This window comes from Vidua macroura, chromosome 1, assembly GCF_024509145.1.
Source record: "Vidua macroura isolate BioBank_ID:100142 chromosome 1, ASM2450914v1, whole genome shotgun sequence".
NCBI classification, from domain to species: domain Eukaryota; kingdom Metazoa; phylum Chordata; class Aves; order Passeriformes; family Viduidae; genus Vidua; species Vidua macroura.
The window spans coordinates 42,308,675-42,417,219 of NC_071571.1; the positions used below are offsets into that span (position 1 = coordinate 42,308,675).

A 108,545-nucleotide genomic window follows, 5' to 3' on the forward strand; every position below is an offset into this window, starting at 1 on the left:
CTTTCAGCAAAATTTATCATCTCATCAAAGGCGGCTGGTTAGTTTGACAAAGTACGTTTTATATAAACCACTGTGAGCTGGCATCATTTTTAGTGACCTCCTTTAGTTCTTAGAGCACTGTGCCAGCTGTTGCACTATCTGGCCTGTATATTGGCCTCACTTCATTAGTTTGAATTTAACCCTGTCCTGCAATAAAACCCTGAAGCAGTTAATTTGAGTGTCATGTCAGTTAATATAAAAATTACCAGGATAATTTCTGTTCCTGCAGTTTCTTTATTTTATTCCACTCCTAATCCCAAAGTAAATGACAAATTTGAAAATATGTCCTGAAATTAAAATTCACTTTTCAACTGACTTTTGGGTTAACTGAAAGGTTTTCAATAACACGATGGATCTGAGATGTTTTAATAATATCAGCACACTTTGCTTAAACAAAGAAAATTGTATTTTTATCAAAATCAGTTTGTGGGGCGTGTGCTCAGTGTAGGGAAACATCAATCTTTCTGTCTAAAGGGGAAGTGGGTAAAGAGAGTGACTTGGTTTTCCTGTGTTGACCTCAGTTTATAACACTATTTTTTTACAGCCCCAGAAGAAAGAAATCCACTTTTTAATTAGTGCTGCAGCAGTTTTATACATCTGTGTCTGGCAGTGGATGCTCAGCCCTGCCACGTTGCCTGCAACAGCAGCAGCAATATGGGCTCGGTGGAGGTGCTGACGTCTCAGAGCAGCGAAGAGATCTCAGCAAAGCAACATCTGCCTTCAGATATCAGCTGCCTTCAGCTATTCCACGAGGGAAAATAATGCCTTGGAGATCCCTGTTTTACCCTCCTTAGGCAAAGGGTAACATGCTCACTCTGCCCCTGTGGAAGTGGAGTTGGAAGATTTTTGAGGCGCACCCCTGGAGGAGATGGTGGTACCCCTTGCCCCAAGTCCTGATGACCTTTTGCTCAGCTTGTGGTTTGTGCCCGTGACTGCCACGTCCTCAGCAAGCAGGGATTACCTTTTGCAATCAGATGTTATAAATGGAGCATACTTAATCAGGCTTTTTTGTGGCTGTTGCCCTTATGATAGAGGAAAAATATCCTCCCATCATGTATTTATTAACATTCTGTATGTAAGTAGCACGTCTGCATCTTTGTTACAGTCAAAAGCAAACCCTGTTTTCTGTTTGTACTGGATAAATGAGACCTCTAAAGTAAGGGAGGCAAAATCCCTGTCTTACCGTGGAAGATTTCTGATTACTTTTCCTTGAAAGCTGCATGTATTTCACTGAATGTCTATCATATTATCACTCGGCCTGCTAATCTGGATACTTTGTCTCCTTGACGACAGACAACATCCAGAGCAGAGTATCCCTCTGTCACCAGATGCTGCGGGAATCTTGCCGCCCCGGCAGGCAGGAGGGCTCAGCCTGGAGCAGGAGGTGAGGACCTTGTTAGCAGGGTGCCTGCACGGGCAGGGAGGCAGTCAGCAGCCAGCCTGGCTTCATCCCTGCTGTGCACTGCCCCAGGTAATTCTCAAAAGCCACGAACCACAACAAAATTAACTTTTCTGCTTTTCAGAAATGTAAAAACTCAGTGTGATGGAATAATTAATGCAGCTGGTTAAAGGGGAAGATTACACATTAACAGAGGAAGATAAGCACTTAATTTCCAGCCTTATTGCATTTCAAACTTGAATATATTGGTTCCAAAGGTGGCTGCAGACTTATTTGCCTCTCTCTATATGTAAGTACGTAATATACATATGTAGGATTACAATCTCCTGCCCTGATTTAATAATATACTTAATTGCTTTCTGGCCCCACCTCAAGCTGCCTGAATTCATTTCACAGGGAAAAGATTATTTGCTGTTGGCCTTTAGCAAGTAAATTGCCTGCCATCCTTAATCTGGGTAATAAAAGGTACTGCATCAGGCTGCTCGCAGCTCTGCACGTTGCATCCACTGCCACGCAAAGTATTACTGACAGCTATTTTCCTCGTGCCATCCCAGCAAATGGAGTGAGGATGTAATGTGAAATGCAAACCCCACAGACCTGCTGAGAGTCGGATTCCTTGTCTTCTGTTGCTCTTGCTGTGACACTAAGTAAATTATTTGCATATGACATTTGCATTACATATTACATCTACTGTGCTATCCTTTTTAATGCCATGCATTATAATAAATGATAAATACACCGGGGCAATACTCTGATCAGCTCACAGATTGGTATATATGCATATTTACAGATGAAAGCATGCAGGCTCACAGCTTTACATCCACATATCTGCATGAACAGAAACCATGGCTGTGGTTCACACTGGTCCTGTCCATAGGCCTTTCCACCAAAGTGCCATGCAACAGGACACAAATTGAAATAAAAAGGGGAAAAGACACCTAACAGACAAAGAGGGGCAAGTGTTCAGGCTGGGTTTTTCTACCCAAAAAGGTGTTGCTGATGTGATATTTTTCATTACAGGAGAACACCAGCAGGCAGGACTGACCAAGGACAGGGGAACATGCAACCCTCCACTCTTGTTATTTTCCCATGGGGGACTGTGGGGGTGTAAAAGGCCCATGGTAGTACAAACATGGCCAGGCAATTCCCAGAACATCAAGTGTGAGGCTACAAAGACTAGAATCACGTTGCATCATTTAGATGTAATCCAGCATGAGGAAGGATCTCCTGAAGGGTAATCTCCTTGGGGTGCATGCTGTGCATCTGTGCTTAAGCATTTAGGCATCTGTGACTGTCTTTGGTGGAAGAACATAAGCTTTTAAAAGCTTACAGACTCCCTTTCTATTTTTTTTAATATGTATCAGGAGGAAGAGAAAGGATGTGACTTTTTTTTTCTCTGATAAATTTCAGACACATTCCACATTCAAGTTGCCAGAAAACAAGAATAATTCCAGCAGATGTCAGAGCAAATTTTGCCATAGCCTCCTTTTGTACTGGTTTTGTTCAGCTCCCCATCAATTGAACAGCCAGAAAGGGCATGAAATCATGAGAGGTGGGACATTGTCAGGCCTGGAACACAACCTGCAGCAGAGAAAACTGAACAAGGTTGGTCCCTAACATTGGCAGACACAGGGATATAGGATAGATTGTGACTGGGTTTGGTTCTCAATGCACCCTCACAGCTGGTCCATAGTTAAAGCCAGGCAGCTATGAAAACATATGGGATATTGCCAGCCTGCCTGGTTTAATGATGGTAAAATATCATTCCTCACTCAAGCAGGGGGTGGGTGGGCAGCTTCTCAAAGGCAGGAGGTAAAAGCAGTAATTAAAGAAAATTGTAAGATGCTCACGAGCTCAGGAACAGCAAGGCAAAAGAGGAAGGGGTTGCCCAGCAGGAGAGTTCTCCCTCTGCTCCTCCTGAGAGGGAAGAGATGCATTCATCCCCTCCAGCCTGTGTTATCTGCCTGAAAGAGGCATTCTTTGCTCACGATGTGAAGTAAGACATTTCCTCAGTGGTTGTTCCTGAGCCTCCCTCTAGTGTGGACTCTGTGTTTGCTTTCTGGGTACTCTGGGACAGAGACTGAGAAACTGAGGCAGTCATGCTGTACCTTCTTCACTTGTGCTACTTTCCAAGATGGACCAAGTGATCCCTGCCATCATTCAGTCATGCCAAGAACTGAACTCAAATGGTCTGGAGCTTCTAGGGACAATGGTGAAATTTTCCATGTAAAAGGCAATGCTGTGCATGACACAATGACCTCAGACAGATGATCCCAATGATGTGGCTCTTCTACCTGTACCTCGATTGATTCACTGTGAGATGCCTCAGGTAGATGGCTAATGCTGCACTGCTGGGGGGGGAAAGGCAGTCAGAAATAGGGAACAGTTTCTGTGGGAGGATGGGCTGGATAGACTGGAAGTGAGATGGCTGCAGGGCAAGGGTGAGCATGTGGGAGGTCCATGAAAGGGAAATAGAAAGAAACTTCCATTCCTTCTCACCAGGCTTGAAATCATAATGTAAATTTATTAGGCAGCACGTTTAAAAGAAGCAGGAGGAAACAGTGTTTCAGCACTTCACTGCCATTTGACGTTGTTGGCACAGGATGGCGTAGGTGCTGGGAGATTTGTCAAAGGTCAGAAAGCAGCTTTACAAATTTAAGTAACTAAAAATCCTTCAGGGGCCACTGAACTCAAGGATGTCATCTCAAGTAGGCAATGTCCACGAGCCACTGGATGGAATTTCCATGGGACAGATTCATTGTATGCTTGTGCTTTCCTCATGCCGTCCCTGGGCATCCTGGCTGCTGGGCAGGGGCTGGCAGGGGCTGGCTGCCCTGGATGTCTGCTTTCTCTCCTTGCAGCCTGATGTGCTGTATTGACATTCCTGCCGAGTGAATCACCTCGGCCAGCTTTTCCTCTTGGAATTAGACATCGAAAGGGCAGGAGCTGAAGAAACCCAGAGCACCTGGCCCACCAGCCCAGTGTGGAAGGTCTCTCCTGAGCTACACACTTCAGGGAGCTCTGAGTGTATCTCCATCCATGCTGCACATGGAGGCTGCAGCCTTCCAATGACATTCCAGAATATGCTGCACACATTTGTTCACAGGGTTCCTGACTTGCTCTCACCCTTTTTTTCCCACTTCAGGAGTATGGTAGCCTCAGTTTTCAAATAAATATTTTACTTCTTGTAAGTATCATGAGCGGTGATTAATGGTGGATTTAAAAAAAAACCAACCACACACCAAATTAAATGCAAATTTCAGAGTTCCTCATCTGGCACCTTTCAATGCCATTTAATTTTGTGCAGGTTGATGACACATAAAAAATCTTTCATGAAAATTTTCTGGCACTGCCACAGCTCCCCATTCCTGTAGCTCTGGGGTAAAGAACACCAGGGCTACAAGGAGCCCTGAGCTTGACTAAGCTCATAGGGACAGAAAAAATAGAAAATTTTGTGGCTTGGTGTTCAGACCTGCTGCCCCCTAACAGCAAGGAACCTTGTTTTAATTTTAGAGGTGCAAATTAAACCATATGGGAACACACTGTGAACAAAAACTAAACCACACAGGTGAAAATCCTGAAAATTAAAGCGTTAGGAAAGGCAAGGCAAGGCAGGCTGTACTGCGTGGGAAGAGGCTACCCTGAGAGTTTGCTGCAAGAGCCCCTGGAGCCTGCTCCCTGGGGGAGATCCCTGAGGGTGCTTGCTTGGGGACCAGCTGGCTCATCAGGTTCCCAGTGGCTTTAATTGTGCTTCATCTTGGATTTCCATCCTTCCTCCCCCTCTTTCTCACAAAGCAAGTCCTGCAGGACACGAGGGGTCACAAGGAGAGGCATGCTGCCTTGGCAAGACCTCGGGGAGCCCTGAAGAGCAGACACAGACCAGTGAATCTCTGGGCTTTACCCTTTATCTTTCCAGGTACAGCAGCTGTGTCTGGCCAAGGGCTGGCTGAGCCCACCGTCTCAAAATCCCTCTGCAGAGGTAAAGGTGCATATGTACCTTTATGCATATGCATATGCTATGCACTGCATAGCCCTTGCCCAGGGCTCGGCTGTCTGCTCCAGCTGTTGGCTCCGTGTCCAGGCTGGCAGAGCCAGGGGCAGTGGGAGCTGCTGGAGGGACCATGCACACTCCTAGCAAGCAGAGGCGGGCCAAAGGACCCTTATTCCTCCCTCCCCAGTCCGCAGGGGAGGTGGGCTTGGGTGTGGTCACACCATCCCTGCTGTCACTCTTGTCCTTGACTCAGACCCCCTCAGAACCTCCCCTGGGAGGGGACTGGAAATGCTGGGCTCATCATTGGCCAACCCGTTCTGGATAATTGGGCTAGTCCTGCATGGAGGCCATGGTCAAAGGGAAGGTGAAAGGGGATAGATTTGTCCTTACCAAATTCATTGAGCACATGGGAGGCTTGGGGGCTCCTGGCAAGGCAGCTGTGCTTGAAGCATGCCAAGAGGTGCTGGGCTCCAGCCTTGAAGGGAGGAACACCTGCACCGTGGGGCACAGCTTCAACTTTAAAATCTTAAAATCTAAGTAAAGCATCTTTTCCTTTGGTTTCTGTTGAAGGTGGGCTCAGACTGAAGCTCTGGATGCACACTCCATCTCAAATTAGATATGAAATGCAAGTCTGGGACTTGCAAGGTAATGCAAGCATTACCTGGGACTGCAGCATCCCAGACTCAGGCATCAACAGTGCTGGGAGTGCCTGGAGCTGGAGCTGGTAAGCCGCTTGCATCTTGGGTCTCTTTACTTAATTTATTCTTAATGACAGCTGGAGTTGCCTGTGTATGTAAATCACTCTGTTTATCATAGTTTTACTACAGCACCATCTGTTTTCATGGGATTTTGTGGCCATAAAGACAGTTGTCATGAGAGAGAGAGAGCGTGTGTGTGTGTGTGTGTGTGTGCGTGCATGCAGGGGTCAGGGATCCACAGCTCTCTGCAGGCAGCAACCCCATTGTAGACAATATAACGACCTAACAATGCACATTCACAGGTGAGCAGAGCAGGTGACAGACCCCATTTTTTTCAAGACAGTGACTGGAGTACTTGTTAAAAGGAATATCTGTTTCCAGACATCCTTTGCTCATAATGAAAACACCTTCTGCAGCATCTGTAGCCTGGTGATGGGAATTTTTCTGCCCTGAAAGCATTCTATTTTAATGCCTTTTAAAGTTACTAGCATAAAAGAAGGGATAGTTATTAATTCCCCCAGTTCAGAAGAGCCTTTTCTTTTTGCTGCAGCACAGGCAAGCAGGTTTCTCTTCCTGAAATGGGCATTTGAAATAGGGTTGGAGCAGCAGCAGGCAACTGGCAAAAACATTGGGTGCACTCAGCTGAGCAAAGCATGTCAGTATTAGCCCTGGTGGGATGAGTGAGCTCTGGACTCTGGAAACAAAGCACAAAAACCTGCTGTTGGAGACAAACTTGAGAGGAGTGAAGAAGTAAATCTGTAAGAAGAGGTTTTGTATATTCAACAGAAATAACATTTTAGACCTAAAATAACACATAGCTTTAAACTGAGCTGAGTGTTCAAGCTGCTAATATATCTTGTTGTCATGTTTCTTCTAGGTTTGCTTTGTTCTGAAGGGGTGCTGTCAGAGGGCCTAAGCCAGAACCTTCAGGTTTATAAAACAAATGGGTCCTTTATTTCTTTTATCATTTCAATAAAATAATATGTCCATTGCTTGTTTAAACATTGCTTGTGTATTCCCTGGCTAGTGTTGGGAAGAGAAACAAAGCAGAGCTCTCTGATGCAGAAGGAGCAGAGAACATCAATGACAAATGCATGTCCTTGTCCCAGTCAAGCAGGATGTGAAGCACGAGGCCACTGCCTGAGTCCTGGAATATGCTCGAATAAAAGCACTCCCAGGCCTGAAGGTCAGCTCAGGTGACAAGAGAAAAGGAAGTAAGGGGCTTTCATCTCCTCTGCAGTTTTAGCAGGAGGTCTCAGTGCTCGATAACATTCTACATATCTGAAAATACTATTGCCCTGTTGAAGAAGTCCAGGGTTATTTTTAGGTCTTTGGGATTGTTTTTTTGTACCCAAAAGTTCTCTCCAGGACTACAAAAAGAAGGCCAGCTGGAAAGCTTGGGTTTTAAGTTTGTTTTGGATGGCCAGTGCTTCCTGGAGAGCTGTGGAGGGTTTGCCCTAGCCCCTGGTCCTCCAGCAGGGCTGTGGCACCAGCAGCAGGGGCTCTGGCTGTGCAGGCACCCCATGTTGCAGGGACTTGGCCCCAGGTTAGGAGAGGGAGCCTTGGAGTGCTGTACTGCAAGTACCTGCCCGGCAGCCCCACCAGCTGGGCTGTGATTTCACATGGTGAGCTGCTGCTTTCCCGCTTCTCCAAAGGACCAGGATGGAAACATCCTGATCTCATCTTCTGAGGGTGTTGCTGTTTTCCTTATGTTCCACACTAGTGCTGTGTTGGAGGTGTGTAGCGTCTCATGGGGGTTGGTGTGTATCCACCAGGGCCATCTCAGTGCATGCAGCCTGCCATGCCCTGTGTCAGGATGGGTGGACAGAAAGCTGTGTTTCCCATCTGAACAAGTCACAGGGAGTATTAATAGCCTTTTGAAGAGATTACATAGAATTTTGTAATGATGTTCAAAGTCTTTGAATCAGGTCTGGACCTCTGAAAAGCCAGGTGCTACCTCTGGCAGCACTCATGATCTCAGTGCAGAAATCACTGGGTGAAGATTTACAGCTGAGTTGTGAGAAGATAAAACCAGATTATGGTGATGGTCTCTTTTGGCCTGAACATGGATGGGCCAGCAAGGGAGCAAGACAGAGCCTAGCTTGGTAAAACCAGAGCATTGGGAAGGCTCTGCTGCCCTGCAAGGTAGCAACAAGGCTGTCCCTACATCAGTACCCCCTCCTGAGGACCCTCCATCAGTTCTGGCATCCAGATGGGGATTTGGAGAGGACACTGGACACAGGAGCTGCAGGATGCCATGCAGTGTAGTCCTCCTTTGCAATCCTCCTTGGCTGAGCTCAGAGACATGCTTTGCCTGTCCTGCTTGACCAGGCTGGGTCATGCAAGGAGACGGGTGGAAGGGAGGAGCTCCAGAAGTCCATTGCAGTGACCCCCCTTTTCCAGCCAATTAATAATGAACCACATTTGAGCAGGCTGCAAACCAAAGGTTAAAGCTTTGCTAGAGGAGGAAAACCCAGAAGGAGCAGGTGGCAGGAGAGCTGACTCCAAGTACTCTCAGCTATGCTGGCCCACAAGCAGATGGTACAGAAAAAGAGAGGCTCTGAATTAATGAATTCTGGATTTATTTAAAATAGGAGACAAAAAGCACTATGGAAAATTGACCTGAGGTACATGTCCAGAGTTGGGATTTTCCCCTGTGTGTGTCTGTGGGGCTACTGTAAGTTGTCACCTCCAGTGTGATGCAGGTTCCAGCTCTATATTTATCAAATGGAGAGATGAGCCCTGTCCTGCTTGTGTGTTAGACGTCCTGCTTCATAGTTACTACCTGCCAAAGACAAGTGGGATGTTTGTTATAGAAGAGAACCATTTTTAGACTCGGAGGCCAGCTGCTGAGATAGTTCCCGATTATCTCTGGAGACACAGGCAGATGAACACTGAACCCTTCCCCACCATCCTCAGCAGGTGGTGGGAAGGCAAAGAGGACTTTTCACCCTCTTGAAAAAAAACTTTTCCATGGAGTGTGCCCAGGTGACTTGCAGCAGTGAAAGCTATTCCCAGCATGGGGTGGTTGAGGATGGTTGAGGATGGCGATATTCCAGCCTCGCTCCCCAGCAGCCCATAGCTGAAATAGCTTGGCCATGTGGGGAGTTTGCTGCTCCAGCCCCGGCTCCTGCAGCAGGCATACTGCCCCATGCGCCTCCTCACAGCGTCTGTTTTGTCTACAGGCTAATATTTTCCATTCAATGCATCCAAAAAAAAAAAAAAAATGCAGCCCAGCTGAGATGGAGAATCCTCTGAACCTTGACACCCCGGGGCTGCAAACATCCCCTGTCTGGCAGAGACCTGCAGCCAGGGCTCTGCACTCCCCACCACTCCAAGAGATCCCAGAGCTGGTGATGTTTTTTCTTGCTGCCTGTCCCCTCTAATGCTGGCTCCTCTGAGTGGCTGGATGCTGGAAAGAAAGGATTGTGCTTTGCCCATGTCCAGGCTCACGGCTGAGATCTGCGATGATGCCCCAGCCAACCACAGAGCTGACAGGTCTCTGCACTGGCAACCAGCAAAGGATGCGGTTGCCATCCATCCCATGTGTTAAGGTACAAACCATCTGACTGGGGTTGTGGGCCTCTCTTTAAAATGGTTAATGGACAGGGAAGATATAATCTGAGGCTGGCTCCAGGCTGTTTTGCTTCCTCAGGGCTCTATCCCGTGGTGTATTTTCAGCAAGCATGGTTTAGCACACAGGAAGGTTGCCCAACAGGCTCCCCCCCAATGTCTCCCTCAAGTGGGAGGAATGGCTCGAGGTGGCAGTGATAACCTTGGCCAAGTGGGAATGCTGCAGAGCACAGCAAGCAGTTTAATGAGCTACCTGTCCCTTACAGCGAGCTCAGGAGCAGCTCCCCAAAACTGGCAGGCAGGGGGAAGCATGGGGTGCAGAGTGCAGACCCCCATGGCACATCTGCCCCCCTGGGGCTGCTGCATGAAGGCATTGTGCTTGTGCTGACCCAGCAGCAGGGCTGCTGACCAGCCCGAGGAAAAGGCTGGGAAACTCATGGCCCCACAATGTTCTGAGAAGAAGAGAGGAGGAAGAAAAATGGACATGTGCCAGGGAGTCAAAAACTACTGCGGGGAGGCATGTTTGTATAAATAAAACTAATTGCCTGGCCTGGCAGTAACTCTGGTTTTGCTGTTTATATTTTTTCTTTCCAGGTTCTGCCTATCCCAGGTTGCAGGTGCAGCACAGCTTCCTGCAAAAAGCCACAGAGCAGACCAGCAGAGGCATTCCCCAAATGCCTCTCCCATGTCTCTGGAAGAGTTGCATGGCACAACCTTGACACAGGCAGCAAAGACCTTGCAGCACGGCTGGGAAGCTGGCAAGCACAGCAGCAGCACCCGCTCCCCCCCAAGGGCTTGTGTAGAAATTCCAGCCGTGATTGTGCACAGGATGTGAGGGATCCTGACTAACACACCTTGCATAACCATGGCTGGGAAATCGCCCCATCGCGCAAGGGAAAGCACAGCAAAAACAGACATGGAGGCTGAAAATAAGGAGCTGGGATCATTTTCCCAGCTAGCTGTGGGAGTGACTGGCAAATTTGTTCCGAAGGCCGGTGGTGTTTAATGCATGCCTTAATGATCTGGAAAAGAGGTGAGCAGTGAGGTGACAAATCGGCAGATGGCCCCAAATTGTCACAGTTGCTTGGGATGAGATTGCAAAGAGCATTTTTATGGCAAGTCCCCTGCTCAGGACCTTGACCCTCGATTTGGGGTGGGACTGAAGGGGTCCCATCCATTCGAGGCTCATTGCTGGCACCCTCTGTATCCTGGCTACAACACACAAGGCAGCAGGGCTTCAAATCCTCACAGACAGTCCATGTCTTTCAGATGGCTCCCAAAATAAAGCCTGTGAAAGCAAATTTTGGAGTCACCTACCAGCCAGAGAATGTGCACCCTGTGGGGCAGTGCAAGCAGTGTGACAGGCAGCTGTGCAGGCAGACAGGGAAGCGGGAAGGAAGAGATGGGGAAGGTTTTCCTAAGGCATAGCCTTTCCAGCTGAGATCTGAACAAGGGGGGCTCCCATTCTCTTATCTCCTTAATTCTGCCCCAATAAATCTGCCCCTCACTCAACAAAACCATAAAAGACTGCTGCTCTCTTAAAAAAAAAAAAAAAAAAAAAAAAAAAAAAGGGAAAAGGAGGGAAAGGAAAGGAAAGAGACGGAAAAGGAAGGGGAATGGAAAGGACACAAATCCTGAGGGAAATTACATCATAAGCCACTTCTTTCTTGGACCAGAAAACAATAGCTTTGTGCTGAGCCTCTATTGCATCCATGAACAAGCTTAAATGAGCTACACAGAATAAGACACCAATATCCCCACATTTCCTAAAGATTTTGGTCAACCTGCCCTAAATTCAGGACCTGGCTGACTTGAAAGATGGGGAATTTACCAACTGAAATCCCAATTTCAATGGGCTTAAACATGACCTCAGCAGCACATGAGCCCAATGGACCAGGGTGTTTTATACAGCAGTCTGGATAGCTGTGGAAAACACTAAGACTGGATCTCACCGCACTTTCAACTTGCTTAAAGATGTTACAGTGTGTGAGCTAAGAAGCTGTGCTGAATCAAACCTGAGAAAAGCAGGCTGTAATGCTATGGTCGGTGTGTTAGACAGTGTTATCTTGTACATGGTGGGGAGCTGTCAAAACTCAGGAAGATGAATTGTGTCTAACTTCAAAAAGCATGCCTCACCTTCACATTTTCACATATATAATAGTGTTGTGGCAGCAGCAGTGAAGTGATAAAGCCAAGTCTCAAGGTAGCTCAGCAGGAATGAATAAATCTTCATAACTGACAGGCTGTAATAATAATAAATACTTGAAGAGTTTATTTCTCCCTCTATCCTGTTAGAAAATGACTACATGGGAATCCTTGCCAGCAACTGGGGCTCTTCTAAATAATTACCTAGTCAATTCACAACCTCTGCCAGCTCCAGCATCTCAATAATTAAAAAGGTACCACTTGTAGCTAATGGTAAAGGGAACAGATGTTCCCCCTCAGAAGATTTTTCCTTCTTCTTTCCCATCATTTCCACTGCCTTAAGCCATCCTGTATCTCCCAGTTACGCTGGCACACCCATTCCAGCAGGTTGCAGAGGCAAGTCCTGCACCCCAGAGCATGTGAGGGACATATCTGCAGAAGCAAAGCTGGCGTTGTTGCACTGAAGGTGATCGCTGTTGTTGGCTGCAGGGTGAAGCAGTGGCACAGCAGCCCTGGGGTGCAGGGTGAAGCAGTGCCATGTTCTCAGGAAGTTGGCTTAATGCCCTTATGCATTTTCCTGCTGGCACCTATCAGGATGCCAGACAGGATGAAACACACAGCCACATGCCCAGGCTGGCCAGGGCAGGAATCTTCAAGGCTTTCCCCACCTCGGTGTGAAGGCAGCTCATATACAAAATGGTGATTTGCTGTCTGCTAAAGGTTTGTACCCTACCCTTAGCCCTGGCACTGGACTGGACTGTGCACAGCCTCCATGTTCTCCAAGTGTGAATTTTGAGGGTTGTTCTTCCAGGCATGAAATCATCTGCTTAATGGTGCTGTTGTGCTTTCCTCTGACATTACAGCTCTTCTGTGGCCCAGTTTGCTTTGCTTGCTACTACAATCACACAGTATGTTACAAGCAGTCAATAAATGCTTCAGTCATCTTGAGGTGAGGTGTGAAAAAGGAAAGCCTAATTTTTTGTCTGTTTGGGGCTTAAAAGATGCTTAATCTAGAACAGAAGCTCAAAAGGCAGCATTTTTGCTGCTTAAAATTTGTGGTTTATTCTGCGAAATTGTATTGCTGCTGTTTGCTAGCATTTGATGTAGTGAACATGATCTACATCTGGAATGCTGCAGGTCATTAAAGGATGTTGCCAACAAAACTGCAAGCATTTGCCACCTTTAGAAGGTTTCTTTCCACCCAAAGTTTAAAATTTGGTAGGTTAAGGTTAAGATAACCAGTAGTATTCTGGATTTGCACAGAAGATAAACAAAGTTGCTGGGTTTGGTCTCTGCAAAGCTTGGTCCTCATGCATCTGACAGACAGCAGCATGGTAGTGCCATGGACAGTTTTATACTTGGTTGAACTCTTGGTGCCTCTGATCTCTTCATTCCTGCACAGCTCATAGGATGAAAGTGGGTAATCTGCTCTCCTTCTAGGTGCAAATATAAGCAGGTTCAAATTTAAGCTGTCCTAAGTTAGTCTTGAGCTGGAGTAGTTGAGGCACATAAAGAGATGGTGTGGCTAACGTGAACTTGTCACTCCGCATCCCAGACATGCAGAAAGACAGACAGGGGATGTGAAGGCACAAATGAAGCACAGCACCTAAAAGCCCATAAAACCAGACCCATAAAGCCTGTCATGAACCCCTCTGTACAAATACTGCAGTCCATAGGAGAAAGCAGCAGACCTGCAAGAATTTCACCCAAAGACTCCTTACACAGTAGGCAAAATATTGGCAGCTACAGCCAAAATGTTATGCTGCTTTGAGCACACAATTGCTCAAGGTCCTCTTGGGGTGGGCAGTGATCAAAGGGACAGCAATGACAGCCAGTGACACAGCTTGGGCCATGAGGGGTGACCAGACATGGAGTGAGATCTGGCAGAGATTACAACAGAAAGACAGTAACTGGCAATGTGCAGGGGATGGAAGGGGACGATGGGCCCAAGGAGTCAGAAGAGGGGCACAGCAGCCTCTCCCCCTATGGTGACTGGCCACCAGCTCCACAGACAGTCAGCAGTGCCCACGTTGGGGTGTCTGGCTGTGTGGCATGAGGGGTACCAGGGCTGGAGAGCAACCCCACTGCCTGGTCCCAGCCTACGGCAGAGGAGCACCGAGTGGCCCCAGGACCCTCATACTCAGCTTGTGAGTGAGACTTGACCACCTAGCTGAGCTTCCCTCCGCAGACCCTGGCCTGATCAGGTCCTGTTTGACCTCCAGGTAAAGCTGTGCAGACACTTGCATCCTTCCTAAGGCGATCAGGGTTGGGCAAGGCAGGCATATCCTCATTTCCCTTTCATTGTCCAAATATCCTTTGCCCTGGAGGGGTTGCACAACTTCTGCCTGCCGGGACAGCTGGACAATATCCAGCAGCCTGCCTTGGCTGTACTGCAAGAAGTATTTCTAAAAGCAGACATGTGACATAGGTGCTCATATCATCTTGCAAGTAAAGAGGACTTGAGCTCCTTTGAAGACTTTCAGTCCACATGAGCAAAGAACTTTCAATATTTTGAAAGCCACTGGAGAGACACAAAAATATTTGGTTAGAGTCCATCCTATTTTAGACAAATAAAACTACCTACAGGAACCCTCAAAGATGCTCACATCACGCCAAGGATCATGGTGGGACTGATGTCTCCTCTGAAGGTTGCTTGTTTGATCTGTTCGCTGTTCTCAACTCTCTTCCCTCCTACTCTTTGGCTCCTGCAGAGAAAAGTGGTGACATGATTTATAGATGTATTCTGAGGCATTTGAATACCTTGTTCCTGCAACCTGCTCTGACAACTGCTGTGCTGAGGGCTCCCAGAACAAAGGCTCGGGACGAATAAATCCTTGTCTTAACTCACAATAAAAGTTTAAAAAAGAATCACCTCCTTCTTCTATTATTTCCTTGTCTTGTTATTTTAATTTTTTCCCCTGTGCAGACAGCAACATTAAGCCCACTAGAGAATGAATGAATATCAATGAGACAGGGCAAAGATGGAATATGCAGCAGTTCTCTCCCAAACTTATAATGAAAATGCCTACAGGGAGGCGGTATTCCAGCAGATAACACACACACTCTCACACCCACTGTTTTTGGGAAACATCCACATTTACTGGAAAATGTTTCCTACGTGGGCAACTTTCTAACTGACCGCTCAAGCCCATGGTGTACCCACTCTTCTAGAAATTTCAATAGGAATTGCCTCCTTTCAATTACAAATGGAGGTGCAGCCAGAGCCCAGAGATGTAACAGGCTGGGAACACTAGAAAGTTAGATACAGACTTTGCTGTAAATTCCCACATCAAGGACTGCTTCTAATCATAAATTACATTGGAATTAAATTAATTCATTCCTTGCTGGCAGGGAAAAAAGATGTGTTTCTAACAGGAAACAGAGAGAGACGGTATCTGTAAACACTGCATCAGCTAAATCCTCTCTTCAAAACTTCCTGAGTCCAGCCCTTTGCCCAGGGTGTCATTCAGCAGCATCCCCTCCTGCTGCAGATGTGGGGATGCCCTCACAGCTCTCTGGTCTTTTAAAAACTCAGGAGGGAACACAGAGTTTTAGTGAGAAAGGGATTCAAGTCCAAAGCTGGTTCACAAAACTGCTGTCTGCAGCAGGAGCTGGTGGCTCCCCAGATGATTTCTGAGTACCCCTAGATCCTTCCTTTCCACAGGCCCCCAAAACAGGGGAACAGCAGCTGGGTGTTACAGGACATGTTTTCCTTACAAGGCTGCCCAGGTAGTACCTAGTTCTGGTGACTTTCATGGCCTTGGGTAGAGGAGAAGCAGAAAAAGCCTGGCAAGGGACAGACCAGAAAGCAGCGTTTCCCATGAAGCTGTGAGCAAACAACCCCAACCCTGCCCTCCCTCTGCCAAAACAGTCTCAAAAAATAGCCAGCTTTAAAAGGAAATTTTAGTTAAAAGCCAGTTGATAGCACAGCTTTTTTTTAAATGTGAGTGAGCTTTTCTTCCTTCTGAACTGCGCAATCACTGGAGAACCAAGAAGTGTTTTGTTGGGGTTTTATTTTATATGATAAAAAACTCAATGCTGCCCTCTGTCAGAAATGCAGCAGTACTGGCCTTCAGCTGCTTGTCCTTAATGAACAAGTACTGTGTGTTCTTTCCATGGCACAGCTTTCTACCATCAATCCCCCCCATCCCATCCGAGCGAGAAGGTGATCCGATGGCCGCCTGCTGCTCGGGTTCGTGTGCTAAACATCTGACGGTGATAAATAATGCACCTCAACGGCTCAGCTATTTACAGAGATGGCTCAGCTAAGGATGACTTCATGAAAAAAAGATCTACGACTGCTCAGGTAGAAAAAAGAAATAGTGCAGTTCCTGCTTGTGTTTAGTGCAGTTTAAGTGGAAGAATACACGGGTGCTCTGTTAAATGCTGATTAATCTACAGTGCAGTTCATGAAGGCCAAGAAAATCTACTTTGCAGTTCATGAAGGCCAAGTTGAGGACAAGCCCCCCCAGGCACACTGGGAGAAAAACATCCCTACAGTCTGGCACTGCCCCTCCCCAGCTGCTCAGTCCCGTGCTGTGTGGCTGTAAAATGTGTGTATGGTCTGTGTCGCCTGCCTGGTGTGAAGGGCTTGTGCTGCCTGGACCTCTGCCCAGGGGTGGGTTTAACACACCAGGAGAAGTGATTGCTCGAAAGGGATAAATTACAGTTCTTACCTATGTACCTTGTCAAATAAAAGGCTAAATCCAGGGTTGTTTGGTCCCAGCACACTGTGCTGTAGCAGAGCAATCTAAAAATATTGTGGTGACAGTGGACACCACCTGGCTAAGCCCCCTCTCAGCATGGGCTAGTGAGATTTACACACTGCAGACTTACAGACTCCTGCCTGTAGCTCCCAGTGAGTGGGATACATGTTCTGGGCAGCCCACAGATTCCCCCCCTGAACACCAAAACAGCTTTTCTATGGCACCATGTCCCACAGGCCTATGAGGCTATCTCCAGAGTGCCTGACAGCTGTGGAGGGGACCAAATGGACAAGGGGGTGATGAGAGCTTTTGCACTTCTTCTGGAGTCACCATCTTGCAGTCCTTGCACCTCCCTGAGAGGAGATGTTACGGTGGAGCCCACCTTGAGCTCAGCCAGCCTGCAGCCAAAGCAGGGCTCAAAGGCCTCTTGGGCTTGAGCCTCAAAGGCCTCAAAGTCCACTTTGGACAGGACAGCCACGCTCTCCAGTGTGCTTTGGCAAGGCTAGCAGCTGAGGGAAGGAAATCTGCACTTGTAAAACACCACGTTTGGTTGGTAGCCACAAGCACAAAGCACCAGGTTGCACTGCTTTTCAGACAAGTGTTGTCCTTGAGAAGGTGCAGAGGTCTGGGATGAATTTTCCTGACTGAAGACAGCAAAGATATCACTTGGTTTCACAGTGAGTCACTGAAACTCGAGAAAGGCAATTCACCAGGGAAATCAGAAGGAGTAATTAAGAGAACATGGTAATTAAAAATGTATCCTAAGAGATGTTGTACGTGACATCCGCACCAGACAGAGAAGCATGCCTTTATCCACCCCAGGTTACAGCAAGTCTGGGGAAAGCTGCAGCCACAAAGTCACCATGGTTACAGATGCACAAAACTGAGTGATGAGATGTCCTGCTCTGACACAGCCACAGTGTTCATCTTCAAGCTGCAACTATTTAAGTGACCTGGACTGTGCATTTTAAAAAGAAAGAACCACAGAAAGTCCTAATATATTCACAAATATGAAAGTAGACAGATTAGAGATTTAATATATGCACACTGTTCAGGGTGTGAGGAGGAATACATAATATGTTATTGGTCTGTAAATTGAGGCACTCATTATGCAGCCCTCATTCTGTGTCCAAAACTTCTGCTTAGATTTGTTTATATCACCTTCTGTCCTAGAGATGCCTGCATTTAACACACTGATGTATTATGTGTCTATTTGCTTGCATGCATACTAAGATGTAGTTGTAATACATCATAAGACCTACGTACTAATTATCACATGCTAATGTAGCAAATTAACCATGCATTAGTTTCCATCAGAAGCAGATTTCCTTTGCATGCAAGGTGCCAGATAAAACTTCATGTGGTCTGATCAGAGTGGTGCATAATAACCACTTGAATACACTTTCCATGCTATTTTGCTGACATAAAACCAGTGATAAAAGCTTAAGAAACCACAGAGGGTTTTAACTTCACAGTGTTTTCTGCACATGATAAGGAAACTGGATTTCACTGGCTGAATGTATTCCCAAGGGCACACTAATACACAGTGGTTTTTGGGTAGTGGTAATAGTAAAATCCAACCTCACTTTTCAGATTTCTTAGGGTGTCTTGTTATTTTTGCAAATGCTGTCTTTATCTGATGCTGACAGGCTGCCACAGCAAACTTAGCAGCAAGCCACCTTGACTCTCTAAAAAGTCTATGGGCAGGAAGAAGCAGTTTGGAAACCTGGGCTGTGATTACAGTAGGAAGTAACTCACCTAAGGGTGGCATCAGAGCCAGGTCCTGTCTCTTGCCCTGAGGCTCCCAGTTCACAGGACTATATTGACTGAAATGCCTGGCCCTGATCACCAGAGCGCAAACAGCTTTTCTGTGGCTGAGGAGGCTGTTCTTCCCCCCTAGACCATGGATACATGTGTGGCAAGCAAATTACATACTCATCCTTGTATTTTTTGCACAGATGTAGCTCCTAGGACGATTTAAGTCTTGCTGAAGGTATGTGGGTGGAAGTACAGCAACTTCCACTGAGCCACAGAGTCGATGGCACCTCACAGGAAGTTTGCAGGAGTGCTCTTCCGAGCCAAGGCCAGCTCTCAGTGGATGTAACAGAATGGCTGGCTTTGTTCCTGGGGAGATGAGGCAACTAAGCAGCAGTCTTTTTGCTCAAATATCTGAGCTTTATTTTAATTTTAAAAATACAAGTTTGTAACTTCTAGGCTACGTATAGGCTCAGTATAAAATATAAAATGGTTTTCCTTGGAAGCACTGAAAACAGCTGCTCTATATGTAATAATGGAACATAACACAGAGTAACCCAAGTTTCAACACCAAATTTCAGTAAAGCTGTTGCAAGTAGTGGTTCATAGGAGGCAATGAAATTGCTGTCAGCGCTTGGCTGTAAAGGATTATAACTGCTGGGCTGGTAAGAGGACTCAGGCATTACAGAAACCCTAATTAGAAAGGAAGTAATTTGCCTACCCATACATGCTTACACCTTCAGTCATGTCACTGCCATCTCGTCTTAGTTTCCCCCCAAGTGAGGTGACCATGGGCTGTATGTAATATTGACATTGATGTGGGTCTGCAAACATCACAGTGTGAGCTGTGCTCCTGGTGCTCCTGCAGCTCCCAATCTGCCTCTCTGCACTCCTCACATGTGTTCTTGCTGCTTTTATCAGTCTTGCTGCCATTGCCAGCTCTCTGAGCCATCTCTTTCCCCTGGAACTGTTCAAATATCAGCAGGGGGCATTATTGTCTGAGGCTGCCTGGTCTCAGAGTGATGCCTGTGGTTCCTTATTCCATTCCTTATTCTGCATGAAGACTGTCCTTGAGCAGATTGTGTGGTGACTAGAGAACTAAGACCACTTTGGTGGGTAATCCTAGGGGAGTTAATGATCATAGAACCAAAGTCACAGCTGAAAGGCTTGGACTATAACCATCAAAGTCACATGTCACATCCGCTATCTGTTTGAAGAAAAGTTCTGTAGCACAAATTTGTCCATAAGAGCCCCATCAGCAGAATCAGATGGTAACAGCTCAGAGGAGTTTGCATGGACCTTCTTCACGAGGCAGAATATCACTATGTCTTGTAAAAGGAAACAGAAGAGGAATACAGTCTACAAGTTAGATTCAAAATTAGGAACATGCCTTGAGGTTTCCATGCAGAAGAGTAGTACTTTGTAGTTTTACTTTTATAACAGTTTATTAAAAGACCCCAGATCCCTTTCACCTCTAAATTTTCAGAATGTGTCAGCACTCCTCTGGTCAGATTTTCTTTTAATCTTTGATTTTGGAACTGGTAAAGTTGTCTTCAAACATGCCTACAGCACTGCTCTGACATGAGCTTGTGCTTGTGCTCTAGATCCAATTCATTCATGTACAGAAGAACCAGCAGAGGGATCTATGTGCTGCTAACACCCTGAAAATAGGACTTAGAGAGTCTCTGTGCATACTTTGGCCTTGAGACCGCTAAAGGAAGTGAATTTCGGCTCAAAATTGGACTTCATCTTCAAGCGACAATCTAATTTTCATGCCTGGGCTTTGCTTACTAAAGATTTCTATTACAGCCCTAGGACAAAAATGCTAATCCAATAGCTTTCATCTTTCCAGTGTCTCTGACCCGTCTCACTCCCCAGCCACATTCTGGAGTATGCTGTGGCTAGAAGGATATGCTGCAAGGAAGGCTGAACAGATAGCCTGGTGCTTCTTTAAACAGCTGTGTATTTAGTCACTAGCCACTATGAAAGAGTTGGATTAATTTTTATTATGTAGCCTTCTCTGTGGAATAGCTGAGTCATTTGCCGAAAGAAAGAGCAAAAGCTCCTCCTTTCTTCCATCCCTTCTCCAGTACTCAGAAAAGACCCATCAGATGGGCGCTGCACACAATGAAAAAATGCAGAGGATTATTCTGTCCCCTAAACTGAATGTAATTGTGGATGCAGGTGCATCTGACTTAGCACAGGAACTGCCATCAGGAGTAACTCCTCAGACCATCTGACCCAATGTTCTCCACAAGAGAGTGCCAACACCATCTGACTTGGATAAAGAAGCAAGAAAACCTAATAGTGCTGCTACAAAGGTTAGCTTTGATCAGGTACCGTGAGGACTGGCAGCTTCTAATTGCTTTGAATAGTGCACTGCTGATGAATATAACTCTTGGCTGCTCCAGCTCTCCATATGGCAGCAGCTTCTTTCAGACCTGTAATAAAGAAAGACAATGGTAAAGACTAGTAAATACCAGAAAGCTGCAAAGAATTCACACATTTAAATCAAGCTTAAGTGAAAGACACAATTTCCAAAGTATTGGTTTGCATATTTACTGTATTGTCTGCATCCCATACCAAGAATTACTCATTCCTGGCAGCATTTTTGCCTGTGAAACAGTATTTGCAATTACGCTTCCTAAAAAAGTCCAGCACTTTACCTTAAACAGCCCAATGCCTTCTGCCAAACTCACCTGAATGGAAATATTTTTGATGAAATGCTTGAGAAGTCACAACAGACGTCAGGTCTGACTTCAGTGTAAGCATCCCTTCACGTGACACTTTTTTTGTGTGTGGAAAGGAAGATAAAAGCCCTTTCACCACTGGGTGCTACTCTACAAGCTAATCACTACACTAACGTGCAGATGTTCTTTTGATACGACCTTTTTCATACTCCACACAGCGGGTTGTTTAGGTTTTCTCTGAAGAAAATGGAGAGAGACCCAGTGGGTGACTGGAATACTGCATGTTTGTTATTATCCACCTCACTTATCATAACATCATATGAGTCGATGCGCCTGTGATTTCTTTTTTTTTAACGTCTAATGCAGTCACTAGGAGCTGCCGCTGCAGTGGTGCTGCCTGTGGAAAATTAAAGGATTGAGAAGCGAGGACAGATTTAAAATCTACAATTTAAATCCAAGTGGCACAAGAGGAAGAGCTTAATTTTCTCTGTCATTTTGGGTGTGAAGCAGAAGGTGACCCCGTGGAAATCATTTTAATAATATAAATGAGATAGGATGTGTCATCTCTAAGTGAGGGAGCAGGGGGAAGGCAGCCACAGCTCACAGGGGGCTGTAGCTGCAGGGAGATGGAGCAGCTTCAGATGGAGATGATTTTTCTGTCAGCACAAGGCACGTGAGGGGAGAGCTGGGGCACGCTCACAGACAGTGGTGCTTTGAAAGAGCAAAGAAATGATCCTGTCTGAGAGATGCTCTGTCTTGCTGTGATATGAATGCAAGGAGCCAAACTCCCTGCTCAAATACACAGAAAAATGCTATATGTTTCTCATTATAAGGAAAGAAAAAGAAGAAAAGGGGAAGGGGAAGGGGAAGGGGAAGGGGAAGGGGAAGGGGAAGGGGAAGGGGAAGGGGAAGGGGAAGGGGAAGGGGAAGGGGAAGGGGAAGGGGAAGGGGAAGGGGAAGGGGAAGGGGAAGGGGAAGGGGAAGGGGAAGGGGAAGGGGAAGGGGAAGGGGAAGGGGAAGGGGAAGGGGAAGGGGAAGGGGAAGGGGAAGGGGAAGGGGAAGGGGAAGGGGAAGGGGAAGGGGGAGGGGAAGGGGAAGGGGGAGGGGAGGGGAAGGGAAGGGAAGGGAAGGGAAGGGAAGGGAAGGGAAGGGAAGGGAAGGGAAGGGAAGGGAAGGGAAGGGAAGGGAAGGGAAGGGAAGGGAAGGGAAGGGAAGGGAAGGGAAGGGAAGGGAAGGGAAGGGAAGGGAAGGGAAGGGAAGGGAAGGGAAGGGAAGGGAAGGGAAGGGAAGGAGAAAAAAGACCACCTGTGTTGCTCTTGCCCTGGAGAGTTCTTTTCCATCCTATGTATAAATTCTCCAGCAAACAGACAGATGCTGAATTCATGTTACATCCTTGAGGCCCTTTGTTCCCAGAGAAGTGGAGCATTATTCTTTGCCTTGATTTCATTTATTTTGCTGTGCTAGGTAAAAACTGAGGTCATAGGAACACACTTCCTGGGGCAGACAGAATCCAACAAGGGAGCCAGGTTTATTACCTGGCCTGGCTCTTCCAATACACTTCTCTGGTACCTAAGGCTGCTTTCAAGGAGGGCAAAGTTCTAGTTAAGTTGTAGGAAAATTCACTGAGACCAAACATTCCCACTTGAAAACAATGCCACACAAGGATTGGTAGTTGGCATTGCCTTCTGGCTGGCCTGGAACAGGATCATCCTGAAAAGCAGGACAACCAGTTTCCATTCTCTGTCACAATCTGGCCCTCAGAGGAAAAGATAAAGAGAGCATTTGCTCTCACTGAGAAGAAAGATCTGAACCTTTTCAGGCAGGAGCCAGCTAGTCCAGACTCCTCTGCAAGTGGGAGAAGGGTGGAATGATGACCACTTCCCCAGGTAGTGGGCAGTGGGCTTTATGGAGTAGAGGAATCATTGTAAGTCATCCCCACTCGGATTTGGAACTACAGTGGTTGTGCATGCATACAAAAACAAATTGCTGAACATGAAAGTAATAGTCCTGAAGGAAGACTGGGGTGCAAAGCAAGGAATTTCTTAGCATTAGGCTTGGTGTTGCCCATTGTTTTGCAGGAAGGACATGGCTCTCAAGCTGCAGTCTTGGGAGGAGGTATAATGCCTCCTTGTTTCATATCCGTGTGTCATTAAATGAAGGTAATGAAAGTTAGGCTATGCTACACTGGGGCAAAGCTCACATCTTAGAAAAAGCAGATACTTTAGAGAGCAAGAGGCTGGACTGTTCAACCATCAAGTGAAGCAAGGAGAGTTATCTTCTATGTCGAGACCTCACACTTTTCCTTTGGGGGTGTAACACATAAAACTGATTCCTTTCCTGTAAAACCACTTCCTAAAAATAGGATATGCACTGCCAAAACCCTATGTGAATGAAAGGCATCTTATCTCATTAGAGGTGCAGAAGGGATCCAGGGAGTGAGGATGACCTGTGACATAAGCAGTCTTAAAGCAAAAAAAAAAAAAAAAAAAAAAAATTCCCTCCCTCAGTACTAATATCAATAAACTCTCAGGATTTCAGCGAGGTGACTTGGAAGAGATGGCTGAAGAGAGGATCTTCAAAGGACTGCTCATCTTGGTGAATTTCAGGTGTCAGTTTAAACTTCCATCCAAGCTAACCAGTGATAAACTAGGCATGCCAAAATATATTCTAGCCGCAAGCTACCAGATATTTTTCAGAGTTACAGATGGATACTTGGGAGCCACAACACGCACTTAAAAAAAAATGGAAAGCAAATATTCTGCTAACCACAAGTTGGCACAAAGAACTGTTAAAAATCCTGTCCCAGAAGAGCTCATGAATAAAGGAAAGAAGCTCTTTGAAAAGAGAGACAGAGCATGTGAAAGTCGAGGTGAACCACATCTTTATTTGTTATCACCAGCCTGAAGAGTTAAACGCTCTTTTATTTTGTTACAAACACTTACATGTAGAAAAAAAGGAAACTACTCCTCTGTGAAGATTTTGTTTTGTTATTTTATTAAAGAACAAATTCTTTTTCATGTTACCATTTGCTGGTGTTAGTTTTGTTTCTCAAACAGAAGCAGGGAAGCCCTGTGGTACTGAAACCCAGTTGATACTAGGTACCTTTAGCAGTAACATGTAGATGGTATTTTATTCAATTTACAAAATCAGGTGCTTAAGGCTTTGCAAAGGCAGATCTGCAGCTTTAATGCGTCCCCTTGTGACAATGGGCTGGAATCAGCCTTTATACATGCATAGTTTACAGGAAGAGGCAGAAGGAATAGATGGGGCATATTAATCAAAAATAAAAAGGGGAATTGATAAATTATAACTCATGATATACAAAATGGAAGGTAAGACCAGATGTATCAAGCCAAGTCAAAGACCAAAATTAATGTAGTCACAGTTTAGTGAACACACAGAGACATTGCACATTTTCAGTCATGTCTCTTACCAACAGTAATTCTCATGGAAGCAGGACACAGGCCTCTGTTTGAAGAATTCCTGCCAGGAAGGGTGGGAAGATGAAAGAAGTTGTGGTGATAGGACGCCGTCTTTACGCAGAACAGCAGATGTGAGAGGGGAGGTCAGAGCACACAGGGCTGGAAAAGCAAGAGGCAAGAACCTCATCAAATATGGCAGTCATTCTCAATGAACAGGGATGCCAGGCACTGAAGTTGGAGGATTTGTAATGACAAGACATGTCTAACAGGTCTCATAAATATTCTGTGTCGAAGAAGAGTGATTAACTGGTTCACATTCCCCCTGCATCTAGAACCCTCTCATGCCCTGCCACAGTGGCAACAGCCAGCATTGCTCCTGCCACTTCCAAAAATGCCTCTGGGTGGGATCTTGTTCAGTGCAGAAGGAAACTGGTCTCTTACCTGTGTAATGTTTTTCATGGATTCTGGGCCCATGCTCTCCTACTTTCTGCTGGACAGCTCTTCACCTCAGCAGTTAAATACGTGACAGTGCTGTCACCTTAAACAGGCAGACTACAGAACACCACAGATAGCAGAGCACCATCAATTCAGTTGTTGAGTGACACAAGGTACTAAGAGTGATGAATCTTTCTTACATGGACAAGAAATGATTGATTTGAATAATCGCCCGAGAATATTCACACGACACTCGAACAGTCGCTGTCATGATTACCAATGTCTCTCTTCCTCACAGCAAGTCTATAATTGGCAGGAGTGTCTTAGATAATTTATACAGCAACAAGATTTTCACACTTTCCTGGATAGTCGCTAATATTTCATGAGACAGTCATTTTGTCATACAAGGGAGCTTTTGGCACATCTGTTGATGCCGACTGCCATTGGATTTCTCCATTTTCCTGTCCTTTTTATTCATTGTCACTAGTACCCACCTATTCCTTTTTTGCATTGTGGAGATTTAAATTTAGTTGAATTTAGATTAGTGTGAGTCTTTTTCTTTATTTAACAGAAACATCTACTTCAAGTAGATGAATGGATTTCCTGTTATAAGGAAAAATTCCTTATTGCCTAATAGTTTACCATGTTGTTAAATAAGTGAATGGCTAAATAAATCAGGTGTTTGCTTATCTAACCATCCTGCATTCCAAACCAAGCAGACTACTCCGAAAACCAAGCAGAACCTGTTAGCACTCCAGGAGGAGCTAGGAAAAAGCTATTCTCTCCATTGCTTTGCTGTCATGCTAGTGTGGATTGCCACGTACTGCTCCCTTCTGTGCACGGTGGGCTCCCACTGATAGCAACAGAAGCAGGGGTTGGTGCCCTGCTTGTGGGACTGGGAAGTCTTCTTGTTCTTTTATCATCACCATTGAAACTAGTGGATAGTTTTAACTGTTATCCTTAGAAGCCTTTTTTTGGTCTCTCTTTGTATAGAATAGATATGTTTGCTCCCCTGTTTAAAGCACATGTGCTCATTTCACCTCATTTTACCTGCAACAAGATAAATAATGCCTTAACCTTCTTTGGCAACACCAGCAATTACCCAAGCCTTGGGCTTAAGGAGTGAAACACTGGGATCAGAGCTGTGCTCTCAGAACACCCAGTGTCCTCACCGCCTCATAGGCACGAGTCAGTTCAGTGGCAGCATTGCTCAGCAGCAGATTTATTTCTTTTTTTACTCCTGCATGTGTTCGACATCAGTGTGTGAAAAATTGCTACTAGAGGGCAGATACTGATCATGATACAGCTATTACTGGCTGCCATGTACTGCAGAGATTGGGGTCACTGCTTGCTTTTTCCAAAAGAGAGACAGTTTAATGAAATCTCGCTCTTTGGAGGCAAGAAAGCATTTATCCCCTCCAAACAAATTCACAGTCCTGAGGTAAAATGACATGAATATGTATAATTTCTTTAGTGAATTACATGAATTTGTAAGAGAGGTTTGAGGCATACAGCACTTTCAAAGTCACTTGTTCAGCTCTCTCTGCTGCCCGCATTTAGCATATGCTGAGCGGAGGTTCCATGGTGCCTTCAGTCCCAAATGGCTTCACTGATGTTTTTGGCTGAAACAGTTTTCCTTGGCAGGATGATTAGGCAGCAGCACACTCCACGATGTTGCTTATTACCTCTTACAAGACTGGAATCACTGGTGCTCATCCAGTTTTACACACTGGCTGGTTGGCCCACAGGCTCTGCTGAGCTGTGATTATACCTCAGGCAGACTGCTACATCCCTTGGGGTTGTGTGTCCCACTGCCCCCACCAAATGCATTTCACAAAGCTGACATTTAAAAAAATCTGAGTGGCTAAATCCCAGCAAGATCCCAGTAGATCCTCCTCTCTGTCCTGCTGAGGAAAGGACAAGATCACAAGTGCCCACAATTTGTACAGCACACAGAGGTAGTGAAAAGCAAGGGAGAGCAGAGGCATTAGGTAAATGGCCAAAAAAGCTGAGGCAGCCTCACACAGAAATACACAACAAAGAATCCAGTGGATCTAGTTGACTTCAGCTGGAATGCTGCAGTCCCATGTGTTGATGTTCATGAGCAGGCACATCAGTGACTCTGCTGGGTGGAGTCAGCTTCCAGGACCCAACCCTCTGGCATTTTCTCATTCAAAGAGGCTGTACATACAGAGGGAGCTATAGTACAGGTATAGAAGGTGGTGTGTGGAGAGGATGTATGAAAACATCCCTATGTTTGCTTCAGGTTGGAGATACAGCTTTGTCTATTGAACTGTGAAGGGTGACTTAGCTGTTCTATCTCCCAGTGTGAGCCTATCCTCTGCCTGTGTCTGTAAAAGCTGATTTATTCCCTGAATGAAGTGATTTGGGCAATGTAACTGTGTGACACTACGTTGAAGCTCAAGTTCAGCCCAGGCAGTGTCTTCTTATAGATCCCATATTGTATCAGCCTTGTGCAGATGTCTTGGGCAACCTAAACTGTCCAAAATTGCACTAGGCACCTGTGCCTGGCCACCTGAAGGGGCTGTCTCTGCCATTAGCATGTTCACACTGCTTCCAGTAGGTGTCCCCTGGAAAACCTTGCATTAAGGAAAACGCATCCCTGCCCATACAGACGATGTGCTTAAACAGATGTGTGTGTAAGAACTACAATGTTCTTACTCTAGGAATAACGAATGAACTGTTTTGCATGAAAGGTTTATCCGATTATGCTCTTTTTCCATTGCAGGTTATTCTGAAGCAGACATGACAATAAATTACCACAACTCTATGAATATTTCATAGAAAAACATTTCAGCTTATGGGTGTTCTTTTTTTCTTGAACAATTATGTCTGTGTCTTCAGCCATTCATCGTCTGCGATACATGACTGGCCACTGGATTCAAATTACTGTAGTGTCTGGCTTTTGACTGGTTCATTAAATATTTCATAACAAGGAGGAAAAGTAGCACTGCAGATGACATTTACATGAATATGCAAGCAGGTATTTGTGAAATCTTAGTCAGGATTTCTACTCACAAACACTTTGGGAAGATTAATAGGTATCTCTAAACATTGTTGAAATAGTGACTTTTTATTCCAGTGAAAATTCCAATGAAATAATGAAAATTATGATGATAACAATTATGTGGTACTGTTGCTCTAGTTAAAGGGATGTGGGTCCAGCATTTTGAAGTCTATCCAAGACTGGATAACTCAGAAACTTAATGAGATGCAGAGTAGATGGTATCTCTTGCAATGGAGTTCATTAGTGTAATAGTTCTTGAGCAAACTGAAAAACAAATCTCAGAAGCCTGACATTTGCCTTGTCAGTCCATGGGAGCTCAACACTAGAATTCACAGAGACTGTAACGAAATTAAATTTTAAGTAGCAACAAGCATTCCTGAAAACCCTCAATTCTTGTGTGTATCTCTTGTAACACAAGTTACAATTCTTCAGATTATTAGCTACAAAATCTCTAAGGCAGAAAAAAGAGGCTGGAGGAAGAAGCACTAAGCTTTTAGATTTGATTTCCCCCAAATGTTTATCAGCTTTTCAGAAACAAACTTTTCAATGGCTCGACTTTTATATTAAATTCCTGCATGCATGTTTAGCAGTCCTGTCACTCTGGGAGCATTTAGCTATGCATACAAAGACCAGTTAATGTGAAAGATGCTACCAAACCTCTAACTGTCCTTCCCATTGAGTGAGAGCTCTGTGTGGGTTTGGATATGGGAAGCATCAATGAGAAACAATAGCCTCAGTGAAGTGAATGACAAAAGTCCCATTGACTTTGGGAGAGGCTGGGAGCAGACGTGCTATTACACACACGTGTCCACCTGCTCAGGTGAGCCAAGCTCTTGTTGCAGGCTCAGCATGTTCTCGGTGTTTTTTTTCAAGCTGAAATCGTCTCTGGGTTGCTCTGGTGAAGTCTGACCAGAGCAAACACCACCATGTGAATGTGACCTGCCACTGCTGTCACAATTTCCCTGGTGGGAAGGAACCTTCCTCCACTAAGGATGCAGGTGCCTGTGATCTGTCAGGTTTTCCTGGTGGATTTGGAGCTGTGTACTCATTGTAAGGATGGCTGCCCTCTGCTTTAGCACCTCTTTCTGAGTGAAAGAGGGCAAGGAGTGTGGGCAGCAAGAAGCCTGTCAGGCAGGGGGAGCAGAGGGTGAGAAAGGGACCCAGAGCGACAGGGGTAGGACGGTGTTGGGAGGTGATGGGAGGTGCAGCATAAGAAAAGGCTCAGGGGAGACTTCATTGTCCTCTACAACCACCTGAAGGGAGGTTGCAGTGAGGTGGGGGCAGGTCTCTTCTGCCATGCCTAGCATGAGAGGACTAAAGGAAATGGCCTTAAACTGGGACCGGGGAGAGTCATATAAGCTATTAGGAACACATTTTGGACTGTTAGGGTGGTCAGGCATTGGAACAGGTTGCCCAGGGGTGTGTCGAAGTCACCATCTCTGGAGGAGTTCAAGAGACACTTGGATCTGGTGCTGGGCAAAGTAGTTTAGGGGTTACAGCGTAGTGCTGGGTGGACACTTGAACTGAATGATATGAAAGGTCTCTCCCAGCCTTGATGATTCGATGATTCTGTGGAGGCTGAAGGAGATTTGGGAGAAAGACGAGGAGCTGAAGGTGGGCAACGCAGACGGCTTAGAAAAGCGAAGGGCTCTAGGAAACCGATCGGCCAAGGAGGAAAGGGCTGGGCGGGCCGGGAAGAGAGCCGGGAGGGGAACCCGCCGGGCTGCGTTGGGAGCAGGGGTGGGAGCTAGCACCGGCTGCAGGGTGTGCGCGGAACAGCCCCGAGCAGGGCCGGGGGCAGGCTGTGCGCTGAACGCGGCGCCAGGAGCGGCGCCAGGGTGTGCGCTGAGCGCCCAAGCAGGACGCCCGCCCTCCGGGCCCCGCGAACTGCAGCCTCCACAATGCTCTTGGCCCGCAGCGGGCATGCGCGGCCGCCGCCTGCCCGGCCCGCCCGCCGCGTTCCCGCCCGCCGCCGGGCGGGGACACCGTGAGCGAGGAGGCGGCGGGGGTGGCGGGGCCGGGCCGGGCCGGGCTGAGGGGCGGTCGCTGCCGCGGGCGGCAGGTGAGGCGGCGCGGGGCAGGGGCCGGCCCGGGCACCGCAGAGGGCGGTTCGTGGGGGGCGGCGGTGGCGGCGGCGGCTGTCGCTTTTTTCCCGAAGGGAGAGCGGGTGATAGAAGTGGGGGGAGCGGGGCCACGTCCCTCGTGGTCGGCGGCGGCCCCACGGCGGGGAGGCGGACGAGCCAGGGAGCCCTCCCGGAGCGGGACTGGCGCCGCGGCCGTGGACACCACTGCACAGCCGGGCAGCGAGAGCGCTCCGGCCCGACAGCCCGCGGTGAGGGTGAGCGGTGCAGGCAGCTGCTCAATTCAACTCTGATAACCTCCCCAGAGGTCAAAGGCGCTGCCGGTTTGAAGCCTACTGGGGCAGGTAAAGATGTAATTATGTTCTCCTGACAGTTTTCCTTGATGGCTGAGTGCCTTGGAACACCACCCCCCTAGCCCCCCGACACCTGTCTTCGGCTTTGAAAGCTTAGCAATGAATTTGCGAGTTTGGCCCCAGTGGATACGGATGCCGGGTTTATCACACCCTGCACCTTTTTAATTATTGCGTGCTGACTAAGCATGGTGGAAAAGTTTCTCTTGCCTGTGTCAGCTCTGGATGCATTGCACATGCATGTTCTGAGGGTGGGCTCACCAGTGTCTGCTGGGTCCCCTTGCTTCCTTCCAGCCCCCCTCAATTAACCTAGTGTTCAAATGAGCTATGAAGATAAAGGTTTCATGTTTAGAAAAATAAATAACTAAATAAATAAACTGGAGAGACACACTCTCCTCTGGAGATGAGAATAAGGACTGTATCTGAACAACTGCTCAAGCCAATGGAACGTATCAGTGTTTTCACACCAGTGCCATAGTTGGGTAACTATTGACAAATGCTGACTTTTAAACGGTGACTGCTGACTGTGGTAATAAAACAGAAACGGCTCCTTTTAAGAGCAATCTCAAAACGCTTGAACTGATTGATTGGCTTGTTAGCTCAAGCCTTGACTTAGCTGGGAACCAAAAGAGCCCTTATTCTCTGCAAGGACATTCTCCCTGAAACAAATCTGACTTATGCTAAACACATCAGCTGTAAGACAGGGTGTTTATTTTGCAATGTCATTTTCAAAACCGTGGTAGATACCAAATGTGTGAACTAGATACAGGAAAGCTGCCTTGCAGTCTGCTTTTCTGCCAGAGTGCATTTTGAACGGTTTATGATTGCAAGGTGGCAGTTTTATTTGGAGTCTCACTTTTGTGTTTTAATTAGCTGTCATCAAAGCTGGAGTTCAGCTTCAAACACTTGTGAAGTGTGCCATGAACATGCACTCTAGATGCCTGGGTAATGTTTTGGAACTAGTTACTTAGAGTCCACTCTCTATTAAGCAATGTGCAAAATGGATTGACTATATGGAAATCTCTTTCCAGCTAAATGTCCCATCTCCTGAGTTGCATCTCATTGTAAACTTACTGAGGCTTGCTTCAATCATCTGGAAATTGAATATTCTCATTCCCCTTTCTCTCACCCCCTTTCTCTTTAAAATTGTTGCTTTAAAGGTGTTCCATAAGTGTTGTGTGTTTAAATGGTTCCCTGTGGCATTAAGCCACATTCAGTTGCTGCTCCCCAGAGTTTTTAATGTATCTGGCCTGTGCTCTAACATAGCAAGGTCTTCAGGAGGTTTAAAACATAGAGACTTAAAGATCTTCCACGAGTAAAACTATCAAATTACCAGAGCCATAGATGACTTTTCTCAGCAGAAGAAACTGCTTTCTATTTAAAATGGCTTTTCCAGTCAGGGTGTATCTAGGCTATGAAGGAGTGGATTTTTCTAGGAAGTAGTGGGAGGCAGGAAGAATCATGAAAAAGAAGGTGGCGCAAAGGAGAGCATTAAACGACAGAGCCAGAACCAGATCAGAGATCCTTAGCTATGCAGATAAAATTTCTTCAAAAGGACAAAAAGTCTTCTCACACTGTGGGACAGTATTTTCTTAGGTTGTGTTCCAGGGTGGTTGCAGAATTCGGTGTTGAAGTTTACATTGAGAAGTAGAGTAGGTCTGTGGGTCCAGGAAGAGTGGGCTAGGAAGGGTCAATGGAGTTTTGGGGAAGATTAATGATGCTCCCCTGTTTTGCTGGCTGCCTTCCTGGGGAAGCCAGTGGCTGTCCCCAAGGGACTTTGCACCATTGGCACAGAGCACTGACTGAAGGCTAGCATTTGCTGGTGATTCTGCTGTGCTGGATGAAGACATGACATGGGACCCTCTTCCTTCTCCTTTTAGGTCTTCCCCCACTTTCCTTCACCTTCTGTGGTAGAACGTGTTCCCTTCTTCTCCATCAGCGCACCGCCTGCTCCGACACCACTTTGCCACCTTTCCTACACAGCTGTCTTTCCCTGTCCTGGAAGCCAAGTGGTAGGTGTGAGGGGCTGGAAGAAAGCAGGTTTCTTTCCTTGCCTTCCAAGTATGCAGATTCTGCCTGGTGGCACGGACAGGGGAGAGAGGGCCACTCACACCTGGTCATGCCAGACAGCGCCTGGCTCCGCCTGCGTTTGCCACAAGCTGTGAGCGGGACATTGAGCTCAGCATGGGGGAGGCTCAGCTGCAGGTGTTCAAAGCCAATTACTGGACGCAGTCTGTGTATGACAAGCTTCAGTTTCATTAGCTGCCTCCCAGGAGTATCGAGGTGTGTGGCTCACCTTTGCAGAGATCAGAGTCTCCTCTGTGATTATATTAGGTGTTTTTAAAAATAGCTTCATCAATCCACTTTAAAAGAGCTGGTCTGCTCTGATAACAGTGCCTGCTGGTGCTTTTCCAGATAAGGAACTTGTCACTTTTCCTGCTGTCATACATGCAGCTTCTGTCCTATTTAGAATACAGTATAAAAAAAGACTAGAAAATAAGCACCAGTCTTGAGTAAAGATTTATATGTTTACTTTAGTAACAACTGAACACTCCTTATTTAACTGCTTTGGACAGTATTGGCTTATGAGGAAGTTTGGATCAAGCTAAATGCAGAGTTGAAGACAATAACTTCACATATCAGTGTCTTGAGGAAATCTTCATGATAATGTCTCTTATATAACAAAATGGCATCAGGCCAAAGATTTTTTTTTTCCCTTTCTGTCCCAATTAGAAATTCATTAGAAATTCATTAGCTTTAAAAAGAATCTGAAATACTATATTGTTCATGTATGTGTATCATCTATACAATGGTGGGAAGGAGCCAGATGAAATAGTGTAAAACCAATTTCAGTCTCTTTTGGGAGTATGAAAAGAAGTTCCCAGCAGTATCATGAGGAAACTGCAATTGCAGGACATACCTAGTAATTCATTCAATAATGGTGTATGCAGAAGCAGTGTTCTAATTTACACGTTTCTTTGATGTTTTGTGAGCAGATGGCATTTTTAAAAAGGTCTATTAATTCTGTGGGAATTCGATAATGCCTAATTGCTGGGGAATCAGAAAAGAGTGAGGCTCCTGACTTCTCTGCTCTCAAAAGGGAGACAGCCCTCTGCAGCCTCATTTTCAAGCTACTATCCTTTCAGAAATCCTTGCTTAAGAATATTCGCCAGTGCCCTCTGCATAAATTTGGAACTTGCTGATTGGTCTTCATTAATTGGACTGTTCTCCATGAACCAGACACTTGTTATTACAGGTAAAAAGTACTGGGGTGATCATGGCTTATTGTGGGACACAGTGCATTGTGGATTTTCATAAGAAACCCTTTACTCTTTCCCTCTTTCTCACTTGTTTCATGGTTCCTTTTCTTTTATTGTTCCTTTCTCTGTTTCTGTCTCTTTCATCTCACCTTTGACTTGGTTCATGTACTTCAGGCACTTGCCTAAAGCATTTGCAGCAAAGGATCTAAGTACCTATTTGCACTGTGATGTCAAAGGATCACATTTTGAAATTGCAACTTTTCCTTTGAACAAGAAGAAAAGGTCCCTGGTTGCTATGGTGATGAGCACTATATAAATGCCTATAAATAAATAAAGTAAACAGCTGATTCATGGACTTTGATTTGCACTATTTTTTTGCTTTTCTAATGAGCTATAATTAAATACCAGAATGGGAGGAAGTGACTTTCTATTAATTTTATTAAATACATGTTATGCTTTCTCTTTTAGAGTATTTCGGCTAAGATCAGTTAAATACTAAGATGTATATTTTTCTCTCTGTAGGAAGTTGATGGTTTGCAAAATCATAGTCTAGTATTTATAGAAAAAACTTTTAGATACCAAAAGGCAGTCCAGTAAAAAGATGGTGTCCATTTTCAGTTTAATCAGAACATACATTTTCAGCTAAATGCTTATTTTTCTTATCTCTAAGAGACTGTTTTAGCTGTTGCAACATTTAAGTTCCAGACAAAAGTGTCTATAAATGTAATTATGTTCTTCTGCAGTATTTGAAACCCCACTGGTGCACAACAACAAAACTTGAAAATGTCAAGCTTTTTCTTTTATGTCAAAGTGACAAAGGCACAGTGAAAAATCATATATTCCTTGTTGAAGTTCGAGGAGGAGGGGAGAATTGGCTTTTTCATAAGCTTTTTGTTGTCAGGTCTACGATGTAAAAGTAGCTTTCTCTCTGTGCTAAAGGTGATAATTGTAAAATGGATTGGATAGAGACAATAAACAGTGCACTGGAATAATCCCACACACAGATGTTTCTCACTCAGGAAACGGGTGCACTTTGATTAACAGCAAAGGAGAGTCTATAATGGAAGGAGCTGTCCTTAGGGGAAGAAAAAAGGTTTGTGTGATATACAGAACTACTCCTTGGTTAAAGGATCAATCTGGTTTCTTGGTGGAAACTGATTTTGCCACACTGGCCGGAAGAGAGATTACCTCAGCCCTGAGCTGTGGAGTGCAGCTTGTGCACTGACAGGGAGTAGATCTGTTTTCTACCACAGTCACAGCTTTGTATTCAAAGCAACTGTCAGATTTCCAAAGGACTTGGAGCACTATCCTGTCCTATTAAACAATGATAAAATAATGCCACATCCTTCACTATCTTCCTTCCCTCTGTGCATTCAGATTTATGTCTGTTTGCTTTACCAATTAAAAATGTATTTGACTAAATACTTTTACTTCCAAGCATGGGTAATTGGGAGGACAAGGACACGTGGTAGTTTTTTGCAGTTACACACAACTATTTCTCACAGAGCAAAACATGTATCTGCACACAGCTGTAGAAGGCAGGGGCAGAACAGGAGTGAGGAATGGTGTCCCTGAGGGTCTCACTTGAGCAGTGACAGCCTGCTCCAGATTGATTTACGTTTCATAGGCCTGTTACTTTTGTCACAGCTGAGCTGCTGCTGTGGCCAGGCTGGTGGTGCTCACCTGAAGAACAGTGACAGCATCAGTGAAATAGCCATAGAGCTGCTTCTGGAGTTTTCTGCCATGGGACTGTGTTCATCTCTCAGAGGGTGGCACAGTGTCCTGACCCTGACCCTGTGCCTGCCACAGCACTGTTTCATGTGGGCCTGAGGCTGGAGCAGGTTGTGCCTGCTGGAATGTGATCTGTACTTCACATGTATCAAAGGCAGTTTTACCTGGATTGAGGGTAGGTTTGGACAGTCAGCGTTTGACCTGCGTGACTGACAGTGGACAAGGCAATCCAAGGTCTCCTAAAAGAGTTGCTGCAGAGGCTGATGAGGTTTGTAGGCAGCCTGAACCCAAACAGAATCTGCTGCCTGCCAGAGCAACAGGGAGATGGGAAAGGTGACAAACAGGGAGTCTTGAATGTACTTCAAGTTTGTAGCTACTCCCAGAGCTAACCACATGATTTTGGTGTAGCTGGAGACCAGGCTAGTGCTAGAGCAAGACCGGGCTCCAGAGTCATTGACAGAATTTTCTCAATTGAAAAGCAGCATTGTTAGCAGTACATACTGCCTTTAATGGAGAGGCATCTTTATTTAGAAATCTTTTCTTTGGAGAGGAGGGTGAAATATACATATAGATATTAATGATAGGACAAACTGTTAAGGACAAGCTAGAGCTGTGTATCTTCTTTTCTGGCATGGTTAGGGGAAAGGGTGAAACAGTGCATATACCAGAATTTTTTTTCCATTCCTCAGAAGCTCTGCTTATGTGTGGTTAGAATTTTTTTTTTTTCTGTCAGAATTTTTTTTAATAGATAGATATGATCCAGGACCATCTGGTGGAATTTGCTGTTGTCACATCTAGGTTTTCTGATGTATTGCCTGTCAAGTTATGTTGTATGTTCAGATGAATTTCTCATATGATCTGCTGACAGCTACTGACAATCCTGAGATGGGAAGCTGGAAGCCTGAAAGGAAGAACAGAGGGGCAGAGCTAGCTTTAAAAATGTAGCTTTGATTGCTTTTGATTGGTGGGCTTTTATTTCTGGTGTTTATGGGTGACTTTTTTTAGTGAAGAAAGGTGAATGAGTGAACTTTAAACCAAGTGCACCTAAACTACTTTAATTTTACTTGGAAGGTCTTGGAAGTCTGCCAGTAGTTTTGTTGTTGATTTTATTTTTCTTTGACATTATGCTCCTTAGTCTTTCTCAATCCTTAACTCTCCATCTGTAGACAATCTCACACCTACTTAAATTACAGCCTTTTCTTCCTCCTTTACTCCTCAGTCCTTATCCAGTCCCTCTTTAGAAAGACCTCAAAATATTTTTGTATTTGTTAGGATACCATTAGGTTTCCTAATAATCATAGTATCTCATTATGTTAATCCTAAATCCTAATACCATAATAATTCTGTAGTGAAATGAACTTAGATTTTTGGCAAATTCATATTAACCTTTGTAGACAGACCACATGTATAAAAGCAATAAGCAACTCTGAAATAACTACAGTAATTCTTTTCTTGCTGGTATAATACTCAAATAATTAATTAAGATAGATGGTTTTTGATGTAGAGATCCACAGTGCAATTGCATTTCCTCACACACTGACAAAGATAATGCTCTGCTTTGTAAAGGAGAATCCAAATAAGCCATAAGCACTTCAGTTTTGTTCTTATTTTTTTTTCTGCCATAATTTGAAGCTCCAAGTAACAGTTATAGGCTGGTGACAAGATAAATTTCACAACCTGTTGTCATTCATCATTTTTCAATTGGCTAGATCAGAAAATAAGTGATTTGTGTTTGAACTTTAAAGATTTTTAGTTTATATAGAACTGGTAAAAAGCATATTACAGGTATTTCTGAATGGGTTGGGAGGAAGCCTGTTTGTAGAGAGAGGTGGGATTGCACTGCAAAGGCATGTCCAGGCTCTGGACACAGACTCGCCCACTTCTTTCTCAAAGCTGTCCTGGTTATATGGGGCCTCCTGCTCATTACATCCTGCCTAAGTGTTGATGCAGTTGGAAGTCATGCTTGAAAAGGAAAAAGCTTTCTTCCATGAGAATTTGGATCTTAAGATGACAGTCCCCAAGCTCAGGGAACTCTTGCTGAGGAAGAAGCTGGAAATCATTTACTTGCCTTTGGTTACTCCTGTGAGTCCTTGATGCTACTTCCTGGCCTGGGGACTGCGAGTGCTGTCTGTGGCAGTCAAGAGGGACATCATATTAATCTGACCAGGCCAGTAGAACCTGAATGTAGGGACCACTGTAGTGTACTCCGGTCTTGTACCATACTTTTAAAGTATCAGATAAAGAGACTTGGAAATGATCCCACTCCTCTGATAGGGGAGGGACTGGATATGCAAGAGTCAGTGTAAAGATGCAGCAGTTCTCCGTGGTGGTGATCTGTGTTGGATGGAGCACTGTTCTCATACTGCTCAAGCATCAGCTCAGCTATTTTCAGAAAAAGTGAACTTTGAAAGAAACCCCATAGATGGAATATGGCCAAATCCTCTGCCTGTAACATGTTTGATAGCACTGCAGGGTGGCAAAGCTGGTCTTCAGTCCTTAAATGCATTAAATTAACTCTAGGCAAGCTTGCTGAGAAAAGGGTAATGAAGCGGGTCCAAAATGGGCTATGTGCGCTCAAGCACATGCAGTGGGCTTAATGCTCTAGGCAGCATTCCCACAGGCACGTGGCTCTGGAGCAGCCAGGTCATGGAGCACACTGTGCTGTTTGTTAAATGTATTGCAGACCACAGGTGCAGCCAAAATCACTTAGCCAGGCATCAAAGAGAAAGTCAGGAGGGAGAGCAATCCCATCAGGAGAAACTTGTGAGAGGAGTTGGATGCAGTCTGGCATAATGTTGGCTGTGGAGGATATGTTCCAATCAGCACCCTCTCAGGACCTGCCTAGCCCACTGTAGGAAAAATTCTGCTTCTGATAATTGAGATGAGGATCTCAACACACGGATTGTGTGGTTTCAGGCAGAGGCAGCATCTGAACAGGTCTGCAACATGACTGATGTGCAGTCTTCATCTTTACTTCATATGATGAAGAGGTGGGAGGGTGAATCTTACTTGAAGCACCTGGATAGAGGCAGAACATAATTTTTCAGAGTTCCTTTGTCTGAAGGAGTACACAGCCCATATATAATTCAAAAACATGTTAAAAAATAGGGAGCTGTTGTCTTTAAAAATCAGTGAGCACCCAAGTCTGTTGGTTTAAAATCTTACAATATATCTAAAATGAACCAAGAAAGTGTGTATAAAAAGTACTGATAAAACTAAGCCCTTCATAAACTCAGAATAATGTGTATTTTCCACATTTAGGCTGAAATACCTGGAGCTGCACGTGGATTTATCCTTGTCAATTCTTCTGAAATCACGTTTAATAGAGATGTTCTTTTCAGATGTGATCTGTAAACAGATTTTTTTGTTTGTTTCTTTTGCAGTAAATCTTGCTTCCCCCACTTTTTTTTGGTTTTTTTGATGATGTTATGCTATAGTTAAATTATCAGAGAAGGGAGAGTGATATCAGTGTCCTCCACCTTGTAGTAAAAAAAAATCTATATTTTTGTTTTCTGCAGTGTATTAAGAGCAAGATAAACGAGCAGGGTGTTGCCATCCTTTATCACAGTCAGAATGATAAATGCCATGTCCTGGAAAGTTTAAAGATGTGTAAGAACACAAATCCTTGGCCCACAAGGAGATGTGTTTGAAAGTGCAGATCCAGCCAGGAGTTAAGCACATCCTTAAATCTAAGCAGAAGCATTGCTTCCATTAGGTGCATATACCTGCCATCACGCTGTGTGGGGTAAGCAAAGCTCGTTCTGTGAGAGGAGATTTGACTTGTTTTAGTGGCTTGAGGTGGGATAAGAAAATGAGCCTTTTCCTGTCCCCTTGAAGAGCAGTCTGAAGGTAGTGCAGGTTGTTACTGTCACACAACAGTGTGAACTGATGTCGATGGAAATGCTGATTGTTTGGTACATTACAGTGCATCTCTCCACTTCTCCTCACTTTTTGCACTCTGCCCGTGTCTGCTAACCATGAGCAGAGAGCCTGGTTTGTAGCAGGCAATACAGCACCGCAGCACCTCAGCTTAGAAGGTGGAAGCACTAGAAGAGACTGAGGATGTTACATGGGAGTGCATGACTTTTCCTCCCTAGCAAACGGGGAAATATGTATAAATTTTCAATAATTCATAACTCAGCCAGAAGGGCCAAGTGTGTCCTGGGGGTGCATCAGGGACAGCATCACCAGCTGGGCAAGGGAGGGGATTGTCCTGGTCTGCTCTGCACTGGGGCGGCCTCACCTCGAGTGCTGGGGGCAGTTTTGGAAGCCACAATGTAAAGAAGACATTTAACTATTAGAGAGTGTCCAGAGGAGGGCAACAAGGATGGTGAAGGGTCCGGAGGGGAAGCCTGGTGAGGAGTGGCTGAGGTCACTGGAGTCTGAAGAAGAGGAGACTGAGGGGAGACCTCATTGTAGTCTTCAATGTCCTTATGAGAGCAAAAGGATGGTCAGGTACAGATCTCTTAACTCTCATGACCAGTGACTGGACCCGAGGAAATGGCATGAAGCTGAGTCAGAGAATGTTTAGTTTGGATATCAGGAAAAAGTTTTTCAGCCAAACAGTGGCTGAACACTGGAAGAGGCTCCCCAGGGAAGTGGTCACAGCACCAAGCCTGACAGAGTTCAAGAAGCATTTGAACAATGCTCTGGGACATATGGTGATTGTTGAGATGTTCTACATGGGACCAGGAGTTGGACTCGATCCTGATGGGTCCCTTCCAACTTAGCATATTCTATGATCTTTTCTATATCTGATTCTTTTTCTGGTTGCCCTTTAGTGGAAGTGCTCTCTTTGGCTCTGTTTTCTTTCCTCCCCTGTAGTTCGTTTTCCTGCCATGTTTCTTGCTTCTTAGTATTTGATGTCATGTGTGCTTTCTGAGGATGCAGTGTATTCTCTGCTCTGGTTGCTGTCCACATATTCATTGTAGTATGAAGTCATCTATGTCTTTCCTCATGGATTTGAGCTAGTTTTCTAAATGGGAGGTGATATATCATTTTTGTGTACAGATGGAAATGTTTTTATTTGCTTTTTTTTTGGTACTGAATTAGATGTCATCCCATTTGCATCCTTGAGACTCTAAAAGAGAGATGGAGGCTGAGTTTTCCTGATGCACTGATTTTACAGCATTGGTTTCACTGAATTACCACCAGCTGATCCAACAGCATTGCGGCTGGCACTGACATTCTCACATTCTTCTGCGTTTTAAGTGATTTTGTTTACTTCATACAGTGCAATGAGGTCTCGAGCTCATGACTGGAAATTTCTTGGTGTTTTATTGATAAATACAGATAGAAAAGATAATCTTCCTGTCTGGTCTTTTTTTTTTTTTTTTCCCTAGAGCAGTCTTTGAAGGTTGCACCTTCTTCTGTTGTACATCCTTTGTCCAAGTGTGTCTTTTTTTTTGTTGTCTATTCCCCTCCTACTTGTTTCTTCTCTTCCTTCCCTTTATTTTAGTCCTAGGTCTTCTTTATTCTTTTGTGTTGTTTTGTTTAGGTTTGAGAAGTGACACACCTAAGTTTAAGTATAGTTGGCTATTTGGAGTTAACTTGGAAGTTTTCCTTACAACTGCCATGTAAGCAAAGAGCTCAGTAATTTGCCCCTTCATCTCTTCAAGATTTTCCAGTGTCAGCTGGAAAGTTTCACAAACTTTTGCTATCCTGCCTCCAGCTTTCATTGCCTTTTGACCATCTTATGCTCCAAAGCTTGCTTTGTCATACCTGTGAGAGGCTATGCTGCACAATTCTAACAATCCAAACCAACTGATGTTTCCCTTTTCCATTGTAACATGTTTCACCTTTTCCTTTCAAAACACACATGCAAGTGTTCTCCTCTCCTCTGGCCTTTGACTCTGCCTTAAAAAACTGCAACAGAGATCTAGGTACTCACTGGCAGTTGGACTTCTCTCCTCAGTTGCAGCCAGGAGCCCCTTCTTCAGCTGCTGGATGTTCTGAAGGCCGCATGTGCATAAAAAGGGGACAAGGGCTCATTTTGATATTAAATAAGGATTTATTGGTTCTTGTATGGAGGTGGCATATATAGAGCTTGGGATTCAAGATGAGAGGAATAAGAGTTTATTTGATAACAGAAGGGGTTTCTTGTATTTCAGAAAAAAATGGCTTTTGTACCATGCAGCTTACTTGCCTAAGTTCAGCCGAGAAAATGTTGTTCTCAGTGAAAACAGATCATGTGTTTTCAATTGCAAAGATTTCTTTGTATATGGTGTTAATTGCCTTTCCATATTTTTACTGTTTTACCTTAACAATTTGATTATACATGTATTTTTGCTCTCAAGAGACAGTGGGTGTGATACAATCTCTGTTTAAAACTGTTACCGTGTAATTAGCAGGGAAAGATGTCTCTAAAGTGTGATCTGCTGGCTTCTTTACTGCTCAAGAAGCAAAGAGCAGCTGAATTGCAGGATTTGAGTCCTTGACTGGGAGTCCTTGACTGGAAGTCCTTGTTGTGTAAATTTGGCATAGGCTACTTCTGTTTCAGAGAACCAGCTCTTTCTTCAGCTTAGAGTTGTGTATTAGGACCATACTTTAATGACATCAAGAAATTATGATGGGTTTCCCAGTTCTGCTCCATGAACCCCCTGTATGACGTGGGCTTGCACACAGATCTTTCCTACTCATCTAGTTATGTTCTCTGATAGTAAACCATATAGGTTTTTAAAGATTCTTCTTGTGAAGCCTTATAGCTAATGCTGAAAAGTAATCTTTCCTCTCCCTTCCCAGAGCTTTTAAACCAGACTGGGATGTTTCTGCTACATTCTTCTCAAAGCTATGCTGTGAGTTTTTAATGTCTTTTGGTACTAAAAATTCACCCATTATGTTTTAGGCATCAGTTTTGCATACTCTTCGCTGAATAACGCTCTTGGCGGTTCCGTTCTCTTCACTGGTGTACTAATGTGAATGTTTTGTTCTAAGAGTAGTATTCAACTGAGAGTTTAGACCTTGGTTTCTTTAAGCTCAGAGACTCATGTGCAGTTTTAAGCTGTATGTGACTTTTGAATCATAGGTGACCAACTAAATACTTAAGCACAGTCTATGTAACATACCTTGGAAATGTCTTGAAAGAATTTGAAATCAACTGTCTCTGTCTCTTCTTCTGTCCCAGGAAAAAAACTCTTCTGAGTTTGTGTGTAGGGACTGCACTCCCCCTACAGAAGAGGAATGCACTGTGTATTGTCAATGATTCCTAGGATGTGATGGGGTTTTGCATGTGCTTCTGGCAAGCAGACAGTCAGATGTAGTTACGGAGTGGCCCCAGTCCATCACACAGAACACTCACTGGTATGCCTTTGATGCACTGGAAATGAGTGAGTTGTGATTTGTTTCATATCTTACTCTGCTGTTGTTTTTCCCTCTCCCAGCTGGCCACATGTAATGTAAATTGAGTGGGATGGTGGCAGATTGCGAATTGAAATCCCTTTGCACTGGAAAATTAGTTTCCCTGAGCAGATGAGGCTTTCATCTGTAGCTATGTGGACAAAGAGCTCTCTCCAGAAAGGTGTGTGACAGCACTTTCATGACCTCTTTTTTTGCACTGACTCAACCATATCATAAGCTCACTTTTGTAAGCCAAACCAGACTTAGGCTGTTCCTGCTGTTGTCATTTATTTCAATTTTCTTTTGAATATATTCCTGCTTACCTTTCACAACGGATAGGAGGAGTGGTGGGAGGGAAGAGGAGGAGCAGTGAAAAATAAAAAGGTTCACAAAGATTAATTCACTGTGTAATTTTCTTTTAGAGGGAGAGAGAGACACACCTGGGAAAATAGGTTATCAGACCTCTAAGCACACAGATGAAATACTGTCCTTTCTAGCAGACACTGTGGTGTTGCACTGAGGCAGATCACTTACTCAGCACTAAAACTATACGACCAGATTCATTTTGAGGAGGCATGATGTGGTTTTCTCTGTGTGTCTGCATTTTTACTGCCTTTAGCTAAGTTAGGGCCCTTGGTGCTTATCACTTTTTAATGATTTGTTCTTACCTCTGCTCCTTGCTTCTGGTTGTTTGTTCTTTACTACTTAGGTTGTTACTCATGTTCATGTAGAGACCTGAGAGTTAATAGAAAATGAAGATTGGAGTTGCTCTCACCTTCCCTTCTCCTGTAAGGTTGCCTGAGACAGTTCACACACATTTATATAAGGCTTTGCAGCATCTCGGCTTCTGACTCTGTTACGGTTGTGTCAAAGTATAAAGCTAAAGCTGGGAAGCTAGGAGCTCATGCTCATTGAAATTAACATCTTTGGATTTATAAAATCACTGACTAATCATCTTTTAATGTGGGTGTAAACATAGAAGAAATATGTAGTCTCTGTCTTAATTGTAATCTTTTATATGAATTTTGCAATAGTCATACATATGTATTATATACAAATATATATATACTTAGCACAGAGGTCACAAGGCAAGCTATTATACACAAAGTTCTCTAGCCCTTGCTTAATTTATGTGCATGTTTTGTCCCACTGGAACACAGGACTCTTGTGTTGCATGCTTATTTTTAAGCCTTAAGTATATTAAATGAGACAAGAGGGTTTTTATTTCGGTGTATTTTGGTGTTTAGTTTGGTTTCATCACCTCGATGGTAAAGAAATGGTGGTTATTTTGTGTAACTGTAAGTCACTCAGCAAGATGGTTGTTTCCTAGTCAGTCCTCAGTCCCTGACTTCTGTGCTTTCTCATTTTACATACTTGCTGCAGTAACACAGGTGCAGGTTTGGGTCTTCATAGTTGCAAGAGAAGCTTTTTTTGTGCTGTAGCTTTAATCCCTTTGCCTGGAAGGAAGGGTTGGCTACCTCAGCAGATTGTTCCTGTCAGCTTCCAGGTTAGATTATAAGCGCATCATTCTCCTACAGAAGGGATGAAGCAGGATGAGCCAAGGCAGGAAGGTTGTAAATGTCCTCTATCTCTGACCTCTCCAGACTTGGATAGGATTCACTGCCTAAGGCAAATACATATGTATATTTTAGTCTTGTCTTCAAGGTCGCAAGATCTTCCTCTTTGAGGCTGCTGGGTGCGACAGCACTTACGTCCTTACAATGGCTCATCTTGGGAATGCTTTTCTACTGAGAGGGTTCAGCCCTGCGCCAGCCCTCCCTGTGCTAGGTGGCTTCTCTGGGGATGGCTGCATCAATGCCAGCAGAAGCCTAGAGATGGAAAAGCACATCCTGATGTAGGAAGCTGTCTGGAGAGCCCTTGATGTCTTGAAATACTCTGTAAAGTAGCTGAAAGACCACTCTATTCTTGGCTTTGCAAATATCAGCATGTGGATCCAGAGCTGTGCAAAATTAATAAGGGCAGATGTTTTTAACTGGAGCTGTCTTGAACAGCAGTTGGTTTATCGGGCTGATGTTGCTCTTCTCTCAGTGACAGTCAGGTTACACTTCAGTTGCTTGAAGAGATTCTCATTGCTAAAGACTTGACTCAGCATTTGATGCAACAGAAGCAGCAGATACTGCTGGTAGGAAGAAAGGGAACAGAAATGAGCTGCTGTGGCAGGGTTGGATAAGGGATCTCCCATCATCGAAGGGCCAGGCTTCCCCTCCAGACCCTTCACCATCCTTATTGCTCTCCTCTGAACACTCTCTAATAGTTAAATGTCTTCTTTACAGGTGAGTAGCACCTGTGTCAGTAGTTTTGCAGGTGTTCCTCTTTCAACAGGTACTTCCTGCTTTGTCTTTGAAACTTTCACCTTCTTGTGTGTATTGAATGTCATATCATTTATTTATCCACACAAGTGGGTCACAAGAAGGGCTTGTAAGGAAATGATACATTGATTTGTTGGTGGGAAAAAATAGGGCAAAAATTAACCACCTTGGTTTTTTATTACTATTCAGATAAATACAACAGAAAGTCTAATACAAAAATTTCCCATCAGGTCAGGCTTGGACTTCTTCCTCTTGCTGCTGTGCCCTTGATAAATATGCCTAAATTCAATAGTCTTTCCATGAATTTTCAAGCTGCTGAGGGCATGAAGAAGCTCTTCTTAGGTATTGAACTGTAAATGGTTGCATATAACAATGGTAGGAGTTGAAATGGGCTTTTACAATTAATTCAGTGTATTCATCACACTTTCCCTGTTGTGTGCAGTGGTTCATGTTGAAGCTGAGAAAGATGATTCATTTGCTTTCTTCTCCCTCCTGTCAGTAGCAGTAGCCCTCAGAGCAACAATAAATGCCTGGCCTGCAGCCATGTGTTACTACTTCTCTTCTGGGCCTTCTGATCATACTGTAATCAGATAAGGGACGAAGTAAGAATTCTTCTTTTCCATGGGGAAAATCGGACTGGGATTTTTAAGTACTAACCAAAATGCAGTTGTTAGGTTATTTTTTAATTGGCCAGCAGATATTTTTTCAGTCTTATGGCTTATGCTGTCAGGAAACACAGTTTTTGGTTTTTTTTTTTACCTCCTGTATAAGTTATTTTAAGATTGGTGAGACCTAATGCTTTGCTCTGAAATTTCATGTGACTGTCAACACCCCTGGAATATGCTCCCCACTCAGAACATGGATGATTTGTGCTTCCTTAGCATCAGTCTTAACAGGTTAAACTGCATGGAGGGTATCCTGTGATAACTGTGCTCCTACCTGTTGTTAATATTACACTGCTGTCCTAGGAATAGGGTTGGGTTGTATGCTGGCTGCATCCTTTAAAATGTGAGGCTATGTTGTATAGGTGTGGCTGAAGGGGGCGTTGGAGGCAAAACAATCAGTTTGCAATTATGGAACTCAAAATGGCAGTAAACCTTTTTATTTCCCCTGATTTGATTTAGATTTTCCTTTAGCTTGGCTCTGAACTATTTTCCTGTCATGCTGCTGTTCTAGCTACTTCCAGGCATTTGTCAGAGACTGGCTAATTGAAGCACATGCTCCAGCTTGGATCAAAAGTGCTGTTTTGATCAAGACTGTAGATGCTGTTACTGCTTCCTTGTGGAGTTCTTTCCATGAAGTACTAGGACTTTGGTTTGTAGGTCTGGATTTGCAAGGTTTTAAGAAAGCACAAAGTCTCTGAACATAGAACAAGTGGAAGGTTAGAACAAAAGCAGCTTTGGGCAACAGTCCTATCATAGAATATTCTGAGTTGGAAGGTACCCATAAAGACCATCCAAGTCCTGGACCTCAATCCTTGAAGCCCTCCTTAATCCTGCTTGTAAACTGAGATTTCTTATTGGTTCTGGAACAGCTGCAGCCCACTTGCAAACCAGGTGCATAATCCAGTGAAGGCAGTTAAATTCTTGGACATGTTAAGCCCCGTCCTTTGGATACTTTCCACACAGTTGTTATCTGTTCACCCCTATAGATCAGTCTAAGTTCCTGTCAGTGTTCTGTCTTTCTGTTATGTCTCTTCCATACCTTGGCACCCCTAGGGTGTTCACCTTCAGGTGATATTAACATCCTAATTTCCTAAGACATCTGTGAGACTTGCTGGTTATGACTACCCTGTTTGTCTCAACAGACAGGAAAAGAGGCTCTCTTCCTTTTCCTCCAAAATTGCCAGGACAAGTAATTCTGACATGGCCTCCAACTTGAGGCTAAGTTGTGGGTCCAGGAGGGGTTTTCCAGGCATGCAGGAGGTCCCTGAACCTTCTGCACAGCAAGTGCAGTGGGAATAGAAGATGAGAGGAAAGTGTGTGGGGAGCAGAGCATGTCAGGCTTGTGGCTACTCCTCCAGCAGCTCTTTGAGAGCAACAGTGACAGAGCTGATAACTTATTCCTCTCTGTCCTTTACCATGTTTACTCTGTCACCTGTGGTCTTGGAGGCCCCAGCTCCTGTCTTGAGCCTGAAGCCCATGAATACAACCTTGGAATACACAAGAGGTTTTGATTGTTGGTAGATTTTTGACAGGAATCTGCTCCCATATTAATGAATGCTGCTGTAGTGCATCCCACCCAGATCCCATTGACAGGCTCAGTCTTTTTGTCTGTAAAATTGGAGATGTGTTTCTTCAGGTAACGTTGTGGCTTAGTATTGAAGTGTCATCTGAGAGAGGGCAGATGATCTTCCTGCTGCCTGGGCAAAAGCAGTTAACAAATAGCAACTGTGGGAAGGGTGCAGAGCAACCAGGGTGAGGCTGTACCCAGGGATCTCACAGGCAGGCAATGTTTTACCCTTGGTTTCTCATGTCAGTCTTGCTGAACATCATTGACTTACCAAACTTTTCTTATGAGCATGAATTATCTCAGATTCCCTTGCAGACACATTGGCACTAATTACACTTGCAGGTGCGCAGCTGGCAAAGCTGTAGGAAAGGGAATTGATTTATCTCTGTCACCCTGCTGACCTGTCGTTACTGATGGCCAAATGGGAACTTGAAAGAGCACAAGTGACACCTAACTTGAATCAGAACAGCTACCAAAGCCATCTCCTGCCTTGGGAACTGGAAGGTGACTCTCACACACCTTTCTTCCCCACACACGCTGCAAACAGCTGCAGGAGCAGGCAAGTGTGTCCCTGCAATGCTGCTAGGGTGGTTCCTAATAGGGATGGAGGGGTTTATTAGAGTTTAGTAGTTTAGTGAGTAGTTTAGTGTATGGCAAGTTCAGATAGCAGGCAAGTGTATGTTTTATAGGTATAAAACATGCTCATATCTGAGAGGAGAATAAATATCTAAGAATTTGTCCGGTTGATGTCAAGACATGTAACCTAAGTGTATGTGTGTGTGCATGTAAAATGTTTGATCATACTTAAACCTTTTTAAACCTAATATTTATTTAAAACTTGCATCCTACATCTCTTAAGCCTAGGAGCATGACATTCTTGAAGCACTTGAGCAAAGTGGGGTTTGGCCCCTGAGATATTCTTCAGAAAAATACCTTTTACACTGTCAAAGTATATTCTTGCTTAGGAATTTTCAATATTTGGCTGAAGTCCTGGTCCTTTTGGCATGAGCTCTAATTTTAGCTTCTACAGAATCAAAATGTCATCCTCTCTGTGTGAAGTCCCAATCTTGGTGTCTGAAAACCAAATGCTTCCTTTGTGTGCTTTTTGTATTTATTGGTACAAAGACTTTTTTTGTTAGTTCAGGCTTTTTTTTTTTTTTTTTTTTTTTTTTTTTTTTTTTTTTTTTTTGGTGCTCTCAAACTGAAATGCACTTTTGGTTCAAAAGCACTGCAAGAGGAATAATTTCTTATAGAGAGTCCTTCTGGACTATAAATAATAAATGCTGTGACTCAGAGTGATGCAGGCACCCCTGCAACATATATGTGCACTGCAAAGATTCAGTAAATAATTATTTACCTGCTCTTTGTCAGCCCTAAACCAAGAGGGATGTATTCAGACTTTCTTGCTAGCTTGATGAATTTTGTTTGTGCTGTACTGCTTTTTAGGAGTTCTAAAATGTGGTGCTGTTTTTGAAGGCTGCAACTTCTGAGCCAAGATGATCTATTCAAACCTTACCAGCTTGTCATAGGTGCTGACTGTGAAGAGCATGGGACTGCCACACTTAGTGCCTTATGGTGCAATAGTAATGGACAGTTATTATTTCACAGTTGCTGTTCCTCCCCCACCCCTTAATGATGTCGTTTTGTACTTTGTGGTGTGGCTGATTAACAAACAGGACCCTCTTCAGGACTGCTGTTAAACTCTCTATGCATTGTGATAAATTGTACCTGAGAAATCCATTAATATAACTCATTCCAGGGGTAGAGAAGAAGCTTATTCATAAATAGAAGATCAATCTGTATATGTTGTCCTTTCTTCTCCAGTAAAATAAAAGCTTGTCTAAGACAAAGAGACCAACATGGTCTGTATAGGTTATCAGGGATCACACTGATAAAGTCACTAACCAAGATCTGTGGGGTCAGTGGAAAGGCTCCTGTTACCATCAGTGGGAGGTAGGTCATGCTGTGGAGCTTTCTGATGTGCAGAAAACACAAAGTCAGCATGTGTTTTCTCAAGTGAAGTCAGCTCCAAATCTAACTCCACTCCTAGAGTTACAAAATTCAGAGGAAAAATATCAGACTTGTTCCGCACAAGGCAACATCTTTGTATTCAGAGGGGCAATGGGACAATGAGATGGTCTTAAAAAGAGAAGGGTGACTTTGGATTTCCTTAGTCCCAATAGGACAGGCTGAGGGCACTGGATGGGCTCACTTCTCTTTTTTCTTTTCTATTATTTATTTCCCCCAGGCAGATGTGACTGACCAGTGTCTCCCTAAGATCCTCTCAGGACAGGCATAGGGTCATGCTGCAGTTTGAAGTCCACCTTGAGCATGTGGGAGGAGGTATTAGAGAACTTTTCTTCTTTTTCATCCTTCTTATTTTACCTGTTAGTTCTCAAAGGGAAAATCCTCACAGACAGATACTGAACAAGATGTGTCCTGCAAGTATAGTATCAACACGTTTGCAAAGCCTCATATGTTTGCTTGTGATCTGCCTGTGATCACTCTGCAGGAGTGTCCCTGCAGGGCTGGGGTCTCACTCCTGTGTTTAATGGTGGTGACTTCATGCCATGAGCCTTTTGGAGGGCTATGATCTGCATGTAGATTCCATTGTGGAATAAGAACTTGAAGGGTTCCCACTCAGTTCTATCTGGTTTGCCATCTTCATGAAGCTGCTCAGCCCCCAGCTGCTCAGCTGCTCAGGTTCAAGCTCTGCTGTGAAGGTTTGTGTAAGGCACTCACCTCCGTGAGCTTGTGTGCAGTAAGAGATTGTCTTATAAGCTCCTGGATAATTTCTGTGCCTTTGTGTTTAGGAGTTGTTTCCACCATAAAACATAACTTTCGTATGAAAATACCGTTCCCTGGATCTCTGAAGGAGGGCAATCACAGCCCTGTTCAATTCTAAGCCATTTGCTGACCGTCACAGTTGGGAAATTGCTTTCCTGGTGCCAAGGGAATTACTAGAAAGCACAACGAAAGGCTTTCACGCCTTCAAGCAAGGGCCATTTTTTCCCTTCTCTCCTATTGTTTTCTTCTTTTGTGTGAAGTGTTTGGAGTAGCAGTGGCTTTAATGATCCTCAAAAGCAGGATTTCTAAAACGCGCGTGTCCCCCCTGCCCAAAGCAGTTCGCTGCTTGTCTCCCAAGACATGCTCAGCACCGCGAAACGGCACGGTGGTGTTTGTTTCAGTGTGGCCGCCCGTCGGGGATTTGCAGGAATACTGCAGCAAATCATCCTGCATGCAAGGCTGACCTCTGGGAGGCTAACAAATTGAGGTGAGCCAGCTGGAGCGATAGGACACTGCCGGCAGACAGAGCATGCTCAGACCTGGGGGAGAAAGGTAGCTCAGGCTGCCGATGGTGCACGGGTTACGGTGCCGAGAGCTCTTAGAAGGGATTTTTGCTTTTTCTTTGTGGTGAGGAAAGAAGAGGACTGGAGAGTGAGAGTGCTCGTTCCCCTGCAAAGCATAGCTTTAAGGTGTCTTCTTTTTTCTTTCTCCTGTGAAAGAGAGGCACTGGATAGCATTTCCTGTTATTTAGCAACACCAGGTATGCGTGCATGTGCTGAAACACTGATCTACCAGTGATAGTACTTCCAAGACTAAAAAGGCTGCAGATGCTCTGGATTACTGTATTTCTTTGCTGGGTGTCATTGTAACTGTGCTGTGTTTGCTGTGCTGATCACATACGGCTCTGAATTCAGTTTTGTTGGCAGTCCTGGTAGCAGTGTACTGAGGAGAGGGGGGAGGTTGGCATGTTTTCGATATCTCCTCGCTCCCCCTTCCATGCAAGTTCACACTGAATCCCTCCTCTGTGTGTGTGTACGTGTGAGGAGAGAGTCAGTAGTTCATTTGTAATCCCACGTCTTTGTAGTCCCTCTTTGTTTGACTAGTGGTTTGCTTTATCATTTTTAAACAAAAGTCTCATAGGGAAAACATCTCTGATATGAACTAAATTCTCTAGGTTTGCAGAAATGTATTTCTTGCCCGACACATGCTGCTATGGGATTACTTTTTTTTTTTACCTTCCCCTAAAAACATGCTAATGTGGAGCTTGTGGTAACCAAGGAGGGATTGTCGCTTCTCTTATTGGCTGCGCTGTGCTCCGAACAATTTTGGCTCCTGCTTAGGATTTGCAGCACACAGGAGCGGTCCTGGGCACCATGCTGATGGAAAGCAGGGAGAGCTCAGGCTGCGAGTGCTGCTAAGCACCAGTCCTAGTACCCGAATAACACAGGTACTCTGCCTGCTGGAGAACACAGAAAGAATGGATAGATAAAATACAGAGAATAACAAATGGCAGCTAAAGCCCAGAGGCACAGCTGGAGTGGCTGAAGATCATCTTGATCAGTACTTTGGGATTTCACATCATACTCTTTTTAATTCAGTTTTGCAGCAATAGTAATTTTGCCTTCAGCACCCCTGCTGTCTTTGCTTTAGGCAGACCACTAAAGTAAGATAAAACTTCTGCTCTCTTGACACTTTTTTCTGACAAAGGTGTCTTGTTTACAGGCTAAAAGCAAGAGACCAGGCAAAACGAGAGGTTTTTTCCTCGTATGACAGGGCTGTTAATGACAATGTAACCAGATAGGTTTCAATGGGATACTCGAGTGAACAAAAGATCAGCTGGAATGAATTCTGCCTGTTAAGCTTTCCCCTCTGTCTAGCCATGGTTATTTTGAGTTACTTGGGTTTTCATCTTTAGGCTTGGGACTCTCGGAAGGTGAGCAAGACTTGAGGGCTGAGAGAAATACCTTTTTTGTTTCTCTTTTTCGTCACTTTTTTAGCTCATTTTCCTTACATCTCACACCTCAAGCTTGTTTATCAAAAATGCATCTTAATTTTAAGGGAATTTTCTTGAGACCTGGGATTTTGTATGGAGAAAGAATTTCATACTCCATTATGGATAAAGAACTTGGAAATGCAGATCTTAAAAGCCAAAGAAGTATTCTTTTTAGATTTATACTTTTAGCTCAGCTTTGTGGCTTGCTTCTATGCACTGACTGCTTAATGTTGGAGGTTTTTTTAACCTGTTATTTTGTAGATCAAGACAGGAGTATCAACAAATATTAAATCAATGGCTGCTAGTCATTGTGAAAGGTTGGATCTCTTCCTGTCCCAGCTCTCACAGACTCGGAAATTTAATTGCAGAAAACTTGGGTTTTCTATCAGTAAGTGCAGCTGGGAGGTGTCCTATGGCCACCAATCTTCTCCTGTTCATATGGAAGGTACTTTTGCAGTAGGGACCATTGCACAGAGCCTCAGTCTCCTTGGTTGCAGTCTTGTATAGAAAGATTTACAGTTTTGCTTTCTATTCCTCACTTATGCTGAACCATAAAAACTGAAGATGGACCTAATTTTGATCACAACTGTCTATAGATAAGGTTTTTATAAGACAGGGGCTTTTAAAATATATTGTTATATTTGTTTTTTTTTTCTGAATAAAGCTCTGTTTTAAAAATTCTTTTTGAGACTACATAGTCAAGATATTCTTATTTTTCTTGTCCCCTCTTTGTATCAGGCTTCAATAATGATATTTTTATCTTTAACTGCTGGGCTTACTCCCGCTACAAGAATCTGCTCTTTTCCTGTTTAAAAAGTCAGCACTTCTACAGTTGGCTGCTTTTTACAAAGAAAATGTTCCAGTATATCAATCATTCAGTGTACCATCCTTTCTTTAATGTGCTATGTACTGTGAAAGATATATGTATCTCATTAAATAAATAGAGTGAATAAGATGATAACAGCTTTTTGAGCTATGGGGATTGACTTACTTGTAGTTCTGTGGGAATCTGTGACAGAGATGAGAATAAAAGCAAATTCTTGGCTGCTGAATCCCAACTCCCCCTCTTTCGAATTGGGAAAGTTGCCTTCTAGCAGCTTCTGCTTTGAGGATGAATGAAGTGGGTATTTAAAACTGCATGTGTTGCATACACTGAATCCTTAGCTAAGCCTCTTGCATCAGGGATGGGAGAAAGAACAGAAGACATTTTGCAGGGGGAGTGCAATATGCCACGTTTGCATGCTTTTCTTTTCCTGTACTGGTCCTGGAAAGCCAGTCTAGCAAGAGATAGATCCAGGGGTAGGGAGTGCTGATGGGGAAAATGTCCCTGAGGAGGGAATATCTGCTCCTACCCCTCCCACTGTTACCGTAACAAGAAGCCCATTTCTTGCCCATCCAACTCTGCCCTAATTCCTTCACTGTCCTGTGGCAAGGACAGCCCCAGTCCACTTCCAGTTGTGTTGTGTTTCTGGGAACTGTGGAGATGGTTCTCTTTGGACACCCTGCCACCACAGGCAGGGTGTGCACAGGAGCTGACCAGCTGGGCCAAAGCTAAGTTGGCCTTTACAAGGAGGCATTTCCCTCTGTGCACAGAGTGGTGATGCTCTCTGGAAATGTGTCTCCTTCATGGTTTTTGGTTTTCCATTTTATGAGGCTTTTTAGCCTGCTGTAGCTATGGGAAGCTGAACATTGGCCTGGAAAATGTTTGGGCAGTTGGTAACAAAAGTTCATTGAGGCCTAAACAGACAAAACCAGCACTTGTCATTTTGTTAACACCTGCAGGAATAGGTGACCTCCCTTTAGACATGCTGGTCACCCTGTTCACCCTTGTTCTCCCTAATCAAGCTCTTGGGTTTTTTTCCCTTTGGGGGGGTCTTAGTAGTGTATGTTTGTCTTTTTTGTAGTTGAGATTTTTTATGTGGATTTTGTAGCTTTTCTCCCTATTTCTTACCTAAATTGCAATTTTTAAAATGGAGAGGAGATTTGGAACACTGTCCATCATATTAATAGCTTTAGTGATTCATCCTACTGTAGCTTCACAATTAAAAAAAGAACAACAGAACTCATCTCCTAAATGAATCCAAACAGATCTTTGTGCCAACTGCCTATTAGTGGAAATTCCTCTCTCATCCCGCCCACTCTGATCTCCTAGGCATGTTAACAGGAGATGGAGAACAGTGTCTCCATCTATGCTTCCTGTGTCCTTACCACTTCCTGAGGATGTTTAATACATCAGATAACCTGTAGCTAACAGGCAGAAGGTGCTGCTGTGTCCAAACTTGCATGAGAATGTTATGGACCTGCAAGACACTGGAGGGCTCTGCCAGAAGTACCTGCTGAAGAAACCAGATAAATATTCCTGAAGGCTTTACCTGCTCACCAGCAGCCAGTGCTAGTTAGAGGAGAAGTAGCTGGGCTGTGAGAACGAAACTGTCATGCTTTTGCTTAGTGAATGGGGGTGGAGGAAAAAAATGGGGTAAGCTTTTCATGCCTGTGAACTCTTGGAAAAAGAGTAAAGATGAGCTGACCAAAAATAGAGTGCCTCCCACAGGCTCTTAGCTGCTGGAGCAGCATCCATTGTGGCTGAGCTGCAAACCTCAGGATATGCTCTTAATTCCACTGCACAGTCTTGAGCTGCCCCCACACCGGTGTTTTTGTTGAATTCTCCCTGTCTGGCTCTAAGACTGCTGCCTCCTGCCCTGTCAGCATCGCTGCCAGAGAAATCTGCCTCTTCTACCTCCCTCTTTCACTCCTTCTGCTCCCCTGCAGCCCAGTCCTCTTGGGAGTCCTCAAGGGCACATCCCATCCCCTCCCATGAGACATCATTGCCCTCTGCCAGCTTGGCAGCAAGAAGCTCTGTGCAGCTTTTACATGCAGATCTCTCTGGCTTGGCTCTGGTCTACCAGCTGCTGTGTCTCCTGGTGCTGAAGGATGGTGCTTTAGCATTTCAAAGCAGAGAGTGAAAAAATGTCAGTCCAATCGATTTCTTTGGTAACTGGGGCGTATTACTCATGTGGAGCAGAGCCCTGGGTATCCCAGTGTCACTGGGAAGCAAGAGGGTGGATGAACATCGTAGGGATGGGGAGGAGGCAGTCTGTGGGCAGCTTAGGGGGTGACTGGCCTAGGGACTGCCCTCTATATAGAAAGAAACAGCACAAAGCTGCTCTTAAGAAAAGTAGCAGTGTGTCTGGCCTGCCACTTCTGCAAGTGCCTTTCAGTTCTTAGGATGTTCTCTGATGACACCGTGGGAGTGGCAGCTCAAGACCCATTTCATTTGAGGGAGATTTAGTAATGAAAATTTCTTTTATTGTGAAGCAGCTCTCTTCGTGGAAAACGAAATGCTTTCACCTGTTTCAGTGTTACCCTCTGCCTCCTGGGAAAGTTTCTTATCCCAGGTCTACTGCTGCTGACAGCACTTTATGACTGATCTCAGCTTGGGGGACTGAGGAACTAGGGGATGTGGAGAGTGATTGCTTGGCTTTACTCCCTCAGTGCAGCCTCTCTTGGGTATGTAAAAGCAAACAGTGGGATTGTTTGTTACTATTTATGCTCTATCATTCCCTGAGGGACCAAAAATTATAGTTCTTGAAGGTCTGTTTTCACTGAAAGTGTCAGATTGAAAAAAAAGTGGATGATAAAATGTGGGAAAACAGGCAAAGAATTAAGACAGTTCTCTGAGTACCTGTGAAATTCTCCTTTCATTTCTGCCTGCAACACCCCTTCCTATCCACATCCTGTTGTTCACTTCCATCAAAAGCAGCTTTCTCCCAAGCAGCATGAACCAGGATTTAGGAACTGGCAATGAGGAACAGAAATGAAGGTGGATTACTTTAGTGTTGCTAGCATTTAACATATATTCCTGACACCTGGTTAGCTAAAGCACATACACTCACTTCAGCTAAGTGCAGGGAAGTGAAAGAGCTGCAGTGAGGGAAGAGGTAGAAGAGGGCCTTGCAGGTGATTTTTAGTAAAAACCTGAGTTGTTAATTCCTAGTCATTTAGCAGGTATGGCTGTGGCAGAGTCTGAAATGAAAATTGCTAATATCTGAACATTGGCTGCATCTCTGAAGTGCCTCTTGTGCCTTTCCCTTGGGGCTGGAGGGGAGAGAACAAATCAGTCGGGTGAAACATTTGAACAGGCTGTTTTCAAGGAGACCTGTTTGGCTCAAGGGGTTTGTAATGGTCAGCAGAGCTCCCCACCACCCAAATGCCTGTCAAATGCAGGTGGCATCAGTGGTGTTTTTATGGACTGTGGGCTTCTTGTGCCTTTGAAACACCCACACGTACACACTCACCTTGCCATAATGGAGTAATAGAAAAGTCATGTGGTTTTCCCTCCTCTGCCAAGTTGTTGCAACTTGCATTGACTCTGTTGAACTTGTATGTGCTTTGTTCTTCTGACAGAAGTTAAATTTTATAATGCCTGCAGGCTGGCCTTCCTTTAAGGGTGTGCTTGCAGGAGAGTACTTACTTGTTAAAGGTCTCCTCCATGAACTGATAGGCAGGCTTTGTGCATGGCTGCTGGGGCTTGATCCTTTCCGTGCTGATGCTGTTGAAGTCACTTAAAGCTGTGCTCACAAGATGAGAGGTTTGTATTGGAGAGGTTATGTACAGAATTGGATGATATCATTATACATTTTTCAAAGGCACTGAAGAAGTAAAATAAAGCTTTGAAAGTTGGTACCAATAAAATAATTCAGGGTCTGTCCCCATCAAAATTTTCTCTTCCTGAAAACTGATTTGACTACATTAGCAGAACCCGAGTGATGTGCTGCTGTCCCCACTGGGTTTCTCTTCCAGGCTGTCCATGGAATAGCCATGGTTGAGAGTTGCACAGCCATGAGGAGCAGCAGTCACCCCTGTTGACAGAGGAGGACAGATTGAGATGTGATGTGATAGCCATCATTTTTCTGTGCAGGATATCTGTGGCACCTGGGACAAGACCCGGTTAAAATTGCTGTGGTGGAAACAAAGGCTAAATGTTAGAATAGAGTCCTTATCATAGTCCTTTATGCCTCTCTTGATACAGGCTAGCTGAAGAGATGAATGAGTACTAAGAATGAGGCAGAGAAGCATCTTTGGGGCATGGTTTATGGAGAGTTGATCCTGTCCTGATAATCAGATGATCACTCTAGGTCCCTTTCCTTTTTTTCCATGGTTGAAATCAAAACAACACATTTTTAATTTGCTGCTTGCTTTTAGGGAGTTTCTAAATGCAGCAGTTTTTCAGATATTTTGCCAAAGGAGATGGACGTCATTTCTCTTTCATTTGAGAAATAGAAATAAATATGTTGCTCAGGCCCCCAGAGATCACCTCTTGAGTTTGTGTGGATTACATCTAACACTTGTTTCTTTGGCATTATTCAGACTCCCACGTACCTTCAGTTCTTCCTAAGATAGACCCCCCCCCCAGGCTGTTGGGATCTCATGAGGTGTAGGAATCCTTTTTGACTTCATTGAGTTCCATGATTCTCCATTCAATCCCAAGTTGCAGGATCAAGCTTTTAAGTTGCAGTAGCTCTTTTCAAAGGAACTCCTTTGGCAGTAGAGGAGGTGTTTGCTTTGGTCCCAAGCATGCCTGGCTAGCTTCCTCCACATTGCCATGTAAGAAGTGTCTCTTGGTTAAAATGCTAAAGGATGCTTGGGATGTCAGAACATGTGCTTGAGTCATTGCTTTTTTTTCCCCATGGCAAACTTGCAACAAAAGAAATTTAAAATTGCTGCCTTTAAAAATGGCAGGTAGAAACAATCTAGTGAGGTAAATGCTAATTAGAAATTTCCCTTCCTGAAGTTCCCCATGAGTCACAGAGGCAATTATTTACAGCCTGACTAGCAGTGAATCTTGATGCATAATGAAAATTGAAGCCCATAAATTCTGTAGGTGAATCAATATCTCAACTGAAGTTCACAGCTGAAATTATAATCAATACTCTGATATAAGCCAGTAGTGTTTCTGCATAGGAGGAAAACAGTGTCAGGCTCTAACAGAAGAAGAATCAGGGAGGCTTTGGAGCAGCACAGAAAAGGTTCTCAAGTTGGAATGGGAAAATGCCAACAGTGAAACCCTTAAATGCATTAGCTTATCATTTGTATAATGGCTGGCTGTGCTGTGCAAGCCAGGCTCTCACTAAATGAAGGTCTGATTGCTTTAATGACACATCAGTTCCTCTCATAAAGAGCACAGTTCTCCTCTCTTCCATGCCAATATTTCTTTTGGAAAACGATGGCAGTTCCTAGCCTTTGATCCTGGATTGCAGCCAGAGCAACACCCTGGTGACTGGGGATTCTCCCTCAGGGCAGTCCGTAGACCTGCAAGTCCTTCCCCCACCCCTGGATAAAATGATATTGAATGTGATGTTCACTAGTTCACATTGCACACTGGAGTGTAGCAAAATCTGTCCTGGCAGTACTCCCGAGCTATTGCTACCTGCACACTGAAGGTGAGGGCACCACTCAGTGCTCTCAGCCATACAGAGCAGGAGGAGGAGCTGGGGCTCCCAGTCCTCTGCAGGTGGCCCAGTGATGGCAGTGCTCTATTTCCTCTCACTGTGGGAGTGGTCTGCAAAAAGCAGAGTGATCCAGAGTCCCAGAAAACATACTTTTCTTTCTAACAGATCTTCATACAGCTCATCCTTAAAGTCTTTTACATTTTCTTCTTCAAAGGCATGGAAATGAAAATGAGAGAGGAGCCTTCCTGTAGAGCAGCTCCCCATTCTGTTTGCTTTATACTTTTTTGCAGTTTTAGGGAGAGCTTTGTCACTTTTTTTGTTCTTTCCCCTCATTCCCTGGAAGGGGGAAAAAATTACTGAAAGAAGCCTAAACTCTCTTGAATAGTCCATAAAATATGATTTATGATGGAGCTGTAAACCTGATGTTTGAAGGATCCTCTCTTCTTTTATTTTCCACAGGTCTTTGCCCTCACCATGTCAAAGAGTATTAATGATGTGTTCCCTCTCCATTGCATTCCCCACCTGTCATCCTGCTAGGATCTAACTACAGAATGAACATAGCAGCTGTGTTCAATGCCCTGCTCGTGTCCATCCTTGCTGCCGTGCTGTGGAAATACATCAGACTGTGCGATCATGCTGCCATGGTGGAGGAGGAGTTGGTCCTCATGCGCCAGTCTCAGGAACTGTCTGAGGCTCAGATTGACTACTATGCAGCTCTGCAGGCCCTGGTGGAGAACGGTACCAGGATGGTGTGCACTGGCAGGATGCACACCGACCGCATCTGCCGCTTTGAGTCCCTCTGCTACTCTACCGAGGCTGAGGAGTTTGTCTACTTTCACAGCAACTCCTCCGTCATGCTGCCCAACCTGGGCTCCCGGAGGTTCCAGCCGGCTCTGCTCGACCTCTCCTCTGTGGAAGATCACAACACCCAGTACTTCAACTTTGTGGAGCTGCCAGCTGCTGCGCTGAAGTTTATGCCAAAGCCAGTCTTCGTGCCTGATGTGGCGCTGATTGCCAACAGGTTCAACCCAGACAACCTGATGCACGTCTTTCATGACGACCTCCTCCCCATCTATTACACCATGCAGCAGTTCTCCGACTTAGATCTGGAGGCACGACTCTTCTTCATGGAAGGGTGGAGTGAAGGTGTTCACTTTGACCTCTACAAGTTACTGAGTAACAAGCAGCCGCTCCTCCGGGAGGAGCTTAAAACCCTGGGCCGGCTCCTCTGCTTTACCAAATCCTATGTGGGACTATCCAAAATCACCACGTGGTACCAGTACGGATTTGTCCAGCCACAAGGGCCAAAGGCTAACATCTTGGTTTCTGGTAATGAGATCAGGCAGTTCACCAAATTCATGATGCAGAAACTGAACATCAGCTTGGAGGAAAGCTCCAATGAGGAGTACATTGTAGTCTTCAGTCGGACAATCAACAGACTTATCCTAAATGAGGCAGAACTAATCCTGGCTCTTGCTCAGGAGTTTCAGATGAAAACCATTTCTGTCTCTCTGGAGGAGCATTCATTTTCTGACATCGTCCGGTTGATCAGCAATGCGTCCATGCTGGTCAGCATGCACGGGGCCCAGTTAGTCATGTCGCTCTTCCTGCCAAGAGGGGCCACCGTGGTGGAGCTCTTCCCATATGCTATCAACCCCGAACACTACACCCCTTACAAAACCCTGGCAACCCTTCCTGGTATGGACCTGCAGTACATTGCCTGGCAGAACACGGACAGGGAAGACACCATAGCCTACCCAGACAGACCTTGGGATCAGGGTGGGATTGCTCATCTGGACAAAGCTGAGCAGGAGCGCATCATTAAGAGCACGGAGGTGCCGCGGCACCTCTGCTGCCGCAACCCTGAGTGGCTGTTCCGTGCCTACCAGGACACAAAGGTGAACATCCCGTCTCTCATACACGTGATTAGGCAGACTGTGAAGTCTAAGCCCGGACCCAAGAAGCAGAAGTGGTCTGGTAGCCTCTACCCTGGCAAAGTGAGGGATGCCAAGTGCCAGGCCTCTGTCCAGGGCACGAGTGAAGCTAAACTTGCTGTGTCCTGGCAGATCCCCTGGAATCTGAGGTATCTCAAGGTCAGAGAAGTAAAATACGAAGTGTGGATACAAGAGCAAGGGGAAAACACTTACATGCCTTATATATTGTCCCATCAGAATCACACCTTCTCAGAAAACATTAAGCCCTTCACAATATACCTGGTGTGGATACGCTGCATCTTCAACAAAAATCTTCTAGGACCTTTTGCAGATGTGCTCTTGTGTAGTACATGACCCGCTGCACTACCTGTACAGCTCTAACCTGCTCTCCACTCCATCTGTGGTTTAAAATTTCTCATCTTGTAGTTTGTAGAGGGCTGAAGAAGACTAGACTGTACCAGTGCCTAAGTGTCCATTTTATTGCATTCCACATGTATTCTTTCAATGGTATTTATTTCCAATGAGTGTTTGGGGAAAAAAAAAAAAAAAAAGAGAGAGAAACCTCTGTTCTTCAGAGTAACTTCCAGAGGTTAAATTACATGCTGAATACATGTAATTGAAAACAGAATGGAAGTGAATTTTGTGTACCTTGGTCGTGATTTAAATTTGCTCCAATTGTGTGGTGACTATTTAAGCACAGCGTTAAAGCGCAGTTAATTCCATGGCTAAGTGGGCAATTCTCATCAGCTTTTTCACTGTGAGTTATATTTTTCCGTAACTCTTGACTGTAACTTTGAGTTCAAGATTTTGTACGAGAGCCTTCATTAAACTGCTGTAAACCTCCTCAATACTTTTCTGCATTTTATTATTTGTCCATTGCTGTGATAAAATGTGTATCTGTAGCTTCCTGTGTTTCTATTTTGGCTGAAGAGAATGACTACAGACTACAGCTTCATATTTAAAGTCAGATTTTAATGCACCCCTATTGCAAAAGGTTGTAGTGACAGATAAGAGGTAGAAGGGATGGAGTAGGTGAAAGAATTTACTGTGCTTTAGGAGTTTTCATTTTGTGAGTTATGTACAGGTGTGTGAGAAAGGAGTGGGGTGATTTGGGAGAGCTGAGCATGTACAGCAATCTGCTCAAGAAAATCCTTTTTTTTTTTTTTTTTGGTATTTCATCAGAATAATCTGTTGATAATAGCTACTAATAGGTACATGCTTTGCTGGGGAATAGGCAGGTGGTGGCATAGGGAAGCTTTCCGTGCACAGGTGTTCCTGGATGTTGGTGGAAGGAAGCAGAGTCAGGCAGGAAATAGCTAGGTATGCCAGGGAATTGGGCTGGCCAGAGAATGTGGCAGGGATCAGGCTGATGACACTCACACCTCTGGTTCTCCAGTGGGGGTGGGGGGGGGAGGTAGTTTAGTCGAGATTTAAATTCATTTTCCCTGAGATGGGAATCTAGCTTCATTGCCAGGCTAACACTCTGACTACTTTGGACCTGATCCTCAGATCTGCTTTAGCTGGAGACCCTAAATGGCGCTGTCTTTGAAAAATGGCTCTGAGTCACACGTGAAGTTCTTGAGGAGGGGGAAAGGAAAGGGGCAGGAGTGTGAGATGTTTCCCTGATAGATATTAGCACCCCCTCTAGTTTATAACCAGTGTGGAAGCAAATGGGAAAGGGCTTTCTTCTCCTTTCTCTCCCAGTCCACACCTTCCTCCCAAGGTCTGGATGGACATTTGAAGAATAGGATGAATGTCTTGCTTTCTAGGCTGATAGATGAGCATCTCAAGGCAGGATTATAAATATGGGTTCTAAGGAGAGGGGGAGTACAAATGGCTGTATAAATTTGGACAAGAAACAGAAGGATTGACAAATGAGCAAAACACAGCACAACACTGGACCTTTGGGCAAGTGCTACTTCTGTAAATTAATTTTCATTATATCTTGCTTTGTTTTCAAACATGTTTATGATTTAAAGAAAGGGAAGAAACAGAACATGAGTCCCAAAGTCTGCATTTGCTTTGCAATTTTAACCTTGCCAACTAATGATTTTTGCCTTGCTATTTTAAAGGGGCATGGGAATATTCCCATTGTTGTTTTCTTAGGACAAAATGGGCTTCTTGCTGAAGTATTCGAGCTGTGCCCCAAAGTCTCCGTGTAGAGACACATTCTGCACATTCCCCACCATATATGTCAGAGCTGAGGTGAGAAAAATTTCCTAAAGATGGCAGTGAAAGCAAGCTGTTTGGGGAAGCCTCCAGGACTTGTGGCTCCCCAGGAACTTGCTGGCCAATGAGCTCCCACTCACAAAAGGGTTTAGCAGCAGTCCTGCATCTCCACATCCATTCAAGCTGAAGGCCAAGCCATCCTGCTGGCTCTTGCAAAGGTGGTATTGTTGGTAGCCTATTTGGTAGTGAATAAGTCTTCAGACATCTGAAATTTAGTCAGCATTCATTTTGTATCAGTTCTAAAAATAATTTTCTTTGGGTGTGTGAGCTGTCTGTGTTCTCCTAACCATTGTTCATCCTCAGCAGGATATTGATCTGCATGTTGCCTTCCTGCCTGCTTTTCTCCATGTCTTTTGTAGTAATCCTATGCCTGTAATTTGTAGATCATCCCATTTCACTTAAAATTAGTTCCATATGATTGCAGATTTTATAACATTTGCAGATTGGTTACAGCACATTAACTATTTTCTTCTTATATCCTAATGACTAATCAACAAAATTGGCCACAGAGCAATGAAGTATCATATATGTGGGTTTCTGTGCTCTTTACTCTGGCATGAAACAGTCTCATGTTCAGAGAGAGACTAATTTTTTCCAGAAGATAATCAGATGTGCTTTCCAAAAATGTGCATTCAGGTTCTGTCTTCCTCATCAGTGCTATGAGTACTTTATGAGGTGGAAAAAAAAAAAAAAAAAAAAAAAAAAGAAGGGCTTTTTCCTTTTCAAATTCTCAGACAGCTGAACTGAAGTTGTGCTGGTGATGTTGCCATTTGTCTCCAACACCTGCCCAGTGTAAAAGTGTCTGTGCTGGCACCTCACTGCTATACCTGAATTTCTCAGGTACATAGCACATAGCAGTGAGAGCCCCTGGTGCCGCCTGTAGCTGTCATAAATTGGGCACAGTAATGTTATGGTGATTTATACTACCTGAAGAACTGCACTGGAGTGCTGGCATCTTTCCATAGTAAATTTTCTTTCTTTTAAAAACTTTGCCATTAGTGCTTTGCAGGCCCTTTCCATTTCTGAGGCCCAGACCTCTCGTGTTGCATGGGCTCTTTGTTTCCCTTCCTCCTCTTTGTCAATGCCACTTCTTGATGGATCAGGGGGAATGTTTACCTGGCATCATTTAAAGTTCTGTCCTATAGTGAATGCAGACTCTGTGCACAGGGCTGAGGCTGCATCTCTCAGGTGCAGGAAGGCAGGACTGGAGCTGGATTAGTCTATTTTTTTCATTGGATGAGCTTGTGGGGCTCCTTTTGACAAGATGCTTTGTGCAAAAGACTTGGAATTTCTACCGCTGCATCATTTGGTTCTGCTCCCAAAGGGAATACATTATGCTCTCCAGTGCTGTCTGACCATGCTGTCCTGAAGAAGAGAAGTAGCTGGGATTAAATCCAGAACCCTTTGGGGGCAGTGCAGGATGCTGGTCTTGAACTCACTGCTGCTAGTCTTGTCCACGCTTGCAGAGATGGATCATCCAGGAGGATTTCCTCTGGCTACAGTTTCGCATCTCCTTCTAAATAGCCCAAGTGCAAGCACCAGCCAGCGGCTGTGGGAGGGCTCTTACTGACCTGTATGAGGATGAAGAGGAACTGAATGGAGGGCTTGGACCCATGAGGTGCTGGAGCAGGAGCTGCAGGCTGATGGTAATGCCTCCATGGGTGGTAGGGGCAGCAGTGATCGGCTGTTTGCAGCCCAGGTTGGTCACCCAGGGTGGGTTTTACAGATCCAGAAGGTGACTGGAGACCGTTAAGCAAAATACTTGGGTCTGCAGAGTTCAAATTGAGATGTTTCTGTCTCCTTCCTCTCCCCTCTCCTGATTCTTTTTTGACAGATCCTTTTCTTAAGGAAATTATAACTCTTAAAAGCAGTAACTTGGGACTTTGCAAAGTGCCTTTTTTGGCTTTACCACCTCAATCTCTAAGAGCTAAATACATTACTCAAAGTAAATGTACAACAGGATTATTTGTTAAAGTTGTCTGTTGATTTTTAAAATTTTTATTCTTCCATTTCAAGTGACTTTTTTGCCTCCATCTCTTAAGGCTTTGCATGTCCAGCACTCTGGGATCTGTGGATGTCTCTTGTCCCAAGACACCAACACTTCACAGGACCCAAATTAAGTGAAGACGCTTAGGATATTATTCATTTCAACACCTTCTAGGCTGTTGGTGTAGATGGCTCTGAGGCAGAGGCACATTTGCTGCAGGTGGACTGGCAAGGGCCCTGACACAAGCCTTTAGCCTTCTTAGGGCAGGAGTTGGTCCAAGTCCATAGCAAGGAGATTGTTGCTCTCTGGGATCCCTGGGTGAAAGGAACTCCATAAGCACTCCATCATTTAATTTGTATTGAACAAAACAGTGACTTCAGCATCTTTATTGCTGTACCTCTTCTGCTGAGCTGTATAAATAGCAGACATATTTCTATAATTTTTTTGCTTCTACTGTCTATGCTGGTGGTTTAGTGGATAAAAGAGCACTTAATTTTCCCTTGCTGGACTTAGGAGAGGCACACTCTTGGAATGGCTTTCAATGTGATGACTGACAGTCCATCTGTGCTGTGGGTGGTATGAGAAGCATCACCATCTGCACGTGTGTGAGGCACATCACCGTCCTTATGTAAGAGACGTCACCTCCCCCAGCGTGTCCCTCCTGAGGGGCTTTCAGCCAAACCCTCTGCTAGCGTGGGGCCAGCTGCAACACAGAGAGCCATGGTGAATTTACACTGAGTGAGGGCCTAGCCCCGCTTGTCACCCTCTCAAGTCATCCCTTCAGAACATGCTGATTACTAAATTAATTGTTAGCACGTTCAGACAGAGGCATGGAATAGCCTCCTGTTTGCTCGAAATAACTTGGCAACAGTCGCCACCTTTAAATGCCGCTTAGTCCTGCCATTTTCAAGTGTGCTGCCTTTAAAATTTAATTGAGTTTCCCTTTGTTGGGTGTGCATTCAAACAGCTTGCTCCAATTGCCTGATTTACCTTCTGGGTTAGCTGTGTCCCTCTATGCATAATGTAGCATCCACCAAAAGATCCACTCAGGGTAACATCTCTGTTCCCTGCCCTAGAGACTCCCTGCTCCTTTGTCTCTCCCTGCTTTAATGTTATCCTGGCCTCTAGCAATAGCCAGCCAGCGTGTGGGTAGGGTGGATGGAGGTGAGACAGTCTGCAGGCATTCCATCCCCATCAGCACTGTTGTTTTCCCGCTGTGGGTTTCCAGCAGCGTTACCCTGTGGATGTTCCTAGCGGTGTGATGTTTCTGTGATGAGTCAATTCCTTCTGCTTCTTCAGTCCGCCTGGCAAAAACCTGCCGGGTCCCTGTGGCTATCCACAAATAGGTAGTGGGGTGCTGCTCCATGGGCTCTGATGGATCTCCTGCTTTGGGGTGATTTCACCTGTGCTAAAAACCAGAGCTGGATACTGGCCTTTCCCCACCTGCCAGCCCCAGGGGCCAGGTCTGCCTCTGTGGGTGGCAAGGTGCAACAGACACAAGCTCAGGCTGCTGCTCAAGCTGCCTAGCGGGGTAGAGGCACTAGTGGCCATCTGGCCGAGGTTTTCATTAAGTGTGTCTGGTTTTTTTGTGGGATTCTCACTCCAAGAAACGTGGAGGAGAAGGAGGTGGCATGTGGGGGAGCAATCTGGAGAGAATTACTGAAAGATCTCCTCTATTTTTTGGGTGAGACACCAGCAGAGGACTGTAGATCAAAACCTTTTGTTTTGGCACTAGACTCCAAGATTTGCTGTTTGTCCAAGTCCTCATCCCAATCCTGATCCTCTGTTTCAAGGATTTATACATTCTCCATTATTTTGTCCTTTTTATTTGCTCTTTTTTAGATTCCATCTTCTGTTTTGCCATTAGAAGATGAAAAATCTGAGCTAGACTTTAGGCAGAGGTCCATGAGAAAACACCTGTGTGTCTCCAGCTGTGGCCAGGAAGCCCCTGACAGCAGTGCTTCTGCACGACAATGGAAGATGAGTGCTGCCCTCCATATTTCATAAGCATTCTTTTTCATCTCTTTCCTTCTGACAGAGAAAGGTGCTTTCCTCCACACATGAATACTTGTCAGTTTCAGAGCCAGACAGCTGTGAAAAATCTCTTTCCTTTCTTTCTCCAAATTCCTTCCTCAGGATGGTGATGGTGCTTCAGAGGAGCAATTTGAAATGCTGTTTGCTTAGGGGGGAAATGGGATTCAGTTGTCTGCGAGTGAGGGTTTCAGATGCTTTGCATTCTTGTTCTTTTCCCACCTCTAACTTGCTAAATTTTGGGCAGGAGGTGACTCTGTAGGACATCCTTTGGTTATTGCTGATGCCTGGAAGATGCTTGTCCTTGGAGAAAGTGGACAAAGAGACATTGCTATGCAGCTCCAAAGGGCCAAACACCACAGTCACATGTCCCAACTGCTTTTGTGAAAAACATTTCATTTCTCTGACAATTTTTCCTTCCTTCACAAAAAAACACAAACAAACAAAACCTAACCAAGCAAAACAAAAGAACCTAACTCTATTAGGGAGAATTTTTGATGAAATATGTAAATTCCAGAGCTGTCTTTCCACTCAAAACTGGTTTTGACACAATTTTCAACAATTGATTAGGGTCTAGAGGGGGGCTTCTGATTAGAGAGTGGTTTATTTATGCCATTTTCCTTTTCCCAGGCTAGAGGAAGGGCTGAGAATGCCTGTCTGCAGTGCAGAATTTTCAGTGGAAGTCTCAGGGCAGCCTTTTCCTCCCAAAACTGTGCTGCAAAGCTGGTAGGCAGAAAGAAAACTACCAAAGAGCAATTAGCTGCATTCTCTACATTGTACATTTCCCTTTTAGGTATCATCACCTTTCTGAGCAAGGACCTTATTTGAGTGTCCTCCTCTGGAAAAAAAAGAAAATATTTTTTACAGCCCAGGTTTGGGAAAACTCTGACCAGCAGAGTACACTTCCTATAGCAGTGGTGTAGGGAAGGGTGGCAGGTGTGTAACGCCAGGCTGTGATGGACACAGCTGCCGATGTGGCTTTTCCCAAGGTGAGCACTACTGCTCTTACCCTGCTCCTGCTGAGTTAAACCTTATCCCATGAAAAGCATGAGCATATTGGTGGCCAGTTTGATGCATCCTCACCAGTAGCTCAGGTGAGGGCCACCTGGGTAAGCACCACACATAAATAAGCTGCACAATTCTAAGCAAAGATTTTGGCTCTGCTTTCTCAGCTCTGTTTTGCCATTAGAGGATGAAAAATTTGAGCTGAAAATTCCCCTGAAATTTCAGGGGAAACCAAGACCCACAAAATGACCCATGTGGAGCAGTAGTGCACCTTGGTTTGTGCTGCTCCAGGCCAGATGAGCCATTTACCTGCAAACCCTTTCTGCTTGATGGAATTAAAGAGTATCTTACAGCCAACCCCATATGATCTGTAGGAAAATAAGATCACCATTAGGTGATCAACAGCTTCAGGAGCAAGCAAACATGCCTGAACACAGCCAGGTGCCGTCAGTGTGTCCAGCTGTAGCTGCATGGAGCTTTTCCCTTTTTATCCCTGTTCTGGTCTGATAGCTTTTTTCATACCCTTTGCCTTCATGTAAACAACCACACGGGTTGCAGCGGAATAAACAAAAATCAAGCTCTTGAATGTCATTGCTTACCAGGAAAGAGACCAGCGTGGAGCTCCATGAAGCCTGTGTGCAGCGCTGCAGGCACAGCCACCTTTGCTGGGGCTCTGCCCTAGTGGGGGCTGCAGCCACCTGCACTGCCTTGGGAGCCTACCTACCTTTGAATGGATATACAGCAGCAGGGGAGGTCTGACAGTCACTGTAAAAGGGATCTGTTTATTGTTTAACTCTGAAGCTGCCTGACTCACAGGGGAACCTGTTCCTCTCCACGAAATCTGAATAGACTGGAAATGCATGTTTTTAGGCTGAAGTGTTTTGAAATGCTTTAAAAATGTAAACTATCCATAAATGCAAACTGATTGCAAATCTGCAGCTTGAAGCAGAGGCAACAAGAAGCATAACCCCAGTGCAATTTTTTTTAAATGTTTTGTCTGTTTCCATTTAAAGCATTTAAATAACCACACTGGTACCCCTACGCTCACCTGCTGCACACCTGCTGCTACCCCAGCCCAGCTCTCCAGCTGCCAAGAGCTCCAAATATTTCAGACCTTGATGTACAGTGTTCCTTTCAACATTCTGCCTACTGGAAGCCATGGTCCTACAGCACACCAAGCCATGAGGCTCTCGACTGCTTCACTGAGCTTGATTTAGTTGCTTGAGACCAGGCATCACTAAGACCAAGCTGCCATTGTTCACTTGGAGGTGTGGCTCAGGGTAAATAATTTCCCAGTTTAGCTAAGAAGGCAGCTCAAACTCTGCCAGAGTGGGATCCTGTGTGTGATGGCAGGGCTTCAAAAGAAAATGCTGCTGACAGTGCTCTCACTCTGTTTTCCCATTATCCAAGCTGCATCCATGGTGACACCAGGGTGATGCTCCAGGGCTGAGGCTGGGAAAGAGCACAAGGTTGGCACATGGTGGTGGTTTTCATCTGGTGTCCCCTGCCAAGCCCACCAGGTCACCCTGTCCCTGATCTGTGAGCCATTTTCTCCTCAGTTAACTCAGTTTGACAGTTCCAGCTGGTCCCAAGCCATCATAATTAATGCCACATCTTTCCTGTTTCTCTCCAACTTTCAAACATGTGCCCAGGCTCCTGCCAGCTCTCGTCAGCCACTCCTCTGGTGCCAGCAGAGTAGCAGCAAGCCAGAGAAAGGACCAAGTGGGCTTGCACCAGTGGTGCCAGGCCAGGCTTTGCCAGGTCTGGATAGGGCTGGTGCGTCACCTCCCACCTCAGAAGTTTGCTCTTGGACTCTGCAAAAGTGGGATTAAAGCCTCTCTGCATTTGGTAGCAGCTTCCCTGTCCTCTTCCACTGTTTCCTGGCCAAGTCAAAGAACCATGGAGAACCTGTGGGTGTACTGGCCTTGCTCCCCATCATTTATTAGAGTTGTTTCCTCCTTGAGGTTTTTCAAGCTCTCTTGGAAATTGAAACCCAGAGAGAGGACCTCTGCCATGCAAGAGGGTTATCTCAGCGCAGCCACTTATGTTCCCCTTTGTTCTCCACATTTACTTTCTTTCCTCCCATCTTCAGAGACAGTGCAATGATTTTAAAAAGACACCTGATTAAGGGTTTCATTTGAGGGGACTGCAAAAAAAATTGTGGAGTAGAATATGTTTTACTCTGTTTTGCTAAAATGGAGATAAAAGTCTGTCCAAACTCATTCCACACCTGGAGCTGAGAACTGCTCGAGGACTTCTCTGCAGGCATTCAAAGACCTGATTTATGACAACAAGGTTTTAGGTGAAGCGTTTTGTTCTACCTGATAGCAAAAGTAAAAGATTAAGCCCTTCAAACCCTAGCTCTTCCAGGCATACTGAGGAAATGGACATATTCCTCTCATATTTGGGGGCTGACATTTCAACATCGAGTTCAATGCTTGGGTTTAAGGCTTTCTTTGGCATCTGGCTGGGATTTTATTGGGGTTGAAAGACAGAGCTTGTGAGTGTTTTATTAGCTGTTCCTTTACCTTTGAAGGGAACATCTATTGTTTATTAGTTTAAGAGAAGTACAAATGATACATTGAGTTCATGTTTAATAACTTCCCCCAGTGCTCCAACACAACGGCAACTTAATCTCATTGTAGGGTGCTCTCTGGAGCTGGAGAAGATTCCAAACTCATGGGAAAAGAAGCATGCAAACCTCCATCCCCTTGTGCAGGAGAAGCCTGTGACAGAGGGGCTGTGGACACTGGTGGTGGGGTCTTGCAGAGTGTCAAATAATTTTGACTAATAGCTGAATATGTTAGAAAAAAAAGTCTGGGTCTCCTCATGGATCATTCACAAGTAGTAAATTAAACGTTGTTTTGCTGGGAACATCTTGCCTTGTACTTTTTGCCACATGTATCTTGTGTATGTTGCCACCTGGAAGCTTATTTGTCTGCATGTGTCTGGTACTGACATCTCTATAAAATCCAAGGAAAATAAGCTGTGAAGAGCCAGAGAGCTTTTAAAAGAGGAATGCTTTACAGAGGAAAAAAATACAGCATTGAAAAGACATCCAGCAGTTATTTCTTCTCTTGGGCTAGTTATGGTTTAAGAATTATTTGTTATGGGAGTAGTGAAGTTGGACCCAAGCTATTAATCCAAACCAGAGGGAGAGTTCAGCTGAGAAATATTTTCCTACCTGCCAAACTTCCCCCAACATGTAGAAAATCTGTTTCCCTGCTCATGGAGTTGGGTTTAGCTGTACTTTGTGTCTCAAGGGACCTATGATTTTTTAATTTCTCATTGGAATTTAATCTTTAAATTCTCTTCCTTTGCAGAAGAAGAAAGAAAGGCGAAATCATGATGCTTGTGAGTAGGAGCACAAGTGAAGTATCTCTTGGAGGGATAAAGGACAAAGCCAGCCTTGGTGAGGGCTCCCTGGGCTCCAGTAAGGTGATGGTTCCAACATCCTCTGGACAACACAGCCCCACCTGGAAATAGGTGTGACCCCTCAGTCCCAGCATCCTCATAACTGAGACTGGGCTTAGCATCTGGATCAGGAATAAGGATCTGGGGGGAAGATTAGGGAATAGGAAGACAAAAGGACTTGAATGGAAATATTTGTTTTGCCCAAGGATTTTCATTTCTTTGATTCACCTGGAAAAGCTGCAGCAGGCTCATTAGAAAACAGCTCAAGATTTGGTTTAATCTGCAGTCTCCTTTGCTCTTCTGGAAAGAGGCTGTTCCACCTTCTCCCCACTCCAGCCTGGTTCCCCATACACTATCTACAGAACAGAGATGGGGGTGTTTTTTAATGTTTAAGTTAACTATTTTTAAAATATTTATTCCTTACATGTCTGTTGGTGCCTCATTAGGGTGTTGGCTGAATGAATTATTTAATCTTTAAGGAAAAAAGATGGGGAATATTTTCTCTTCCTATCTAAGTGCTGATTAAAATGAACCCCAGCACGGGGGGCGGCGGGGGGGGGGGATGTTTGTGCAGTGGAGCCTGGGCTCTCCCTGTTAGCTGGGTAACACATTACCCCTAATTATCCCATTTTTACAAATCAGCTTTGATGCCCTTAGTTCCAGAACTTGCTCATCAGACACCTCATACCAGCCTCATGAGCCCAGCCCAAACCTTCAGAGAGCTCCAGGAAAAGCACCTTCATGGAGATATCATACAGAACAACTCCCTGAGGGTGTGTGAGGGGCAGGAAGGTGAGGGACACGGGGGCACTTCCTTTACTGATTCCCCATTAAATGGTTTCCACACAAGCCTTTGCTGTCTTTGTGCCCTCACCCAATCCAGTTCATCAATGTGTGGCCCAGCTGCAGTCTCCACTGCGCTGCAGAGGTGGGGGAAAAAAGATTTTGTACAAGATGAATGATGGCTGCCCCAACTCGTGTGAACCAAGGATGCAGGTTTGCTTCTGCAGCGTGTCAGAAGATGCTGACAGGAGGCACCTTTCTTCTCCTGCACCCTTGCAAGAGCTTAAACTAATGGCATCACATTCAAAAAAGTAATGGTAGCATCATTATAAACATTAGATTTGGGTTTTGCTGAACTGACAGGACTTGACTCATCCCAGGATTTGACTGCTGTAACCACCCTCTTGTGATGTGATGATACACAGTCTGGGAGGATGCACTACTTTGATGTAAAATGGCAGAAATTAGCGACCTGGGACAGCTGTGAGGAGCCATCCTGCCTGGCAAATCTCCTTTTTGAGGATGGAGGAGAAGGGGCAGAGATTTGTTTCAAAGCTTCCAGCAGGGCTTCATCTGCTCTGCCCCTGCGAGTTCCTCAGGGTCAAAACTTGGCAATGCCAACTAATAAATAACCATGGTTTTAGAGGCTTTGCTAAGCTCTTTTTTGTAAAATAAGTCCACAGAGGCTGTGCACAAAAGAGCTGTATCTCCCCATGGACAGGCTGTGATCAGCCTTGCTATTTGTGCTTGGAGAGTATTGCCTTTTTAATAAACCAACATGATTTTATGGTATTGTTTTCATAAAAGGAAGAAGAAAACAAATTATTGATTCTTTACTCACAAAGAGGTTGCTTTGCAGCCTCCCTGTAATACCTGCAATGATTTTGCAATACATAATGATTTGAAAAAAGGGACAAGGACAGTTCACCTGTGCTTGTGACCATCCTCAGCAGCGCACTTTTATTGTTGTAGGAACACACAGTTTGCCTTACAGACCTGTGTAAGGGCTGTACAAGACCAGACAGAGTCAAATCTTGTGCCATTTCCCTCCCTGGCTCTCTCCCCCACTGCCCACTGCAACCTACTGCAGCAGCCCTTGGAACAAACGTGTTATCCACCAGGCAAGCCTGTAGCTGCTGGGACTCAGGCAATACTGGAGGAGACAGCAACTCCAACACCAGCATCTCTGCAATCTGTGGCTTCAGTTTTCATGGAGCAAAACTGGATCTTGGAGGTGTCTCTCTTGGTCCTGACTCAGTGGTGTCCTTCATTATGGGAGCCTCTCTGCCCACGCTGGATGCAGATACACTGCAGAGTCATCATGCTGGGGAGGGAGGTCAGCTGGGAGGTGAGAAACAGACCTGCACTTACCTGATCAATTCAGGCATGGCCTAAGCTGTTTTCCACCCACAGCCAGGAAATCTGTGAGAGGGGAAGAAATTTGATTTCAGCCTCCCTGGCATGAAACTGGAGCCCTAATCACTAACCTATCTCAGAAATGTAAATTTTGCAGAGTAACTCCTGCAGACCTGGTTTGCAGCACTCAGCTGGAGACAGACCTCTCCCTGAGATGATTAAAATCTGATTTACAAGGCACGGTGGACAGATGGCATCTGTTTTCTGCAGTCAGTGGTCCCTACAGAATAAAAGAGGCAAACTTCAAGGCCATAGCTCTGCAAAGACAGAGAAAATATTGTCCATATCTATGCTGGTGCCTGCACTGACACATCTGGTCCCACCAAGCCAGCAGGTACCTTGTTACCCACCTTCCCCTGCCTCTCAACACCCAAATGTTCCCTTTTTCCATGCCCTTTCCCTGCCCCACATCCCCTAAAGCTAATGTGAGGGCAAGCCAGGAGGTGGGCAAAAGCAATTAAAACAGAGGACAGTGCCTGGCTGCTTCGTGGAGCGTGCAAGAGGCAGCTCCAGCAGGCAGGGGTAGGGCAGGGATAATGCTGCAGGCAGAAAAGGGCAGCATCTACCTAGAGCAACCAAAATGCCTCAGGAAGATGAGATCTTTTAGAAGGGCGAGTGCAAAAGCATCACCAGGAGGAAGAGGCAGGGAAGGACTGAGCAGATTTTCCTTCTGCACAGCCTGGGGCCAGGCTGGAGTGGAGCCCCAGGAAGTGAAACCACGTTGCCCACCCAGGGACTGTCACCACAGAAGCACGGCTGTGCCTTTTTGGAGCTTTTTTCCCCACCTCTTGAACTGTGATCAGGCTTGAAAAGGTCATGCTCAGCTGAAGTAGAGATATCTCCCACACACTGGTTGTTTCCTGTTTCTGGAAGAAGAGTAAAAACAAAGGCAAGGAAGAGGCAGCAGATGATTTGATGCCCCCACACGGGCACTTAACCTTCAGTTAAGCTCCTCAGCAAATTGCTCTGGCCTTCGGTGGAAGCCTTTGATCTCTGCCCTCTTAGTTTACAACTTCAACTCAAATGGGCAGGATGAACTCTTTCTGAACATCTAATTATGGCTCTTTCCACGTGATGCCATGATTCATGCTCAGACAATAAACCTAACCTGTCCATTCTGTGCATAGATGTTGTGCCGCCTCTCCCCCCACTCCAAATCAAGTAAAACCATGCTGAATTGCCTTAAATACAATCACCAATTCCCTGCTCCCAGACTATTTACTGTTGGCAAGGAGCAGAGCTGGCAGACCCCGGTGAACTGAACAAAAGCCATTTAAAAAGATTTGTCCCAATTGTGGCAAACCTCAGCCTCCTGGTTTCTTGTTGGCACCTAGATGTGCTTCCTAGAAGCCCAAATCTGCAGCTCAGCTTATTAGATCCTTTTTTTTTTCCCCCAAGATTTAACTTAGAGGAGCCAAGAACTTGTTCCAGGGAAGGTCAAGGCAATAAACCTCCAATTGTTTATGTACATAAAGAGCCCTGGGATGTAACACGCTTTGCTTACTCCAAGCTTTCTTAGATGCCCAGAATGGGAAATTAAAACCAAATACATGCAAAAATATGGCAACATTTACAGTGTAGCCTGCACCACTCTATCCACTCGCCTTGTCCCCAGTAAAAACTACATCCCTGCTTAGATATGGCCAAACATCCAAGGGAGCAAAATTCACTAAAAAGCAGGACTGGAAGAGGTGGTACCACACCTGCTCAAGCAGAGAGCCTGGCCAGAAGCACCATGGAGTCATGCTTACCTCTTGCCAGGGAAATACCCCTGCATGGGCACATCCTGTTCCATTTCTATGCAGGGTCAGGACTCAGGTTTTCCTTGGGCTCCTCCCTGTACCTGGTTTGAAACCCCACCATATTCATCTGGCTTGACTGGGGACAGGACTGAACCATTATCTACAGAGAATTTCTCTTTGCTTTCCCAGAGCTGAGCACCTAGTGGGAAAAAAATCTTCACTCACCCCTTTCAGGTGCTTCCTGAAGGCATCACCACATGCTGCCTCCTCCAGACAGCTGGAGGCCAGGGAAAGGCCAGGCAGCCCATTTGCTGCGTTAATACCTCTGCAGACTGACATATTAGTTCCTGGTACTGGCAAGACAACTCACAGGTTGAAACAGATGTTTCAAGCAAGAGCTGATGTCTCAGTCTTTGCCTCTCCTGCCACATGAGCCTCCCTTCTGCCTGGTGATGCAGAGGCATCACCAACAACAGCCTCCTATCCCAAAAGAAAGTAAAATGGTGAGTCCAACTGCCTTATCCGGAACTTGGGCAGGGGCTGAGGAGGGGAGAGAAAGCTCATGTGGTATCCAAACCCAAGCCAGGGTCAGAAGTTGGAGGGACAGCATTGCATAGGGGCACGAGCAGCACCCTGCCTGTGGCTGGCAGCAGGGGTTCCCAGGAGGGGTTCCAGGAGGGCCCCAGGGTGCCAGATGCAAGAAACCCCTTTGCACCCACATCACCTCTTGCATTAGTGATGCAGGGTGTGGCCCAGGGGAATAAAAACTGGCTCAGCTCAGAAGAGGAGGAAACGTGAGGCTGGTCCTTCAGTCAGGAGTGAAGCAAAAACCCCAGGGAAATTCCCAAGGATGCCATGGTGATAGTCTGGGGGTAGAAAACTACTCCTGTTTGGGAGAGGCTGTTCCCATCTTTGTCTTGCCTTGCTTACAAACCAGTGGATTTCAAAGCCCCAGAGCATGGTTGGATTTGTGTTATCTGCCAGTTGGATGCACACAGCTCTAGGAGATGTATCCTTTTAAAATCCATCCCAGGGACAGCTGCAGGGCCCATTCAAAATGTCCTGAACTTTACTTTTTATTGTCTCTGGAACAGAGACAATCCTACCAAAGCAGCAGCTATCCAAAACAGCTCTAGACAAAAACTCCTGATCTTGACCACCATTTGAGATCTTTAATCCAAAAATTCTCTGGATGCTGTGCACCTGGGTCCACATTTGGGTCCACACTAGGGTGGGAAGAGCCCTGGGTGCTGTGGCATTTCATTCTTCAAGCAGCCGCTTGCTCTGTCTTGCTTGCAACATGAAGTAATGCCATGCTTTCATAAATGTAGATTTTTGTAGGAAAGAGAGTAATGGGGGGAGAAAAGGTGGTGCTGGTGAAGACATCTAAAGTACAGCTGGGCAGATTAAGCGGAAAAGGAATTAGGGACTTAATGATGCTTTAGCAGCCTGAAATCTGCCAGTCCAGAGATTAAACTTTTAAGATGCTCTTGGCAAGCCCTGGGAAAAGACAGCCTGTCGGGCCAATGCCACCTGCTGGAGACAGCACTTGGACACCAAGATTCATGGCACCAGTTAAATTCATCGTTTTTAGTCATCAATGTACCCAAAATCCCTCTTCTGAAGCTTGAAAACTTGAGCCCATGTCTGGCAGGGCAGAGACCTCGAGAACCCACAAACACAGCCCCTCTGCCATCCCCAGGAATGTTTTGTTTCTCCCAGGTTCCCTGTCTCCTTTCTTCCATTTGCCTTATCTGGCAGGTAATCATCCTTGCAGCGGTAATTGCTGCAGGAGCCATATGGGATCCATAAGCTGCTAATGCTGGGGGATTTTTTACAAAGAATCATAGGACCTGTACATTATTGGTGTTGATATTACACCAGGCATGATTATCCCTGGTGTAAAAGCAGCCAAAATTGCCAAAATAAGTTGCAGAAATGGTTACATCAGCACAGATATGAAGACAAGGTTATCTCTGAAATCTTAAGAGTTTTTAATTGAGAGGAAATAGTATGTTTGCAAGCTCAAATAAGAGAGTTACAGAATAAACCCAAACCTAAAGGGAGGGAAGGAGGAGGGAGGTGAAGCTTCAGTGTGGAGACCACCCCACTGGGATTTGGGAAGCAGCCGCTGACAATGCGGCAGATCCAGGGCGGGCTCAGCACTTCCCTGTGTGTGTACATGGTGCTTATCTAATAAGCCATTTCTTGAGCTCCAGTGATACTGCTACTTATATCATAAATTCAATGATCTTCACTTTACTGGCCATTAATCTGCTTCTTTTCCTGACAATTTTATACTCTTTTGATAAACTGTTTGTCTAACCACATGGAAGAAACAATGTTAAGAGCTGTACCTTAGGCGTTCACCCAGATAATGAAGAAAATCCATCACAAGGAGAGTTTATCTATTGCTTTTCTAGATGTAAATAAAACATCAGGCTAATTTACTTCCATTAATCTCAAAGACCATTGCTACAACAATAATCCTATGTCAGAGCAGACTTTTTTTCCCTTTTTCGCATAAATATTTAAGTAAGTACTGAAAGAATAAATAAATTGCTTTCTAAAAGCCAGATTATTTTTATATACAGAGATTTAACAATGAATTTGGATATACTTGCTAGCTCATGTCTTTCAGGCAGCAGTCAGCCCACAACTTCCCTTGTGCAGCACAGGGATGTTTGGGTGGGTTTTGCAGAGCACCCTGTGAGGTCTCTGAGAGTCACCTGTGACAACCCACCCTTAAGGGGAAGGAAGCAAATGGGTGGCTCATCATCTCACCCCCAAGTGCCACCCCACTGGTGTCACCCCTGGCCACTGGGTAGGTTCAGTGAGTGCTGGGGCTGCTCTGCGAGGTCCATGCGGTGCTGCAGAAAAGGCTACTTAGTGTCCTGTGTCCAGCTCAAGAAGTGGCCCTTAAGTGCAGTAAATGGGCATTTAGTTTTTGGAGAGTGAGGCCAGCAAAGCACTGGAGCAGGCTGCTGGGGTGCCAGGGATCACCAGCTTTGAGGGGTGAAGATCAGGCTGAACAGGAGCACACGGACACAGTGCGTATGAGTGCGTGTGCTCAGCAGGCTGGAGCCAATCTGGCCGTTGCCTTCTGACCCCCAGCCCTATTTTCTGCCAGCCAGAAACACAGATTGTGTCACTTGGATCACTGCAGAATGAAGCAGTTCCCCCCCACTGGAGCTCCGTGGATGTGTGTGCCCGTGCTCCAAATGCTGTTCTCGGAGCACATTCCAAGGTGCCAAGGGTGAGCAGGAGGGTGCCGCAGAGATTCCCCCCGTCAAGGAGCTCTTGTCTCTCCACTGGTTTTTCCCTTGTTTGGCTGCTGCTGCTGCTGCCTTCTTAAAGACAAAGCCATCCTGCAGCCAGCTTGGACCATCTTTTTTTGCAACCACACCCAAGCACAATCTGTGCTGATGTGCGGTAAAATTTGGTAAAACAGCATCCCTGCTCAGATGAAATCTAGTTTGTCAAGCACGGCCCCACAGGAGTATTTCCAACTATAAAGTAGTTACAACCATAACAGTAAGTTTGTCATAGGAAATACAACACACTGATAGCTGGAGCAAACCGAACCCAAGACGACATGGTAAAGGCTGACGCAGGCAGGCCACAGGATCCCTCTGAACAGCCATGACCACAGTTCAGAGCCTGTGCTGGTTACATAGGCAAGCCCATGGAAAAATGGACTAATTAAAGAAGATTAATGATCAGTCTCAGCAAGATCTTGGCTTTTGCTTCTCTCATTTATCCATACATGGCTCTTTGTTAAATCATGAGGGATTTTTATTCACATGTATAACTACTTACAGATGTTCCCACATGTGTTTAGCCAGCAAACTCACATTACAACTAAAGAAATGCAAAAAAAAACCCTACCTTGTGCAATGTTAAGGTAGAACAGATGCAACCAGAGGCAAGGCAAAAGCTGCTGGTCCAGCTCAGCAATGTCCACAGCTATGGCCACCGCACAGATCCCCACCTGTCTCTTGAGTCTTGCTGAGAACCTGGCTTACATGGGATGAAAACCTCTCCTTTAATGAAATTTCTCACTTCAATGAGATAAAGCAAGACTCTGACTGATGCTATACGTCGTATCTAATGCTCTTGTTACCTCACGGTTTTTCCCAGCATATTTTTGGATTTAATTTTGTTACATTTAGTATCCTTTACTCCTACACAGCCATGCCTGGGTATAGCTTTTCATAGGACCCAGGATGAGTTATTTTGTTCTCTTCCAAGTTCACAAGTTAAGCTCACCTCCCAGTAATAAATCCTCATGATTCAGGCTTTAGCAGTGTTTCCATGACCGTGATCCATCTCATGACACAGCAAATAGGGTGATAATTCATGGGGTGGAGAGAGTGCTGGGGGAAAGGCCCTCCCTGGCTAATTGGAGGGCAGGACTCCAGGAACAAGCTGATGGCACTTTGGATGCTGCCTGTGATGCTGAGTGCTGATGATTCCTGAGAGCACTCGTGCTTGCTTGTTGATTCATGTCACCCACATCTCGCTTCACCCTCTCTTCAGCAAGAGGGAAAAGGGGGGAAAAGGTAATTGTCTGTGCTTATCAGCATGGGTGTTAGAGCAGATTCTCAAACTGACATAGTACTGAGAAGGATGGAGCAGGGAAGGTATTCATACCCAGCTTTTCCTCTCCCACTGCATGAGTGGCTGTGTTCTCCAAAGCTATTGCAATGGGACAGCTGTGCCATGGTGCAGCTGGGTACCCATGCCAGTCTCACTGAGACTTTCCAAAGGCACAAGTGAACTGGAGTGCCTGAATGCTCTGCCTGTAACGCTGGAGAAATGGAGGCCTTTAAAAAGCCTTCTGGTGGCAAACCATAAACCCACAGGCCAGGAACTGACTGCTCCAGGCAAACACTGACTGCATGCCTCAGCTGGGAAACACACTGTGGGGAGTTATGGACCCCATCCCTGCATCTCTTTTCCTCCTGTTCATTTTGATTTTGAATTATCTCTCAGCCCTGACACTTGAGGACCTGCCTAGCTGGGATGCTGCTGTGCTTCATCAGAATGTGCTTCTGGGAAGGAGCCTGAGGGGTGACAGGGACAGGATGGGCTCTGCCGGAGGTGCCAGCATGCTCAGAAAGCATTTTGCACTCGACTGCCTTCTGCTAAAATAGCTTGGCATTTTTGTTAAAACATATTTCTGCAAGCCTGGGGAAGAGTTACATGCAGTCATGCCCAGGAGAGCAGCCAGGAGTGCTTTTCAGATGTGGGGTAGTTTTGCCTTTAATCCCCTGACAGTGAAGGCAAAGAGTGAACGAGAGATTTAAATCTTCAAATCAACATTGAGAGCATTGGCAGCAGCCCAGGCCCACCAAGGCACATGCATGGATCATGGCACATGGCACACAGCACATGGCTCTCACTGGGGATGGTACCATGGGCTATGTGAGGGCAGCTGCTGCCCAGTGCTGCTGACCTTCAAGGTCCTGCCTAGTCCAAGGTCCAAGGTCCAGGCAGTGGCTCACAGTCTCCCAGGCACACGTCACCTTTTCTGCAGAGGGAAAGGCAGAGCTCATCTCTAGTGTCTTGTCTTTGTTTAATCCACTTAGAAAGCTCCCCTCTGCTTTCCCCCTGCCTCTCTGTCCGGGATGTTTTGGAAATAGTGAAGGCATCATCAAAAAGCCCAGTACAAGCCATGGAAAGGCTGCCAGTGACTTCTTCCACTGCTTCTTTAACTATTTCCAGGGTCCCTGTCAGCTGTTCAACTGTCCAAGACTCCAGTTTTCATAGTTGCTGTTTGTGTGTTTGTGTGCGTGTGCATAAAGGCATCCAGAAAACCTCATGGATGTGCCCTTCCTTTGAAAATCCATGCTGAGACCATAACTTGATGACTGTTGCCTTTCTCAAACAGTTGTGGGTTGTCTTAGGAGACATCTCCTCCCCATCTTTCCTACTCCCTGTGGTTCCATCTGCTTCTCCAGGTCATCCTACAAGGTGAGGGGAAACACCTTGTGGAGGGCTAAGCACCAGCACGGAGCCTCATAACGTCCATGCTGAGGGCATGAGGTACATCCATGGCTGCTGGGATGAGCAAGGCAGGCACTGTGAGCCAGCCGGAGGTCGGTTCAGCACGGCGAGTCCTCAAACACCGTCAGGTTGTGCTCCTGGATGTGGCGGAGGAGGATTTGTGCCCGCCTGTCAATGGTCTGGAGCAGGGGTCTCAGCCCCTCGGCGCCCCCCTGGCTCTCCCAGAGCTCCCGGTCCAGGCGCAGGGACTGCAGCAGCAGGCTCTGCAATCTGCCCGACCGCAGCGTGGCCACTGCCGCTGCTGGGAAGCTGCAGTGGAGGAGCAGAAGAGACAGGGAGAGAAGGGGTTATCCAGGGGAAGCTGAGCAGAGAGGGAGGGAGCAGCAGGGCACTGGAGCAAAGATGCTTCAAGAGGAAATGCATGTCTACCCAGAGGAACGCAGGACGAGGAGTCTTCTGCTTAAAACTCTATCCATGGTGAGCATGCAGGATAGACCCAAACAAATTCCAAATCATGCCTCTAGCATGCCAAAATGCCTCATGGGCAATGGCGCAAGAAATGCTGAAATACCTGATCATTCATCATTTTTGTTCAGCTGCCAGTTAAAGAGGGGAAATAGGCTTTGGAGCCTGCCATCAGCCACCCAGAGCAGAATAAAGAGTTAGTTTCAGCGCAGGGGCATGTGGGATGCTTTTGAGAGCCTAGCCAGCCACCCTGTTCTGGGGACATCCAGAATATCCATCCCCCTTCAGAGGCTGGCCCCATCAAGGAGGCCAGAAGCAGCAAGAAGGTGAGCACACACACAGCTGCTGGACATCCCCTGTGTGCCAGCTCAGCCCTTGCTCAGCACGTGCACATTCCTACCTGTCTATGCCTTGCAGGAGCCTGAAGTTGAGCTTCTCCTCAGGGTGCTGTGGCCTGCCCGCGTTGTCGATGAACACCAGGCGGGATGGCGCGCTCCTCCGGACCTGCCAGCAGGGTGGCAAGGAAAAGTTCACTCAGTGCAGAGTCACCAGAGGGGGTTTAGGCTGCTTTTAGGTAGCCTAAGTAGCCTTTCTTACTCTCAGTAAGAAAGCCTGAGAGTATTTGGGGGAAAATAGATGACAATGTCTATGTTCCTCCATGCCTGGGCATGCCTCCCACCAGGGACCCAGCATCACCATGGGACCTACATTCCCTTTGCGACCACCTCAGTCCTGCAAGTGCCTCCCAGGCACCTCCATGTTAGCCCCAGAGCAGCCCTTGAACAGCAGGGAGACATACCAGGATGTGGACCAGGACCAGCTCTGCTGGATTCCGGCACTTCTCGTGGAGCATCTCCTCCACGCAGGGCTCAGAGGGATCAGGCTGAAACCCACAGCAGTAGCGGTCCAGGCGGTCATGAACCTGCAGGAGACATTTGGGGACCTTAACAGGGACATGTGCCTGGAACAGGGGGGTCCTGCTGTGAGCTGTTCTTGTACAGAGGAAAATGAATAATTTCTAGGCATCCTCAGGAGACATGCGATGGAAAAGCTGCATACACTGGTGAGTGAGAGGAATGGAAGCACACATGCAAAACCTCTTTGGCATGAAGAAGGTGATGTCAAAAGTGATGGTGACAGGCTTTTCTGATGGAGTTCAGACACTTGGTACCTCCACATTCTCTATCTGCACAGACTGAATGGGTTGTACTTCCTGCTGAATGAAGATGTACACAATGATGAATAAATGAATAAAAGAAACCAACAAAGCACCCAAGGAAACCTAGAGTCTGAAACCTCAAAAATAATTTATTTTTTCCAAGTCATGGTGCTCTGTATGATGGTTTCATCAGGTTCCTGTCACATGTGCAACCTTTCATCCATCCCTATGGTAACCTGAGCAGCTCTCAATGGAAAGATGAATGGAAAAGTATCAGCAAGGGAAAAAGTGGTCTGTGAATATGCAGAGCATGCCTGACATTTAAGTTAGGCCACAGTGGCTTGTTTCAGCTACATTTGTGTTTAATCATTTGCAGGTGCTGCTAAGGCTCCATGTTGTCCAGGCTGTCAAACCTCCTGCTTCCCATCCCAGCTCCCTGCAGAAACCCTGGAGCTGCTTGACAACTTCCAGTGCTTCAACCACACCCTTGGAGGGATGAAGGGCTTTTAAAAGACATAAACCTCTGCCAGACCTGGCCTCAGTATTTATGGAGCTTCCTCAGCTTCGTCAGAAGCAGCTGGTACATCCTCTGGGGTGATTTGTGGGGTAGACAGGAACTTGGCTGTTAACAGACCTCCCCATGGCTGTGTGTTGACATGACCCTGTAGGGGAGCTGCCTCACCTCCTCCTGATCTCGAGGCCTATCTACAAAAAAAACCCATGTATATATATGCTTCTTTAAATATATATGAAATATTAAAAAATACATATAAATATATTACAAATAAATATATTTTCTGGTTGCGGCATTAAAACATCCAATTCGCTGATTTGCTCGGCATTGCTGGTGCCAGCCCAGGGCTCAGGGTGCAGAGAGGCTCCTGGAGTCACTGGGAGGGCTGGAGCATGTCTCAGGTGATCCAGGAGGGGTCTACAGGTGACAATGAGACAGAAGCCAAGTGACCCACTGAGGCTGCCTATTCCCTTCACCGTGGTAATTATCACAAGCTATCAGCTGCAGGCTGTGCTTTGCCACAGAGTTCAGTCTGAACCCAAACGCTGACCAAGCACTGGAGGAGATGCTGCAGGGAAACACGAATTGTGGTCTCCATGGCCATTCCATTCATAACCCTTTGAGAAGAAGGATTAGTCCCACACTGGAGCTTCTCAAACCTCTGTTTTCTGAGGTTTAATGAAGAACTCAGGTCAGTATGCCTCCATTGGGAGACACTCCGGTTAAAAAGTGCTCGAGCATCTTGTCACAAAACACATGGAAACAGAAGAAAATATCACATTTCCTCCACACATCTCCTCGGTCTGCCTACTGGAGAGCTCAGCACGCCAGTTTCTCTCACCTGCTATGCTGTTTTGCAGGCTGCACAGAAGGTGAAGACAACCTGAGAGAACTTACAGAGACATTAAATAGGCTCAGCGCTCCACTCATCCGCCCACAAGCACCTGTGAAACCAAGGTGGATTGGTGCTGAACCCGCAGAGGTGTGAGGTGGAGGCAGATGTGGTGTCCAAGTGGAGCCCCAGGAGAGGGACCAGATGGCTGCGGAGTGCTGAGAATGCCCTGACATGCTGACAAGCCCTCCCTCCCCTGGCCCTCCCCTGATTTTTTGGTATTAATTTCTTCTTTCCAGAGCCTAAACAGCTCTAATTCATGGGAATTTTGGTATTATTGCTAGAACACAAATACATGAGCCACACTTTCTCCCATCCAAGCTCAAACATTACCAGAAGCTCACCTTCAGCCCCTCTTATGCCCATCTTGGGGCATCCCCTTGCATCTGATAGGTTTTTCCAGTTATGATTCAGCCTGGGACGGCTTCACCTAGGGAAATTTTCCTTGCTCTCCCCCTGGCTGGGAAGAAGGTGTCCAAGGGCAGGGATGTGGCTGCAGAGTTTATTTGGTTTTGGCCATCTTTAAGTGCAGGACAAAGCCATCAGCAGCTGCCCCTTTTCTACCAGGCTTGGCATTTTGCCCCTACCAACACTTTGCACATAGTGGGGGGTTCCCTTATGGCAAATACCAATAGAAATTAACATAGAAGAAGACAAATTTTAAGATAAATTGAAAAAAACTACCAAGATTTCAATGCCAATGTACAACAGGGCTCAAATCTCACCAACTTCTCCTTCCCCAGCAAGGGTGTGAGATGCTAAAGCCATTTCTGAAAGATGCTACTCCACTTCTATAATATCCTCTTTACTCAAGGTATGTGACTTGTTCTGCATGGGAGAATTCCATTAGAATTATTGAGAAAAACCTGTGGATTGTCCTTGAATTTATCATTGCACTGCTTCAGCCCTTGAGGAGGAACTCTGCTTAGAACTAGATACTTTCCCCTGCAGTCTCAGCCTTCCCATTGCACTCAGCAGTATTTTGGCCTGGGGAAGGGAAGGGGATTGGTTAATCTTCTCATTTCTCTGGTTGTTTCAGCTAAAATATTTTCAAGCCCAGACAGAACTGCTCAACCTCTGCCAGCTATAGTTGTAAAAAAAAAAAGAAAGAGAATAAGGAAAACACATTTTAGTAGTTTGGGGTTTTTTCCCTTCTTCCCTTTTTTCTTTTATTTGCATTAATACTTGTCCTTTCAGGCAGTTTTCTCTTGTCTGATAATCAGCCCCCAGATGCCTAAACAGGCTTTCTTTTTCTCCACAGAAATCACTTTTGCCTCCTCACAGCTGCCCTCCAAGACTTGATAACTCTCTGGGATACCGTTGTAATCCCTTGTAGCAGCAGGGTATGATTTTCCAGACAGAAGATTAAGTGCTATTAGTGCCGAGGAGGAGGAAGTGCTGTCCAAGGCACGGCTCCGTATTTTCAATGCCAACAGCACATCCCTGAGATTGGATGTGATGGGGCTGGTGCAAGATATGCTGCTTATCCCTAGGGATACCCTAGGGATGTCTCTTTTAGCCTCTGCCAGCACAAAATGAACAGCAGAAAGATCACCCACACGAGAACAGACTCAGCACAACCTGCCTGTGTTTCCCCTGCAAGTCCCAAACATGGACCATACTCAGGCCAAAGTGCTTCTGCACAAAGTTCTGCTGCTCCCCATCAGCTGAAGAGTGAAAATACATCCCAAGAAACCACAGCTGATGTGACCCCACAGAGCAGCAGGAGACCGTGGTCAGACAATATAGGTGCAGGTGCAGGGGAACGCGCGTGCCACAGCTGATGGGACAGGTGGCTTCAATCACCACAGCCCTACCTGGAGAAGAAAGTCAAAGAGGGCCAGGCGGCTCCACTCGCTGTGTGGGATGCTGGAGCAGGGAGTGTCCCTGGCCACCAGCATTGGTCTGTGGGGCTGCAGCATCTCCTGGTACTGCAGCCATCCCAGGGCACAGGAGTTCTGGTCATTGTTGGCATCCTCCAGGTGCTGGAGGTCAGGAGCCCACCAGATGATGGGGCGCAGGGCGCCGTCGGTGTAGCTGTAGGGCAGGAGGCGGCTGGTGAAGCGCCGGGCCACGGCAGGCAGGCTGCGGTTCAGCCCCAGCACCCTGTCCAGGTGGAAGGCCAGCACCTCGTACAAGTCCCCAGGGCGCTTGATGAGCCCACAGCGCCCATCCTGGCAGTCTCCTTCCGGGCTGGCTGGCAAGACATCCCCCTTGGCATCTCCCTTGGCACCCCCCACGGCACGCAGCCTCACTCGCATGATTTGCCCGTGGGCAGGGACACGGGTTTTGGAGACCACCTGCCCACTGGACAGCAGCCACATCTTCTGGAGGTCATCAGCAGAGAGCCAAGGGGGAGTGTCCCTCTCCAGCCCCCTCCGCCTCCTGCTCCGGCCAGGGCGCTGCTGCAGGTGAGTGCGAGGCATGGGGAGCCTTCTTCTGTAGGCTTGTCCTCCAGACAGGGGGGCAGCCACCTCCCTCGGGGGCCCTGGGGGGGACGAGGCCGGCAGCGGGAGCAGGGAGTGGCCTGGTGGTGGGGGCAGGTGGATGAGAGCCAGCAGGGCCAGGGCCAGCAGCACCCCGACAGCTGCTGGGGCTGGGGGCTTCATCCCCGTCCTTCGCCATGGTCGCTGGGCCTGCGGGGACAGAAAGGTGAAATGATGCTGGAGTGTTGCTGCAGGCAGAGCCCTTGGCAGGGTTTGCTTTAGAGAACCAGCCCCTCTGCTTCTGTGATCCCTGCAAGAGGTACCCCACTGTGGCAGGAGGGTTATGGCTGGTGCCATGATTTGTGCCAGAAATTAGCTGCAGTCCCTTCAGAAGCAAATCAGAGCAAGGACTCGCTCCCCACTCAGAGGTTGCCATATCCGCAGTGCTGAGGTACAGGATGACCTTATGGGCAATGAATTTTTCATGGTCAAGTATTTCACTTTAAAGATGCAAGAAATGAAAAAAAAAAACCCAAAACCCAAAAAACAAAAACCCAAAAACCAACCCAGAGTAAATTCCTGTCTAGATGTGAACTCTTTCCAGTTTCTAAGAGGTTTTATTTTTCAGACCTTACTCTGAGCACCCTCACTGGTTCCTATTCTGGTTGCATACTGAACCCATAACTTGGATATCTCAAAGTGTGCTGAGACAAGACCTCTGGAGCTCTGGCATCTCTGCCATTGCTGTATCTGGCAAAAGCAAGGTAGCTCCAAGTGTCAGTCAGGACCTGTGACTGGCTGTGTTTTAAAAAAAAGGTGCAAACTCCTGGAGGGTTGGAACACCTCTCTATGAAGACAGGCTGAGAGAACCGGGGTTATTCAGACTGGAGAAGGCTCTGGGGAGAATTTACAGCACCTTCCTGTGCCTAAAGGGGCCCACAAGAGAGCTGGAGAGGAATTTTTTATAAGGATGTGGAGTGACAGGACAAGGGAAAAGGACTTTAAACGGAAAAGTTCAGATTAGATATTAGGAAAAAATTCTTAACTGTGAGAGTGTTGAGGCATAGGAACAGGTTGCTCAGGTTGCTCAGATAAGCTGTGGAGGCCCCATCCCTGGCAGATGGCAGACATTCTCCAAGCCAATCCAGTCCCTGGACCACGCTGCACCCATGCCTCATTCACTCAGGAATGGACAGCCTCACACACTTGTGAGGGCAGCCTCACACACTTCAGGAGGCTGGAGGCACAAAAAGCACCTTGGCGCCGTTTCTCTGCTTTCAACAGGCATTTCCAAGCAGCTCAAACCCACATTGGAAGTCAAGGCGATGGTCAAGTGGATACATTTTTCTCCAATTATTTATTTTGGAAGCACAAGCATATCCATGGCAGACACAGCAGGACAATATATTGCCAAAGAAGGGATAAGAGACTGTTTGTAAGAGGAAAAGCTTGAAAAAAAGAGCTAAAAAGCTGGGGAGGTGAGAGCCAGCAGATAGAATTACTTCCAGAAAGCAGCTGGGCAAGCAAAAGCATTTCCAGCCATGGGGCTTTTAGGGGCACGGGCTCCCACTGACCACAGGACCCATCACCAGCACGACTCATGCCCCATGAGCAGCTGCCCCAGGCAACCCCAGTGCATGAGCTTATGAGCTGACACAGCACTATCCTAAAATCCATCAGGTTTCATGTCCTCAGCTTGAGGAGACTGCTTCAGACAGCCCCCTGGTGAGAAGCCACATCCCTTGCAAAGACACTACATCAGCTGAGGTGGGTAAGAGGAGCCACCGACTCGCTGGCCCCAGCCACAGGAGGTGTTCCTTCCATGCCCCCCTTTCCAGGACTGAGCAGATTTAATGCAGTTTATAAGAGCTATTGATGGTGCACTTGGAGTGATTCAGCTTTATAGCTCTCACTTAATTGCTTCTCTCCCAGAAACACAATGTAGTGCAGGAAAATATATCTGCTGGGCCAAATGCTTTTTTTCAGACCAGCCTCTGCCAGGAACCAGGGGCTGCCTAGTACAGGTCTTTGGGACCTGCCAGGGGACCTCTGCTTTATCTCTTCCCAGAGTGGAAAGGACCTAGTCCAGGGTGAGACTGTTCAGAGAGGGATGTCCTGTCCTAGATCACCAGCAGGGTTATTCAAGGCTTGGCATTAACTGTCCCAGGCATCAAACTGCATAGTTAAATCATCGGTTAGATCATTGTCTTGGGGAGGGGATGAGTGTGAGCACCCCTAAGCACCCTGAGGGGCAGCAGGACTTCTGTCAGGCAGCTGGTTGTGATCCCATCTCTCTCCTACTTGGATGGGATAAAGATTTGCTGTGGAACCACAGCCAATGCCAAGTGACACAGGCAACACCCAAGCTCAGCTACTCAAAACCTTCATGCCCCAGATTTCAAGCAAATTCTGCAGAGTGCAGACACACATTCTTTCCCAAACACCTGCAATCCACGTCTGGTCTCCTGAGCAAGAGTTTAGGGGAGGTGCAATGTCTAAATCCTAGTTTAACCACAGTAAAACTACTCTGTAGCATATAAAGGGCTGATTCTGGTATCCTGACATCCACACTCCTTTCAAATCATCACTGTAAGTGCCTCACAATCTGTTCCTCTGGCCTCAAATATGCTGAATTAACAGCAGTGATATCTATGGAATCAATCCCAAAGGATAGGGCTAACTGTAAATCTCAGTATTCCCATCTGCATTGAGCCAAGTCCCTTCCCAATCTGTGCTTTCTTGGGCATGCTTTCCCAGCACCTCCCCTGTCCCACCCTTCTGGAGAGACACAGCCCATTCCACTCTCACCAAAAACCCCCGTAACCCTTTTCTTCAGCCCAGAGTATTTTCAGGAAGATTGTTTTCGTTATCCAGCTGATAATAACCCTCTGGTTGCTTATACCATCTCTGGGTATTTAAAAATCCTGTCTGCCAAAACTTCCAGTATCCTGGGGTGAGAATGCATGTGGGAGCCACATGGAGAACCTTCAAAGCACTGCAGGAAAAATCCTTTTTAACCCAAAGCCAGAGAACAGGGTATGCCAAATGGATGGCAACAATTGCTGGGTTTTTAATGTCAAGTCAGTTTACAGTCCAAGTGGTTAAGGAATCATTATTGTCCAAACCCACTTTGTCTTCCTTGTCAGTGAACTCGGGTTTGGGCATCACAAGTTAAAGCCCCATTGCTTTCCCACCCTAAACTCAAAACCCTGGGCTGTGAAGTTGGGCAAGGGCCAGTGCAGGCTCCCTTCCCCAGCACTGTTCAGGGTTTCCCTGCCACATCAACAACAAAAAGAAACAAAAAAGATGCAAGTATAGTCTCTGTGTTATTTCTGACGGTTGATATTGCAAATTTAATAATAACCTAGCTGATAAAGCATTGCAGAAATAATACTGTATTTACAAGCCCTGGGTAAATACTTTTCCAAAGAGTCTTTCTCTGAGCCCATGCTGTAAAAAAATGCTGCAGTTTAAGCTGTGGCTTTGATTCAGCCCAAAATGCAAACCATACGTACAGCTCTGCTTTGCCAGGCTGACATACTGACAGTACAGCATGTCTTTGCCAGAAATTAGGTCCTTTGCCCAGCAGGCAAAATCCATAAAAAGGCTTAGAGGTACTACTTGTTCCAGGATGCCAATAAGTAAATAATATATATTCTCACTCATCAGAGGGACATACAGCACAGCCCAGGCTCTGAATGCACAGTGGAGAGCTGTGTAGCTTTTAATGCTAGGAGATAAAACTTTCTAAGTCTAGTTGGGGGTGAGGTGGGGGAGGGTTATCCTTGACATTGTATTCCCAGGATGCTTGAACCTTGGCAGAATTTGAAGCAGAGAAGTCTGTTTTCAATTTCTTTTCAAAGTGCATCAAATTGGCTTTGTCGTGCTTGAAAGAAAAGAAAAACAAATCCCAAACTTCATTATCCAAGAATGTAAGAAACAGCCCTGAGACTAGAAAGATGCCATGGAAATACGTGGCTGTTGAAAACTGGATTGATTCCTGCTTTCCTCTGGCATTTAGGAGTCCTCCTGCCCCTGCACTGGCACTGCAAGACACCTTCAGCAGTAAATCCCAATGTCCCAAAGAGGTGCCCAAAGGAGCCAGGATGGCTCAGCAACAGCCACATCACTCTTGGCCACCTGCCTGCCTTTGACTCCCAAGCTCAGAGGACTTTGCCAAAGGCAATCTGCCGATGAGCAGGTTAAAGGCAGGCCCGTGCATTTATCTGGGTGCACACAGAGGGGTGCAACACACAGGGCTGTGCTCACCCTCTCAGCTCCGCGCTCGCTGCCCGCCCAATGAACCGCAAAACCGCCTGGGCAGCAGGAGGTGCAGCCTGCCGTGACCAATTTTAACAAAGACTGCTTGAAAAACAAGTGGGAAGCCTCCTCTGCCTGCCCCCCACCTCTGGGAAAGTCTCCAGAGCCTTGCAACCACACATGGTGCTCACAGCAGCTCCCAGCGCGATGGGAGAGTGGGCACATCAATCAGATCTGGGATCAGCCAGAGGATCAGCCTTTTCCTTTTCATATTGTGCAGGAGGTTTTCTTGGTTTGTTAAGGACATGGCATGTGGGCTGGAGACCTATAACCATGCAGAGGACCTCTTCATCCCCAGAGTGACTCCGGGCAAGTCTGAGGAGAAGGAAATGCTTGGCAGCGTCCGTGGCCCATCATTCAAGCGCATAAATGCCTCCTTATATTATCCTGCTCAGGGAAGATAGATGGCTGGCAGAGTGGGAATTTAAAGACAGCTATTAAATGATGATTGCCAGTCCCAAAGGTAGCTCTGGCTCAGAGTGGCTCCCCAGGAGGGCAGGTCTGCTGTGCTCCCCCAGCACACGGGAACAGCTCCACCAACACTCGCCTGCACTCACATAGCCATGGGGCATGAAGAATAAGACAGCCTTTCATCCCACCTCATGATCCATCAAAGTGGCTACAATTCCTATCAGACCCACACCAGCTTTGTGTCTGGGATTTTTCCCTCCAGAGATGAAAGTTTTCTTCCTCAAAAATGCCCTTCCAGAGGGGTGATCCATGACCCCACTACATTTCGGCACTCTACAGACACCCTGAAGACCATCCTGCTTGGCTCCAGGACAGGGATATGGCAGGTAGGCCATGCCCTTCTGCTCAAGGTGTTCCTCCAGCCCCACTTCCAAACAAGTGGCTTGGAAAGCTCAAGCCAGGCACTGAGAAGGTGGAAAAGGGGACTGCTCCCATAAAGCCTATGAAACAGAGTCACAGGAAATATTGGGTCAGCTGAAGCTGGGGAGATGGAAATGTGACACATCACCACATGGTGCTGGGTTCTTCCCTGCAGAGTCAGCAAAGTCCTCAGGCTGACACACAAACCTCCCCACCAACATGTCCAAAACCAAACCAGAAAATGACCGAGTTAAATTGCCTGGGATGAAACCTTAAAACATGCTGTACTTTGCTAAATTTTGGATAGTCTGCAACGTTTCTGGGATCATTTATAGCCTAAGCGCAAGACAAGCATGCTTTGCACTAGCAGAGGGCAGCACTCTGGCAGCAGCATAAATGGATCAAACAGTGTTGGCCCTGCTCAGTCTGAGCACTGACTTCAAAGGGATGGTGCCAACACACCACCTTTAACTTCTCAAATAATGTTGCCTTCACAGTTCTTCCCAGTTATCGCTACAGCCTTGGGGCAGCAAATTACAAAAACCTGGAAACCTTCAAGCAGCACAGCGTCTCTCTAGTAATAACCTGGCATGTCCATGGCTCCAGACCCTGCATCAGCTCCTTGAGCTTTTTGCTTACCAGGGATAAAATGTCCTGTTTCTTGCTCTAAACCTCCCACCCAAAGTGACTATTTCCAGTTTTTGGGAGGCTCCTTGCCCTGGAGGTTCTTCTCTGCACAGACATAGGCTAAGCAAAGCTTCTTCTTGCACATCCATCATCCAAAGGACTGTTTTAAATGAAATCTTCAGCCACAGCTGCAAACTGCTCTGTTTAACAGTGCTATTCCCATTGCACTGTCTGCTCCCTTCTGTGCCAAAGAAGTACAGCAGATACACAGGCTTGTAAACTCCTTGCCCGCTCCAGGAGTAGTTTACAAGAGTGGCAAGACTCCCAGCAACCCAAATTTCCTGTTCAAGATCTCTGAAAAAGGAAGACCTGGAGTAGGAGACAGAGGACACACCTTGAAGGAAACAGATGGCCAGCACCTGTCTGGAGGACACCACACCGTGGGGTGCAGCTGATGCACTCAAGGTCAGGACTCCTGCCTGGGGGGGCCCAGAGGGGACACACACCTTGTCCTGCACCTGGTGTGGACTAAAGCCCTGCAGGGTACCGGCAGGGACTTGCTTGTCCTGTGATGACATTGTCTGTACCCCAAAATCATGGGATTTTCACTGAGCAAAAGGAAAAATTCATAATTCTACTCACTCCCACTGTGTAAATCTCAGCTTGCAGACAGTTAATACTCAGATTTGTGTGGGATGGACAGGGAGTTTTTCATCCTGGTGCTACATACCATGAAGCTCAGGACCACTCTGGTTTAATCCCAGAAGTCAACACAAAGCACCACAAAAATAAACACTCTCCAGAATGCGACACTTCTGCTTAAAGTAAGCAAAGTAAAAGCTTTCAGATGCCTTATCTTTCTCCTATTTAAGTTCAGAGTCAGGGTTTTTACTGCAGACTCTTGCACTTAGCTGGATCTTCTACTTCTTGGAGATACATCTCCCAGGAGATTGATGGAGGTCTTTCAGAACACATCACTGAGATGCACAGGTCTGCTGTCATTTGCATGTGCAAACATCCCCCTTACTTTTCACCACTGAAGGTGATATCAACCTGCACCCAAATCATCCAGATCATTGAGGACCTGAAACAGCATCCTGTGTTCACAGGGGACAGTGAGGACTTGGGCAGCCCTGAATGCATGACTGTCCTACTATCCTCAGGGAACAAGGGAGGTCCTCATCTTCCCTCCTCTCCCTCTGCTCATTCCCCTAACCCTCACACTTACATGAGAGCAGCACAACCTAGAGATTCCTGGCAGGGACGTCAAGGAGGGAAAGCAGCAGTTTTGGGAGGCTGTTGCTCCCTCACCTTACCACTGCCGTGCAGGCTCCTGCCAGGTTTCCCTTTTCCCCCTCCCCTCGTCCCAGTTTCCCGGCCAGCCTGTTGCACTCAGCTCTGTAAGTTTTCAGAGCAGCTTTCCCATCTGCTTGCTGAAGCAGCAAGTAGGGGGCCCCTTCACCAGTGAAACAGATGTGGCTTGCCTTTGTGCAACATCTGCGCCTCATGCCCCACTCATTTTGAACAGTCTTGCCTTTGTTTCTGAGGGTTGTACAGGGGATGCTTTGGAGGAGGGCAGCAGCCTCCTGTGGGCTGTGGGCTGGACTCCTTCCCTTCAAGTCCCACACACAGACTGCCCCCAGCCCTGAGTTACTTCTGGGGAAGAAGAATACGCTTTGTTCCTGTGGCATTCTGGAACTGAGAGTCCTGCTCCTCAGCAGGTTCCAGCCACAGACCATAGGTTAGGAGCTGACTTCTTTGGGATGTCCAAACCCAGGGATGTAAGAACTGGAATCTGGGAGCCATGGACTCCCTTCCTCACAACTCCCCTCGCCCCGATAGTTTCTCTTGCTGCACCTCTGGGCTGCTCACCAGCTCTGGTTTGGCATCCCTGGAGAGGCTGTGCTGCTGCAGCTCCTCCACACACAACAGAGGCAAAGAGCAGAGGTGCTGGAAAGCCATGTCCCTTTTGCAATGTGTTCTGGGCTGTATTTAATATGGGGAGGAATACATTACAATAAAATCACATTTTATTTCCTCCTGCTCATGATGAGTTCGCCAATCCTGCTTGTGAATGCCTGGAATGCTGCTAAAACTCTCACACATTTTGGCATTTGGTTTTGTTTTATTTTATCAGGGGTAATGTTTTTTCTATATTTTGTGGAGGAGGTATTTTGATCCACTTATTTTCACTTTTTTTTTCTAACTGGTGGACCAGCACCAGGGAACAGGAATGCTTGCTTGGTGCCCAGTGGGGGCTCACAAAAGCCTCTTTGGGGTATTGGCAAGGAGTAACACTGGATTCCCTTGCTGGAGTTTCAGTGGAGGTTGCCCAAGTCAGACAGTTGGGTTTCCCTGAGCTGACTGTCAGGTTTTTCCCTTCCTGGAGAGCAGAAAAGTGCATTCGTGGGATTCCAAAGGGGAGGGAGAAGGAGGAGGACAGCGGAGCCTTTCAGCCCTGTGGGCTTTCTTCAAAACAGAATTGTTCATACCAGCCCCAGCCTCAGCTGCGGAAAGGCAATCCTATTTTCCTCCTGTTAAGCCTTTACATCTAAAAGAGAAAAAAAGGGGAAGAAAACTGCTTGCCACTTGGCTCTGAATGTTGCCTGTGTCCCACAGATCCCATCCTGGGCAAAGCCTGCTGGCAGCCACCCCCTCCCAGCCTGCTTCTTCACCTAGCAAAATCCATGGGGTGAGCAAGCAGGGCAAACGTGTTATGAGCATTGGTGCAGCCAGGCTCACAGAAAAGGGGCTTTTCCTTCAGGGCAAGGCAAGTAGCTGCAGGTGGACTGGAGTTACTGAGCATTGGAAAAGAAGGGGTAATTGAGGCATTTGGAATCTATGCCAAAGGATTAACACAGTGTAATCAGCCCCTTGTATTTAGAGTGCCTCATACCAGGCAAACAACAGCAACTGGAAACTACTCTCTGGCAGATTTTGAAGCCAGAAGAAAGAAGATGTTTCTGTAATGCAGTCATCCCCCAGCACTCTCTGCTGAGGCAGGTCGGGCATGAGCGGCAGCTGGATCCAACAAGAAGCCGGCTGCAAGTGTGCTCTCCATACCAACACGGGAGCTCACAGCTGGCATCCCTCCACCTTTCTGCAAGGGGGCACCCTCCTGGTGATTTTGAAAGGAGTCAAAAATCATCTCGAGCATTTTGTTTGGGGTTTTGCTGCAAATGAAGCAACAAGATGATCAGCTGGGGGCATAGCCTGGATTTATTCCTCATGACCACCACTGCCCTGCCTACAGGTGCCCAGAGCAAACCCAGATTATAGGCAAAATCAAAGCAGTCAATGCAGGAGCTCACAAAAGGGAAAGAACTGCAGAAACAGACCTTACTTTGCCAAGGCAAAATGGAAACCCTGGCAAAAAGTGAATACCCTGCTCTCACATGGGAGACCACACCAGGTATCTGGCTTTGAAATGCTTCATAGTGAAGGCTTGTACAGAAAAATGTTACTGCAGACAAAAGGCTGGTATGGGGAGAGTTGCCTTGTTTTTCCCTTTGACAGGGAGGCGTTATCTCCAAACCCAAAATGGGTGACATGAGCCCCAGTCTTGTAATTTTGTCCTGCTGCTGAAGTTCATTAATTAAGAAACCCAAAGCAGCCTACGCAAACTGTAGGGTGGAAAGCGTAAAGGATGACACTAGTGTTCCCTGTACACAAACACACACACACTCCAGTGAAGGCTGGCACAGCAGCATTGTCCCCAGAGATGCTCGGAGTCATCAGCACACTCTCGAGGACAAAAAAATGCTTCAGTGACACAAATGACCAGTTTCTGGCAGCAGCACCAAGCATCTCCTCAGCTCATCCATCATAGATTTGCAATCCCTGCCCAACACAAGCTTGGCAAGGGCTGAGGTGGTGAAGCAGGTACAGAGCCCCCACCTCAGTGCAAACTCCCTGGCATGACACCCCTCTGTCCCCTGGTGGGGCAGGGCTAATGGGCCATGGGGGGATCATCCCAGCTCAGCTGACACATGCTTCTTCAGATGGGTTTGCCAAGGGATGTTCCAAACTGGACCACTAAAACTAGATGACATGAAACACCACCCTAAGGTTTGGAGCACACTACAGATGTGGATAAACCTTCTGATGCTGGGGAAGCAGAACATTTCTTGGGAGGGATGTGAAGGTCTCCCTTGCCAAATCGGCCAGTTTTGTGGCTTTTTGATGAAAGTGCTTTGCTTTGTCAGGACCAAACAGAAAGCACAGAGCGGCTCAGTCATGATCTCTATCTGCACTTGGCTGCCGGCACGCCACGCTGCTCTCCTGCCTGAAGCAGTGCCACCTGGCCACTTAAAAGAGGTGGGTTTTGGCCGAGGGAGTGTAATCGCCTCCCTGGCTGACAGCAGTGCTTTCACCACAGCAGCCCCAGGCACTGCCCTCAGGGGCATCCTGACAATCTGCTCTGTGCATCCCTAGCGAATTCTTACAATCTGCTCGGTCCATCCTAATGCTTTTAAGGACAGAGAAGTGCTGTAGCAGTTTCCTGCCTTGCTTGGCTCACCCGGCTCTGACCCTCCGAGTGGTCCGGCACAAGAGACATCCAGGACACGCCATTGTACCTCACATCCCATGGGGCAAACCCAGCGTTGCTTCCCACCATCAGCTCAGCAAGGAAACCCTAAATCCTACCATGTCACGCAGCAGCAGCAGCCGACGCGCTCCTCCTCATGAGCTTCACCGCCTCTGGGCGACACGGCACACGGTCACCTCCTGAGTCGGGTGCCGGCCGCCTGTGGCACTTCCATACGACATCAGGAACCCACACAGAACATACAATTTTATTTTTTTTTAAATAGCAGGTAAAAAAAAAGAAAAAAAAAAAAATCCAGCAACTAATCAGCCCGCTTCCTTTCCCCGGCCATCAATCACAGCCGGGGGCTGTCACCCAGGGGTGCCCCTCCGGGCTGCCCACAGTCCCTGCTGCCCAGCCCCGCATTGCAGGGGCTGCTGGGCTCCTGGCGCCACACGCCTCCGCTTCCCCCTGGGCGGGAGGACACCCTTCAAACTTCAGCTGTGAGTTTTCAAACTCTGCCTCATCCCAGACCCACCTCCCTGTGAGGAGGGGAGTGGAGAGGCTAGGAAGGGGGGAGCAGGCATTTGAAAAGTCTCTTTTTCACAATAAAAGCCCTTCTTGCTGCTTTTTTGCTGGCTTTTTTTTTTTTTTTTTTTTTTTCAATACCAAGGGCAAATTTGAGCCAGGAGGAGATGAAGACACACGTGCTCCTCCCAAGCCCGTTTGTTCCCAGTGACTGCAGTACCAGCCAACTAGAGCCCCAGGGGCCACAGAGGCCCCAGAGCCAGGAAAGCAAACCAGAGGTCTGCACGAGTGCCCAAGAAAATGCTCTTTTGCAGGTCTTTTTTAGCATTTCTTTGCCTTTCAGTAATGGTCCAGCAAAAATCTGTGCTACATCAGTGCCTGGAGTGGACAAAGAAGATTTGGGAGAAGATTTCTTATCTGCCTAAAAGGCATTAATGCAATAAAACCATTTTTAGCGTGCTCAGGCACTTGTTCTTCTGGGGCACACAGAGCCTGCAGGCAGCCAGGACAAGAGCACAGGGGAAGAGGACCCTCACCACACCCAGCAGCTCAGACTGCAGCTTGCAGAGCCCTGCTGTGCCCAGTGTGGCTCCCCCACCCAGCACCTGGGGTAGGGTGAATCCTAGGTGCCATTTCCTCAGCCCTCTGGGAGAAGAGGCTCTGGAGGCATTGCTTTGGAATGCAGTGTTTCAAGAGCCCTCCACGGCCAGGCAGGATACACAGGCAGCTGCCAGGCTGCAAAGCATTTCTTTCTCATATAACTTTCCCCTTCCAGCTCTGGGCTGTGGCCAAGCAAAACCCATCATCAGTGCCTCACCATGGCAGGTGACACTGCCAACTGCTCCAGTCCCTCACCAGCTTCAGCCCCAACCAGCCCTGCCTGGGGACAGGAGGAAACCCTCTGTCTCAGGTGTGGGGGCTTTCCAGCTCCCTGACATGTGCAACTACCTCCTCCAGGAAACCATAAAACAAATGAGATTGATGAGCATTGTTCTTTACTGATATTTGTGTTTTTAAAAAAATCTGATAAAGCCACAGTACAGGCTGCTGTGAGCTATAACGAAGATATGGTGGTCTAGAAAGACAAGAGGGTGAGGCTGAGGGGAACTGGACCAAGTCACTAGACCAAGGCAGCACGGGAGACCCAGGAGGAGGCTCCTGTGTCCCCAGCCCCATTCTAGCTCACTGACCGTGCACAGTCCACAGTGACATTTCACTAGGCGGTGCAACTCGGTGAGTGTAAACAATTATGCCATCTCAGTGCTCTTGCCCAGAGTGCTCTTGTGCCAGTCCCAGTGCCCCAGGGCCTTCATACCCTCTTGGTTCACTGAGTGCATCTTATTTTAATATGGTACATCTCCCTACCCCTTCCACTGCTACTCAAAACTATAGCTAAGAAAAGAAGTGGTTTGAAGGTTACACACCAAAGCAGTGCAACTGCTTTTGGCTTCAGCACACCCCACCCCATGCCATCCTTGGGCATGAGGAAGTGGTGCAGAAACCAAGCCCTGCATCCCCTCCTTACTGCCACCACCAACCTCATTGACCCACGCCTCTCCTGGACACTGCAGCACTGAACATCCTGAAACCCTTCTTGAGGCCAGTTCCCTGGGGGCAGATAATAACCTAATACTTCTAATACAATTAGCAATATGAAGCAATTAGCAATAACCTACTATTGGCCTTGGCACAAAGACGGCCCATCCGAAGACAGAGCAAATGCCAGGAAAGGGATCTGCAGGGCTCCAGAGGCTGAACCCTGTGCAGCACAACTTGTCGGTGGCACCTCATTTTGGAAGTGTTTGCTTTCATCTCCCTTTCTTAATTTTGAAATGATTCAATTTATATGCAATTTTCTGTCAAAATTATTCCTGTCAGTGCGGTGGCACCGCAAACCTTGAGTGACAGGCCGAGCACTCCAGCTGGTCTCTCTGGATTGCCTCTCCCTACAAATAACCCTTTAAAATGCATGCCAGACAGCTGAGGAATTTGACATGAGAAACAGGCTTGGATGGCTGCTGTAGCAGGCAGACTTAAGTGTTAGGTGGCCAAACCAGTAAGGTAAATCTAGTGGGCCTTGAAACAAACATTATGATTATTTAAAAAAAATTATTTCCCCCCTCCTTCCCCTGCTTTTTAATGACATTCACCATGCAAAAATCAGATTTAAAAAGCAGACCTAAGAAGGAACTGCATTGTAAACCAGTTTTCTGAGGACTCCCCAAATCCATAGGACTGTGACTACATTGTACCTGAGCTGGGTAGTCCTAAGCCCACCAGCACAGCCCCAGATTCCATAAGTAGCATCCCTGCTACTGCATTCTGGAAAATTAGTGAATACGTGAACAGTGGAAGTTGCTTTTCTTCTCTTCTTTTTCTTTTCTATCCCCTGACCACCTCTCCTCACATTCTCACAGACATTCCTACTCACCCACATGGAGATTTCCCTGATGTTTCCCTGACTTTAGCTGAGGCCAATCCTTCAATCAGACAGACATCACCTCTGCAGGATGAGAGACAATCCCCGCTCCAAGAAACTCCCAAGAGATGTAGGCAGCAAAGAGAGATAGAGGAGAGCAGGGAGGTGGGACTGCACCCAGCTTGCAGACAAAATGTGAGGCTCCAAAACAACCATGTCTCTCACCAGATGCTCAGGCCAGCTGACCTACAATTTCCAGTAGCAAAGATCTCCCGAACCTGATCCCTCTCACCTTGTACTTCGGCAGGAGGAAAAGCTGTTCTGTCTCCATTGCAAGTCACAGGACAGCAGCGGGGGGGGGGGGGGGGGGGGGGGGCTCCATTTGCTGATATCTCCTGGCAGATCCAGCTTAGCCAGGAGCAAGTACTTTGAAACAGGAGAGCTGAGACCTTTCCCTAGGGTTCTCTGAGAAGGCCAAAATCCAAGGAAATCAGTAGAGAGCAAAGAAGGCCCTGGGTTCTGTTGCACCCACAGCAGGTCCCCCGAATGACTCCACTGTAGGCACTAAAAAATCTTCTGGCATAACCCTGACTCCATTTCATAGACCCTGACTTGCCTTTCCACTTGCTTGTCCTCATAAAGAAATGCCTGCTGGAGAAAGATGAAAATAGGCTGATTTTTTTATTCTTTCCCAGCATACTTTTTTCTTTCCCTTTCTGTCCCAGTGGACCTGCCTCATTTCTCCCTTGGGAACTAAAGACAGGCAGTGGAAAGGGGACAGATGTCAAGAGCTGTCAAGAAACAGAAAGATATTCTGCCTCTCAGAAAGTAAAGCTGAAGAGTTTTTTCTTCCTTTTAGAAAAGTGTGAGGCTCTAATGGGTTTGAGGGTCTATGAATATGACTTTTCACGTCTGCCAAGATAATTATGAGCTTGAATGAATTTCTGAGACCAAAATCCTGCCCAGATAAATTATACCTATCAAGCACTGATTAAAAGCAAGCTATTCAGAAAGCCATCAAATTTATCTTCCCTTCCCACCCCACTGTCTCCTGTATCTGTTGGTAATGGGTCCCAGTGCTTTACTAAGGAACTGTAGAGGAAACTCTGGTACTTCACCCTTTCTTTGCAGGAGGTGTGAAAGAGATGGGAAATTAAGGCAATAGGCATCAAGCAGAATGAAGAGAGATTTGGGCTCAGACTGGGTCTGGCACTGGGACACAGAAGATGCTGAGAAGCAGGCAAGGTGCAAAACTGAGTTTTGCATCTGATTTCAAAGTGTGACATGCACCCATGACCCACTTCCCAAATCAGTATCGCTACAGGAGACGAGCAAGAGTCCCTAACTCAGAGAAAAGCCTGGATGTGGGTGATTTCTTTCAGTTCACTGTGTGTGGGAACGACTCATGCATCTCAGGTTTTCCTCATTGTTCACATGGAAATAAGCCCACCCAAGTCATTTATGGAATGCATTGAATTTTCATAAATATGCTGAAGAAGCTGCACACTCCAATGCAGTAATTAGAGTAAATTAATGCTGCTGGGATGCCTTTGTCACCGTTTGTCTGACTCAAGACAAAAGGCAGAGAGGTCACATCCTGAAGGGAGAGTAATCCTTTATAAGCAGTGTTTAAGATGCCAGAGAAAACAATAACATCTGTAGAGGAACCACACGTTCCCTGAGTGCACAGGCTTTATACTTCCCACAAATACCTGTTGTATCTTCCTTGTTGTCATGACTCAAACACAAGCATATGGAGGAAGGGACAAAGAGTTATTAAGTCCTTCAGAGGTGATTACTCATTCCTCCGATTTAACATTTTAGATAAACACTACAAACTCTGAATTGCTTGTCAGAACACAGTATTGTTTTTACAGAACATGAGCTGAGTCAAATGAGTTAGGGTTCTCTTTTCATTTTTTAATTCCTAAGAGCTATTTTTAAAGCTCTCCCAAGTTCAGCCAGAAAAAAAATCTTACCACCCATGTTCCGTGTCCAAGACACTTGCTGAGCTGTTAGAGAAGGAACTGTTTCCTAGCCTGCTCCTCCAAGAAAAGCTGACCACTCTGCATCACCAAGGGTCTCAGCCTCCATCCTCCACCAGCTTTTGGAAACAATTGAACTTCAACTCCATGTGAAACAGTCCAGCCATGTTGTGGCCTCCCAAGTCCATGGGAGAGGGTGAACCTTCCAGGTGGCACAACATGGGTGCCCCAACAGGGTTCCATCCTAATGGGTTCCATTGCTCCCAGCAGCTGCCATAACAGCTTGAACGTCAACACTGACTTTCTATCCATATTTCACCCCAGACACCTCTATCCTCTTCAATTGTCCTTCCCAAGGCAGGGATCCTCCCTTTTTAAGCCTTATCTTTTCTTCCTCTCTCTATGTCCTTTCTAGATGCAAACCCCAGCACTCCAATGAATCTGAAACACCTTCGTTTGGACCATCCCCATGTAAATCAAGAGGTTCAGATCTCTGTTATTTTGTATCCCACTAATCCTGGACCACCTGCAATCTTCACTAGCAAATAAATGCGTGTGTGTCTGTGTATCCTTAGCTTGATCACTGTTTGAAAATATGGGATGTTGGATGAAGAACAATTCCATCCCACCGCATATAAAAGCTCTAGCACTGATGTCTCATTTTGAGATCTGTTGTTGAGACAGTTTCTCATTGAATATGTAAAGCAGTCCCTGTAAATCATACCGCTTGCAAAATAAAAAGGACATATGGTGCTGTGTCCATTGCTTTGGAGATGCCCAGATGTGCCCTGCCAGCAGAGATGCTGTGCTCTCCTTGGGAGGGTGATGAGTTTGACTGACGTTAGCTGGCAATTGTTACACTCATAGCTCCTCACTTCTTCTTAACAAAGGCCTTGCCTAGCCATCCACTTGTGCTGATGCCTTGAGAGGCTACCTAGAACAGAGGCTGGACAGTGTTAAAGGAATAAAGTAGGTATTTATTAAAAAGGCCTTCAGAGAATACACCTTGGGCAGTACGAGAGCATGGCCGAGGCTACACCCAGGATGGACGATGGGTCACGAGTTTTCACACTTTTATCGTCTTTCATCCATTTACATATTGGGGTTAATTGTCCAATTACAGCTTCAGGTTATGAAGTCACATCCTCCCAGTTTGCTCTCCTCAATTTGCCCTTGGTTATACTTTTTGGGCCTGAAGCTGCAACTGTGTCCTTGGTTCTCAGGCTGGAAAAGTATTGTTTTGTCCAACTAAACTGTGAAAAGAATGTGCTAACACTTTATATGAAGTTCAGAGTTATATACTAATGCAGTACAGAATCTGGAAAATATTAGCGCTAAAACTTAAGGCATTAGTGGCCTTATGGAAGGTGGCCAGGAAAAGTCACTGGAAACTCTGTATCATTACAGAAAAAAATTCCTGAAGAGTTGCAAAGTTAGTGCACAAATTACTTGGGCTTAGAGGGGCTAAGAGTTAGTATTGGGGGTTCAGAGAGCTTCATGGCTGATTCCTTTGTCCTCCTGAGCAGGAGTTGTCCAAGCTCATCTTACTGTGGAAGTGCTTGGGAAAAGAAAAGAAGATGTGGTGGGGCTCTGCAGGGAGCAGCTCAGCTCGTCCCTGTCTGCTCTGGCACCTCACAGACAGGGCCAGGATAATCACAGGTTGTCCTGCACCATCCATGGTGCATGGCTTAAAAATGCTCCCTGCATGGCTTAAAAATGCTCCCTGCATGGCTTAAAAATGTTGGCAGCTTCCAGGAAGCCTTAAAGGGAGCACAGACAATGCCAGGTGGGAGCACAGAGCATTGCTGCCTGAGATTCACGTTAGTGGCTACTGGTGCTGCATGTCTTGCCTCCCCACCGAGTGTGACTGTGGCTCTCCAAGACCTTGCCAGAGGTCCATTCCTACCTCTGCATGTGGGCCAGATCCTGGGGGCAGAGCCTGCCCTCCTGGGATTGCTGTGTGCCAGCGTCAGGAGCCCAGGGGACATCAAGCTTAGCATCTGACTTCATTTTCCTCAGAGCACCTCAGCAAACCTCCAGCTGTAACCTGCAGGCTCACATAGAAACAAGGGGAAAATGAACACAGACTGATGCATGGAACATTTCCACACACCTCCCCCCCTACCCCCCCCCCCAAAAAAAAAAAAAAAAAAAAAAGAGAGAGAGAGAGAGAGAAAGCAAGACAGAAACAATCTGTTTCTTTTCCTGGAAGGAGTTATTGGCATATGTTTGAGTTGGGACCACAAAGACACTGTATTGTCTGTGTACATACCTTTGCACTCGGGAAAGTCCTCTCTCACTGTGATGCCAGGATGGGGGAAAGTGTATGCATTAACACATGGAACAATCAGGCAGTATTTAATCTGAGAGCTTTGAATTGTGGCTGCTGAAAATAGGGTCTGACTAACATATGGGCTCATGAATCTTTCCTGACAGCCCTGCAGTTACAGAAGCAAGAAATGGAGCCTCCTGGTTATGAATTGATCATTAATATATTTAGGTTGACAATTAGAAGGTTTCTGATAATCAGAGGATTAGGTTCTAGAACTTTCAGACAGGAGTGGGCTGTGAACCTTTGTCACTCCCAGTAGAGCAGCATAGGAGAAGAGAGGAGAGAACTGAATGGCATGGAGAATTCATCCTGTCCATGCCCCCAGGAATGGCTTTGTATCACCTGCTAAGGTACAACAAAATAGCCCTGGAATTTCTCAATTTCTTGAAAGTTTTGAGTAGAGTGGCCAGAAAGAAAGGTCAGATTGTCAGGGTTTAGCTTGTCAGACATGTTCTCCTTCTAACGACCATGAAGACACTGAATTTCCTGTCTGAGCAGCGACCACCCAGGTTGTTGGCAGTGCCTGTTACCCTGAGCCCTCTCATCCTGTGGCATGGCACTGGGACTTCCTTCAGCCCACAATCCCAAATTTTCTATAGGATGCTGGAAATTATTTTGTACCATGGATTGTGTGGATGCTTTTAAGTTTCCTGTTGGAATAATTGTCCTGTGGCACAATTTTCTGCACTGACATTTAAATGCAACTCTCCCTCCCACTCTAGACCTGCTGTACTGCCAGCAGAGACCTGGCATATCCAGTATGAACATCCTTCCTTCCAAGGTCACAATCAGGTGTCTAGAAATTGGGGAAGCCTGCTCACATCTGTGATGAGGATCTGCATGCATCGCCAACAGCAGCAGCTTGTCAGCCTCTCCCAGGGCCTTGAAAAATGCTTCAAGCAACCGGAGCAAAAATGATGCCACTTTCAGCTAGTCAGACTTCATTTATTTCATTATGCCATGAACTCTGATTTTTTTTTGCATTACCCACAGAGACTTCTAGGATGAGCTAAGACTCACATGTGCAATGTGAATGAGACAAGCAGTAGAAATAAAAGATAAACAAGGAAGAAACCCCTCCCTGTAAAGTTATTCAGGGATTCCAGGGAGAAAGAGAAGGAAGAAAGAAAAAGCCCTCAAACCTATTTTCCATCTCTTCTTTAGGACATTTTTACATAGCACCTGACTGTGGCAATAACACAGCTAGCAATGGCCCCTTCTTTTGTAAATAGAAGGCTCAAACAGTGGCAATAAGAAGTCTTGACTGGTGAGTTACTGTGAAAAATATTCAGATGTTGCACTCTCCCACTGTGTGTCTGTAGGTAAAGCTCCAGCAGATCTCAAAGATAATATTCTTTCATGCTATTTAAATATGCACACCACTACTTTTTTGAAGTATCTTTCATTTTCATCAGAGCAGAGCTTCCTGATAAGATCCTGCCACATGAGCCTTTATCAGTGCTCTGAAACACCACCTGCACTCCACCAGCAGCCCAAAGCGGATTGCAAGGGAAGAGCTCAGCTCTGCTGAGGGCCGTGATGAGCAGGTCAGGGCCTCTACTCCCTGTCTGTGAGGAACAGTTACAGAACTAAATAATCCTGAAAAATACCCTCCAACCAGGGATCACCAGGGAAATGCTATAAAGTACTTCTCCTATAACAAGAACTGGGTCAATGCACTTTAGGAAGGAGGAAGTGGCTCTGTGCTGGTGGCAATGACATAATTTTTATATTGGTGACCAGCACAAATAGCTGACTGCTGGTGGAAGACTTCTCTAATTTGGATGTATATAGTGGTCTGAAAGCTTATGGGAGAGGTGGAGAGTTTGCCAGATAGACTTGCCTGGAGCCCACTCAGTTTTATCATCTCTGAAAGGGAGGTGAAGAAAAGATGACTCTTTGTTTATCGAAACCAAGAATATAATACAGGGAGAGCTGCACAAAGTGAAGGTTGGGCCACATTCCCACTTAAGGACACCATGAACTGAAAGTTGCACAGCCCCCAGGAATGAAGCTTGTGCAGGGAAAAAGGTGTGGGTACACCACCAGTACCCACAGGGCCTGTGTCAAGGTAGGGACAAGGACTGCAGGACAATCAGGGTGTCGTGTTTAAACTGGTAAAAGCTGATCTTTCTGCTTCAGTGAAGGAAATCCCAGTACAAACTCAAAAGTACCTCAGTGTGACAATAGTACATGCAGCTTCAAACTCAAAACAACATTAAAAATTCCCAAATTAAACCCCCAAACAAACCAACCCAGCCCCCCTCTGTCCCCCCAGAATTATAGAATGGAATAACAAAAAGCTGAAGACCTGAAATTAGTAGACCACACAGTCATCCCTATAATTTGCTCCACTTACCGCTTCCTTGCAAGCTGTATTTACTCAATACCAATAATGCTGTGAATAGAAATTAGCATGCCTTCATGTCGATAAAAGGCAGGCACGTGGAGCTTTCAGAGACACTTTATCAGTGTGCACAGGAGAAAAGCAAAGAAACCTTACAGGGCTGGAAACATTTAAGAGGCACTATAATTGGAGCAAGACAAAATAAATAGAGCTGTAAATTAGACCAGATTTGTCACAAGTCAATCAGTAAATGCAGAGATTTCTCTTTCAAGTCTATTACATCTCAATGAAAACAATTGAAACACATTCAGATACCAAACACAGTAACAGACATGCTAGTCAAGAAACAAAAGCATGCAAATACAGCATTTTTCAAGAATAAATATGCATCACCAGCAAATCAGTTGGCACAGAACTGTGGCTGGTTCATGGTAGTAACAGATTTTACATCTTTTAACTACAGATGATGCCAAGGGGTCCAATCCTACTCCAGGAATTGCTCACGTCTCCCAGACTTTTCAGCACAGAGATTAGAACTGGGTTTGCCAAGTACTGGTATTGGTTTAGGAAAGACAGCAATTATCTGCTGAGCTCAGGGATAGAGTAGATGCCCCGCTCTGCCCCTAGCAAGCCCACTACACACACAGTCTGTGTGAAGTGATATGAGAAAACAAACACAGGGACTTCACTTCAAGCTCTTTCTAAACAGGAGACCCCATTTCTTTATGCTCAGCTCCACAAAGTAAAATAAGAAGCATATCCATAGTCCAGCAAAGTACACCTTGGTCAACTATAAAGGTAAAGTGAAGAACTGGCTAAGCACGTCCAGTGTTCTCAAGTGTTTGTGCCATCCTTTTTGTTTGGCACCATTCCTTGCACGGGAAGGCAGCACAATTGCCTGGCCTTAGGAACAACCTTATGAAGAGCTAATGTTGCCATCGTGTGGTAACCTTCAGAAATAAACTGCACTCCTGTAGTTCGTGTCCCTCATAGCTTTATAAAAAGGAAGAACCAGCCCTGAGGGCTGGACAATGCCCGTGGACTGAAAGGAAGGTGGCTTGCCCACAGTACAGGTTTCAGAGAGGTTTCATGAGTTGCTGAAAGGAGCATCAGATGCTGCTCACATGGAACACCCAGTCAGAAATGCACAGTGCAAGTACCAAAACCTGATGTATCCTGTTATTGCACTTTCCCCCTTTTGGCCAAATTGTAAAAAAACAGTAGTTTGACAGAAATACTGCTTGTTAGGTGTGGTGTTACAGAGCCCAGCTTTCTTTTAAAGCACAGAACACTCTCTCTCCCCAGCAGTGCCTAAATCTTTAATGCCCCACTCTCAAGGAGCAGTGCTAGGGCAGGCACAACTCTCTACATGTGTTTTATACTGCTACCAGGTCACTCTCCAGAACAATCCCAGCTCCCAAGGATTACTGTACACCTTATATCACAGAAGAGTTTCAGCTGCCTCAGCAGCTGCCAAGTGGTAGGAATGAAAACACTGGATAAACTGCAGTCATAGGCAAAGATGTTCTGGGGAAGACAGTACCTTTAAAAATGAGTAAATGCTGCATAAAAAGCATTTCTGAGCTCCTTATGATTGAAGGGACATCTATCTTCTGTACAGGCACTTTTACCATTTTTTCCCATCAGTCTTATATAACCAAGCTTAACAGTAGTACATAAAAAAATCAAGAACCCTAAGGGACAAATCTTTCACCTTAAAGGACCTCCAGGTTGATAGAACTTAGAAGTTACTTTCAAGTTAAGAGTTTCAGAGTAGGTGGATTTAATCACTTCAAAATCCAATTTAAAATCAATGTCTCCAGATACTTGAACATGGCTTTTAGTCCCAATTTGCATAATTTCTGATTTTTTTCCCTTAGCAGTTATATCCCTTCCTATCAACCATGTGCTTGAGCTCTGTATTTCCAAGGGTATATAAGTAGCTCAAGACAACACTGTACACTTCTAAGTGTTTGGGTGTGCTTAATGCTGGCTGAAATAATGCAGCACTAACCATGTAAATTGCTAAAGCACACATTTTTAGCAACATATGCTTATCAGTGTATTTGACAACATATATTTGAGTATGTATATGACAATATATAGGTCTCACAACCTTCATTCTTTAAAATATATACAATCTCCTCCAATTTATATTTGACTGAAAAAGTAATTTGCTTTTAAATTACCAGA

At 45.9% G+C, this 108,545-nt stretch overlaps 2 protein-coding genes and 1 long non-coding RNA gene across 13 annotated transcripts; 2 read left to right on the top strand and 1 right to left on the bottom strand.

Annotated features, from left to right (window-relative positions):
- Positions 1–5,837: 5,837 nt before the first annotated feature.
- Positions 5,838–7,129, top strand: LOC128814543 (uncharacterized). Its single transcript, XR_008439408.1, has 3 exons — positions 5,838–6,153; positions 6,678–6,885; positions 7,005–7,129. It is a non-coding gene; the product is annotated as an uncharacterized LOC128814543 (long non-coding RNA).
- A 22,751-nt stretch (positions 7,130–29,880) lies between these two features.
- On the top strand, positions 29,881–61,211 carry POMGNT2 (protein O-linked mannose N-acetylglucosaminyltransferase 2 (beta 1,4-)). 4 transcript variants are annotated; one of them, XM_053978382.1, is made up of 3 exons: positions 30,123–30,306; positions 32,193–32,324; positions 58,889–61,211. In XM_053978382.1, the coding sequence occupies exon 3, from the start codon at positions 58,981–58,983 to the stop codon at positions 60,715–60,717; it is 1,737 nt and encodes a 578-aa protein (XP_053834357.1). In that variant the 5' UTR covers positions 30,123–30,306; positions 32,193–32,324; positions 58,889–58,980; the 3' UTR covers positions 60,718–61,211. The 4 variants fall into 4 exon arrangements, with proteins under 4 accessions (XP_053834365.1, XP_053834357.1, XP_053834373.1 ...); XM_053978390.1 differs by lacking the exons at positions 30,123–30,306; positions 32,193–32,324 and adding an exon at positions 29,881–29,943; XM_053978398.1 differs by lacking the exon at positions 32,193–32,324.
- Positions 61,212–72,741: 11,530 nt separating this feature from the next.
- On the bottom strand, positions 72,742–97,191 carry GASK1A (golgi associated kinase 1A). 8 transcript variants are annotated; one of them, XR_008437284.1, is made up of 8 exons: positions 96,861–97,191; positions 85,827–86,645; positions 82,244–82,366; positions 81,845–81,948; positions 79,240–81,288; positions 74,014–74,094; positions 73,342–73,485; positions 72,742–73,234 (listed from the first exon to the last, which is right to left on the bottom strand). XR_008437284.1 is itself a non-coding variant. In XM_053978447.1 (6 exons), the coding sequence occupies exons 1-5, from the start codon at positions 96,861–96,863 to the stop codon at positions 74,049–74,051; spliced, it is 1,095 nt and encodes a 364-aa protein (XP_053834422.1). In that variant the 5' UTR covers positions 96,864–97,191; the 3' UTR covers positions 72,742–73,153; positions 74,014–74,048. The 8 variants fall into 8 exon arrangements, 3 of the variants coding, with proteins under 3 accessions (XP_053834422.1, XP_053834415.1, XP_053834385.1); XR_008437289.1 differs by lacking the exon at positions 79,240–81,288 and having other exon boundaries at positions 73,342–73,448; XR_008437285.1 differs by lacking the exon at positions 74,014–74,094 and having other exon boundaries at positions 73,342–73,448; positions 80,429–81,288.
- Between the last annotated feature and the right edge of the window lie 11,354 nt (positions 97,192–108,545).

What these genes read in the sequence shown, in the direction of transcription:
- GASK1A (XM_053978410.1), bottom strand. An exon ending in TCTTTGACTTTCTTCTCCAG is followed by an intron (nt 82,367 to 85,826) that starts GTAGGGCTGTGG and finishes TGTCTCCTGCAG; the next exon opens with GTTCATGACCGCCTGGACCG. An exon ending in CTCCTGCAAGGCATAGACAG is followed by an intron (nt 81,289 to 81,844) that starts GTAGGAATGTGC and finishes CCTCCACTGCAG; the next exon opens with CTTCCCAGCAGCGGCAGTGG.
- POMGNT2 (XM_053978390.1), top strand. Translation starts at nt 58,981, where the DNA reads ATGAACATAGCAGCTGTGTTCAATGCCCTGCTCGTGTCCATCCTTGCT.